The sequence below is a fragment of the Manis pentadactyla genome, chromosome 4 (genome assembly GCF_030020395.1).
Source record: "Manis pentadactyla isolate mManPen7 chromosome 4, mManPen7.hap1, whole genome shotgun sequence".
In the NCBI taxonomy this organism is placed as follows: Eukaryota; Metazoa; Chordata; class Mammalia; order Pholidota; family Manidae; genus Manis; species Manis pentadactyla.
The window spans coordinates 94,758,877-94,903,055 of NC_080022.1; the positions used below are offsets into that span (position 1 = coordinate 94,758,877).

The window sequence follows — 144,179 nt, forward strand, 5'->3', positions numbered from 1 at the left end:
AGGTCCCACAGAATCCTGAACCGAAGATTCTGTTTCCCAGCCTGTCCACAAGCGCCATCTTAAGATGTCCTGTCGTTAGAGTGGCACCACCATCTACCTGGTCAGCAGTCTGGGAAGCATCCAGGAGACCCCTTCCTCTCCCTCATCCCCCACTTCTCACAGCATGACAAATCTGCCCTCTGGATTTATTTTGAATGTGTCTTGTCTCTATGCTTAGAGACTGGGAGGTGCCCCTTTCAGACTGTCATCATCACTGTTCACTTTGATCTGAATTGTATGTTTCAACCCAAGTAGAGCAAACAGGGGAGAGAATGGAAGACTCCGGGGCATCAGGATAAGAATGTATTGGTATTGGTGTCACCACCCACGTCCTCCCAGATCTCACTGCGTGGTGCATACAGATGGCCTTTTTCTATAAGCACAGGGGTGCTCTGTCCGGCTATAGGACTGTGTTCAACAAATTGTCTGTAGGAGGCAGACTACTAGTGGTGGGAGACTTCTCTCCCCTCCCCTGAAATAAGCTTCAACCAATTTTGAATGGGAGTTGGGAGATAAATGCCCCAATTCCCTCACTTCTCACCAGAGATGACACTGAGGCATGACCACTCTGCCTTGACAGACAGAATTATAGACCCCAGGTGGTCCCCCTGTACTCGGTCCTACACTCCATAATCCAGGCAGGCCCTCCTTGACCTCACCCATGACTGCTCCAGCTTCATCGCCAGCTGCTTCATGCCCCATTGACCCTGTATCTGCAGTTTCCTGCATGCACCACACAGTTTTGCCCTTGCACACCTTAGTTCAGGCTGTTCCCTCTGCCTGAAATGATGCCCTTTCCAGCCTTTTTCCCTGGCTCTTACTCATGCTTCAAAGTGCAGCGCAGGCATAATACCTCACTTACAAATGTTTATTAAGCATCTGCTATATGCAATACGGGCTGCTGCAAAAGTGCTTAGAAAGGGTACCTAGTCTTGACTTGGGGGGTCAAGGAAAGAACCCTATCAGAAGTGTCATCTAAAATTCTTAGAGATGAGTCTGCAAGGAAGAAGAATGGGCCAGATGAAGAAAGTGGGGTGGATGATAGATTCTGAAGCACTGTAAATAGCATTTAGGGCCCAGAGGTGCCAGAGCAGACTGTTAAATGGACTGAAACAACTGACCAAGGCTGGAGCTGTAGCAAGGGAAAGGAAGCAGCAAGAGGGGAAGATAAAGGGGTGCATGAGCAGTCAGGACTTCACAAGTCAGGAGAAGGAATAGGGAATTTATACTAGTGCAATGGGAGAACAAGGAAGAGTTCCTGAAGCTTTGAGTTGGTCAAAGGCTCCATCCCCTGAGCTTCCGTATCTGCCCTGGGATATGTCCTATCAGTTTATATGTCTGCCTCCCCCACTGGAAATCAAGGTCCTATATGGCAGTAAACATTTCTTCTTGATCTTTGTTTCCTAGTAGTGAACATAGATCCTGCCCCAGAACAGGGTTGTAATGCATGCATTGAGTTGGGCCACAGGTGACAGAAAGCCACCTAGGGTGTGGCAGAGCCCACTTAGCCCATACTCCTCCACAGGAGCATTACGGAGGAAGGCATGTGACTCCCTTCTGTGCCTCAGCACCACAGAACCCCAACTGTCAACAAAGTGCCATTTCAGAGGACAGAGAAACCACAACACAACGCTCTACAGGCAGAATCTGATCACTGGGGGGCCCAGAAGCAGGGCATCTCTAGGTGGCTCTAGCAAGAATACCCCAAAGCCATAGTGAGGGCCTGAGTAGAGGGCACCTGGATAAAGACTCCAGAGCAGCAGCGGTGCTGAGGCAGCCCGTGAGGAGCGCTGAGGACTTGCCCTTGTGCCAGAGGCATGGGACAACCTAGAGGTCTCTGAAGACAGCACAAGGAAGACCTGATCTGGACTGGCCATGTGGTGGCCATGGGGTCACTAGGAGCCCTTCTGAGGACACAGACCAGTTTGAGAAGTTGGTGGCTCACAGCTGTTTGGGTCAGACAAGCAGAGGATAGACTCCAATCTGCTAGGAGGTGTGCCCAACTCTTTTTGCAACTAAGAGATCATTGTATCATCAGTGCTGGTTTCTATGTCTGCCGAGCCCTCCTTTCCAAATCTAGCTCACTGAAATCACAATTTAATTTTTTATGAGCCTGGTACACTAAACAGATATTTATTAAGTGGGAGAAGTAGCTTACTAGAATTTAAGTTCGATGTGGCTAGAGGCTGTTTCACTTGCTAAATCCCCAGCACCTAGAACAGTACTGGCGCATAGCCAGTGCTCAGAAATTATTCATTTAATATATTTAGTTACATAATCATAAGTAATTATATTCTCACAGCTCAAAGAGAATAGATCTTTCTCCCAAGGTCACACCACCTTAGAAGACAGACAGAATAGCTGAGTAAATCTTCCCAGTTCCAAGCTGGTGGCTTTCCTGGGCTGTGGTGCCCCTGCTGGAGAAGAGCTGAACTACTCTGACCTGCTCCAATGATGAAATCTGCGGGGCTGCGGCTTGGTGGAGTTAAGCCCAAGGACTTTGGGCCTAAGGGTGGAGGTGGGACAGCAGCACAGCCCTTTCTGGTGCCCGTGCACACGGTCTACAGCAAGAACCGAGGTAGCACTTTGCACACAGGGACACTCAAAATGTTAGTGACGGGAAAAGCGTGCGCGAGCGGTCAGAGTTGAAGCTGGGGGTGGAATCATTAAATTAGGAGGAGACACCTGGCTGGCTGAGCGTGAAGAAGGATGGAAAAGCCCAGCCTAAGTATGGGAGGCCCCTGCATTCCGAGGGCGGATGGAGAAATCGGGGAGGTAGAGGGTAAGCAGGACAGTACAGTCACTTTTCCCTAAAAGGGAAGTGTTAGAGGCAGGAGGTCACTGGGAAAGAAGACTGGAACTGCCGAGTCCACCGAACTTGGCTGAAAGGAGGAGGAGGCACGGTGTTTAACAGCAAGAGCTTTGAAAACTTAGTTCAAATCTCTATTCAGCCATTTGACTGGCTACAAGTAACTTATGCTAAGTAAGAAACTTCTCTCTCCAGGCTTCAGCTTCCTTATTTACAAATGATACTTACTGTTCAGGCCCCTAAAATGCCTCACCCGGTGATGCCCTCAATAAGTGCTGTGATGATTATGTCAGTGGTGGTGTTATTGCATCTGTGACCTTTAAGAAGAAAATATCGATTCAGTAGGGGGGAGAGAGGGGGAGGGGAAGAAGATGGGAACCAGATTGCAGGAAGTTAAGGGGAGCCAAGGAAATGGTGGGTGTAGATCACTTTGCTGAGGAATTTGATAGTGAAAGGAAGTTGAGAAATCCAGTGGTTGGGCAGCAGGAGGACTAGCAGTCTCTTTAAGAGAAAAGGCAAGCACAGGTTCACAAGTAGAATGGAGGGAACCTACAGAGATGGAGAGAATGAAGATATCAGAGAGAGGGTGAAAGCAGGGGCAAGCCCCAGGGGGAGCAGCGATGGCCCCCAGGCGAGAAGAGGGAGCCCCTGGCCTGCCTGTGCTCCTTCACCAGCCTCCCCACTTAAGCCAAGGCTGGGAGAGCTTCCCTCTGCCTCCTCTGGAGAGTGCAGTAGAAAGCAGACTTGCTGAGCACAGACCAAGGTCTGGCTCTGACCCATTTGTACAGGGCTGAGCCCTTGTCTCCTCCTGTGTAAATGAGGAGGCTAGACTGATCATTTCTGTGATTCAGTAACCATGTCATCTCACTAAGCATTATAAAACACTTCTTCTGAAGTTTTTCTCCACTCTGATTAGAAGGAAGGCACACACACACACAAAACTCTGAGCTGAAGCTATCACTTCCTCCAGCAACTGGGACAATATTTCTGTTTGACATGTATTGCAAGCAGATCCGGTGATTCCATTGGTGCTGGCAGATTGCTGATGAGCCTCCTGGGATTTTAAATAGCATGAGCATTTTGCCCTGGCCTTTGGAATGAAGCGAGGGAGAGCAGGAGCTTTGTGTTAGGCTAAGTGCTGCTGTTGCGTAGCCACTCAATGGCTGCAGACTTCTGAATCCTCAGAAATAACAACAATTACTATACACACCACAATCTGTCCTCCAAGGGAGCAAATGCATCAGCTGCTAGTTATTTTGATACCCTGGATAAAAGCTCTTTTGAGAAAATCTAGTACAGAAAACATTCTTATCCTTTGCTTGTCTGCACCATTCCTTCTGCCTGCTGCCCTCAGCTGTTTCCCATTCCTATAAATGTAGCTGACCCAGGCCTTAAGGTCCTTATTTCAGTGACCCAGGGAAAGGACATTTCTTCTTGGGCCCTTCATGAAACTCAAAGCGACAAGAGGAGAGCCACCTGGCTATGGTCTCTGTGCCAAGGCTAGCCTGATCTAGAACCTGCTGGGAACAAATCCAGTGTGGATGGGGCACCTAGACCACAAATGGCTCTGACCATAGATGGCTTCAACAAGCATTTCCTGAGCACCTACTGTGCACCTGGCCTACGCAAAGCCCTGGGGAGATGGATAAACATGGCCAGGGTCTAATAATTCAGCCTCCCCAAGCACATGAGCTCTCTAATCAGGTACCATGGTCATCTCACATGCCTGGCACATAGTTGGCTGTCAATAATTAATCCTTGGAGTGTTCGTTTGTTACTTACGTATTCTCATTTACTCAAGATCCCTAAAGTTCAGCAACAGAAACAGAGCTAGCCAGGGATAGAAACCAATATGTGCCAGCAGAATATAATCAACAATTTGGTGGGTGGGGCACCTAGGCTTATATTCTGGCTACACCACTATTAAATTTCCTTCGACACACCACATGAAAAAGAACAAGTGCTCCAAAGCCTTTTGTCCTTCAGGGCCACACCACAAGGACACATGCAAAAGCTCTACATTCAACAACCAAATTCTGTATTATTCTAAAATTTTCGTCATCATCCCTAAATTCTCCAGTAGCTATTATGTAAGGCTTAGAGCTGGTGCTTTCAAACCAGTTTACACATGACATGATTGATGAATGAATTTGTCCTATCATCTGGAAATTCCTTTGTTTAATTGACAGTAACAAATTTCCCAATGGATCACCCTGACTCTGATGCCACTTCTGCCCAAAGGGCCATTTATGGTGCCCCCAGTCACTTGCACTCACCTCCCGAGTATGTCCATCCACCAGTCTGCACCTGGAGAACTCAGAAGTGGACAAGCCTTTGCTGGCAACAAGGTCATACCAAGGCTAAAGCTGACTCCCAATTCTGGGGCTTTCGCCCTCGCTCATCCTTTTGGCAGCAGGCCTAAGGGGGGTAAACTTAGGTATGGGGACAAAGGTGAAGAGATAAGTGGAGACCTCAGATTAGTCTGTGCCAAGGGAGTCAAGTCCCTAAGCAGCACCTCACCTGATTCAATGGCCCTCTACTCTGGGAACAGACTTGGACTTATAACAGAAACCCCTTGTGCCTCACTAAATCCCAGCACCTGAGGGTCACCACCTCAATTGTGCTGGCATGGCCTCACCAAAGGAGGGAGACTCTGCCTCTCCCTCTCTCCCCACATCCGTTTGTCCCTTGTGGCATCAGGCACAGGGTAAGGATTCAACATGCAATTTATTCAAGGAAGAAGTGGAGACATCTGAGGAACTCAACACCAGAGGGAGTGGGGGTGTGAATTTCCAAAGGCCTGTGAATCCCCCAGAACCTTACAGTTAATGATGCACATTTAGTGAAAAGTCTGACTTTAGAGGTATGTGTGCCTTGCTAATTTGGAGCTGGGATGGGTAAGGGTGTGTCTTGGGTCAGACATGCTCCGCTGTCGGGCTCTGAATCCACTAACCCAAGAAATTGTTGGAAGGCCAGCTAGGAGATCCCACCTCACTTAAAAGTCCACACGGTGGGGATGAAAGGAAATTTGGATAGGGTCTGGGGTAGGGCGGAAGGCCCTCTGGCTACACCAGTTTAGTCATAGAACTCTTGCAAAACTGATAAAACCTGAACTTTGTCTCAGAAAAATGGATGAATCTCACAGGAACGTACAAATTTGCCTACAATTTCAGGGGAGTCAGGGACTCCGGGAAGGGGTCCCTGGAATCCAGAGCCTTAAGTTAAAGCCCCGAATCCAGGTCCTGGCCCAAGCCCTTCATCCCTTTTCCCCACGCAGGACTCGCCCCCGCCTGGGGGGCTTTCTGGCTGCTCCTGGTTCCCAGAGCCTCCGCCTTCCCTCGTGTCGGGGGTGGGGGGCGGCACCTGCATCTACCGGTGTCTTCGTCTGAGGAGACAGAAGACGTCCCAGGCGAAAAGGCCGCTCGGCTGCCGGAGCTGGAGCAGCGAGGCCTCGAGCACGGAGGAAAACGGCAGGCGGACCCCCGAGGTGCCGGCTGTAGGCCAAGCTGGAGCGGAGGGCGGGGAGGGGAGGGGAGCTCCGGGCAACTCCGCCCGCCAACAGCTCGCCGGCTCAGTGGCGTCCGGGGCCAGCACACCGCCTGGTGTCCCCAGAAAACCCCTGTTCAGGCTTTGCCTCGCGGCCCCGCCGACCCCCGTGCGTTCCCTTTGACCTCTGAAGGTTTGAACCCTGGCTGGGTCGAGCCAGGCCTCGTGAAAGCGCTAGATCTCTGGCACCCAGCACCCGGCAGAGCTAGGCGCCTCAGCCCCCCAGAGCAGGTGCGGGGCTGGGGCTGGAGAGGGCTGGAGTGGGGGGAAGGATTTGGAGTGAGTGACTCAGGACGGGAGGAGGGGCTAAGAATTCAAGAAGCCTGTGTTAGAGCAGCTCGGCGCTCCGGCACAGCAGAGAGCGCCGGGAGCCGGAGGGGAGCGCAGCGGTGAGTCAGGCTGCCCCAAGCCGAGCCCCGAGAGGGGCGCAGCGCGGGCAGGGGAGCGGGCCGCGTGGCTGGGCTTCCCGGGAGAGAGTGCATGCTTCCCGGTCTGGCGAGATGTCCGTCCCCACCTCCTCCGGAGGCCCGGGGCTGTAGTGCAGCGGTGAGAAGTGTCCCGAGTGGGTGCGGGAGCTCAGGAGCCTCCGCGAGCGAGGCGGGGAACTGCAGCGATCTCTGTGGTGGTGGAGTCCCGGTCGCGCGACGGCCCGAAGTCTGGGGGGCAGCCCTGGCGCCTGCAGTAGCCGCACGGCGGTGCCAGTGACGGCTAGCTCGAGGGCTAGAAGGGGACAGCGCGCAAGTGAGGGAGCGCGAAGGAGCGTGGAGAGAGGGATGCGCGGGCTGCCAGCGCGCTGGACCGGAGGAGAGGTGGTCTGCACCGCGGAGGGCGAGTGCACAGCGCGCGCGGGCTTCGGGTGTGCGCTGAGTCCGGAAAGTGCTATGCTGCCCCCAGGTAAGGGGACGAGCGGGGCAGGCGCTCTAGACCTAGTGCAGAGAAAATGGAGCAGGGGTCTTCGGGCTCCTCTGCGCTTTGCTGGAGGGCAGGGAGTCTCGAGCGAGGGCCTGGGGCTTGATAGAGAAGCCTGCCCACCCGTGGACCTCCGGAGGACCTCCAGGACCCAGGTCGCCAAGGCTCAGCCCTGCTACTTGGGTCACACACCTCACCTCCAGCTGTCTGCTGCCAGGTGTGGAAGAGGCTCGCCTGGAGGGGAGGGGCGGGCAGCGCCTTGGGTCCAGGCACAAAGACCCGGGAGGGGGAGAAAAGCCTCAGGGGTCAGCAAGCAGTGTCTTTGAGCCAACATAAACAAGCAGCTTAGCTCTGTTTGTTTACAACTCTTCTTTCAAAAAAAACAAAAACAAACTGAGATTCTCATGGAAGGTGTTTTCTACTTGAACTTTCTCTTCTCTTGTGACTTGAGAGATTAAAAATGATCCTGCTTGCTAGGCTGGTTTTTCCAAGTTGTTCCAGGTTGGAAGTTGTAAGAGTTTGAAGGATAATTTATGGGTGTTTCATGCATTAAACGGTATTACAGCAAAGCCTTTGGGTGCTGAGGGTATTAAGGAAAACTTAGTGCACGTTCCCAGCTGGAAACCAAAATAGTGCTCTCGTGGGTGTCCCTGCCCCATCTGTCATCTGAGGCCAACTGAAATCCTGGAGAAAAGGCACTTGATTAATTGTCCTGGCTCCATCCCGTGGGCACACCCACTGCCAGTGCCAGACCCCTGCTCCTACACATGCATGGCCAGCTGCATTCTGCAATGCAGAAATGGTAGTGGAGGGCCCACCAGTAATTTCTCTCTAGGGTCTTCGAACTCTAGAAGCTCTCAGTTGAGTCTGCTGGAGGGGAGTATTTCTCCCTCTCAGAGCAGTGCAGAAAGGGCAGCAGCAGTTGAGCCCTGCCAGCCCTTCTTGAACTCCTTGCATGGTGTTTACAATTTCCTGCTGAGTATCTGAAACTTTCTCCCTCTGTAGAGCCACAGAAGAAAGGCTACATCAGATCTGGCCTGATGTAGATAACATCTGTGGCATAAGTAATATGTCAGCCTGGGCAACCCAAATGTCAGTCCACGATGGGCAGTGTTCCCAGAGGTTCACAGGGCACTGGGAACTGTGGTTACCCCGAGTGTGGAGTTGGTGAGAGTGGTCTGGGGGTTGACTGGCCTTGCTGGCATTGACTCACAGAAGAAATGGATGTTCCCCATATTTGGGTCCTTGGAGGGGGATAGGGTTAACATAACCTGCTGCCAAACCCCTCCTCCATGTTTTTCCCAACATTTTTATGCAGGTGAAAAAAAGGGCAGCCTTGATGGGAAGAATGTTTAGTGGCACCACAAATGGGAAACGTAAGTCTCTGGGGCATGGGGACACATGTTTTGACAGAACAGGAGTACCTCAGAGGATTTTAGAACCAGTGGCTGGTGCCATGCCTTCCCTTCCCTCCTTACCCCTGAAGCAGCTCAGGCCCACTAGAGAATTGGAAAATTGGATCCACTCAGGGCAGTCTACCTTGTATTCGTGACTGTTTCCATACTGTTAGCCTTTCCCAAGGAGTGAGGTTCTCACCTTCTATTGCCCACCCCACATCTCCCCAACCCAGAGGGTCAGAGGGAGCAGGGGATGAGACTTTACAGCCCCCTTCTCTTCCACGGAGAAATCTGTGCCTTGGCCAGGAAGGGGCCCCTGCTGCCGACATCAGCAGGGAGGGTAGGGCATGGCAGGGCAGGGCTGGAGCCCGAGGGAAGTTTCTCATCTTACTGAGATTAAACTGATGAGAAAAATCACACAACTTTACTTTTCAGTGAATGCTGAACACTACTGCTGCAAATTTATGGAGTGCCCTATTGCAGTAGCTGTAAATTTATGGAGTGCTCTATTGCAGTAGCAACTGCATGTGAGCCACAGAGAAACTGCAAAGGAAACACACTACTGTTCTTCCCTACTGTACGTGGAGCAAGGAGAAGGCCCAGACCCCCAAGCTGACATCATTGCCAGACTGGGGGCCAGAGGCCTGGCCATGTATCTTCTCCCAGGAAGAACCTGTAGGGACGTTGGGGGCCAGAGCAGGCAACCAAAGGCTTTGGAGACCTTTGCTGGCTGCCAATACTCTCCCTGCTCTCAAGAAGCAATGGAAGGCTTGCTGAGGGCTCACTTAAAATCTCTCGATATCTCTGAGCAAATAATCCATGTTCCCAGAGGGTGTCTCTTTCTTTGACTGGCACTTCTGATACTGCAAACCATTAGCTAAATTGTCAGCTCTCAGCTTAGCCAATCCTGAGAAATCAACTCTATGATGGACCAGTTTCATAGAACAGCATATAGTGGTATCAAGCAAATAAATGGAGAGGAAAAGACCCTTCCCCAACCTACTGAAAGAACATTCCCAGGGACCTTGATTCCTGAAAGTGGGGAAAGAGGTGTCATTCTAACTCCAAATAACAGTAAAATTGGGATGGCCCTGAGAAAGAAATACAGCTGGAGACACTGAGGCTTTGGGGTCATTGACCTTGGGGTTGGGAGTGCGCAAGGATGGATCTGTTACTATTTGAGTCAAGGAGAATAGAGCTAAGACCTTCAGTCAAGACCAGAGTAATGAAAACTTCCAATGGAGTTTTTCATGAAGTTTTCATTATTCTTTTGTGGGCTACTTTACATACTTTTGAGGCATCTCTGCAGACTCTGACACAGCAGGAAATCAATTGGAGCACTGAGATGGTCCTTCAGTATTTTTCACCTGCGCTGAGGATAAACTTCCTGTGGCAGCTTCCTGAGTTTTGAGTCAGGACGGAGAGTAGCTTTGTGACCTTAAACCAGCCGTTAAACTTCTCAGGCTTCACTTTCCCCAACCCACTGGACAAGTGTATTGAATTAATAGTGTTTCTCAATGGTGCTGCTGGCATTTGGGGATGATTCTTGGTTAAGTGTAACCTACTTACTTAATGCAGGATGTTTAGTATCCCTACCTTGCCCACCAAATGCCAGAAGTCATGGTGACAACCCAAAATCCACCACCCCCGAACCCAGCCCCCATATATGGCTAAACACTTATTAAAAGTTTAATACTGCCCCCAGTTGAGAACTCCTTCAGAAAGTACCAATAAGGACCTTTCTTCCCAGCCCTACTGTAGGGGCACCTATTATTTAATCATTGATTGGGCTTCAGAAGTCCTTATCCTCCAAGAACCAACATATCAGGCTGGAGGAAGCCATTGGTAGGAACTTCAGTGCTGTGTCCCACCAGGCAGCATTCTTTGCCTTTTGTCAGTGGAGTGTGACTACAAATGACCCACATGAAAAGAAAGAATGGAGGGAAGGGACAGGTGGTAATAGAGCATGGCAGCTTCCTTCTCTGCCATATGCTATTAAAAACACAGGCAGACTGCTTGCCCCATGTGTCCACAGCACTGGGAGGAAATCCTTCCCTCCTTTACTAAATGGATCACACTCTGGCATCAGGAGGTCCCTTTCCTGAATGAAAGAACTAGGAAGCAGAACCCTCCCCAACACTGACAGCACTTAATTCAACAAGGATACATGTTGATTTCAAATTAATACAACTGTGCCCAAGCTGTGAGGATAAATGGGAATTAATAGTGTACATTTGACTGAAAAAAGTAGGCTGGCAATGCTCTGCTGCAGGGATGGTGCTTGTAGCACTGGGTTTGTTCTCAGGAACAGCTCATGCTATCCTTACCTCTGCCCCAAGGTCTCACTGGAGGACAAATGAGTAGAACTGTTTGGTTATGCATAGTGCAAAGGGCTAAAAGAAATACTAGCTTTGGGGGATATTATAGGAACATTGACTTGCAGCTTACTCCCAAGTAGCAGGAGAGAGAAAACTACTAAAGGAGTAGGGCTGGCCGAGTTTGGAGCTTATTCCTAGTAGAGCAAAAAAAGAGAGAGAGAGAAAGAGAAAGGACAAAGGAGACTAAAAGAGAGCCCCAGTGAGGTTGAGACCAGTCTGATGATGCCATGTGTCAGGTGGGATGGCCACAGTGCTTTCCAAATTGCCCAGGAGTTTGGCCACCTGTCTCATGTGTGGAAAGCCTTTTTATTAAAAGTACTGTAGTTTTAGAGTCAGACAGTCAGGGTTTCCCTGAAAATGCACCACCATGCTAAGCAGATGGAGATGTTTTGGCACTGCCTACAGTGACTTCTGCAGGTGGGAGAGCCTGCAAGTGGAAAGATCTAGCTCTGAAGTCAGCGGGAACAACCCACCCAGGCTTCACACAGAAGCCGTTCCACATCGAGGGCAGTTACAAGCCACTACTACTGGAATTGTTTCCCAATAACCACAAAGTATTTGCTATTTGGTACAGATGAGCTGATTTTCTCATTTCCTTTGGCTGTTCCTTCATTAGCCAGAGTTGATGGTATACATCATCTGTCCACATGCTACCTTGCTATACTTCTTAAGTAAGCCCAGGGAGGACCGTCCGGTGGGAGGCATGAGAGCCGAGCCCAGGGCGGGGGTGGAGGGGGTTCTGTGTGAGTCCTTCATCACTGTGCATCTAAGGTGTGGTCAAAGTGACTTGCATTTCTCACTCGCTCTGTGTCGTGAAATGCCATCCCATGTCTGGACCTGAGCAGACCTGGCTCAGAGCTTAATGCACTTGGGGTACCTCCTCATCCTTTTCAGAACCCCCACAGTGTGTGGGAGATGCCAAGAGAGGCAGGCTCCCTTTCGATTGTGATCTTAAAGGGAAGGATAGACATTCTGGGCTCTGACTGCTGGAAGGATGCTAGACTAAGTAAGGAGAGAGGAAGGCGATGGGCACCAGGGAGAGCAGAGAGCCAGGAGGACGTCCCTGGACCTGTTTCCTGTTCTGTAAAACAGAGACAACAGAGGTACCTCCTCCTCCAGGCTCCTGTGCACAGTAAGTTACAGGGTGTAGGTGGAACACAAGCACAGGCCTGGCACACAGCAGGCTTGCAGCAGACATGAGTTTCTTTCCCTCACATTCTCCCTCTGTGCAACTGAGCAGAGGGGTCCTCCTTTCAGGCTTTTTCACTTCAGGTCAGACAGTATCATCTTTGCATTTTTTACATCTCTGTAAATAGAAACTTTTGCTGCATTAGAAAAAGAAATCTCTAGGAATTTACTCACATTTGGACCTTCTGTAATTAGCATTCTCATGTTGATAGAATTCTAACCATACACTTCATCTTCTAAGTTATCTGTGCCTCATACTCTTTGGATAAAAGGAGACTTGTAGATTTTCTCCTGTAACTTTCTTTCTTTCCTGAAAACTTCTTGGACTTTGATTTCAGAAACGTTATGCAATGCTCTCTAAATAAGGCATTTCTTGAGAATGGCCATTTGTACTGGCAGTTTTAAGAGTGTTTTGGTTCCTAACCCCACATAATGATTCCTCCTCCTCCAACAACTCATGTTTTTAGGATTTTATGTATCTTATCAAGTTTACAAGAGAAGGAAGGAGGAGGAAGTGAGCATTTCTGTGGCAGTAGGGCAGCTATTCTTTCCCACACCTGGGGTCAGCAGCTGAGCAGCTGTTGCTGAATTACATACAACCTGTGGCTAAAGGGGAAATAGTCCCCACCCCACTGAGTAGGAAGGTCTACTGGATCCCAGGCCACCAGATTGATTTTCCTTCTCCCAATTAGTATCTTTAATATGCTCACCAGGGGGCTGCACACTGCGGCAGATTCATAATGAATATAAATCATGATCCTTCCCAAGGAGCTTGCTCAGGAGTCAAAAGTAAAATGGCTTTAGAGGTTCATCAGGTGATGTAAATGTGGTGAAGCCATAGGCTGGTGGGGACTGCAGTCAACTACACAGGGTATGCCCCCACCGAAAGGGGACAGGCCATCTGTTGCTTTGCAGGACTGTAGACCCAGTGTGGCTGGATCTTTCAACTTTTCAAAACTTCGAGTTTCTATAATTTCTTCACTTAAAAACATCCATGCAGGCTAAATAATCTGTCAACAGGCTTTATATTCTCATCTAGATTAGCACACTTGGAGCCATTGAGAGTGGTACTGGAATGGGAGCAAGCTGAAGGAGTACTAACTGTGTGACTCTAAGAGCTCAGAGAAGGGAGAGAGGTCTGGATGATGTGGTGCCTGCCAGGGAGGCTTCCTGGAGGAGGGGATGTCCTGCAGGTGGGTAACATTTTATAGAAGCAGCCCTGGCACAAAATAAGACAGAACTAGCTTCACATCCAAGCTCCACCTTTTCTTGGTTCTATGTCCAAAGTCCTTAATTCCCCAATGCCTCAGTTCCCTCATCTGTAGAAGGGAATCGTAATGCCGATGCTAGGCGGGCAGCTGTGAGGTAAGAGGAGAGAATGCTGGAAAGCCTTTACTGAGCCTAGAGCTGGAATATAGCAAGCGTCCCAGAAGCCCGAGCTCTGCTTCTGATGCTGGGGTGCATGGGGGCTTGGCCAGCCCACAGGGTACTATGAATGGAGGGACCTGCATTGTACTTGTGGACTGTTGCTTTTGAGGACTTGGGTCTCAACTGCTTTTTCTGCCCTTGGCAAAGGACAGATGGAGTGGGCTATTTTTCTCCTCTCCTGCCCTTTTCTTGCTTCTCCCCAAGGCCTGTGGCTATAGGCCACTTGCTCTCTGTTTGAATCCCACCCTTTTAAAACCCTAACCTGGACCACAGCAGAAAAATACAACTGTACTCAATAAGAAGGAAAAGTACTCCAGGAGGCTGTATCGACACGCACGGCAAATATTCAAGGAATTCTTAGGGATAAAAAAAATTCGTAAATCTGGATTTTTGCATGAGGCCATCACAGGAACATGTTTTCTCAATTACAGTGCACATTGCTTGGAGTGAAGTCACTGAGTCCGAGGCTCTTCAGGGCTGACTTTCACTGAACCACCTGATCTGGACTTCCCTTTCCATGACCCAAATCTGATTTGACCAGCCCTGTCACTGTCCCTAACTGTCGAAACAAATCATCCCTGAAATCCTAAACCAGGGTGGAGGCATACACATTCCCCTGAAAAGCAATCCAATTTCAGATCCTGGGTGTACTCACCAAAAATTACGAAAGTCAACACTACTCTTGATGGTGGATTACTAGGTTCCCCACAGCCACCTGTGTTTTCCTTTTCCTCTGGCTTTATAGTTAGATGGTGACTGTGTATTGCCCATCAGAGTAGATGAATCTTTGAGGTTCCGAAAGCAGATAAAAGAGTTTGTTTAGCAAAAGCCTGCGTCAACTGCTTAAAATATTACCAGTCAGTGTCTGAGATCAGAGATTATGTTTTCTGGATGGTTTCCTGGACTGACTCCTTTCCAAGTGACCGGCTTTGTTGGATATTTGTAATTTCTGAAATACTTGATTAATGATATCCCCTCCACCAGAGGGATGGTCCAGAGTGCGTAATTAGCAGCATGCCTCAAAAGCAAAGATGCTCCCCGGCATCCAACAAGATTAAGCAGTGTGTTGAAAAACATTTCAAATCTACTGCCATGGAGTGGAGGAAAGGAAAATATTTCTCAAAGTACAGGTTTGAGATCTGTTAGGGGATATGAAATCAGTTTAATGTTACAACCCTCTCTCTTTGCTTTTAAAATGAAAAAAACTACAGTAAAAATTTTAAAAATCAATATGCGCTGCATGTAGCATGGGAGTGTTTACATGAAAGTTTTGTTTTCATTGTATATATGTTTATTGCATATATTCATTGCATATATATATGCAAACTAGATCATGACAGAAAATATGTTTTTTTCACTATGAGTCATAGTTTAAAAAGTTGAAAAGCTGCTGGTACAGGCGAGACCATGGTTTTAAAAAGGGCATAGCTCTGAGGCCAGTCTTGGGGTTAAATCCCAGCTCTGTGATTCCTAGTTGTGTGATCCTGGGTTACAAGTTCTCTAAGCATCAGTGTCCTCATCTGTCAGGCTGGCCTAAGGGCTTCCTCATAGGGCTGTTGTGTAGACTGAGTGGCAAAGATGTGCAGAGTGCCTGCCACCCAAGGGACCTCAGCAAGTGAGAGCGACTGTCATTATCTGTCTTTTCTTTCCTCTGTCCTCCTCCTCTGCTTCCTTCTTCATCTGCTTGGGGATGCTTCACCCTCATCAGAACTGTGACTTCCCTGTCATTGGCCTTAGGTTTATTGTTTCTTTGGGAAAACCAGCAAAGAAACAACAGCAGTCATTCCTGGTCTGTGTTCCCACCTTCTGCACCATCTCTCCTCCGCTTCAGGCTTGCAGAGCCATCTTTCTGCAATTCTGTTCCCTAGATATGACTGTGACAGTAGTTGTCTACGGGGCACGAGTTGTCCTTCTACAGTCTCAGGGAAGCTGCAAGGGCTCCTACTGTGTTCCTGGCCTTGTGACCAGGATAAAGGCTTTGGTCCTCATGGGGGTACACTGACTCTGGAAGGAACTTCTGTTCCCACAAATCACATCCTTCCCCCGCAGGATATTTTTATAAGGACAACAGGGCTAAGATACTATTAAAATGTTGACATTGTGAAAATTCTAAAGAAGTTCCTGCCCAGAGCAGAGGGCGTAACATTTTCTTGTGAGTGAGGCTCCAGGCTGGACCCAATGAGAAGGGCTCGTTTTCTGGTATAAACAGCTTGAAGCCTCCTAGTGTAGACATGAGCTGACGCTTTCAGGTAAAACAAACCCTAATCCTAACACCAACCCTCAACCTAGCCTGCAATCTGTCACTGACCCCAGATCTTCCCTTTCCAGCAGAGGGCACGGGAAAAAGTGACCCACACCAAGATTCTACTTGAGGGCCACAAAGGTGACATGTCCTAATTTTCTTAAGAGCCTGGCTAATGCAGCCCCCGAGGACGGATCAGCAATGACAAACTGCCTGCCTCTTTGTTCAAGTGCAAGCTTCACCTCTCCCCCACAACCTTTTGTACTTCCTGGTGCTCCCCTGGGGCTCATTCCAACTCTCTTATAAAACTAACCCTCCCATGTGGTCCTATTTTCACCACTAAGTCTCCAACAAGATTATTAGCGACATCTTCTCAAATGCTGAATTCCTGTCCAGACCAAAGATTGAAAGCTCCATTCTATCTAGATACTTAAGATATCTCTATTTGAGTTTTCAGGGCAGTGAGGCAGAAGGGGAGAAGAGGACCTGGTTCTAGTGATAATAATTTTCATCTCTGTAAGATTATCCTTCTGTCCACCACTCATTCCACCATTCCCTGTAATATTAATGTCACTAGGCCAATTGCACATTTTAAATAACAATTATAGCAGAAGGAGACGTTTGTCACCCTGTACCCAGTCCCTTGTCCCCCAGGCAGGTCAATTACATAGAGCTGAGCACGGGGAGCTTGTGTGGACCCCAAGCAAAGCAGCAAGAGGCTGTTAAAATTCATTGGTGTTGCACCTGGTTTTGGGTTTTGTGGCTGTTTTTATTTTTAAGGCAAGCTTTTTCTGTGCCCAAATGCTGATGTTTTCTGTGCCCAAAAGGGAAATAAAAGAGAGCATATTTCTACCCATTCTGAAACTCTTAGTAACAAATGGAACAATTGTCCCAGAACATGACACACCACCAAGAACGTTTCTAATGCGTGAAATGAATTACCTTTCTTTTCATCTGGGTTCAAGAGTGAGTGTTGTGTCTATCCTTTCACTGGGGAAGTGTGAACACTTAGAAGTGTTTTCATTTTCTTTTTTGAGGAGGTCAGACACCGAAGCCTGACTCCAGATTTCATGCCCATGTGTCAGCATCTCTGTATCTTGGAAATGAAGGAAAATATGTTGGGGGTGTGGCTTCTAAGTGTTGTTTTAAATTTTTCTAAAACAGACCAGGACATGGAGAGATGTAGAGGAATAATAAAGCAAAAATATGTTTCTAAGGTTGATTTTAAAGCATCTTTATGATTAAGCAAACGGAAAAGTGATTTTAAATTGTACAGTACACAGAATGTCCACCTTTCAGTCACTTCGACTTCTTAAATGATTGTGGACCACTTATAGAATTCTGACTGGCAAAGCTTGCCCTTGGGAAGATTCCGCAAACCTGTCTGTAGCTTATTTCTTTTATGGACTGGGAAAGCTATTATGTAAGAGAGAAAAGTGGTTAAGTCAGGTTTAAATTATTTATTTCAGATTGAAGAGACCAGGATTTCTTCCTGCCTTAGACTTCTCCCAGCTATGTAACTTAGGCAAATCACAGAACTTCTCTGAACCTCTGTTTCTTACTCTGTAAAGTGAGAACAACCCTGCCTGTGTGTAGCAGATAGGGCTGCTGTGTTGCAAATGGTTACCAGCTGGGAAAACACCACTTCTTGGCTGTAGGCATAAGAGGTAAGATGTGAAAGCTTTGGACAAGGAGTGTGAGAGTCCAGGTGCCAGTGCTGGCTCTGCCCTCAGCTAGGTGAGGGGCCTTGACAGCCACTTGTCCTCCATAAGCAATCCTAGCTTCCTCCTGCCCATTCCAAAGGCAGCAGCAGATATGAAAACACTTCACATAAGCCTGGGGAGAAATGAGCTGTTCCTGCCATGGTGGACATGGAGGCCAGTGCCAGGCACTGAGTGGGCCCGGCCCTGTGAGGCTGAGGCCAAGGCCACTGTGAGAAAAGCATGAATGTACCATCACATGCCACATGGTTCCAGGCCCAGGAGTGGGGCCAGAAACACAGGTGACGGTGAGTGAGTTACTGTTACTCTGACCTTCAGTTTCCTCAGCTCTAACATGGGACTGATAGCACTTACTTCTTAGTGGAAGGGTTAACAGCATGACTTCTGTTAAGTCATTTGGCTGCCCAAACCCTGGGTTTGTAGTGTTGATTGATATTAAACACAAATGAATGCCTGAAGAGCTTGCCAACTACCCAGTGACCTGGCTAGGGACAGTCCAGTGCAGATAGGATGCCCCAGACATGAAATGCTCCTGATGTCCCTTCTTCCTAACTGGTCCTCCTCTGTCTTCTTTGCTGGGTATTCCTTCTCCTGGCCTCTAAGTACTGGAGTGCCCTGGAGCTTAGTTCAGGAGCCCTTCTTCTCTGTATCAATCACTCTTCCTAGATGATGTCTTCCTCCCCTGGCATTAAATATATTCTGCAGCTTCTGGATGCCTGTTTCCAATCTGGACCTCTCGCTGGGCTCCAGCCTCTTGTGTTCTGTATCATTTCCACTTGAATATCTAGTCGGTATCTCAAAGGTAGAATTTTTGACTCCCAAACTCTTCTTCTCTAAGTCTTATTTTAGCCTCATTTCGTCTTATTGAGATAATGACATCATTATTCCCACAATTGTTCAGACTCCAAATCTAGAAATCATCCTTGATTCTACCTAACTTACCACCTTTCACATCCAATCCCCTAGCAAGTTTGTTGGTTTCAAAATAAATTCTGAATCCAGTCACTTCTCACCACCCCACAGCTGCTTCACAGTCCAAACCACGCTCCCCTCTCTCCCGGACCACGGAACCTCCTCGTGGATCCTCCTGCCTCCACTCTTGTAACCTAACAGCTATCAGGGTGTGCTTTTCAAAATAGAAATCATGTCATGTAATTTCCCAGCTCTTAACCCTCCAGTGGCTTTCCACTAGGTGTGGAATAAAAATCCCTAGTCTTGCTGTGGGCTTATTTCAGTGGTTCTTAACTGGGAGTGATTTTTTCCATTTTTGATTGTCACAAGTGGACTGGGGCAATGGAGTGGGGATGATACTGGCATCTAGGAGGCAGAGTCCAGTGATGTAGCTAAACATACTACAGTGCACAGGACAGCGCCCACTGCAAAGAATTACCTGGTTCAAAATGTCAGTAAGGGTCAAAACTGCACTGGGAGAAAGGCTGCCTTTAGATGACCTGGACCCCAACTCCTCTCTCCAACTGCCTGCCTCACTCTCCCCCTTGCTTGCTCTGTGATAGCCGCTGACCTCCTTGCTCTAACTTCAACACACTAATCTTCTTCTTATTTCAAGGCCTTTGCACTTGCTCTTTGCTCTGCTTGGAGCCCTTCTACCCACAGATCTTCACATTGTTAGCTTTTGTTCATCACAGGCCTGCTCAGATGCTGCCTCTTGATCACCGTAAGGTACAGTGCCCACATCCACCCCCACCAAACACTGCCCATAGTATGTTCTATTCCCTTACCCCCCTGATTTATTTCCCAGTGCTTAATTCCACTGTCTTCTGGTTTATTCTCTGCCTCCCCCACAGGAAGCTAGGAAGCAGGGCAGGCACTTTGTTGTGTTCATCAAGGGCTTCGCCACATAGTAGGAACTCAGTGAGTTTGTTGAATGAATGAATGGTTGATAAGCATGGCACAGACGTGGATTACTACAGAAGATTAGGAAAGGAGGAGATCGGTGGGATCTGGCATTTTGGGGAAGGCTTGCAGGAAGAGGTGTAGCATGGGCTGCACTGCAAGTCTGCGGAGCCCTCGTCCTGTTTGCTAAGCTGGCTGCAGCTGGATCTGGGCTTTAGAGGTGAGCTGCCTCTGAAACATGAATGCACCTGGTGGGGCCTCATAGATTACCTTGTAGATTACCTTGTAGAGCTCATCTTGTAGATTGGAGCCAACTGTGGACTCATGTTCGCTAGACTGGAAAGCCAAGCTGGAGGACTCGGTCAGAGATGGTGATTGCCGTCAGGAGTCAGGAAAGAAAGGAGAGTGGGAGGGAAGCAGAAGTGGAAGGAGAAACCTAAGCTGAAGTTGGTTCAGATCAGGAGCTGAGCACAGCATGGGGTGAGGGGTGGGGAGCCTGGGAGGGAAGAGCCGTCATGGCCAGGGAAAATCTCTGGGTCAGTCACTGTGAAGGGCTGAGGGGAGTTCCTGGAGAAGGAACTGGGAGGGTCTTCTGCCATCAGTTTTGCGGGAGCCAAAGGAGGGCTTTGTGAGTTGGACCTGGGGCACTGGAAAGGCCAGTGAGGGTAAAACTGAACATCAGGCAGTCAGGCTGAGACTGTGTCCTGAATAGACATACTGATCTGCACTGAGTTGGTACAAGAGGTAATTATAAATACCACGGTTCCAGGATAGTCTTGACTCCAAATGCTCTGACCCCATGTTGAACATTGGTCCCGTACTTCAGTTAAAGAAAGTAATTCCTACAGTGCCACATGTGACAGTGGATAGTCCATGTTTAGCACATGCCAGGTGATGAGTGGGTCTCTGCCTGCCCAAGCGAGCCCCTGTGCCACTTCAAAATAAGTATGTTGATGTCCAGTTCTTGGTTGGGGGGCAGGGTTCAGATCATGAATTGTTTTTCCAACCTCAGGATTCCAGGATATGTAGATCGTGGCATCTCACATGGGACGGGAATGCCTGGTCCCAGATATACAGCTCTGGTCGCCCCAACATCTCCTCCAAGTGACACGTTTTGGTCAGGGTCTGTGCCCTCAGGGCCACCTCAGGACACTTACTCATAACTGGTTCATTTTCCTGCCTGCATACTTCTGAGGGTATGACTACGGGGGATTAGTAGCCAACACCTCATTTTATTAGTCTGTTAATGTAGGTTTAAAGAAATTCACCTCAGATGCAGACAGCTTATTCTAACTTACCAGAAAAATGAACATTTACAAGGTCTAAAGAATGATATGATGGTGATGAAATTCAGATGTGTCACATCACCCTAATGCCTAATTCAGCCCTGACTCGGTCTGTAGCCATGTGGACTTCCCCTTGGCCCTGGGCCCCCAGCTGCCTGGGCCCTTCTGCCTTGCAGGGCTGTGGTGATAAGGCTGTCTGTCCCACAGCCTCAGAAGTTATGCCACACCCACAAGGTGAGCATCCCTTCCCTGCTCCCTCGGAGAGCTGCTGACAGGCCGCTTTGGCCTTCTGTTCGTAAAACCTGACTGCCAGCTTGTCACTGGGGCCTCTTCCTTATTAGGTCCCTTTCTTGGTATACAGAGGTTTGGTGCTTTCCAGTTTCTACTCCATCAAAAGGTGAGCTCTGACCCTTCATTCATACTAAGAAGTACATGCTGATAAAGGCTCAAACTGATGCTTATCCCACTGGCTAATGAATGCTTCAGCAGCCATCAAATCTTCTTAGGCAGAAGGTGGTGAACCATTCACAGGCTGGCCCTGGCCCATCCTTCCTACTGATTGTGTGACTTCAAAGATATTATGTAAGATCCCTTTGCTTCTCCATTTCCTGAACTGAAAATTGGAATAATAATAATACCTCCCTTATAAAGTGGTGGTTAAATGAGAACGTGTGTGACAGCACAGTACTTGGCACGTAAAAGCTGTTCAACAAATGGAACTATTGTCATTATATTACTGAAATCTTCGAAAGTTAAATTTCAGACATCTGTCACTGACTCATGGAACTATTTGGAGCTTAAGGTCTTTCTCAAGCAAGAGGGAAAGAGAATGGAGTTTAAAACCCTGGGAGGAAATCTCTGGACAAGGAAGGCAGACATTCAATGTCACGGTATCACTGATTTACTGCTCAGTTGTGGGGTAAGCCACAGTTAAGCCAAATGTAAAATGAGGTCAATACCAAGGTTGCTGTGATGATTAAATATAATGATGCTTATAAAATGGTTATCATAGCATCAGGCACATAAGCCTCACAATGTTCAGTGTTCTTGTTGTCATCATTGTTATCATAACCTGTCTTCCGCATGTTAGTTCCTCTATCAACTCTTTACTGAATAGAACTGGGAATAACCTGGGTTCCTAAGCACTGTTCCAAAGATTAGGCTAGGACAGCTCTCCCGAGCCCTCAAGGCTCTGTTCCTGCTGCAAGGCATTTGCTCCCAGAAAAAATGACTCCCACAGCTTTCTGGGGTCCACTCCTTGCTGTTTCCACATGGCTTTGTCATGTGGGAAGGCTATGTCCTGCTATGCACAGACAGGGAGCAGCTTCTTTCCTTTCCTCCCAGGGACCTGGAGATGGTCCCACCTGGTTCTCACCTCTCACTCCTGGGCTGGTCACCAAAGGGGAGCCACAGCCCCTAAAACGAAGGCACTCAGCAACCAGCAACAGGAAAAGGGGCCCAGAACTTAGCTTTTGCCATTGGCCCTGCCAGCAAGTGCTGGGCCGGGACAAAATAAAATCCCAAAGACAAGGGTCCTCTAGCCTCCAGGACTCAAAAGAAGTAAATTGTAGGTTGTCTCATTTATGATCAAAGCTACCAAAACTTTAAAAACTTATGTTCCTGCCCATGTGTCTCTATGCAAACATAAAAATGGGAACACTTTTTGGTCCCACCAAAATTGGTAACTGGTACGAGTTCTTCCTGCCAAGGTGAGGTCTGCCTGAAGGCCAGCTTCTCCGCGGGTGTCACTGTGTACACTGCACTGTTCCAGGCTGTGCGGGGGCCGTAAGGACCGTTAAGACTTGGACCTGCCCACAGGGGACTTTCAAGCTGAGTAGAACTTCTTACTTCATTTCATTCCAGGAAGGCTTTAGCTTTTCAGGAAAAGCCTCACTGGGATGAATCTAACACCACAGGGCTGGCTGTTGGTTGGATTCTTCTATGACCCAGTGGCCTTGGACATGAAAAGGAAATGGAAACATTTCATTAGAAGATTTTCTTCTCCACTTCCTTAGGCTTCAGCCAGCCATCTGCTCCTGTCTACCCTCCACCACACACACACAGACACAAACCTCTCAAAAAAGTGGACACATTGCCGAGGCAGCTGCGATCATTCCAACATTGCTATACCTCTCTGACTCAAAGAGCCAAAGAATCCTAGCATTGAAAAAATCATGAGAAATCCTGCAGCAGTTTTTAAAAATATATAATAATAGGAGAAAAAAAGAAGGAAAGAAAACCAGAAAGCTAGAGAATGAGTTAACAGCACAGCCCGGCTCAGGGCTCAGCTCATTCCTCTTCTTCTTTGTTCAGCTATTTGATAAGCCCCAGCTTAGTGCCAGGAGCTGGGCTAGGCACCAGCAGCACAGGACGGGACAAAAACCGTACACGCACAGGGCTCACAGAGTGGTCAGGGGGACAGCGACCATCATCACGTCAGGGAGTGGGACATTTCCTCTCTAACAAGTGCCTTAAGTGAGACATCCACCTGCTGTTAGGGAGGGTGTGTTAGAAGGGCAGGCAATGGGATTCATTTGCCATTTGGGGGGTGGGCAGGAGGAGGAGGAAGAGAGATGCTCCCAAGATAAAGGGAAGTCCTCCTTCCTCATCCAGAAAAGGACTACAGATGTGCTAGAGCCAATGCCAACTCCTACAGGTGCACCCCTGCTCCGCTGTGTGAGCTTCTCTTCCCAGCTCTGCACTCAGTTAGGTCATGCTAGTGACTTGAAATTGGCCATGGTGGGAGTATTTACACCACAGAAAGCAGCAGATGCTGCAAACCAGGGTTCCCCCCACTGCTTTGGAGAGTCATTTTTACCATATACCATAGTTTCCATAGAGTCTACCTGTTTCCTAGCTGTGGGCATCACAGCCCTGCCCTTGAAGCCAAATTCCAGGTCCCTTTCCTGCAGAAACTCTACCAAGAGCCTATCCCCAGAAAGGCACTGTCAACAAGTGACTTGGGCCTGATGGCTGTTTATTTCAGACCCTAGGCCTTCTGGGTTCTCCTGGGATCCAGGACATCCCAGAAAATCAATAGCAAACAACTAAGAAAGAGCCCGTTCTTATGGTCTGCATCACCCCCTTGCCGTCTAATGATATTTATCAACCACCCACGCCTGCCCAGCACTGTATGAGACACTTGGCCAGGCAGACTTCAAGGCGGGCTTTGACCCCTCAGGAATTTGGGGCCTGGCTGAAGCTGCTAAGCTGACATTGTTCTTCCTTAACATAACTCAGGCTGCCAGGGCACAAGAACCCGCTGAGGTCATGAGATGGCAGACAGCACTGCTGCTCTATTTCCCAGTCTCTTTCCAGGCACAGGAAATACCAGGTGAGTGAAGGTCAGGGTACACAAAATATACGATTTGGTCAAGTTTTAAAAACAGCTGATTTTCCTGCTTTTGAACCCCCATTGCCACCTGTTCTCTGAAGAAATTTGCCAAAAGAAAAAGTGAGTTTTGAGTTCTTACAAAGACCAGCAGGAAGCAAGGATGGGTGGACATCCTGGAGGTGGAGTTCCCAGAGGAAGTATGTGTGCTTCCAGGGCATGTGTGCATCTGTGTGTGAGTGTGTGTGTGTCATGCACACAGAATCTGGGGACACTAATGGTGACAGGCTATTGGGGCAAGGTGCCGATGAGGCAGGCAGGCACGTGGGGCTGTGAGGTAGAGAATTTTGAAAGAAAAGACCAGCCCTGGGTCTGGTGGGGAAGAGCAGCTGGGCACTCTAAACTGACAGAGTTCCCCTCTGACCATCTCTGTGCTTCTACATGGGAGCCAGTGACTGTCATATTTGATCCATGCTGGGGAAGGTACCCCCTGTGCTATGGAAGCTCAGCCATTTACTAGCTTGGCCTCTAATCAGATTTGAAAGTGAGTGACACCAGCCAGGATTCTCAGTGAGAGCTGGGCATGACATGCAGGGACTGATTTAGGGAGTTGCCGGCACTGAGAAGCCACAAGCACTGTCTGCCCATAGCTCCTTTCTAGGCACCACCAGTGGGGTTGACAGTGAGTCTCCAGGAAGCTTCCCTTAAGAGCAAAACCAAAAGTGATCAAGGTGGCATTGCCGACTATGAACACCTAGTCTTGAATTCACATCTCAGAATATCAAAGCTGCACACACACTCAGTGGGGCAGGGGATGAGCTGGAGGAGAAAGCTCCTCAAAGTGGTGTGTTGGGAGACCAGTAGATAGACCGCCAGGGTGGTGAGAATGTGGCGTGCTGGAGCAGTTGCTGTTTGAAGGTTCTGTGCATTTACAGTTCAGAGGAGACAATAAAGGAAAGGAGGTGGCTGGAGGTCACAGAAAGCATGGAGAAGCAGGCTGGTGCAGGGTAAGCAGCCCACACTAAGACAGACAAAAGGCAGGCGCATGTGAAGACAGCCCCCAGCTGCCCCACGGAGACGCTACATCTCCTCCCTGTTACTTTCTTGACACTGCCTTGGAGCCTGAAGGTGTCCACAGACCCTCCTAGCAATGTGCAGTAATTGCAGGTCTGGGCCTGGCCAGTGTGAGTCAGTGAGGAAGTCCAGAGGGCACTCCTGTCCCTTCACTGGGGAAGGGGTGTGTGTGGGTTTGCAGGGAGCCCTGGTCCAACAACGCCGGGGTGGGGGGGCTTTGCTCACCAAAACATCCCATTGGCACGGAGCTTATCAGCCTGAGGAAAGGGCACTTTCTGCTAATTGACACCAAGTCTCCATGCTGCCCACCTGCAGCCCCACCCTGGGATGCCCCCTGGGCCCTGGAAAGGAGGCCCTGAGAGGAGATGGAAAGCCCAAAGAAGGGGGCAGGTTTGTAGGGTGGCTGCAGGGGGCAGGCAGCCTTAGTGGGCGGGAAAGGTTGGGACGCATGTTGCCCACTTAACAATGTCTCCTAGAGCCAGCACAGCATTCTCATTTCCTGCACTGAAATGCATCCATTGAAAATGAAAGGGTGCTTTCCTTATTAACATTAAAATAATTAAGTTGTTTGTGTTATTGTGTTCATTGTCCAAATATTGTTAAATGAACCATCTTATTGCTAATAATTATCCAAACATCACGGTGAACATGAGGCTCCTGCCAGCGGCAGGGATGTGTTTCCACTTAGCTAGCACCAAGTGTTTATTTTGGTGCCATGGAGTCACTTGCCTGGGGCCCCCTGACTAGCTCGGCTCAGGGGCCGCTCCTCACCAGCCCCAGGTGAAGCACACTCCGATAAAGCACGAATTATTCTCTGTGGTCAGACCCCAAAAGTGTGTGGGTGACAAACACAGTGGCATTGTTCCCCCGAGTGAGTCTTGTTTTCCATATGTGGGAGGAATTCCAGACTTGAGAATTCTGCATCCAGACTTCATACGGTTTTTGTTTTTTGTTTCTAATTGAGACAACACAACTAATATAAAGAACAATGCCAGCCTGGCTTCTAACCTCCAAAGGCTCTGGGTCAAAACCTGACCTCTTTAGGAATTGGACAGCATCCAACAGCAACTACTGTCTTCTGTTGTCAAGCCGGACCACAGGCTCCACGAGAGCAGCTTTCCGCTGGCTTCTGGGGTGTGGAAACAGCAGATATGCCTGCCTGCCAATGCGCTGTAGGATGGAACTTCTCTGAGGGCTTATTGACATCAGATGCCTGGCCCTCAGAGCTACCCTTCAAACAGACGGTGGCTCCACATAAACACCCTCACACTGGAAAATTCTAAGGCCATGACTCTGTCCCCTCACTGCCATGCGAAACTCCATTTTTACCAACTGGGCAAGTGAAAGGCCTTCCCTTCTCCATCACGCACTCTGAGGGCCCAAGCCCATGTCAAAGTAAAGTACTTCTAGATAGCTACTGCAGTATTAAAATTTGAATACCATAGACAATTCGAGAAGGATGTGCCCTAAATGTCTATATTAGTTCTTTTGAGTAGGTGGAATTGGAATGAAAAACAGGGTGGCATATCTGGAATTGTGCTTACTTGTTTGAGAAAATCACACTCAATCCCCAAATAATATTCCATTTGTCATAAACAAGTCCCAAGGTTACAGGGAATTATTTTTATATGCAATATCCTTAGAAAATAACTTATCTTAAAATGCTAGCTCGTTAATATACTACCTCAATTGCTCTAAGATTTAGAAATTTAATCTAAGTTATATTGACTTTCTTTGAGATTTCCTAGGTTATGTAATCTGGGAAAAACACTAAGTTAGAGTGGGTTTGCTGTTAGTTGATTTTTGAGATGTACCTAAGCAATCATATAGTGTATGTGTGACTGAGGTTTCTTCCTCTGTGCAAAAAAACAAATAGCTTAAGAGCTATTATGGTAATTAAATGAGATAATCCATTTAAAATATTTACCGCAATGCCTGGCATATACAAAATACTTGGTAGATTTTAGTTGTCATTAACCATATATGTATAAATGAAAAGAATGTATTCATATGCATATATGTATACATTTTAAGGAAGTAAATTTATATGTATTTATTTCATTTTTCTTTTAAAGATGACACCAAGATCTGCAGACTAAGCAAGCAAATGAGCAGATATTAATTTCCATCTTTTTGCATTTACCTGAGATAGATGTGGGTATGAAACAAATATCCAGGGCCCAGAAACAAATATCCAGGGCCCAGCTCCAAGTCTTCCAGCCTCCATCAGGTCTTAGATCTCTTCTCAGCTACTCCTATAATTAATGCTGAATTTGGTGAGGTGTAAATTTAGGACTAGAAGGAATCTTAGAGATAACTGGTCCAGGTCACTTTACAGATAAGGAGCCTGAGCCCAGTAGTGTGCTGACCTACCCAAGTCACAGAGCATCAAAGACAAGACCAGAGCCTAGGGTCCTGGCCGTTCATGCATCTCTTTTCAGTCTGCTAGATGGTCTGGGTTTCTCTGCTGGTTGATGTATAATGATACTGACGCTGGTGTGTTATACTCTCATAACAGCACACAGCACAGTCCTGGGCATTTGGTATGTACTTGGTAAATGGTTTCCTCAATCCGACTTAACAATGGCTTGTGGCCTTTGGGTCAGGTACATGCTTGGCAGTGCAAGAGAGAGGAAGCTATAAGATGGTCTTTGCTTTCAGGGAAGTTCCAGAGACCTACCAGGGAAGGTACAGCAGGGGATGAGGTGGGTCTTAGAGAGGGGAGACTTGTTTCATTGCATCTACAGAAGAATGAAAGCCAGAAATTGAATCATGTAGTAAACCCCAGTGAGCTAGTTCTCTAGGTTTCTTATCCCAGACAAGTTCCAAAGCTAGATATTTCCAAATTTTATATGTAAAGCCCTTGACCTCCCTCCATAACTCCAAATTGCTCTTTCAAATACATACTCAAACTCTCCACTCTTCAAACACATACTCAAGATCTCCAATGGGGATCTCAAATTTAACATGTCCAAACCTAAACTTTTGATTATGCCCTTGAGACCTACTCCCTCCCCAGTGTTCTTCATCTCAGTACATCACACCTCCATCTGGCTGGATGCTAAAACCTTGGAGTCATCCATGATTCTCCTCCTCCTCACACTTCTGCATCAGAATCCAATAGGGAATCCCTTACAGTATCCCACTTACAGTGTCCTCTCACCTCCCCTGCATTGCCATCCTAGCCCAGACCTTCACCACCACTCACCCAGATTATTACAGGGACCACTAACCCATCTCAGTGCTTCTACTCTTGATCACCATTAAGCTGGCTTAGCCACACTGCTCCTTTAAAAATACATCAAGTCATGTCACTTTCCTGCTCAAAACCCTTCCCCTTTAGAATAAAGTCCCAAGCCATCACTAGAGTCCATAAAGTTTGACAAGAACTAGTCCCGATTGCCTCTCAGACCTCATCTTCTGCCACTCTCCCCAGCAATACCTCTGCCCCACCACAGGGGCATGTTTGCTGTTTTCTGCCAAGTGTGCACCTGCCTCAGGACCTTTACAGTCCTCTCTGCCTAGATAGTTCTTCCCACATTTCTGCATAAGTCTCTCTCATACTTCATTTGGGTCTCTTAGTAAACATCACCTCATCAGGAAGACTTCCCCTGACCACACTAGTACTTCCCCAGCTGTAATTCTCAAGCTCTTACCATGCTTTGTTTTTTCAGCATTTACCACTGACAGACATTTTGATGGTTATTTTTTCCTTGTTTTCTGTCCACCACCACTAGAATTTAAGCTCCTTGAAAGCACAAAACTTCTCTGTTCACTAATGAATCCCCATATCTAGAACAGTGCTTGGCACATAGTAGATGCTCAATATGTATTTGCTACCAAGGTAATTGACAACATACCTTCATTCTGTATTTCAGTTTAGTTGTTTGTGCACTTCTCCTCTCACCTGACTAGACCAGTCTTATTCCCTGCTATAATCCCTGTAGTTCCTAGCATGGTGCACCTGCATGGAACAGGTGCTCATTCCTTGTTCGTTGAATTAAATTGAGTAATTGCCAAACACTAACCACATGTGACTTAAATCCAGCTCATATCATCTACAAGAGGCCTGTTGCCCAAAGGGTTTGTTGGTCTTTCTGAGGGATGAGCCCAGTGTTTCATTAGAACTTTGGCAGCAACTCTAGGGAGAAGGAGCAGTACAAATGGAGCTTGTGTGATGGAGAAAACAGGGAGGTGCAGTCAGGCAGAGCTGTTTGCAGTGACCTTTTGCGAGGCCTGAACATCAGAGCCGTGCTCTGGAGAAAGCAGCAGAAGCAAATGTGACCAACGGGCTTAGCCCTAAGCCACCAGGGTCATGCAGTCTATGTTGGAGAAGAAGATCATACCATATGTCTGCCACACCACCACGTAGACTAAACCTGGGTGAGTCACACACACCAAGATTTTTGTTATACTTACTCTGCTACACGTCTATAGGCCTTTGTTCCTCAACTGTGGAATCGCGTCCATTTATTTGCAGTAATGGACTGGAGCCCTCTGCAATGCCATGCTCAGGGCCCATGCCGCCAGGCCCTGGTATAGGTGAGGTGGCACTACAATGAGGCTCCTTCCCAATAACGGGCTCCTTTGGAAGGAGTCCAGGCACAAAATTCAGGGTATAAGCTGGAATAGAACATGACATAATGTGCTAGGAGTCATTTTACAAATTTATCTTAAAATCAAAGCTACTTGAAGAAATGGATTTAGCTCTGCCTTCAACTGTATCCTCAGGCTCAAATGTTTAAATAGAAGTAATCACAAAATATGTCACTGTCTGTTTGTATTTTCTCCTGATGGTAGTAGAATGTTAGCCAAATTCCCAGTTCACCATCAATTATTTTTAAACTGCTTTGTCTTTTAATAAAAATCCTTTAGGATCTAGAAGCCTTGTTTTAAAAGTTGATCAGCAAAGGAAAAACAATTGTATATTTCAAAGATACACCAAAGTCCAAAAAAAGCCTTTTTATAAGGTAAAGAAACTTAATACAGTAGGTATTTTTGCTTTTACCCTTTTAGTGGGTTGGTGTCCATAAGTGATCCTTACAACTGGACACTGTGCAAGGAAAGCCACTAAAATCAAAGCAAGGGCAGATACACAGAAAAACAAACAGCAGCTGTTCCAGATCATCAGGGTTTTGGGGCCAACAGTCTGCTGAGAATTTATCAAGCCCAGTTGAGCAGTTCAGGGCAAAAGACATTTAAAAAATAAAAGTACAAGCCCATTGGGAATATTAAGAAAAAACCCATCCAAATTTGTAGAAAATGTGCATCCAAGGCTCCAGCCGTTACAACAAGCCAAACCAGAACTCTCTAAACCAGAGCTGCAAAGAGGCTATTTATGAAAGCCACTTAAGAGTGGTATAAAAAATACCCTGGTCTTAATGTCACACAGGCCTGTCTTAGAGGGACCAGACAGATTTTTTCCTCACTCTAGAAAAATCTCTAAGTCACAATTTTCAAAAGTTCCATTCTACTGGTTTTCAAAGCATTAGTCAATTAAAGAATCCATTGGCTTTGGATAGTCTAGACTGATTATTCTTAAAATGAATTTCTTGGGGGTATTGTTTTAATTTTATATTACCAAATCTGTGGTAAAAAAAAATCCATGATCAAATAAATTTGGCCTCAAATAAGTGAATTCTAGAGATTCCCAATGCATACTGACACATTGACAGCTCTGATTAAAGAAAGCTGTTTCCAACCCAACAATTCCCAAATGCATTTGACCATGGAACCCTTATTTGACCAAGTCTCTTTCCACATCCCAGGGGCAGGAAATACTGGTTTAGACATTCCTGTTACTTCAAGGCCAAGATTAAGTTTCACTTCCTATTGAGATCATTCGTCTACTTACTAAATGGACATTAATTAGTTGGCTTCTACAGTCAAGGCTCTGTCTAGACACAAAGACAGAAACAACAAAGAAAGTGTCTGTCAATATAATGGGAGAGGTAAATGTGAACAATTATCAACAAGTTCATGTGATAACGGGCTACTCTGAACCCTGACATTGCTAATAGTCTGTATAACACAATTTAGAGCCCAAATTGTTCACTAGTTTCTGTGTACTTGTCTTATCTCCTCCCCTACATTGTTTATTGTTTTTGAAAGAAAAGCTCATGCTTTAACTTGTGTAATATTCTCTATGCTACTGAGCATGGAATTGGACACATAGGAGGTCATCTAATGAACACTGGTTGATTGATTCAAGACTAAACTAGATGATCCCTGAGTCCTTCTTAGTTTATGAGAGTTTCTAAGAGTCTTTCTCAAATTCTATGCTCACAAAATTATGGGGAGCCATAAAAGTATTGAATAATACATTAACTCTGGTTTTCCAGGAGCTGTCTTAATGCTACAGAAGTAACAAAATTAATGTGTGCTGCCTTTCCAAATAAGCAAGCCATGGCAAACTAAAGCAATTTACACTCCGCTTATAGCCACAGTTTAAGTGTTAAAACTTAGTGATTTGAGCTTGTAATCAGAGAAAGCCAAGTTTCTGATTTTACATACAGTAATCCTGGGACTTAAGTGAATGTTTAGCTATTCATTGCAGAGTTTAATACACGCTAGAGTTAGCCACAATTGGTAACACTTGGGAAGTTGTTAATTTCTTGCTGGCAATTTCACTGTAAACTCCCTTCATAAAGTTCAGATTTAAAGTTGGCATTGTCATCCAGATTTTATGTACATTTATTGCATTTACATATGCTGAATGGTTCCTAATTGTATGATGAGTAGACAGTACCTCAGATGCTTTATATATGAGAATTGTTCAGAACCACAGAAATTTAATTTCATAAGTGAATAAGGAAGTGAATTTAGTGGGATAAGTTACATGGGGTTCTATTATGATATGGCAAGTTTACTCAGCCTCAGTGCTATCAACATTTTGGCCCAGGTGAATATTTATTGTGGTAGATGGTCCTCTTCCCTATAGGGTGTTTAGCAGCATCTGTGGCCTCTGCCTTTGAGATGCCGGTAGTAACCCCTCATCCCGTTACACCCAAAAATATCTCCAGATGTTGCCAAATGTCTCCCAAGGTGGGGTTGGGAGTTGAAATGACTCTGGTTAATTAAAGTCAGTTCTAGACTAATGGTAAATGTATTTTCATTTTTTGGATTATCTGTTAGTATGTGTTCAGAGAATGGAAATCAATACTTATGGTGCTTTGGAACTAGGTAATTCCTTTTTCTGGCCTGTGGCCAGGGCAAGTGACCTACCTCTCAAGAGTCTCAGTTCCCTTCTCCGTCTGATAATTGTAAGTGAGCAACACACTGGAAAACCTCTAGTAAAATACCTGGCAAGCGGCAGGCATATATTAAATGTCAGTGGCTCCCCTCCTCCTCCTCCTCCTTCTCTCTCCCCAAAGCCTGGGGTGAGCACAACCTCATGATATGCACTACAAATAGCTTGATGGTTTGTTTCCAATTTTTCCTCCCACAGAACAGATAATCAGGAGCTGACACTTTATCCAAACCTTATGTGAGCTTTGGAGGATGGAACCACCTAACGCAACAATAGAAAAAGGAAAATCTGAGTCCTCAACCCTTTGCTTTCATGCCCAAGAACTGCCAAATACAGGGAGTGTGTCTCCACCCATAAGGACCATTCATCAGTTTCTTATTCTCTGGTCAATGTGATAAAATGTAACTTGAGTAAAGGAAGAGGCTGCTCACAGGTTGAGCATACTCCCTCCACCCCCACACCCTCCCAAAGCCATAGAATAAAGATGGCTTAGTCGATACCGCTGACTGTGGCCTGCAGAATGAAGAAGCCCAGACTAGGCACTATGGGGGGCCCTAACATGAGGACATAATTGGTATCACCTGAAACCTGAAGGCTTTGCAGAAAGAACACATGGAAAAGTTTATGGAATTTATTTTCTCATTATAAAGGTCTATAAAATTATAGACCATTTGGAAAATGAAGCAGAGGAGAAGGAGACAACTGGACGTTCTAACATTCAATACAATTCATTTCACCTGCTTCCAGACCCGGCCCCTCAGCACGTGTGGTGTCCGGGGCTGCAACGGTGTCATGCAGTTTCTCCACCTTGTTTTTCTCCCATTTCACACTAGATCACAGGCATTTCCCCTTGTTCTTACTGTCTTAAAAGTTTTCATATTTATGGACTGCAGAGAAATTCTTGAAAAAGATGTCCACAAAGTAACTAATTAACTATCCCATTATTGAAGAACATTTGGCTTCTGATTCTGCAGTTATAAATTTGTAATTAGCAAAAAAATAATAATAATAATGAGTGCAGCTTTTTTCCTTTTAGAATTATTTCCTTAGGATAAAGTCTCAAAAGTTAGATCAATAGGTAAAAATCTATGGGCATTCCTACAGTTTGAAGTAGAATATTGTCAAACTGTTTTGAAATACATTATTCTGATAGTAAGTGTTTATGGCTCATTGCAAAATATTTAAAAAATACAGAAAACTAAAAGAATAAAACATCATCCACAATCCTTTAACTCAACTATTGTTGACATTTCCTACATTTCCTTCCAGTCTATTTCCCCATGTGTCTGAGTTTAATATGTGCATCTATTTAAAATTAATTCTATTATAAAACTATCAAGACTAGCCTTCCTAAATGAGCACTTATATAAGATACTAGCCTCAGCTAAGCCTATAGCTAAGATAGTCAGCTGAGTGGTTTGAGTCGGCATACTACTGGGGTCTTGGTAGAGGGTAAAGGACAGCTCGGGGGGCTGCTTTGATTGCTTCAGGACACCTGCAGCCTCCTCCACATCGTCCACCTGCTCTTAAAACCATCTATGTGCCTCCCTGCCAATAGGACATTTCCCTAGCATTCCTATCAGGTGGAACCTGGCTGATCTCCTGCATGAGCTGTTCTGAAGTCAATGTGTAAGAGATCTGTGAAGTATAGCCAAATTTACCTTCAAAAACCCCTTAGGAAAGCCCCACATTGGAGAATAACATGATGCCTCTCAGTAAGTCCACCCAGCTAGTTTTTCCTCCAGTGTGGGAACAGATTGCCCTTGCTTGGGTTGAGCACCAGATTAAGTAGTTGGCTTGCAAAGGGGCCACACTGTTTAAAACACACAAATCTTTAATACTGAATTCACACACAGGCTTCTGGAATGAGAGGTCGCTAGGGACTGACACTGGTGGAAGAATGGGATGTTCAAGTCTCCCCTTGTTGCTCATTTGGTGGAATGACAGGAAGAATCACCGTATTTAAATTGTTATTCATTCTCTCTCCCCTTCTTTCGTTACTTCCTTCCTTCCACACAAGTTTAACAGCCTTGAGGTGACAGACCATTACAGTTATTCAGCCTGAATGAACAAGGCTTATGACAGGGAATCCACCTCTCCGGCCACCCATTCCTTTTGCTGGACGCCCTTAGGAACCTCAGCCTGAGGCAGGACCTGCTGCTCCTCCAGCTCTGCCTGCTCATCCCACCTGCGTCTCTTGGAACCTGTCTCTCTTCTGTCTCCCCCTGAAAGCATTCCTGAATTTAGAGTACTGCTAGTTCATCCAGTCATGTCTGTTATGGGGTGGTTTCTGGATGCCTCACCTTCCTGGTTTGCCTGTAATGCTTGCCATCCTGAGAAAAGAAGGACTGTGGGTCCCGGGCAGAGCCTGGGCACCCCCACCCCCCAGCCCCTCACTGACTGACAGCAGCGGCACCAGCGCAATGGCAGAGGCACATCGCAAAACAGCCTCTCTGCAGCTCCCACCCCAGCAGCCCACGCCCCAGATCTACGGATGGCATCTGGGGAAGCATGAAGCAAGCCCGCCGTGAAATCCAAGTACATCATCATGTATCTGTGTTTGGATTTGGTTTGAGGTTTTATTAATGACAGAGGATTTGATTACACAAAGTTTACACATAACCAGCTCCAGCTGGATCTAAGCATCAGTGGAAGCCCCAATTCCCCTGATGTTGTCCTTTTGTCCTTTCAACTCACAGCTTCTTTTCCAAGGCATTTTCTCTGGATCTGATAATGGTGAGGTCATTCGATCTCATTTGTTTTAAGGGCCAATCTGGCATGCTCAGCATTGCTCTGTAGTGAAGGACTTCTGTGTTGCAGACGGTGTGTTCCCTGGGATGTGGCCTTACCCTAATCTATGGAATGAAATCACTGTGTCGTTCATCCAAGGCAATGTTATCACTGGGTTTGGGCTTGACTTCAGAATTTTTCTGGCAAAAGTTATATTCTAATAGACTGTTAATTGAAACATCATCAGGATTATCTTGTAAGGTTACCAGAAGCCAGTTTAATGAAATCTGGGTTCTTTCGGGGAAATCGCTAATTATAAATGGCTCTGATCACTGATTGCTTGGGCTCTTTCTCTAGGGAAATCCAGGGGTCACATTTCACCAGGCCAGGTGGCAGAGTGTGAGTCTGTCTGTGATCCGTGCAGGCACTTCTGCCGCCTCACTAGTGCTGAGGCCGTCTTCAGTCCTGGCCCCATCTCTGGCCCTTTCTTCCAATGGCCTCTCTCTCCAGTTCTGCCTCCAGTTACTCTGCCTCTCCTTGCCATCGCTCCTTTGCCCTTTGAGTGTCCCTCTTGGCCCTCCCCTTTCTTTGCCCATTCACCCCCATCACTCCTTGCCCCTTCTCTCTCTCATTTACAGCCCTTGTTCTTTCTCCCACCCACTGCCTCCCTCAGGTGCTCCTTACTGTAGTGCCACCATCCTCATCCCATGCCTTCAGTTTCCTCCTGCAGTGACATCAGGTCTCCTAAAGGCAGGGTGAATCCCAGTCACTTAGTTTGTCCCAGTGCCTGCAGGGGTTGGGCTGGTCTGATTCCACCTGTTCAGGACTCATCCATTCGTGCCACAAACACTCACCAAGCTCCAAGCTGATGGGAAACTGGATAGACATTTCTCCCTCCATCCCTGACCTGGGCTCAGCACTAGAAAGGACCCCAGATTGGAAGCAGCAGTCCAGCACCCGAGCCAGGGCCATCCTAGTGCCAGCATTATTCAGATCCCTCCTGGTGCCCAGTGAAGACAGGGCCAAGCCACATAATTCATGGCCGATGTGTGCCCTACTGATGTGTCTGCCAAAATGTCACTGTCTGTAGGTGACAGCCATCGCTCACTGGGAAAAGGCTTCTTACAACTTGCACCTTCCTGCTCACACTATTCTTGAGAAGTTAAACGAAGGTGGAAACCCTGCCTCTTTTAAAGAGAGTTTCTGGAGTAGACTGGCAAGCTAAGGAGACAGCCAGATTTTCATCCCAGAATGTAACATGCAAACCACCACTCAGCTGCACACAGAGAAGCATGACTCTTCAAATCAAACCATTTACTCAGTTAATATAGCAAATCAGAAGGAGGCACTTCTCTTCTGTCTAGGTGTCCTGTTTTTCATACATGAGATTCTCATTCTTCTAGGAAAGAACCATTTCACCTGCTAACAATGAAAACAACTGTCTGCCTAAAAAGCAAAACAAAACAACATGGCTGGTAACCCAAGATCCTCTTCTTTGCCTTTGATTCACTTCTGTTATATGAAGTTCTCACTGCTGAGAGCATGAAGCCTGAATGATTGAACCCTGATTGAGTAACTCTCACAGTTCTGGGAAATAAAGTCAACAATTCACAAATTGAATCCCCTTCTGAATGCTGGTCCACAGAGGACCCTGGACATTCGATCTCTTTGCATTTCTGTTCAGTGTTTGTTGCTTGCCATCCATCCCACAAACCAAAGTCATAACTTGGTAATTTCTTGTTTTAGAAAGTGACAAACAAAGCAGGCAGAGAAAACACTGTATATTTTGGACTAAAAATGAAATCATTAGGGTGAGTTTCTATTCTTGGTGACTGGAATCTTAACTCTGGTTCTGATTAAGCTCAACAAAGATATTACATTCAGTGTTTTCCTATAAATGTATGAGATGGTTTTCTATTGCATGTCCATGAATGGAAATATCAACAGACTCCACTTGGCTCCACCAGCCTCTGGCTTGGTCTTTGCACCCAAAAAGCCAAACAAAAGAGACTCACACCCCAGCCCAGAGTGAGTAGTTCCTGTCTTGCCTGTGTTTTTCTTCCCCCCAGGACCTCACTAGAGTAAATCTTATCCAGAAAAATGGATGAGAATAACAGAGTAGCCATGTTCCAATGTTTTAAATTGTTCAGAAGGAAATAACTGCACATTCTAAGCACCATGTGTGCCTACATCTCTGTCAGAATAGCGGGTCATTCCAGAGTCTATTTCTTGATGGTTAGAGCATTTCAGTGAGGAGGGAGTATGGTCTGTAGGCTCCTTCAGGTTATAAACAGGAAAAGCTCATGACAGACAGCTGGAGAAGTCAAGGTATTTTATAATTAGAAAATCAGCATAGATTTTTAAAAGGAATTAGGGAAGTTCAAGAATAGAAAATATGCAGAATCCCACCTATACATTATCCATATCAGAGGAGCAGAAATTAACCTACAGTTCAAAACCCTAGAGGACAAAGCTATTATTCCTTTGTATGGTAAGATCTGTGAGCAGTCTAGAGGAGCATGAGAGGTATGGACCACAGAGCAAGAGGCCTGGGCTCTTGACCATCATGCACTCTCTAAGCAGTGTAACCTGGCACTTCCCCACTTCATACTGGGTTGAAATTCCCTTATCTGTAAAATGGATATAATACTGACCTCAGAAGATTTTTAGTAAGTATTTTAAAAGATACAGAAAGCCCTTAGTAGAGTGTCTGGCACCTAATACATAATATATGTTATTTATTATTGTGGTAGTAGTTGTATTCACTTCTCACAATTTTTGCTAGTGAAGTACTTAGCAAATTTTCATACATCATACATCTATCTCACCCCTGCTCTTTCTCCCTCCAGCCCAAACTCAAACTTAGAGTGTTGGCATACTCAGCCTTGTGGCCAGAAAGGAGAAGCTCCCTGCTAGTCTGCACAAATGTCTGAGGAATAAGTGGGCCAGGAAGTTGGCCAACTCTCCTCCTGGACTGGCGGGCAGGCCCCTCTCCTGCTGGCGCAGGGAAGAGCCATCCTCGGGGCCTGGCCTTTCACTCTCATGGAACTCCCCTCTTACAAGCGGAGCCAGTCAGTGCCATGGCATCAGACTAGTCAGAGGCGTACCTCCTTCTGGAGGCTGAAGGAAGGGGTCAGGGAGAGCTTTCCCTCCCTGCAGGGGCCTAAAAACAAAGTCCATTTGTCTTCAGATGTGAAGAAATAGGAAAACTCAAAAATGGTCAGCCAAAATTGTTCACTTATCTTTAATACATTGCATCAGGCAAATGGAAAATCCTGCCTGATTTTAAAGGACCGAAGTTCATAATTCTTTATTTACCCTTTTGTGTGTGTGTGTATGTATGTGTGTTTGGCTATATATAATGTCTCTGTGACAGCCATAGATATTCCTCTTTTGAGATAATTTTACCAAGGTCGAAACTAAATCATGTTGTCATCTACATTATTGGAAATATAATGTTAACAACAACCAAAAATCCCAGGAGACAGGGAGAAAAAAATCAGCTTCCAGAATGAATACTGAAAAATACTATAATGGAATATACAGGAAAGGAGGATTATTGACTTCTAGACCCAGCTCTTCTCACCACTCAGTTGGGAGTTATATGGGCCTAAACAGTTTGTTTAACTACTCTAGAAGAGACTAAATGACCCACATTCTTGGTCTCTTCTGGCTCTGCTTATTCTGTTGACAGTCTAAAAGAAGGCCTTGGGGGACACTGGTCAGACTTTCCAAACTCCAGAAAGTTCCTTAATCCTTTGGTGGTGATGGTAGTAATATTGTTGGTTGATGGTGGGGGTTGTACTGGTGATGAAAGTGGTGATGGAGGTGGTGGTCATGGCCAATGGCAGGATGGTGGTGGTCATGGTGATGGAGGTGGTGGTCATGGTGGTGGAGGTGGTGGTCATGGTGATGGAGGTGGTGGTCATGGTGGTCGAGGTGGTGGTCATGGTGGTGGTTGCTGGAGACAATGCTACCATGTTCTGTGGCTCTGAATAAGAAACCTGACTTACATAAATCCTGTGATCAATTTGAGAAGTGGGCAGAGAGGGGTGTGGCACTTAGGTACTAGGATTTAATGAGTATAAGTACACAGAGCATTTGGTACTGGTCTCTGTAACTACAACACATACCTTCCAGATGATTCCCCTCTTGGGGACAACATGAGCAAAATAAACATGCCTAGGCGGATATACACTGTTCAATTGGTTGTAAATGTTTTTAGTTTTTGCTGAAATTTTTTGGTCTTATTTTTAAATATTTACTTTTGAATATTTCCCTTAAAAAGTTTGAATCTATATTTTGGGAATATGAAAACTAGTCTGTGGAAAGAAAAGTAGGAACAGTTAAAAAGAAAGCTGGGGCTGCAAGTCCTGGGCACAGACAGGTGGACACACTGCATGCCAAGAGAGTCCTTCTTACACAAAGCCAACCAAAGTCTGGTTAGGCAGAGCTTAAAAATATCTGAGGTCCACAATACATAGTCACCAGGATGGATAAGGGCCCTGGGACAGAAGGTGAGAACTGGAGCCAGGCCTGGTGGCTGTGGCCCAGAGGGAGCTGGGGCAGACAGTCAAGTGCCCTCATTTCTGGGGACAAAGGGTGACACTCTAGACCGGAAATGGCAAAAGGAGTCCCTGGAAGCCTTTGGAGGTACAGCCACAGAGACAGAGGCCTGGTGCCAGGAACTGAACTGATTCACAAAGAAAGGAGTGAAATGCTAACAAATGGTTTTCATTATCGTGGTGCAGCCTCCACCCTCGCTGTATGTGTGCTCTGCTTTTGTCTTTCTTTTTTCATCTTTTCATGGGTTATAACTAAACAATGAGGTGATTGCCATCCCAGTGGATTGGAAAATATAACAGTGGCTGGTTGAAGCATAGCTTTTTCCAAAGAAATTCTGGACAAGAAAAATAAGCAAGCTGGAAATAAGGAGTTTGTTTTGCACAACACCTGTGTGTGCTTTTTAGTGATTGTAGTAAAGGTGGAATGAGTGTCTGCTGAGAGCTGAGATACTTAGTTCCTCAGTAGTGCACTTGTCAGCCCACCAATGGGTATTCTCCTTAAATAACATATCAACAAAGTGAAGGGGGGAGGGGAGCTCACCCAGTTATCCAGGAATATGAATTGGGAAACTACTTGTTTACATTTCCCAATATAATATGGAATAGTGATTTACTTTGAATAAATCGGTGCAGCTGTGGGGAAAGTTTTCCGTTCTGTTCAATAAACATTCATTAAGTGCCTACTCTGGAACAGCCAATGGAGAGAAAAACGCCTAAGACCTCAAGCAGTTAACAACCCAGCCAATGCTTAAATTTGTCCCAAATCCCTGGATAACCGAGCATTAATTTGATCAGGAGGATACCTTCCTGTTCTATCCTCCTTGTGATTCATTTTCTCTGTAAGGCAGCAATTACTCTAAGCAAAGATGCTATTAACTCTACAGGACCTGGCAAGTTTGTGTGATAGCCAAAGAGCCCTGTGCCCCTCCATGGCCATAGCTGGAGCAGCCTGCTCCCTCTGACTGCAGCATGGCTGAAGAAAATGGATCATTTCAAAACCAAATGTTTCGGTTCATTTTCACTCAGCATCTTTGTGGGCAAATGATCGCAGATGGTCATCCTGTGGCTGCAGATGGAGAATTCTGTACTTGCTCGGAAAGGGCCACCGTGCATGTGCGTGACCAGCTGCTCTAAGACTGGAGCATAAAGTCATGACTGGGACACAGAGCAGGATTCCTTCCTGCCAGAGACAGCTAGACTGGGGCATGGGATGGACACGAGACATCGCTTTCTGTGATGCATGCAGCCTGCCAGTCACTCACTGCCTAGTTATAGCTGAATGTCTTTAACAATACTAATAAGAATCGCTAATATTTATGTGGCACCAACTAGGTGCCAGGCACTGAGCTAAATACCTGTTCTAGCTACTCCTCTCAATAATCCAATGGAGAAGATATAATCATTCCAGTTTTTGAGACACTGAGATGCAGAGAGGTTAAGTCACTCATGAAAGGTCACACAGCTGATGAGGCAGAGGAGATGAGATGGGACCAACCTCAGGCCTCAGTTGGCCCACCTATCAAGGGAAGCAACTGGACTTCAGTCACTAGTAGCCCTTTCTTTACAGCTCTAGCAATCTGTAATTGTATAAAGTAGCAACCGAGATTCTAAAATACATTAGTTTATATTTCTCTGAATCTTAAACATCCGCACATAACTCTTCAGATGCAACAGGATGAGTGGCTGGTTTCTTTCTGTGTGTGTGTTGTATATGCATGCGCATGTGTGTGGGGATCAAAACTGTTTGCCCTCATCTTTGGAATTTCTGGATGAAAAATCATCCGCACTGCTCCGAGCCCCTGGAGACAGATTCATGCTGTGGGTGTCTTGGCAGCTCTGGAGTGAATTTCCCCAGTGCAGAAATTTTCTTTTGTTCATGATGTCATGTCAAATAAAACCTAAAAGAAGAAGCACTAGAAGATTGGGAATGTTCTGAAATGTATGAAAATCAAGTGACTTTGGAAGGACAGCAGGTTTTCATCTCTGACCTTTCCTCCTAGGATAATGAAAGAACTAGATGAAACTCAAGATAAGATTTAAAATGCCTGTCAAATAGCCCTTCATTATAGTTAACCACCCTGATGACATTCTGACATTCCCCATCAGGCACACGTGTTACTGTGTGGTAGGAACTCGCTTGGGACTGGGATAGTTAAAGCCATACACAGGAAGTAGCTAACACAGCACAAAGCCCCCTGACAACATACATGGAAATAAATTCTTCATTTCCAGCCCTTATCTTGGCCTCGGGTTACCTAGGATTTGCATGTGCTGCATGCCTGGGCAAAGCTGGGCTGAGTTATCTCTTTCATGCCTTGAGTCAGATTTTCCGGGTGTGAAATAAGCAGACAGGCCAGGAAATGTCAGCACAGAAGAGGGAGGGAGCTGGAGGTACAGTGGCAGCTGTCACTCCAGAGTGGAGCAGAGTGGGAAGGCATCTGACATGTCCCTGGGACTCAGTTTCCCCCTGTGATGAGAGCCAGGGCTGGCTACTTGTGGTCCATGTTTTCTTGTATGCAGGGTGGTTGACGTGCAGCAGTTCTTGCAGTGAAGTCCAGGCTGCTCAGAAATGACTTCGTCTCATAGACACTTTAATGAACAAGCATGGCATTTTACTGCAGTCCTTATGTGTGAGTCCAGTAGGTCATCTCTTATCCCTCTTTCATTCACAGATGGCCTGCCTGCCTTTTTAAAAGCCTGAGAACACTGTGTGTCTGTTAAGCCAGGATTTTCCCTGGTCTTTTTTGAGGACTATGGATCTTTAGCTTGTCTTAATTTCTGAACTTACATCTGAATTGCATTACAGACTTATGTGTTATAAAACATTGCTTGACCTATCGCTTGGAAAACATACCACACATTAAGAGGAAAAGGCTAGCTCAAGAAGAGCTGAGGACATTTAATCCTATAAAGCAAATAGAAGAGAAGGCCTGGTTCTGCGTTAGCATTCACTGGCAGCATTTTGTTTTCATTCATGTGTTCTTTCCCAGAGGGTCATCTCAGGTCTGCGATGGGCTGGAGACCTTGATAGGTGCTGGTATTCTCGAATGTAATCTTTGACTCCAGCCAACCTGAGGGTCCCCTTTTTTTCCAATACTTCTGTCTGCTTTTAGTCCCAAGTATGGGAACAACAGGCAGAGAGAGGCCAAAAACAGAGCTGAAATGGATCTTTTTCTTGTGGTTTAAGGATCAGCCAGTTGAAACCAAGGAGATGTTTTCTTAGGGTCACAGAGAAGTTTGAAAAACTATTGGATTGTTTTTGGCACTCAAATATAGATTATAGATATGTCGTTAGTATTACTAGCTGATGGTCTAAACTACAAGGACTGTTATTTAGCAGTACATTTTTGCAAAAATAAACTGCCCTCAACTCTACAATGGAAGGCTGCTATGTGTTTAGATGTCTTATCTTCTACCATGTCAGTCACACTTGTCCACACTCTGAAAACCTCTGTGGTGTTGGCATTACACAGCTCACAAATCCAGTCAGGTAAGTACCGTGGAGATTGTGGCCAGCCACACACACCAAGAGGCTGTGCGCATTCGTTGCAAATACTCTTTGAGTCTGAAACACAAGGTAGGCCAGCCACAATGATTTCTTTCTTAAGCTGCCTGACTCTCCAGAGAAATGCTAGAAAGGGTTTTGTAATTTACCTTAGAATCTCCCAAAGAGCCATGGGACCATTTCTCTGTCAGGCAGATGTGGCAAGGCACTTTAGAATTCTTAGTTTTAAAACTTTCAGTGAAAAAGAAGAGTGGTTTTGCTGATCCTTAATGTGTCCCTAAGTCCTTGGTGCCAGATGCACTGTTTTCCTTTTGGATGTGCCAAACCACTAAATAGTTAAAATACATCAAACATCTCAAAATGCCTAGAATTGAATTTTTTCCCAAAAAGAGAGTTCCTAGTCAGCAAACCTCATGGTTGTATCCCACACTAGAAAACTTCTGATTAGGCTGAAAATTGGGAAAACAGGCTTGCAACACAAAGACTTCAAATTTTCTCTTTGTGTATAGGCTCAGAATAAGAAGAGAGAGAGGAGAGAATTAAGGGGAACGGTTACAGCAATGCAAATCACAGTGACAACACCAACAATTATTATGATGGCCTCGACAACATGTTCTTCATGCCCAATTTTCCTTGTGACTTTTCCCAGCTCACAGAACTCTAGCAGGTGGAAGCTAGGAGAAAGGAGGCCGCAGTTCACACCAGCTGCTGTAGATATTTGTTGTGGTATAAGCTTCTCTTGGGACCAGCCATTGCTTCCAAGCACATGTGAGGGGTGGTCCAAGAGGTCTTTTTGGTGAAGCATCCCCAAATCTTTGGTATTAAAAATGTCAGCAAATAATCCTTGGGCTTAACGATAAGCTAGCAATAGCTTCAACACCAAAGACCATTTTAAGTGGAACGCAAGGACTAAAAAGAAAGCCTTCCAATTCACAAATGTCAATTATATCTAGACAACTGGGGGGTGGAACAAGCCAGCAAGACAAGGACAACATTCCCCAGAGAGTCTGCAGGCTGTGTTCTTGTTGCCTAAATGTGACCACCCCTGCACTGTACATTTTCTGAGACATATTAATTTATTGATAACTTATCTTAATTGCTAGCTTATCACAGCCAATGTCAAGCTTCCCACTTACCCTGTGCAGCAGTGGTTCTCAGACTTGGCTTTTCCTTTGGATTTCCATTAGAGCTTTGCAAAATACTGGTACTCAGGTGACACTCCATGAGATCCTCTGCTGTAGAGGACTCAGGGTGGGGGAAGGCAGCAGAAAGTAGCAGCTAGGAGGTAGAGAGAATCTTCCACAAAGTTCACGTGTGGAGGACTTTGGAGGGTGATTGACAGCAGGTTGCAGCAGCTGTGGTTGATGCCTGTCACTCCCTGATAAACCACCAACAGAGGTTCTATTTCCTTCAACTGTATGTTGATCGGATTTTGAACAATATGTGACATATCTGAGTTCCTTGGCTGACATCGACCAACTACCATTGAGACCTTAAGAAAATGAAGGGGACACTGAGGCAAGAAACAAAGAGAGCCACGCAAGTAGACTTAACCTCAGAGAGTCTTTGAAGAACCCCTAGCTCCAGCTGACCCCAGGCTGGTTGGTCCAGTGTTCTGGGGCCATGGTTTCTGAGGTGTGGGCTAGACAGAATATTGACTGTAAAGCAGAAAGTTACCATCTGGCAGCTGAATGACTCTGGGTTGGCATGTTCTCTCTGCCCTGCATCCCTCACCCCACAAGGAGATGGAGAGGAGCCAGAGTGGGACCCTCTAAGGCAGTAATTGTCAAACTGAGGTGTGTCTCAGAATCACCTGCAGGGATTGTTAAAACAGAGATTACTGGGTCTCACTCAGCATTGCTAGGTCTATGGTGGAGCCTAAGAATTTGCATTTCCAACAACGTTTCAAGATATTGCTGATACCGTGGACCATGCTTTGAGAATCACAGCTTTAAAGCAGGAAACCCTAAACAGGCCAGTGTTGGCCAGGTCTTGAAGAGGTGCACCAGACTTCAGTAGTACTCCTTTGTTCTTGTCTCTCCTAAGGGGGATTGCTCCCGGGCAACTTCACTCTGGATTCTAACAACAGAAAGTTAGGAGTAAAAGGATTTATACCAAGATTTATTCTCACTGTGGCAGGTGGAGTGCAGAATCACATCTGCCTCTGGGGCAGTCTGCAAGCAACAAGCCCATTCCATCTTCCAGCAGAGCCCTGAGTGGAGCTCTTTATATAGTAACACTAACAATAACGGCTCATTGCCAATGGGTGTGGACACAGTAGCCTAGCAGTAGGCCAATTACATCATCAAGTAGTTTAGAGTCAGGTGAGGATCTTGGCCATAGGATTTTTCTTTTTCCCTACATGCTGTATAAGAAGGAATAGAACATGGCCCTGAGGTGAGCAGAAATTTATGTTCATGCATTTGTAAAAGAGCAAGAGTTGTCTGATTAAATGATTACCCCATGAGAACAGATAGGGTTTTAAAATAGATATGCATTTGAGTTGTTTGGCCCTAATATCTTTGCATTAAAAATTGGTAATATTTAAATCAGATTTAATTTCAGAGCAACTTTGACTAACAGTATCTAGTGTTTCAGTAGAGGTATAGGTCATTAGACAACAATATCTAGTGTTTCAGTATTCTGGACAGAGATTTGCTCTCTCCAGTAAAAAATGACCTATACCTCTACTGAACAAGAAAAGGCCCAAAACATGGGAGATGCTAGACAGAGTCCCAAATACAGCAATCAGGTATCTAGGTGTGATTGGCAGGGGACCCTGGCATACACCAAGGTGGCTTGGCCAGGGTTACCTGTATAGGGCCAGGGAACCTTTTGTGGCTGGTCCAGAGCTGCTCCCCAAAAGGCAGGTCTGCCCAGAAGTTCTGGAATGTTTTATTTAGATTGAACCTTCTCTCTGATTGGAAGCCATCCTGGCTTGTAGCGGAATATCCAGAATATTTGTGCAAAAAGCCACTTCTACTTGCCTGATTTTTGCATAGATTAAAAGTGGAGGCTTCTAGTGTCACATAGGAAGTTACAGCCAGTGAACACACCACCGCCCTGAGCTCTACAAGCTCGTAAGTACCCACTGCTCTATAAGGCCCATCACATTCTCCTCTTACCTTCCCCCAAGCCCCCTGATAAGCCATGTTGAACTTCTAGCCAGGTCTTGAATTCTGGGGCTCTGTGACACCTCTCTTTCCTTCTCAATGAGCTGTTCTTCATCCTTAAGGAAGCTACTCAGATGTTACTTCCTCTGTGAATATATGTCTCTGGCTAATCTGGCCAGATAAAACTAATTCCTCCTTCCACAAAGTTTCCTTATCATGTCTCTTATCACATTGTGCTTTAAATGTTTGTTCATGTACTTGTCTTTCCTCACCTCTAGATTATCTTCTCTTGGAAGTTAAGTATTATGTCATATTTTTCTTTGTGTCCCTAGCACCTAACACAGTGGCTGGCACAGGCCTGTGAGTTTTAGTGTTTAATTAATGAAAAAATAAATTCCAGTGCTTGGGTGGGGAAAGCATTCCTTAAGCACCCAGCAGGGATGCAGGCTGGAAAACATTAACACTTACAGAATCACAGATGTTCAGAGCTGGAGGAGACCTCAGCTATGATCATACCAGCTCCTCTTCCTATGGAGGAGGAAGTTCAGAAATGCTTAAAGCTACTGAGCGATTTACCCAAGAATCAGAGCACATTGGACCAGGATACAGCTCTGTGGGTTCCAGCCTAGCAGTCAGTCAGGCTCACCCAAACACCTAATTGAAGGGTTTGTGAACTGTATCAGATCATCTTTCTCATGAGTGGTGGAACTGGGCCTCATAATGCCCACCTCTTAACCTGGGAAGCCACGCCAACCCTCCTGACCTAAATCCAACCCTGAGAGAGCATGAAAATGTTCTTTGCCACAGAATCTAACCTTTTATTAGGGTGTTAGAGTAAGTTTTCATCTCTAGACCTGACCAATTGAGTATTGGTAAGTTTTTCCTGGTCGGTCTAAGGCAAAAAGGATATTTTGAGCAGAGTGGATAAGGAAGAAGAAGAGAAACATCCCAGTCCTTAATTTCAAGATTTCCAGCAGCAGGAAAATTGCTCCCTGGGCCTTTTCTACCTCCCCATCCTCAGGCTTCTCTGTGCAATTAGGAACTTGAAGGCCATGGTGGCATCACTGACATTTGCTTCTATGCTAAGTGGTGGGGTCCACACTGGAAAATGACATGATGGAGATAGGGTTTTGGGGAATTCGAAAGAGAATATAGACAAGAAGGATAAAGATGCCAGTCTAGAACTTTCTAGTACCCTATAACAAGTTCTACAATAGACATAAGAGTTCATTCATTCAGTCATAAAAAAGGTCATGTCACTTACCTGCTTAAAACCCTCTACTCCCTTCCCACTGGCCTTAGGATAAAACCGTTGCTGCCACCTGTGTGCCTGTGACCTGGCTCCTCCTATCTCTCCAGTGCAATTTCTAGGTCTCTTTCCTGCATGTTCAGCAACTTTGACTTCTTTCTACCTTAGAGCCTTTTTATTGTCCCTTCTGCCCAAAATCCTCTCTCCCTCATTCCTTCGCATCCTTCAGATCTCAACTTGAAGGCCCCTCCCTCAGAGAACACTCCACCGAGCACCCTGCCTATCGCAGCCTCTTGCTACACCCTGCAGTCAACCGTCATCTTCATACCCTATTCATTTCCTTCATGGTATACAAAGGATCTGAAGATATCTTGTTTATTTATGCAAGATTATAAGCTCCATGAGAATAAAGACCTTGTCTGTCTTATTTACCGATGGGTGTCCAACACCTAGAACAGTGCTGGGCACATAGTAGGTTCTCAGGAAATATTGTTGAATGAATTAATGAGGCACCTATGTATATGAGGTTTGTAGAAATGAGAATAGAATAGAAACTTTCCATTGCTTCTAGAAATTCCACCCTAAAATTGAATAGAATTTGTTTCTCATTGTGTCATCTCCTACCTTCTGATTCATAGTTTGGCATTTGGCATAGTTCTCTGAGATTCATGTCCCAGTTCTGTAAGAACTCTCTGTTATCTATCAAGTGATCATGTTGTCTTATATGCCACCATTTCCCATTTTTATTAAATACCAACTGTTCTCAATTGTCAGAACTTTTTCTTCTGTATAATTTACCTGTTAGGTGGACCAGAATCCACAATTGGGTCTTCTACATCTGCATGTGTGTAATATACAAAATAATTTCCATTTTGATGCCAGATTAGGGGTCTGCTGGAGCAGGACTCTGGTGTGGGGCTGGAAGCACCTGCACTGAATGTAAAATCAGTCATGGACTGTCCAGGCAGAAACCAAGAACTTCTGCACAACAAAGTTGTGGGTGCCCCCAAAGTTGTATGCAAGATCAGCCCCTGGTGATTCTGGGAAGCTAGACCAGGCTCCTTCCAGGGCCCTGATACTGAGAGTCCCAGGACTCAGGGGATGAGGTTTTTCCTATTGGCACATCCCTCCCCTCCTGTCTGCAGCTGTCCATCTACTTTGGAATGTGGTGAAGTGCCCATCCAATGCCAGCTCTCTCCTCCTACAGAGTCCTGGCCCGTGGTCGTGCAGTCCAGGGGGCTGGATGGCATGCTGGACCCAAGCTCAGCTCAGCGTCCGGGCCCAATAAGGGCTTTTCCAAGGGAGCAGCTTTCTGACCTGGCCACACTGAGGTAAGCACCTGACGGGTATCTGCCCACCAAGGTTCCTGGCTGTAGACCTACCAGGATAGCTGGACAGGAGGCCCAGGCCAAGAAAGGGGAGTCAGATTCAGTGCTAATCAGCATGAGCCAGGCTGGCTTCTAGTGGCACAATGCATGTGGCCTTCCTAGCTCCACTGGGAGAGAAAGTGCCCCTTTCTCCCAGGCTGCCCCATGGCTTCTGGGGACATGTTAGGAGTCTGAGCTGTCCACCTCTAAAGTAAGAGAACACAGGGCCTCCACACAGTTCCTGGTCTGCCTGAGCAGGCCTAACGTTGTGAGATGAAAGGTCCTTGATTACTCTCATGCCCTTCACGGAGGGGAGGGTGGGGAGGGCTCCAGATCTGAAGACAGGCCCGGCTCTGGGTTCTCCTTCCACCAGGTGTATACCCATGATTGAGTTATTTACTCTTACTGTGTCTCTGTTTTCTCCTTTGTAAAATGGGAATAAGGCCAACCTACCAAGTTTGTTGTGATGGTTAATCAGACAGTTATACCCAATAAATGGTAATGATGATAATTATGATCTCACCGCGTTCATTTTTAGATGTGTCTCTAAGAATTCAAACCAGTAGATTCCGTTCCCATTCTGTTTTGGAGTAGACCAAAAAGTCCACGAGTGCACATGCCAGCTAGTGCTTTCTCACTGCATATTTCTATCATGGGCATTGTAAGTGCTTTGGATCAAGTCTATAAGATTACAAAAACCTGATAAACTAGATTTAAAAATAATTAAATATCTAAATGTTCACTGGTATCTGGATTTGGGACATAAGGAGGGTAAAATTTAAAGTCTATTGAATGGAATTTTCATTTTGATGTTGGTGGCTGAGTAACTGCAGCCCAGACCCATCAATCACAGTGAGTGTTGTGGGTACACAGCCTCAAGCCTCTCCTCTAGAAGGTGCTGGGACTGAGCAACACCATGTGCCCACATGCAGAGCCTGCCACTTGCTAGCTTCAGAACCCAGGCCACTTTGTCCCTCCAAGGCCCATGTCTCTCCTCTGTAAAGCTCGAAAGCTGGACTAGATTAGTGGTTCTCAACTGTGGTCCCCAGACCAGCAGCATCTGTATCATCTGGGAACTTGTGAGAAATGTAAATTCTCAGACCCTAATCCAGACCTTGTGAACCAGAAATTCTGGGAGTGAGGCCCAGCAGTCTGTGGCTTAGTGAACTCTCCAGGTGATTCTGAGGCACTGAAACTTCTGGACTGATAACCTCTGATATCCCTCGCAGTCCATGCTTCTTCCCCCTGGGAGATGCTCGCAGAGGTGATGGATTTTATTCTGTCAATGCCATTCTCTGTTCGAGCCTCGGGGATACCTCCCCAAGGAGCTGAGGAGCCACAGAACTCCTTGCACACTCCACATAGGCCCCAATAGCTGAGAATGGCTAAGTCTTTACAACTGGAGACAGCAGCCAGTTTACATTCAGAACAAGTCTAAGTGTAAACCAAAAAATGACCCTTGACCACTCTCATAATATGGCAAGTGAGACAGAAGAGGAGGAGGCTGGATTTCCTCAGCTCCAAGAATTTTCTCTCTCGCTAACACTAGTGACCCTGGTTCACTGACCCAGTCTCCAGTCCGAGAATCACTAACAGCTCTTGATACCACTGCCTCTAACTTAGGAATTATCTTACTTCCCCCTGCAGTGTAGCTGCAAAAGCATAGTTCCCAAGCTCCCCAGTGCCATCAGCCCTCCTAGCCATGATGATTTGGGCCAGTTACTTACCTCTGTCCAACAGCTTCATCACCTGTTCAGATGTGGACAGAATCTGGTGCAGGAAACTTCTCTTAGTGGAGTGTGTGAACCATGGGAAATCCATAGAATGTATGGCTGACCCTGGCAAGGGAAAGAGATTTGGGTACCCCATCAGTAGCTAGAAAAAGGTACCCAACTGGTCCTCCCCTCTTAGTCATTTATCTTCCATTCTGAGAAGGAGTGAGACAAATTCAGAACATTCACACATTGAACAAAACGTACTCCTTCAGGTGAGCCCCTAACTGCATGTTCCCAGATAATCATTCAGCTCACAGGGCTCTGCTTCATGGTGCCCCAGCAAGAACTGTCATCTCTTCAGGAGAAAGACTTCAAAGGTGGTTTTTTAAAAATAAATAATTAAAATACCTTCCCTGGTTCACTTCTGCCAAAGAAATAGTGTTCTCTGGTAAACTGTGCCTTATGCATTATATCACTAGAATAGAAAACACACTCGTTTTTTCTTTTGTTATATACTCATGAACTTTTTAAAGTTTTTTTAATTTAAATTATATGGACACATTATTGAGTAAGTCAATTAAAAAACATTTTAATCCAAAATCCAAATGAGAGACATATTTGCAACATTTTCAAATCTTAATGAAACAAACTGTCCATGATGTAAATCTCCACTGTCATTCAATACCCCCAGATACCATGTGTCAGTGAATTAAGATGTAGCATTACACTTTAAGAACTTTGTGAAGTCAATTCAGTAGAACGAGCAGTGCTAGGTAGAGTAGAAAATTTTATAATTGCTTAAACACAAAGAATGTTAGAGTTGGAAGATAGATTAAACATCACCACTCAGATGGATAAATGAAGGAGCGTGGGGAGAAGGAGACTTGTAACACACTGATTCCTAGTGGTGGAGTCTCAGAGGTGCAGCTAGCTACCTGTGAGTGCGCCATCACCTGGACACAACGAAGGTGAACAGGATGCTTTTCTGCCTCCAAGGACTTGGCCCTCTAGGTAGGAGGGTGAGAGGAGACACGGCTGCCTTGTTTAAGAGAGCATCACTTCTGTAGAGATGTAGAAGGGAGAGAATTTGTCTCTTTAGAAAACGCTCCCCAGTGGAGATAACATTTCAGTTGGGTGTTTAAAGACAACAGGAAGGACTCCAGCCTGGGGGGCCGAGGGGGGTGCGGGTTATGGCCGGGCATGGGAGCCTGAACCAAGGGCAGTGGTGAAGCACAGAGCCGGCACTGCCTGTGACGAGGTCTGTTGCCTGGAATGCAAAATATGTGAGGGGAGTGGAAGGAGGGCAGAGTCTGACTGTCAGGCTGAGCAGTTACTGGTTCACTAGACAACCACTCACCACTGGATCCTTTGAGGAGGGTGATTAGATCAGAGCAGTGTTTTATTAAGTTAACTGGGGTAGCCATTTAGCTTAGTCATTGGAAGAAGAGAGATGAGGGTCCAGGACATTGGTTGGGAGACTGTTCCATGACCTGAACTGGGAACACAGAGGGGAGAATAGAAGGGACAATCTCAGGAGATGCTACTGAAGCAGGGCTGGCTGGGGGACACAGAGGAAAGCACAGAGCTCAGCAAGGAGCTGAGGTGTAGGGCTGCAGGATGAAGGAATGCTGCTTCCAGCAACAGGAAAAGGAAACTGTGGAGAAACACATTTAGGAGGATGGAGACAGATGTTCACAAGAGACAGTAGCTGTGGAACTCCTTCATACGTCATCAAATGGTCCAAATGTTGCTGTTGAGTAGAGGAGGAAGTAGAGGGTGATCACCCTGACGAGGGTTATGAGTATGAAGATCTTTGTTGCCTTTAAAGTGTCAATATCTGCGCAGAGTTGCCCAGTGGGAAGCATTTGGGGTACAATGCTGAATGGTACGGGCACCAACTGCACAGAAGTTTCACTCCTTGAAGAGGAAGAGTTGAACAAAGGAGAGACTGTAGAAGGAGCTGGGGACCTCTGGTAACAGAAAGTAGGGAACAGTATGGCCCTTATTACCATCAAAACCCTCAATTTTAGTCTTTTTTCTTCCATTTCCACATCCAAATTCTAAGTGTTACTAATAATGACTTTCAGTTTCATTTCTTCTCCCTTCATCTACATCATGAGAGATATGAACTAGGAAGAAAAAAGAAACAAAAGAAGCTAAAGTAAGGGCCTTGAGTCAGCTGCCAACTGAATAATAAGTCTATAATGGTTACCTGGACCTTTACCTGCAAGACCATTAGCCAGCAGAACCAGTGCTGGTCAAAAGCCGTTTGTGCCACTGCCTCCTCTGTATGGCCAGCTAGAGAACTGGAACAAGCACAGACATTTTTCAAAGTAACCAAAGAGAAGAATTTGATGGTTTTATTCTTGTAGCTCACCAAAGAACTGTCCATTTCTAGCTGAAGAAAAGCATAGTACTGAGAGAAGAATGCATCACTTTAGAACAGATGAGGAATGCAGCATGCAGCCATATCCACAAAATCCAAAAGAAACTGTGCACCATGGTGGAAAGAAGGCAGATGGGGGGCTCTCTAGCCATCCATCCCATTCACTCTTTCATTTATTCTCCTTGAATTTTTTGAGGACTTACTACATGCCAGGCACTGCACATGGCCTCAGAAATATACATGCAAATGGCACAGCTTCTACAGTGTTCTCAGAGTGACAGATAGGTAAGCATTTATACATAACCCTGGGGGAGGTAGCACGGTCACGCACAAATCACCAGGGAAGACGAGGGAGATGCACGCTGAGGGATGGAGCAACTGATGGTGAGAGGGGATGAGACACTGCTCTGCCCTCCAGGACCTTGCAGCCAGTGGGGAGATGGCTCAAATCATTAGGCTTGAAAAGAAGCCTGACAGAGGGAAAACAATGCACCATTAAAAGATGTGGATGGAGAGTGATCAGGGAGTGAAAAGGCAGCAATATAACTAAAGAACACAAAGGACATTGGAATGACTCAAAATTAAATAAGTGTGTGAGCACCTACTTAATCTTAGCAACAATCCTGTGAAATGGTACCTATTTCCTGATTTTTCTCAATGAGGAAAGTAAAGCTCAGAAGAATTAAGTGATTTCTCTATGCTAACAAGTAGCTGAGCTAGGAATCCAAACAAGGTTTTCTAACCCCAGATTCAATGCAAATTTCATTGCACTGATTAGCAGGAGATTAGTAGGAGAGTACTTGCACACACACACACACAGGCTTCTCAAATTGAGAATGGAAAGAGATCACTTTTGATTAGGTGACTGAGATGGTCCCCAGGAGAAGGGTGGTATCTGAGCCAAGCTGGAAAACAGGCAGAGAGCAGAATGACCTGTGGGAGTAGGGAGGAGAGATGGGGGAGGACAGAACTGGAACACTCTTGGTAGGGGATGCCTCCAACCCTTACCATAAGGATCTGAGAAAGTTATACAGAGGAAGTGACATTTAATAAACAGGTGTGAAAGGAGCCCTCGGGAAGTGAGCTGACTCCATAGTTAGTTGACCTGGGGGGCGGTCACTGGTAGGCAACTAGAGTGTAGTGGGGGAGTGAACTGCCTCCTGGGGACATGCGGGTGTATGCTACTTGGTCTGTACTCACATAAGATCAAATAATGAAAAGAAAAGACATTTAAGAATGAAAAAGCAAGTGAGAAAGAAGGATGCATGGAAAGGTAGCCTATCTTAGTAAGGGGGCAGGTTTGGATTCCATTGCTAGTCCAGTTTTTGTTTGTGACTTTAGGCCAGTCAGTTTTCTGTGGATCATTTTCTTTGTGTATGAAAGAAAGATGATAACCTAACTCACAGACTAATAAAAAATTATAAATGAGTACATTTGAAAAGTTCAAAAACATCACACAAAGAGGAACCACTATCAGTGTTTGCGGTTACGTGTGTGGGCTGGGGGCTGAATAGATGCACTGGCTAAGCTGGTCCCAGAGCAGTACACTTCTTTGCCAAACACAACACTAAGTGGGTTCATGACAAGGGCTCACAATCACCAGATCTCAGAGTTGACCAAAGCTGCTGTCTGCAGTGGGCGTATTCAGTGCTGAGCCTTCAGGACAAGTCCCCAGCACCCCTTCCCAACGCCTTCCCATGGGAGTCAAACCACTGGGCAGGACACAGTGCTGGGGAGAGGTGTCACTCACCCTGCCAGCCATTGTGGTACACACATGCTGCCTGTGCACGGCTGCCTCTAGCTGGCAGCCAAAGAATTCAAGGGACTCTGGAAGTGATGCTGCTAACTTCACACCACACCACAGGGAAGAATTTTCAGGGCTCTGACCCTTCCTGGAGAAGCCCCCCAATGGACAGGGTGACCATACATCCAGCCAGCCCCATTTATGCTGTTGTCACAGAGTAATCATTGCTAGCACTCCTTTCACTCTCAGAAGTGTCTGGGTTTGACTGTAATTTCCAGGGTCTCCTTGCCAGTAGACTCCAAGGTGAAACCTCCTTGTGATGCTCCTGGGAGGTCAACTCTGAGGGACCTAGAAACTGCGCTTTTGCAGCACTTAGTACTCTGTGGAGTAATCCTAATTTCTGTTTCCTTCCAGGTGCATAGCGTAATGTCCATGTTGTTCTACACTCTGATTACAGCTCTTTTGATCGGCATTAAGGCAGAACCACACACTGAAGGCAATGTCCCAGCAGGACACAGCGTCCCCCAAGCCCGCTGGACTAAACTTCAGCATTCCCTTGACACAGCACTCCGCAGAGCCCGCAGCGCCCCGGCAGGGCCGATAGCTGCCAGGGTGGCCGGGCAGACCCGCAACGTCACTGTGGACCCCAAACTGTTCAGAAAGCGGCGGCTGCGCTCCCCGCGGGTGCTATTCAGCACCCACCCGCCACCTGTCGCTGCAGACACTCAGGAGCTAGACTTGGAGGCTGGTGGTGCCGCCCCCTTCAACAGGACTCACAGGAGCAAGCGGTCATCGTCACACCCCGTCTTCCACAGGGGGGAGTTCTCGGTGTGCGACAGTGTCAGCGTGTGGGTGGGGGATAAGACCACCGCCACGGACATCAAGGGCAAGGAGGTGATGGTGTTGGGAGAGGTGAACATCAACAACAGCGTATTCAAACAGTACTTTTTTGAGACCAAGTGCCGGGACCCCAATCCAGTGGACAGCGGGTGCCGGGGCATTGACTCCAAGCACTGGAACTCCTATTGTACCACGACGCACACCTTCGTCAAGGCGCTGACCATGGACGGCAAGCAGGCCGCCTGGCGCTTTATCAGGATCGACACAGCCTGTGTGTGTGTGCTCAGCAGGAAGGCTGGGAGAAGAGCCTGACCGGCAGCCCCCGCCCTCTCCGAGCTCCCCCTCACATTCTCCTGGCCCCTCCCTACCTCAGCCTGTAAATTATTTTAAATTATAAGGACTGCATGGTAATTTATAGTTTATACAGTTTTAAAAGGTCATTATTTATTAAATTTTTGGAAGCATCCTGTGTGCTGGCACTCCAGTCATTTTTCACAGTGTGACTATCTGCACGTCTTGGAACATGGCAGGGGGATTATCCACAGCACCCCTGGCTCCCTCTCAGGCCCATCTGCACCCCACGCCCACCCCGGCTGGCCCTGCAGGGAAGGCTAGCTGGTTTCAGGTATTAGCCTGAGCCCTGATGATTAGGAAGGGAAGTCAGCGGGATTGCAGCTTTGTTCTGCATTCCAGAGCCAAAGTGACCTCATCCTTGGGTTACCTGTGCCGGAGCCTGGACGCGTGAGCCCTGATTGCTCTACCCAGGAAAGTCTGGGGAGCCTCACCAGCAGGCAGATCCAGGCTGGACACGGCTGCCCCTGCGCTGGGAGAGGCCCCAGCTGGGTCCTGGAGAGACTTGCTGCCCACAGAGGAGTAGGAGACTTGCGCCAAAGCCCTGTAAGGCAGGCTCGTTTTTAGGGAAAGATCTGGTTTTTGCTGAAAACCTGTCTGGAAGAGTTGTAACCGAATCGTCTCATGAGGCCTGCCAGGGTAGATCTGATTTCATGTTGAGATCCCCTTCATTCTAATGGCTGATCCTCAGTTGATCCCCCTGGGGCTTCCTGCTAAAGACTTTGTTAGCTGAGAAAACATCACGGCCGCCAACACTCTTGCCACCCACTAAGAGCCCCACAGCACCTTCCAGTGGCCCTAATGTCAGCCTGTGTCCGGAGAGCCAAGGACCTGCCCGGAAAGAGCTCTGTGTTCCTAGTTGGGTGATTCCCACAAGGGACCACGGTGGACAGGGACCTGTGGAGAAAATGGGGAGAGGAGAAGAGAGAGACAAGTGGTGAGAACCCACGCAGATGGCCAGGAAAGGAGGAGAGGTGGGCCGGGCCGGAAGGGAGAAAGACTTTCTGCTCCTTCCGGAGGGGGAAACCAAACAGGAGAAAGCAGAGAGCAGAGGGTGTGTGAAAAAGGGGATCAGGGAGCAGAACGAGGAGGAAGGCGTGTCTCTCTACTGGCATCAGTATCCCCAGCCTGCAAGAAACCCAACCTGGGTAGCTGTCTCTTTCTGTTTGTTTTGTATTTGTTTTTTGGAGGTGGGAGACGTGTTTATCAACACTAGCTACCTGCAAAGGTCTTAGAGAGAGATGCTGGTGACAGAGACCCCAGGGCACAGCCTGGAGCAGGGCTCCACCCATCCTTAAGTTGCTGCCTCCCAGGCCCATGTCTTTGCATTTTTTTTTCCCTGAAGACAGTTTTTCCCCCAGACAGAGCACTTACATTGAAAAGGTAAGTTTGCTTTAATCCCAGTCCCTTTCCTCCCAGGGTGAAGTACCTACTCTAATGTTTCTGAAATCAGGCCCAAATTGTCCCTCTGATTAAAAAGCAAATGGTCATATTCTTCTCACTGTCCCACCCCACCCCCAACCCAATCCAAATAGGGCAAATTAGACGTGCAGAGAGCTTTGGCAAGAGAGACATTTGATTAGGGTAAACACATGCTGAAATGGGCCCTGTTTTTCCTATCAAAGCTACTGCAGTTGGAATAAAGATTTATGTTGAAGAAACACCAACCAGAACATTCTGTGCTGAGATACTTAGTCAGATAAAGGCTGGGGGAGGAAACCTCCCACTGACCTGTGTCTGTGGCTATTTCTTGGACTCCAGTGCCAGTGGCCTCCGCCATCCTGGCCCCTCCTACAAACAGTCCCGGACACCCTTCCTCCTAGGACTGGACAGGCTGACGGGTCCTGGATATGGTGAGCGAAGGTAATGAAGGAGGCGTTCTGGAAGCTCACAGCTGTGAAGGTTTGTCTGTGAGTGGCTGCACCAATGTGGAAAACCTGGACAGCTACTCCCAGCCCTGCAGGATGGGACATCAGAAACCTATCTTGGACTCCCCACCCTGCCCAGAGGGAAGGCGGCCTCTAAACCTCTGAGGAAGGGTAGAGGCCCAGAGCCAGGTAAGAAGAGGACCTCCTCAGCCACTGACATCTCTTCTTCCCCAAAGACATTTGCTCTCATCTGAGACTCCAGAGCTGCAGCGTGAGAGCCAGTGTTTTTACACAGCACGAGTGGCTATCAGTTTGGCTGAACAGAGGTGGAGAAGTCCAAAAACACCCCTGAGCCTGGTGGTGGTGTCTGCAGCATGGACTCTATCCCACACACAGTGAGGAGCTCTGGCTTGCAGACCTACCCAGGCTGCCCCCCAGAGGCTGCCTGTAGTCACCAGGACCCCAGAAGCTTGGTCACATTGAAAAGCAGCTCAAAGCCACTCCATCATGGTCTGCTGAGGACTGCCAGCAGCAAGGCCCCCTAACTTCTTCACTTGCCTCACTAAGGTTTTGCTGCCTGGGATCCCTAAAAATCCAGAGGGTCAGAACAGATCCCTCTCCCCTCAGCAGCTTCCTTCACCAGAAGGCATCCTGCCAGCACCCCAGAGAAAACTGGTACATACCCGGGCTCATCTTCAGCCTGACACAGCCCAGCCCAGCCCAACCCAGCTGAGCCCTCCTAGCAAAGTCACGCTGTCTCGCTCGGCTTGAGGCAAAACTCGGCCTTTTGGGAGATGAGGGCAACATGGTGCCTGACAAGTTCATATTCCAAGACTGTCCCTCTGCCCCCGCTCCCCCAACCAGGTGCCCACTCTCCCTCCCCTAAATCTGCTTTCCCTCTTAACGAAAAGCCTATGGGGACACAGATTTTCAGCAACAAGCAAATGGCTATCCTCCTAAAAGTCCCACCACTTTCTCCTCAGCATAATCTGCATTGTGGGAGGAAGGTCAGGACCAGAGGACAGAGAAGCAGGGTCCGCCCCACCTGGGCCATGGTTCTCTGCACTTGGATAAAAGGGGTAGGTAGGGAAGCGGGACTGAGTGCAGTTCTACCACAGGCCTGATGGAACAGTGAGAGTCCCTAGGCCCCTAGTGCTGAGGACAGCCCGAGGTGCTGGTACAAACACTGGGCTTGGGGTCAGCAGAGCTAAGTTCTAGGCCCACACCTCCCTGTCCCCCCATTCCTATCTGTGAAGACTTGGCAAGCCACAGCTCCTCTTTGACCTCAGATCCTGCAGCTGTGAAATGAAAATAATCAGCCCTATATTCCAGGGTTGTGAGTGTGAAGCAAAACCGTATATTTGAATGTAAACAGTCACATACTATGCAAGCATAAAGCAGAGTAATTTATTCTAAACTTAACAATTCCTGCATTGATTGCAGGAGAGTAACAAGTATGCTGATACTCACTAAACATTTGTTTATTGGCAGATGTACAGACTGGATTAGGGAAACCCTCTGATCCTTGGACACCACAGAATATGGGGGTGGCATAGCCAGACTCAGAAATACAAAACAAGAAGAGCAGCTCTTCAGCTTCAGATTCTGTTTGAATCTAGGCTCAGGAAGGCCACATAGATTCTAGAGGTTTTAGTGCAGGGTTAATTTAAGAGCATGGGCTTTGAGTCAGACAAGCAAGGTGCTTCTACTTAGGCTGTGTGATTTTTAGGTAAGTTGCTTTACTTTTCTGAACTTCAATTTCTTCATCTGTGAAATGAAGCTAATAGCACTTTTCTCACAAGGCTGAGAGATAATCAAATGAGATGATAAATATATAAATATACATAGGTGCCTGGCACTTATGAAGTATGTAATAAATTTAGTTTTGAGAAGTTGAGTTGACTGAAAACACTAAAAGGATGTTAGAATGTATGAAACAACTTTCAACAAGGCCAGGAGGTTTGTGAGCACATAGTTTATAGATGGATCGTTGGTTCATTCTGTGACAAGCAATACTAATAGTGACCATTAGCATTCACAAATAGCTTGTTTTGTGCCAGCATCGTACTAAGTAATTTATGTGGATTAGCTCTGAGCAAGCCTCTGGGTTCTCCCACAAGGCTGTGCTTTCTGTTTGCATGCATCACTGCCAGAGAACTACTCCATGGTTCTCTCGCACGTGTTTGTTCCCCTAACCCTTGGCAAGTTTATAAACAATGGCTCTGAGAATTTCCATGTGTCAAGCACGTGGAATCTGTTTTGTTCCAATTCACTAGGGTCTGCAACTGAAAAGCTCCGACCTTCTCTAAGTTCACCTTGGTTTGTGGAGATGGCTCAGGGGGTCTAGTACCAAGATCAAGTTGGGTAGGCCCTCCTGTAGCAGCAGCCTGAAGAGGATTGCTCCAATCCAGGGCTGCTCCTTAAAATCAAGGATGTGTTCCGTCTGTTTCCCTTTAGCACCTGGCCCAATCTTGCATGTGGCAGGCACCCAAACAGGGTCTTAGGGCAGTTGTAAGACAGAATTTATCCCCCATCTTTTTCTCTACCGTCATCCCCACCATGCCCACCCTGTCAGCGATAAATGGGTTAATGGTCTGAGCTGAAGACAACGACATTCCTGAGGCCACTACATGGCAATCATTTGAGCAGCTTTCAGAGGCTGGTGTCCTGGTGAAGAGCGTGATCAGACTGCCAGGGTTAAATCCTGGTCTTACCACTAGCTTGGCTGAGTAATATCAGACAAATCACCTTCTCTCTCTGTACTTCAGTTTTCTTATATGGAAAATGTGGATGATAATAACAGAAGCTACTTCATCAAGTTATAAGGCACTTCCTCCAGTGCCTGGCACATAGTAAATTACTACATGTAAAATCCATGGTAAATTACATATAAAACATGTAAATACACAGCTATATGTACATATATGCCCACATACAGACACAATGTACAAATACACAAAGACAGCCCCAGAGAACTAGGAAGCAGCCAGAAAGTGCACATTCCACACTTACCTGCACCCACACACTGCCTTAAAAACACAGAGCGATGTGCAAATCAGTGCAAACAAACATTCTAAATGATGGCTACAGTGATAAGAGGCAATCAAGTGAAAAGAGTAAACCAGGGAAGACTTCCTGAAGGAAACAACTTCTCAATTGTGTTTGGAAAAAGAAGTTGAGGGAAATTACTGTTTGTACTGGGACTTCTTTCAGATTTACAAACAAAGTAAAACAATCGAAAGGTTGCCCAGTAGTGGGTAGGAGAGAGAAGAGCCCCTCTACTTCCTCACCTCATTCTGAGTTACAAACTGGCAAAGGAAGTACCTTCTCCTGCAGATATGGACCTTGGGAAAACTCAAAGAAGAACCATGTGCAATCCTGTGGTAAGCACAAGGTTCCTGTATGCTATCCACAAAATCTTTGTATTCAGACCAAGTGCCAACAGGCTGGTCAAATAGCTTCTTGAAGAGGGGGCTTCCTCCAGCCTTATTAGCCAGGTTTCTTTGACCCCCAGGAAAAGGAGAGACCCTTGGAGTGGGCACCATGTGCCCCTGGCTCCAGGGATGGACCTGGGTTGGTGGCCAGCTAGATGCTGTGACTAACATTGGTGCCACAGCCAAATGCAGGCTCCAGTTTGGCAGCTCTCCCCTGTATCTCACCCTCACCATTCCTTTCACTTTGACATAATGAAAGTGCAACTTGCACACTGCCTCGAGATTGCATATGATAATTGGAAACATGTGTCCAAGCTGGCATTCCTTCAAAGGCCTTTGGAGCTCTGACTTGGGCCGTCTTCTGATTGCAATAGCAATCCCCCAAGTTGGCTCTGCAGCCTTCACATTCTTTCAGCTGCACCTTAGCATTAACTCTTGCCAGGAGAAGGGTGTTATAGGCCGAGCTCATTCCTGAGGTTCTGCAGAGGCTGGCCCAAACCATTCCCTGAGTGCACAGCAAGGCTCTGGGTTTGGCATCTAGGCACTAGCTTTTCAGCAATGATGGCAAGAATCCGCAGGCCCATTTTCCCTTTTGTAGATATGGCACAGTGATGGGCTGACACCCAGGTGGGTGCCTGGTCTTCTGGGGCATTGCCTGAGCTCTGAAGGGATATGATACTGGATCCTCTGTCATTCAGCAGATGGTTTTTGCTAAAGAAAATCCCAAAATGTCTTTTTCTCACTGGACACTCCTGAGGGAAATGCAGAATCAATGGTGATTCTGTGCTCCAGTCCAAGCTGTGTGACTGACAGGAGAGACCGACTGCACATCTGTGATGTGCAACTACAGGCCCTGAGTAGACACAGGATAAGATAGGCCCCCGGTCATCATGGCCCCTACATCCTAGTCAGAAGCTGAATAAAGGATTTCAGCCTTTCAGCCTTTAGTCTGGCTGTATCTGTGTAGCACACACCTACAGCACATAGAGGCAGGCACCCGCTGGTGTCAGCAGCAATTACCCCATTCCTCACCTTGGCCCCCACCTGCTCTCATTCTCATCTCATCCCTACTGAGTTCCAAACTCTTGGCCCTATTATGCCCCCTACCTTGACCCTGCCCTGGGTTCTCCAGGGAAGTGCTTCTCAAACTTTATTGCTCACCCGAATTACCCAGCCACCTGATGCAGTAAGTGGGGAGTGGGAGGTTGAGATACTGCATTTCTAACGAGCCCCCAGGTAATGCCCTTGATGCTGCTCCTGGGACCACATTCTTGAGTAGGAGGCATAGACCACGCCTGGCCTCTCCATGCTCTGGATCTTAGTTATCACTCAGGAACTTTGAACAGACTATCTCTTTCATTCTTAGAGTCCAAACTGGCATTGGGCACAACAGCCTTGGCTCCAGCTTCAGCCACTGGGAATTCCACCTCCCTTATGCTCGTGGGCTGTTGTCCTTTCTTGATGGGGAAAAGTCAGACAGGGCATCCATGTAATACTGGGAAATACATGATAGGGCTACAACCAGGTCTCAAGGGGGTAGAAACCCATCCCAAAGGGAAGCCAGAGGCAGAGGCATGGTGCATGAGTCAGGCCTCGAACATGTACTTGGTGGTGAGGCAGGGAGAGAGAAAGGCATCTGCCGCACACACCAGGCTTGGTCCTACCTGTAGGAAAAGGGTCAGTGACAAGCAAAGCACCATGATGGAGGCCTGATGCAGAGTTTTTCCCTCTCAAATAAATCTGAGCAAGCTTCCATTCTTCTCTGATACTCCATTTCTCAATCTTGATAACAGAGGGATGAACAGTCATCCTCATCACTGTCAGACATTCTGGGCGGTCCTAAAATTTCCCAGAGGGGCTGTTTTTACTGTACCCAGGACAGTTTATACACACTTGATATAACTATCAGCAATGGTTTTAAAAATGAAAAGTCACATAATAAATGAAAAAATGTTACAGCGAAGTGGGTAAAACAAGTAGCTCGCATCGGTCTCAGAGTTTGTCTCCCTTCAACTTGAAATAGACGACTTCAATAGCCAAACCATGTCAGAGTCACTTGAAGACTTGGAAACCCCAAACCAGATCTCTTGAGGGCCATATGTGGAGTATCCACCTCTGGCTCTCACCGATATACAGTTTATTTACAGTTTGCCGTATTTGAAGGAGATCATTTAAAAGTAATAACCAGTTCTGTTCCTTCTCTTTAGTTCTTCCTCTCTAGATCTATAACAGTTGCTACAATAATTATAATCTCTCTTTCTTCCATGAAGTAAAAATACCACTATTTTGAGTAAAATATCATTAACACACAAAGAAAGAAGGCTTTCAATTGCCCTCAGAGAAGCTTTGCTGGGAAAAAATTGCAAAGAATTCAAGCCACTTAAAGTTTATCAGAACAGATGGCCAGTTAGTTCTCTCTGAATTACTAGTTGCTGGAAGCAATACAGTCAAAGTCAATGTTGTATGTGTATACCAAAAATCGTATATTCAGAAAACTCCGTGAATCTCTTTGGTATGTGATGCCACACACCTGCAGCCTCAGGTAGTAAATATAAATTCATCTCTGGAAAATATTTTGTTTCAGAGACTGAAGGTTTTTGGTTGGATTCTTTTGTTTTTTGTTTTTTGTTTTCTTTTGCAACATGATTCCACACAGAAGAAAAGCCAGAAGAGGAAAATGTGGGCAAAATTCCCCTCAATCAGTCTTGCTCACTTATTCCAGCAGCCTCTGGATTCCGCACAGGCAAGGATGCAAGCTGGGAAAGCTGTCCATTTGGTGCTGATTTTCTTCTTCTGGACTGACCTTTCACTTGGTCTTTTTCCTGACTTTTCTTCACATGTCCCAGGAACCCATCCCCCTGTACCTCCTGTTAGACAATACTTCTCCACTGAGAAATCACACAGGCATAAGATTCACAGCTGGGGAAAGTGATGATAGGACAGAGGTCTATGGGCAAGAGGGCCCAACATACATCAAAGGATTTGGATGATTTGTGATAGAATGTGAAACTCCACTCATTGAGAGATTTACTTTACATGGAGTTTAATCATGGCTTTATTAAGTTGTAGTTTGAGTATATTTGGTGAGTCATAGAGGTATTTTAAGAGGAAAAAGCTTTTCAATTGTCTGAATCATTTTAAAAGGCTTTGTCCTAAGTAAAGCAATAAAGACTCAATTAAAATGGATTATCCACATCCCAGTGAAACAAGGGAAGAGTGTCAGAAAAAGAAGGAAATGGTTAAATCAGAATTCTGGCTGTGTCACTGAATGAAGAAGAATCAGCCTGTGACATGTGCAGACCATCTGGACAATGCGGTGGATCTGAGCACTGTTTTCTTTTAACAAAGACACTGCACAATACAGGTAGCAAATAGTGGCAGGTCCAGAACACACTGAGCACCACTACCCTCAACACACAAGCTGAGTATTTATCTCTGCCCTACACTTCCACCCCTTATTTACAGGGGTGGGGGGAAGGGGAGAAGCCTACTCCATTAGTCCACTTTGGCCCATATTTCTAATCCACCTGGTTTAGTTTTTTTTTTTCTTATGAATTTATATTTTGGTAGAGGAAAGACAAGTAAGTATGGCAGGGCAGTTAGGAGAATAGGCTATGGAAGTAGAATTCCTGGGTTCAAACCCTGGCTCTCCCCTTTACTGACTGCATTAGTCAGCTTGGGCTGCCATAACATACCATAGTCTAGGCAGCTTAAACAACAAACTTTTATTTTCTCACAGTTTTGGAGTTTAGGAAGTCCAAGCTCAAGGTGCTGGCCCATTTTTTTTTCTTTATGTTTTTTCTTTATTTTGATACCATTAATGTACAATTATTTGAACAACATTATGGTTACTAGACTCCCCCTATTATCAATTCCCCACCACATATCCCATTACAGTCACTGTCAATCAGCTTAGTAAGATGCTATAGAATCATTACTTGTCTTCTCTGTATATACTGCCTTCCCCATTTCCCCAACCCCCCTACATTATGTGTGCTAATTGTAATGCCACTTTTCCCCCTTATCCCTCCCTTTCCACCCATCCTCCCCAGTCCCTTTCCCTTTGGTAACTGTTAGTCCATTCTTGGGTTCTGTGAGTCTGCTGCTGTTTTGTTCCTTCAGTTTTTTCTTTGTTGTTATACTCCACAGATGAGTGAAATCATTTGGTACTTGTCTTTCTCTGCCTGGCTTATTTCACTGAGCATAATACCCTCTAGCTCCATCCATGTTGCTGCAAATGGTAGGATTTGTTTTCTTCTTATGGCTGAATAATACTCCATTGTGTATATGTACCACATCTTCTTTATTCATTCATCTACTGATGGACACTTAGGTTGCTTCCATTTCCTGGCTATTGTAAATAGTGCTGTGATAAACATAGGAGTGCATATGTCTTTTTCAAACTGGGCTGCTGCATTCATATGGTAAATTCCTAGAAGTGGAATTCCTGGGTAAAATGGCATTTCTATTTTGAGCTTTTTGAGGAACCTCCATACTGCTTTCCACAATGGTTGAACTAATTTACATTCCCACCAGCAGTGTAGGAGGGTTCCCCTTTCTCCACAACCTCACCAACATTTGTTGTTGTTTGTCTTTTGGATGTTGGCCATCCTAACTGGTGTCAGGTGATATCTCATTGTGGTTTTAATTTGCATTTCTCTGATAATTAGCGATGTGGAGCATCTTTTCATGTGTCTGTTGGCCATCTGAATTTCTTCTTTGGAGAAGTGTCTGTTCATATCCTGTGCCTATTTTTTTATTGGATTATTTGCTTTTTGTTTGTTGAGGTGCATGAGCTCTTTATATATTTTGGATTTCAACCCTTTATTGGATCTGTCATTAATGAATATATTCTCCCTTACTGTAGGATGTCTTTTTGTTCTACTGATGGTATCCTTTGCTGTACAGAAGCTTTTTTAGTTTGGTATAGTCCCACTTGTTCATTTTTGCTTTTGTTTCCCTTGCCCAGGGAGATATGTTCATGAAGAAGAAGTTGCTCATGTTTATGTCCAAGAGATTTTTGCCTATATTTTTTTCTAAGAGTTTTATGGTTTCATGACTTACATTCAGGTCTTTGATCCATTTTGAGTTTACTTTTCTGTACAGGGTTAGACAATAATCCAGTTTAATTCTCTTACATGTAGCTGTCCACTTTTGCCAACACCAGCTGTTGAAGAGGCTGTCATTTCCCCAATGTATATCCATGGCTCCTTTATCATATATTAATTGACCGTATATGCTTGGGTTTATATCTGGACTCTCTAGTCTGTTCCACTGGTCTGTGGGTCTGTTCTTGTGCCAGTACCAAATTATCTCGATTACTGTGGCTTTGTAGTAGAGCTTAAAGTTGGGAAGCTCTTTATTCTTCCCTGCTTTATTCTTCCTTCTCAGGATTGCTTTGACTATTCAGGGTCTTCTGTGGTTCCATATGAATTTTAGAACTATTTGCTCTAGTTCATTGAAGAATGCTGTAGGTATTTTGATAGGGATTGCATTGAATCTGTAGATTGCTTTAGGCATGATGGCCATTTTGGCAGTATTAATTCTTCCTAGCCAAGAGCATGGGATAAAATTCCATTTATTAGTGTCCTCTTTAATTTCTCTTAAGAGTGTCCTGTAGTTTTCAGAGTATAGGTCTTTCACTTCCTTGGTTAGGTTTATTTCTAGGTATTTTATTCTTTTAGATGCAATTGTGAATGGAATTGTTTTCCTGATTTCGCTTTCTGTTAGTTCATCATTAGTGTATAGGAATGCAACAGATTTCTGTGTATTAATTTTGTATCCCGCAACTTTGCTGAATTAAGATATTAGTTCTAGTCATTTTGGACTGGATTCTTTAGGGTTTTTTATGTACAATATCATGTCATCTGCAAACAGGGACAGTTTGACTTCTTCCTTGCCAATCTGGATGCCTTTTATTTCTTTGTGTTGTCTGATTGCCATGGCTAGGACCTCCAGAACTATGTTGAATAAAAGCGGGGAGAGTGGGCATCCTTGTCTTCTTCCCGATCTTAAAGGAAAAGCTTTCAGCTTCTCACTGTTAAGTATGATGTTGGCTGTGGGTTTGTCATATATGGCCTTAATTATGTTGAGGTACTTGCCCTCTATACCCATTTTGTTGAGAGTTTTTATCATGAATGGATGTTGAATTTTGTCGAATGCTTTTTCGGCATTTATAGAGATGATCATGTGGTTTTTGTCCTTCTTATTGTTGATGTAGTGTGGTCAATTTGTTTTTGGTAAGGGCTCTTTTCCTGGCTTCTCTATGGCTGCTGGTCTTCTCACTGTGTCCCCACATGGCAGGGAGAGAAAGAAAGGAGGGGAAGATAAGCTCTTATAAGGACACTAACCTCATTGGGTCAAAGCCCCACCATAATGAGCTCATTTAACTTTAATTTCTTCCTTGGAGGCCCCATTTGCAAATAGAGTCACATTAAGGGTTAAGGCTTAAACATAATAAATCTATGGGCACACCATTTAGTCCATAGCACTAAGTCATGTGACTTTGAGCAAGTTATCTAAGCTTTGTTCCTTCATCTGTAAATTGGAATGAGAATTTCATTTACTTCATACTTTGCATTAAGCATTCAGTATCACCTGTGCCTAGAATCATGTTAGTTGTCAGTATTACCTTTCACTCACATAGAAGTAAAGTCTAGAGCTTTATTCCATTAGGGTGACCAAGAAGGATCAGAGATTTGAGATTGTTAGGGATGGAAAGGGAACCTGCAAACAAGTTCTTACCCTGGGAAGAACAGGCAGAGAAGGAGACAAGAAAGTGAAGTTCTAACAGAATACCCAGCCCACTGTTGGACAGTCCAGATACTAGAAAGTTCCTTCTCATGTTGAATTAAAACTCTTTCCCCAACATTTCCACTATTAACCCAAGTACTGTCCCTGGGAAGTGTTCTCTGCAAGAACGCATAGAGTCCATGCCCTTTTCCATAGTACAAATCTTTGAAAATACTTATGACTCCACCTCAGTCTTTTATTTTCCAGGCTTAACATTCCCAGGTCCTTCAATCATCCCTGTATGATGAGGTTTTCCAGCCCCCTTACCAGCCCTCTCTGGACACACTCTAATTTTTCGATGTTCTTCTTCAAATGTGGTATCCAGAAGGAAATACAATACTCCAGATGTGGACTGAACAGCATTAATTACAATGGAAATATTTCTATTAATGGAGCCTAGAATTACAAAAAGTTTTTCAGCTGCCATATCAGTCTAGATTTTTATTTTGAGTTTTAGTAAATTATAACTCCTTGGTTTTTTGTTTTGTTTTGTTTTGTTTTCTTACTATTATCAAACCAAAACTTCTCTGTCTCGCATTTTTGCCAGTGATTATTCAGGTTAAACATAGACGTGCAGCTGCCTAAATGGTGAGACTTTAAGTCTCTGTGGACAGGGATCATATCTAACTCTTCACGGTACTCGAGAGTTAGCACAGGGCCCGGCTCACTGAGGTGTTAGCTCTATCTTTACCAGCTGCCTCTCATTATGATGAGAGTTTAAGGAGTAGAGGCACCAGGAAAAAGCTTGATCTTTATTCCCAATTACTGCATTGGCCCCCAAATCCCTATAATGTCTCCCACTCCAGCAACCTGGACTGGAGCACCTCTGACTTCTGCAGGACTTTTGTGAACAAATTCAGACAAGCCCATCTGATGGCAAAGACAACAGGGAAGAAAAAGAAAAGAAAAAAAGAGCAACGGGGGTGCGTGAAACGGGGGTGAATAAAAGAATATTTGCTCAGTCCAGCTCCTTTTGTAATTGCATTATTCCTCCCACTGAGAGCCACCCTTCTGTTTTGGTCAGTGTGCCGAGAGAAGGGGGAAGCCTTGAGCTCCCCCTAGAGGTTGGAGCATGGGACTGATAAGAGATGCTCAATAACTTGATCATTGATCTTGTGTAATTCTGAATTTTGATCTGGTAATCCAACATACTGATCAATCCCCTCCACTAGCAGAGAACTGCGACTTGAGGAAGGATCAGGCTAACCCTGCACTTCTAAAAGAGACACCAACATATGTGACCTTGGCTCAAGGAATTCAGTGCAACCCCACTGCCAGAACACTGATCCTCCCACCTTGTTTCTGTGCTTGCTCGTGTCAACTTTGGACCCCAGGCAGCCCCCCACGTACTTCCAGTTGTTTCTTTTGCTTAACCTGGACTTTAGCTTTCTTATTCATTCACTTGTTCATTCACATCCAGGGCCACCTGGGAGCTGGGAATACACTGGTGAGACAAATGAGACAGAGCAAAATAAAAATCTCCTGCAGTTTAGTGAAGGAAAAAGATAACCCACAAATAAATGAAATTGCAGCCATGATGAGCACTACAAACAGGTGTGTGGGACCACAGGCGCCACAGTGGAGGGATCTGACCGAGGAGAGAGGAGAAAGCCACGTGTGAGGGGAGGGGTCAGTGGGAACAACCAGGGCGCATGGAAAAGAAGTTTCCGGCAGAGACAATAGCTTTCTACAGAGACAAGGGGGAGAGGAGAGCACAGAAAGTACTAGAAGCTGAAAGGAGGTCCGCATGGCTAGAGCAGAGGGAGCCTAAGGGAAGATGAGGCCGTGGAAGAGGGCCGCTGGGCTCGTGGCCAAGACCCACCTCCAGGTTAGTTCCGATGTAGAACAAGTGCTCTTTAAACTTGTCAAATAAGCCTTTCTCCACTTTTTCTATCCTGTCTACAAGGATTTCAAGAGACAAGTTCTCAACGGCCTTGAAGAAATCAAAATACGTTTTGTGACCCTGAGCAATTCCATCATGGACCTTAGAGATAGAATCTCAAGCACGAGTAGAGGATTTTTGCTTCTTTTTCCTTTAACATGGAATGTTTGAACATACTTAAAACCATAGGGAAGGAGTCAAAGAGGGAGGAACAATGGCGCTAGAAAAGAGTTCTTGTGGGTGGAAAATAAAGTCCTTCATGAGGAAACACTAGGTGCCTCCCTGATATCGCTTTCTGAATAGTTTCATTATTCCTTAGGGATCACTTCATTCGGCGATGCTTTTCATTTGTTCAATGTTTTTCCTTGTTGATAAGAAATATCAACTTGTGACCAAGAAAATTTAAGCCCATTTTCCTTCATTCCAGGACTATTAAACACCAGCTACAAATCTGTAACCAAGCAGTAATATCTTTTACTTTAATCGTTCTTTTATTTAATCATCTATTCTTTCAACAAGCACATATTAAGTTTCTAGTAGGTACTAGACACTAGGGACAAAATCATGAACAAGACAGAGTGTTTGCCCTCTAAGGGCTCACAGTTAAGTGGGAAAATCAGACATGATCCAATTAGTGAGTAATGGAATAGATGTGAATGTGATAAAGAGGGATGAGATAACGAGATGAGAGAAAACTCTTAGCACTGCTTGTAGAGAGTGTTGCAAAGAAGGTGGTTTACAGCAGGGGGCATGGAGCTTAGGCTTGGGAGATGGGCAGGAGCATGCTAAAGGGGGAGAAGGAAGTCCCAGGCAGAGAGGACAGTGCTTGCAAAGGCATGCAGGCAAAGGAAAGCCTGGAATAGTAGGTGACAGAAGGGATGTAGGTGGCTTGGACAGAGTCCAGGATGTCCTTAGGAGTCAGGAGACAGATGATGCAGGAAAAGCAGGTAGGACCTGATGAGCTTCGAGCACCGTTCTCTAGAATTTAGATTTCATCCTATAGGCAATGGCTAGCCTGTGGAAATTCAATGTGCACTTTAGGAAGATCACCCGGCAGCCATGTGGAGGATAATTGGTGATCATAGAGAATCAAGAAGAATTTTAACTCATCTGACATCAATGACTGGTTAGCCAATACACATTTGTGGTTTACATATGGTGTTACCTAGGTTTGACAGAAAATCTAAACCTTAATGAAATCATAGAATCTCTGGAAAGACAGCTAGAGTTGGCTCAGTTCTTCCCAGAGTGTATTCTACAGAACACTACTTCTATGGGGTGTTAGTAGGCATTAAATTGGTGGAGGGAGGAGGGAGTTCTGCCAAATTACATTCTAGGAAATAATACTTTAGGTTACAGCCCACAGGGAGTAGAATGGCCTTATAGGTAACCTAAAAGAAATGAAGCAAATAAAGTTTCACTGTGTTTCTTCAAAAATTGTCAAAGACATCTAGCAGTTAGCTGCAGACACAGAGATAGCCACTGGCTTCTCTTTCTCTGATTGGTTTCCTTGGGCTAGTGCTAAAATGGGCTGATAGTGGTGCTTTTTGAGTGCACAGCTACTAATAGCACAATGAAAACAGTTCCAGTTTCAACCAGACAGCCAGAGAAATTAATTTATAACTCAAGAATTGGCTGGGAAGCTATCTAACCCTCTCCAGGGTTAGGTAAGTGGTACCAACCAGGCTGGCCAAAATAGGGAGGAAGTTAAAGAAGCCAGGCTAAGGCATAAAGAGGAGTGGCCTGGGCAGAGAAGAACGGAGAGATCCTGGATGTGAGTGTAAAGCAGAGGCCACAGGAGAAGGCTTGAGCATCAAAACAAGGAAATGAAGTCTGACATCAGGGCTGGGTCTGAAAAGAAGCTCTGGCAGGATTAGGTCCCAAGTAAACACAGAGACAAAGTAGGAAGCTGGGATCAAGATGTAACTTAAACAGGAAGATGTAGACCTTTTCCCATGAACAAAGATGGGTAGGTAGCTCAGAGCATCTTCTTATGAGATGTGGCTGTGTGGTGCCAGGGGGTAGGGGGTCACTCCATATTGAGGCACAGCACCTGAGTAGGCAAGGTCATCCACACACAGATAAACTAAGTCCCCCCTCTGGACTATAAGTTACTGTGCAGGAATCATTTGGCTCAGCTTAGTTACTCCAGCATCCCACACAGAACTCGACACAACAGTGAGTGCTCATTTAAGATTTTCTGAACAAATGACTGAATAATTCCTAAGTTAAGCTTCCTCCTGCATCACCAACCTTTCTTGACTTCTAGGCTCCAAAGGAAGTTCTACTTAGATACAGAATATCTTTATAGAGTGACCCTCTTTGTAACATCCCCACAGAAAGACATGAGGACATAATGCTCATTGAAATGTCAACTTCCATTCTCAAAAGAGAAATGATACCAGTTGGCAAAGTCACCCTAGGGGGAACACCAAAAAGGATGCTTCTTAACCTCTCCACTCCCTTGTTCTACTTCATTCCAAACCCAGGCTGAATTACTATGAAGCTGAGCAAGCAGGAAACACAGGCTTATAGGATGGCTTCCCAGAAAGGAAAGGAATTTTTAATAACATTAGCTCAGGCTTTTCAATCTACAATTTTATTAGAGAAAGCTAAACTATAGAAATGCTATATTGTGTTATTTTACTTTTGTTTTCCCAGCTTCTATAACCATGAAAGAGTTTGGCATAATTATCCTCTCACATAGTAGGAAAGGAAGGGTCTCACATCTTGAATGGTGCATGGGTCCACATGGTAGGGAAATCATCCCCACACCAAGTGCCAAGGTGAAGAGGCCTGTAAGCAAGGGGCAAAAATGCCAGAGGTCCCAGAGCACAGGAAATCTAAGAGCACCCACTTTTTGCAGAGCAGGATGTACCATTTCAGAGTTATTTCTATGGCACCATGGTTTGCATACACAGGGAGTATGAAGATTGCTACTAAGCACAGTTTTGTATTTGCAGGAATGTGAGAAAGATAGAAACCAGGGTCCTTGGTGTTAACATTAAATGCAAGTTCATTCAGTTGCACAACAATGTGAATGTACTTAATGCACTGAACTGTACACTTAAAATAGTTAAATGGTAAGTTTTATGTATATATATTTTACCATAATAAAAAAAATGTTTAATGAACAACTAGAGTAACATAGGGGTGAGTAGAAAGCAAGTTGATGCTTTATAACCTGCACAGAGGGAGGTGACCAATGACACAGTTGATCCAAAAACAATTTTATTTGGTTTTGCCTTGCAACTAAGGAGCCTTTGTGTGGCTGATAATATTCCTAGGTATGTTTACCTTATTCCTGAACATATGCCATCTAACAACAAGAGAAGAGAGGGTTGGAGGCACTGAGCACCCTCACAAGAGGACTGAGGGCTGCTGCTGGCCACATGTGATCTGCAGAGCTGGACAGAAACTGGGCTACCACTGGGTGGAAAGGCCTAGCTATCTATGCATAGCCCACAAGGAGCCCATCCATTCATGCTCCTCCCCTGACCCACAGCATGCATGCAGCTTGGGTCAAGGTTGTTCTGGAACGCAGTGACAGGCAGAGACTTCTACATGCTCACGCCCATGGGCTTATCCTCAGAGACTCTATTAGTGCCAAGCCATTACTCCTCCCACGTCCCCCTAAGAGTCTCTTCCCCTAAGGGCTTCACCATGGCACCTCACGCCTGCTCATGGTCACCAACTGTGGACTGCCAAGGGAGTGGAGAGAATTTCTGCAACCTTAAGATACCGCTCAGAATGACCTATCATCCTGCCAGTTATAGCATCTGATTTCCTCAGATCTGTTCCCTCTCTCCCAGCAACCACTGCCCTGAGGCCCTCATCCTCTCTTGCCAGGAATATTGCAATAGCTTCTTCCTGGTTGTACCTGAGTCCAGTCTTCTTGCCCTCATACCTGTCCCCTCCCCCTCCCAGCTGATCTATTTAAAACACAAATGCTACTTTAACACTTCCAAGTGGGTGCGAACTTACAGATACAGCTCACATTCATTGAGGGCTTACATTGTGCCAGACTGGGGACTGAGTGCTTTGCATATTATTACAATTATCCCCATTTTGCAGAAGAGAAAACTACAGTTGAAAGAGACTTATCAAGATCACACAGCCAGTAAGTATCTCGGATAAAATTAAAAATATATAACCATCCAACTCCAGAGCCTGAACACATAACCATTTGCCACTGAAGAAGACAGGGTTAGGATTTCCCGGCATTTCCAATTCCTACTGCCTCCAGGCACAAGGGAGGATTCCACTGCCCAGCCTCTGTAAAGCTAGGAGTGGCCACCTTCCTTGTTTGGTCAATGAGAAGTGACAGTGATGTGGGTTAGGGTCTGGTGGAAGCATTTAAGCAGCACTGTGCAATTCTTTATGCTCTCCTGCCCACGCCAGTGTACTCCAAGACTTTCTGTAGACGGGGGTGAAACCATAAGATGGTGAAGTCCTTGCCAGCCTGAGTCCTGAGTGACCAGGCTGAGCTGAGTTCCCCAACAACATACAAGGATAAAGCATGAACAAGAAATAAACTAGTTTTATGGATTTTTCAGCCACTGAGATTTGGTGATACTGTAGAATCACAGAGTTATTAGTTAGCCTATCTTGATGAATACAGACAAACTGCCTCACCTCAGCCACAATAAACAGGTTGTGTCTTCTTGCAAAATCCTATTTATTCTCCAGTTTTAGTTCATTGCATTTACCAGCTATGCAAACTAACAAGCCACTTACCTCCCTGAGTCTCAGTTTCTTCATTGTTGAGGTGGTTGATGTACAGGTTAAATTTTATTCTACAAACACCTACAGAGATTGCGGCCGGTGCCAGGCTGAGGGCTCGTTGGTAAGGAAAGCCCTTTCTGTGTCTGATAGTGTGGGTCTGTCCTAACCAGCTGCCTAGGACCGCCTCTCAGAGCTTACTGCTTGAAACAAAACTGGGGTCAAGACACTCACTCAGTGTGAGACTGTGAGCAAGTCATCACTTAATCTGTGTGTTTCCATTTCATTTAGTGAAAAAACATTATTTATTCCCCTACCTACCAGGTTTGTTGGGAGGGTTAAATAAAATAAAAACTCCATGGTTAAATCCATTGGTGATAGAAACAGACAGATCTGGTGCCAGTCATGGTGTCACCTCTTACTTGCTATGTGACCTTGAGCATGTTACTTAGATACTTTATGCCTCAGTTTCTCCATCTAGAGAATATAGTAGTGGTATCCCTACCTCCATTAGGTTTTGGTGAAAAATACTGAATTCTTAACACATAGTTGCACTCAACCTAAAAATCGTGCTTTATAAAACTTATATTATTTATTGAATGGGTATTTCCCCCACCTGGTAGATAGGGACTGACTCTTACCCCTCTTCACATCTCCGGAACTAGAAAGTAGGTTAAATAACTGAGGAAAGAACTGAAAATATTCATCACATTTTTCCATTCTCTTCTTTCTGTTCACTTGAACAAAACTAGGTCTCTTGGCCTTAGAACATCACAGGCCCTTCTGGGGACTGTCTGGTTGTCAAAGTTGTCTCTCACAAGTTTTCAGTATGACCCTTCTTCATCCCTTCTGGACTCAACAAATGGAGGGAAGGGCAGAATGGAACACACAAGCTCCCCAAATGGCCTAACTCTGCCAGTGTCTTTCTGCAGTCTGAGACGTTGTGTTTGATTTAAAGAAACAAAACAGTTTCCAAGGAAAACTCTTTGTGTTATGGTTCAAAACCATTTAATTTGTGATATTATTTCCTCTGCTGAGCTTTCAGTTTTCTAAACTGCTCTGAGGCTGGAACAGCTACAGGGCTGTGAGTTCTCTTAAGGATGTAAGACAGCATGCCCCTCTGCAGAGCCCACTGCTGGCTGCAGAGCCCAGAGATGCAATTCACAGAAATAAATCACACTCCCCTGGGCTTCTATTCAGATCTGAGTCAGCAGCAGCCTTGCGAGTGGAACCCCCCACCCCAGCCCCGCCAACATCTTTTTAATCATGGAACTTTCCCAAGAGAAAACATAGGGTCTGTGGCCAGACACAGCACTGCTGACTGGGGTCAGGGCTGGTGAGGTGAGCATCCTGCATGGTTTCGTGGCCAACAGTTGGGATTGCTTTATCACATCTGAGTGGAAAATCAGTGGAATACCACAGAGTGCTCACAGTTCATAGTCACAGAGTGCTCCCGCTCTTCCTCAAACCCCCACCATTGTGTTGGGCAACTTGGGTGGCCAAAGGAAAGCTCTTCCTTCCCACAATGGCTAGGCCACAACAATATGTTTAGAAGTTGTTCCACAAGTGACCTGGGGCCTTTGGGGCTTTTCTTCAAAAGGGAGGAAGATTCGGTCTGGGTCATGGAATTCAGTGCATACTGAATTGTGCATACTCTTAGGTAAGATGGAGCCACCCCGCTCTGCACGACACAGTGAGAAGCAGGGCTCATGGGTTTCTTCACAGCTTGACAGGTAAGTTCGGGATGCTACACCGAGATCAATTTTGAATCAAAATAAGACTGAACTTTCTAACATAATTTTCTAAAAAATGGACAATATACCTTAAATGGAGTGAGTCTGCTGTCAGTGGAATTGTCGCAGACTAAACACCAGGTAGAAAAGTTATAGAAGAGATTCAAACGAATGAATACTGATATTAGATGACCTTAGTTATTCCTTTCAATCCCAAAGTGCTATGATTGGATGAAAACATGTACCTTCCACAAACACTAAGAGCCTGGTGCCTGTGCTGTACTCCATGAGGTACCATGAGACATGCAGGAATAAGACACAATCTTTGTGTTTAACCACATCTGGGAAGAAAGACGCCTTAACATGTAGGATCACCTCGCAATGCTGATTTCAGAAACTTAATCAGTGCTAAAATTCTCATATAGGCTATGTGTCTTCCACAGGTCATGGAGGGGATGTGATTCTGCTCCACACCATCCTCAGGGATCCAGGCTGACAGAGGCTCAGCTTTGTACAGTGTCACAGGTCCCTGCAACAGTGGAAGGAAAAGAGGACAGGTTTGCACTGACAGTTCGGCTTCTGCCTGAATGTGACACTTGTCAGTTCTGTTTGACATGATTGGCTAAATCACATGGCATGACTAACTTCGAGAAGTGGGCAAGTGTAATCCTGTGGCCATAGGAGAACCAGAAATACTGGTGAGCAGGACTAATGTCTATAACAGAACAACTATATAAGACTGTGTAACCAAGGACTACATTAAGAAAGTGCTAGGTGAATGTATGATGAATTAATGAGTGAATGAGAAATTTGTGTGAGTTGAGTATGAGGGGAAGATTTTGTGACAGGATGAGAACATACCACTAAAAATGAGGAGGTGAATAGGTATAAGGTGCAGAGCAGACAATAACATCTCCAGAAGAGGTGAGAACACAGAAAAATGGGAAGGCAACTAAATTTTATATGCTACCTATTGTGTTCAGCATAATAAGAAGGAAGTTCTTACAGTTTTGTAGGAAGTTTTATATTATATGATCCCCATTTTATGATGAAACTGGGTCTCAGATTGACCATGAGCCTGCTTCTCCCAAAAACATACCTCCAATAAATACAGAGCTGGCCTTCAAACAAAGCAATAAGCATTGTGTTTTCCCAGGACCCCAAGGAGATTGGGTTGTTTAAAGCAACCCTGGAGAACAGTGCATGATAAAGCTGATGGAAGATTTTGGCAGTGGGCTGACTGAGATAATGCAGAATCACTGAAGTTCAGTTTAAATACATATAACATATTTTTGGATCACTTACTACTGTAACATTACAGGAGGCATAAATATTAAGTAAAATATTCCCAGCTTTCTAGCAGCTTACAAAATCTTAGAATCGAAAGAGTTATACTACACTACAGGCAAAATCTTCTGTGTTTCATAGCAGAAACAGAAGTACAAAGTGTAAACATGGAAAACTCTGTAACGGTAGGCAGAGGTGGCAAGGGAAGAAAGGAAGACAAGTGGCCCTAATGTTCTAGGGCAGGAGATTAGGAGAACGGCCACACCCTTGGGTATAACTGAGCCTCCCCAAGCCACACCAGCCACAATAGGGCCCAATTCAATAAAGTGGTATTTCCCACCAAAATCTCAATTATTTCATGACATCACCAGGCAGTAGTATTCCACCTGTTTTGTCAAACACAGTTCTCTGTCTTCCACAGGCAGGACCCACAGCTCCTTCTTTCCTGCATCAGCCGCTTACAATGAATGAATTCAAGGAGTTGGCTGACCTGGCTCAATAATGATAATATTGATAACATCCAACAGAAGACCAACAATGTGGGTCAATCAGGCAATTATCTCATTTACTTCTTATAACACTAGATGAGAAGCCTGAGCTTGAAAAATTGGGCATCCTATTCACAATTACACAGCTGGTAAATGTCAGAATCAACATTTGACCCCAGATCTCTCATACTCTACGACACCATCTTGAGACTAAGGATTATGTCTTACAGTGCTTTGATTCATCAGCACCCGGCACAGTGTCTGGCATAGAAAAATTAATATAAGTGTTTATTGAGAAGGTTAAAGGAATACAAAATTAGAAACTTAAGTCACTTTCCTGTAGTAGCAAATGTATTTTCTCTTGAAGAGTGAAGACTGTGTGTTGATGAATCAGAAGAACTGAGGTGGGGTAAAGGAGGTCTAAGCAATGTTAATGGTGGGCACTGGAGGCCGGAAAGAGGAGGTGGGATTGCTGGGGTCGGTAGTGAAGCGCACAGTAGTTCTTTGAGCAGTGGGGCAGGACCTTCCCTCCAGTTGCGTGGAGAAAGGAGAGAGGAGGTAGGGTAAGGACCCAGACTGGACGGCCACAATGGGAAGAAAAATACCAGGTGCCACAGAGGTGAATCAGCAGAGTCTTTTGGAAATTTTGATTTAGGTGAGAAAGAAGGAGGAGAAGCTACAGATGACTCCAGGTTTTCCAGGTAATGTGAATTTGGTAAGAAACTTCTTGCCATTGCAATATTCTAGGGGCACTTTGATAATAACACCTTGTACTTGTTTAACCCTTTACCATTTCCAAAGAAACTCTGCATCCATTAAATTCCTTCAATCTATTTTACAGATGATTAAAAGACTTAAAAAAATCTCAAAGAGTCTCAGGTAAGATCATCCACCCCAAAGCCCTCTTTTCACTTTAATACTCAATTCTCATCTTACAGACAGCTGGAAGCATAAATTGAGGTAGCAGCTACCATTCACTAACTTAAAGGAAAAAGAGTTCTGGAGGAAGAAGCCAGATAATCTGGGCTCTCTGCTGAAGATTCTGTACGAAATGCTAATGCATCCTCAGCATTCAGGTGGATGGTCTCCTCTAGAATGAAGACTGGACAGCAGGCTCCAAGAGAAGGCGGTGTGTCCAGCCTAAAACCAGGGACTATGGTCCCAAACCTCTCTGAAGAAATGAAAAGTTGTGAGGGGAAATCTCCTGACAGAACATGGACAATGGCTGCATAACACTGCAATCTTTAACAAAATATAATGGGTACATGTTTTTGGTTAATCAAACCCAACCTTCTTTCGGCAACCCATGTCCTCCAAGCAAGGGACACAGCAGGAAGCCTTCAGGGTGAGAGGGTGAATCTCACATCCAAGTCGTTCTCCCTCTACATAATTTTCACTAGGTGGAAAGCATCGTCATTAGTGAGGTTCATGAGGATTGGACAAATTATGACATAATCTCTTCAGATGGGTAATTATTACTAGAAAAAGAAGAGACACATTCTTCATTCTCCCAACTCTAAATGAAACACAGCGTTTATCACTTCCTGTCTTATCACCTGTCAATGCGGCGTTTCTAATCACCATGCAGAAGTTAAAAAATAAAGAAACTTCTGAGGTTCCATTTGGAACACCTGACAAGCAAAGCCATCCTAGAGAATTTCTTTTGCCTTCTGGTTGGAAACAGGGTGTTCTGGTTAATTCTTTTGTCTTGCATATTGAAATTTTTGTTCACAAATGTGTCACCTCCAAAGGAATATGATCTCTTTTGCAATCAGTTTCAATCAGATACTACACGCTCAGCAGAAGCTAACCTATAAAAGAAAGAGACTCAAAAATTGAATGTTGAATGACAATATATATCAACTCATCTGATGAGCGTGAATTACCCAGGGTTACTCAATGCAGCTGTCAGAACTATTCTTACTTTCCATTGCTTCTTGAAGCCAAGTGAAAGATACGCACGTTCGGTGGCCAACAAGTTCATAGCAAGTTCCTCCTTGATATTCGCCTCTAATTTGCCTCCTGAGGAACAGAGGCCAAATAGACCAGTTACATTAGCTGTGACACTTTGAGATTTATGTACCAGATTTTGGAACTATCCCTCTCTTAATTGTATTTCCTAAGAAGCTGCCATGATATGAGTCGTTCTACCAAAAAAAAAAAATTACATTGGCATGCGAGGTTAGTGCACATGGCTTGTCTCCATCCTTGCGAGACCTGCTTATCTGCTAATTGCCTTACAATAATCCTCAAGTCACTTCATGTGGGGAAAACTATTTCCCAATTTGGACTTTAAGCTCTCTGAAGACCTGGGCCCTGTTTTGTTTTCTGTTTAATTGTATTATCACTTGGAAACTGGGACACAGAAGCCTTATTAAATCCACCCTGAAATGAAAGAAGGCAAAAGTTCTCTAGGGGTGGAAACAAAAGGTTCTTGAGGGTGTTCGTCCTTTGTTGTACAATCAGTTCTCTGTAGCTCCAGATTTCAACAACACAGAAATTCTGATAATCTTTGGGGAAAAGTTACAGTCAGGCTATGAAATTATAACTCTATACAACACAAGGTATTTCTAAATACTCAATGCAAATGGATTGCCACACTACTTGAAAATACTTCTTTATTTAAAAAGCAGCTTCAGCCAGACTGTTTAGATTTCCAAAACATCTGTGCCTTTAATGTTTGGAAACTCACTCTGGAGCACAGAAGCCATCTCCAGGTGGTCTGCTGCCAAGCTGCCGAGAGAACAACCAAAGAAGAAGAAGAAACTCCCCAAGCAAGTGCTCCCTTTCACCAGCACACACACTTGCTTCATTTTTCTTCCATTTTTCCCCCCAAATGGCTTTATCTCCAAGGCATTCTCCATGATGAGTAAAGAGGTTACAGGTGAGTGGGCTGAGATAAGGAGGTGGACAGTGGCCTCCTTCACCGCCATCCTTCCAGGAACCAAGAGGCCAGCTCCCGAATGCCCTCATGCATTTCACTCCAGACATGAACTCATGAAATGTTTTACTTCATAGAAATTCCTCCCAAACCTACCCGACCCTGTTCACAGACTGGCCATCCTAGAGTCAGCAGAGCCCCTAGAGGTCATCTAGCGGGAGACTCCTCCCCAAGCAGGACTTTCCTCCGCCACCAAGCCCTGCTGGCGGGAGGGTCATCACCCCTCTGCAGAGGCTGTTGTTAGGCAGCTGAGTCTGGGGAGGTCTCTCCCTGTGCACCAGGTGAAACCTCAGCCTGGACGGGGGACGGTTCTTGACTCTGGATGAGAAACAAATCTCAAGCAGGTCAGGTGAGTGTAGCTAAGGAAGGAGTTCATTAAATCAAGAGCAGCAGGGAATGGCAGCTTGCAGGCAGCAGAGAACAGGAAAGTGCAGAGGGAAAGTTCTCGGCCTAAGGCAGATGCCCTTGACAACTTTTAAAGCCAGGGTCACCTGGCGTCCTGTGTCTACTTGAACCTGCACGCTGTGGGGACTAGCCCCTACCACCCCACGATTTGCGGGAGCTGTGGAGCATGGGACAGAGTGAGATTATGTTCTGAGAACTTCCCAAAGAAAGGACATTTTTAGACAGACTCTAGCAGCTGCAGTTCCGTCCCAGGTGATGGGAACTTGCAGGCCCAAATCTGAGCTCTCAGTAGCCCCTCCCTGCTTATCAAGGTTAAATGGAAACTTGGAAATTGAATAAATAGTAAAAAGACAAAATGCAATAATTTGAGCAGTGAGAAAGCTTTATTTAAAAGTACACACTTAAAGAAAGGAAAGTGCAGGCCTCATCAGATAGGAGGAATTCTGAAAGGCGGGGATTGTGTCTTTAAGGATTTCAAGAAGGGACAAAGGGCAGAGGGGGGTTGTTGGGAGTAGGCTTGACAGGTGGTCTCATGATGTGTCTCCAGTGAAGGAAACTATGTCCTCACCCACAGTCAGTCCTCTAGATAATTCTGTCAGATAAGCTTAACACAAGGGATTTATTGATCCTGTTCTGCTCCAAGATAGTGGTGACCCTCAAGCAGTGGGGACACGAGTTGATTGCTTGCTCTGCCTTAAGATTAGGTGGGTTATTGTCTGATTATCAACTGCCTTTTAAAATGGAATCTTATCCTGAAGTTGGGGTCCCTCCTATTTTTACTATACTATTTATATATTAGCATTTTTCATCATAGACAGGAAAAGTTAATCATGATGCTTGTCCCGTGTCCCTGCTCTACCTCAGGGTCTTCCAATGACAAACATTTGTCACTTCAAGGGGCTGTCCAGACCCCTTGTTTATTATCTTCTCCATATTCCACCCCAAATAGCTTCCATGTAACTCAAACCATCTGTCTTGCCAGTGGGTTTCAGCCCCGGGCAAGTTCGCTATGGATTCAATGTGACCCAAGAAATTGACAGCAGAACGTTCTTTGGAGTGAAAGGGTTTATTACTCGGCTGGTTCTCCGGGGGTAGGTTGAGCGCAGAGCACTGGGCCGAGCTCTCTATATAGCGCAATAAAAGCGGTAGACGAGCAACAGGCCAGTTATCATCAGGTGGTTTAAGTTCAGTTTGGATCCTGGCCATAGGAACCCCAACTTCCCCACACTCCACCCCTCCATGATTCTCGCCTTACACTCTACACACTTTCAATCTTCCGCAATAGTCCCTGTGCAAGAAAGCTGAAGGACTGTAACCAGATTCCACAACAGCAACAGAGGATAACAACAACTTAGAGATAATAACAAAAATTAAGATACAACAAGATTTTGATACAGGTAACAAAAACTATAATAATCCTCAAGCCAGAGGAAGTTCCCAATCCACAAAGACCTTAGGGGCAATAAGACACATGTTTTAATGACACCAACATAGGCAAATCTTATCCATCAGGTAGGATGCATACAAGAGAGTGGTCCTCTGATAGGACTGTAACAGGAAGGGGGTCCCTTCCAGGTCTAGTATACCATACTCTTACTCCTTTCCCTGTGGGGGTTACTGAAGGGTCTGCATATAGTGCTACTGGAGGTGCATGCACTGGCCATAATGATAAAACAAAACTCCCTGGTAAGATGCTCTTACCTTCTGGCCTTTCAGGATATACTACTGTGACCTTTGGCAGCCACTCTACTGTTATTCCAGGAATACACAGGAGGCCAGCTTCCAGGCCTTGCCTCTAAGGTGCCAGGAGAGCCAGCCATTGTTGGTCCATGTGTCGAAAGGTCCAAGGCCATGTCCACTCAATGGAGTCTCTGGGGTTCAGTGCAGTTGGTGCTGGCAGCAAGATGTTACTCTGGTGGCCAAACTTCGGCTTCAGTGATTCTTCCTTGGTTTGTACTTGCAGTTGTATAGGGAAGGCAGCCATATGTGTTAACATGTCTACGGGGCTCAGGGCTCCCTTTCAGGATCTCTCATTCAAACGCCATAGCATGGTCCATAAGCGGACTGGCCATCCCCGCAGACTATTGGTATCTGACTTTAGTCTGGATTTTAACAAGCCACTGTGCCTCTCTATCATGCCTGCTGTGGTAGGATTGTATGGCACATGAAACTTCCATTTGATTCCCAGCTGTCACACCCATTCTTGCAGTGTATGTCCAGTAAAATGGGTGCTGCCCTGATCACTCTCAATCACTTGTGGTCGGCCATAGGCAGCAAAGAGACGCTCCAGGCCGCTTTTGGTCATCTGCTGGTCTGCACAATGGGTAGGAAAAGCATCCAGAAGTCCAGTAGCTGTGTCCACACAAGTCATTGAGTACCGATATCCTTCTGACACAGGTAGAGGCCTGATATAGTCTATCTGCCACCTGACAAGGGGTATGGGCCCATTAGCTATTGTCCCATGTTGTTGTGGAACTCAGTGTAAGTCCCTTTTGGAGCACACAACACACTCCTACCAGGCTCTACTAACTTCTTCAAAAGTCAAAGGCAAGCCCCACTGACAGGCTACAGCCCACATTGTCTTTTGCCCTGCATGCAACAAATGCTGATGTAACCATTGGGCTACATCAGAGGCAGGCTTTCCTTCTAACCAAAACATCTGGGCCAATTTATCTGCTTCATCATTTCCTAGGGATGGCAGTGGCAAATGACCTGTCACATGGTATACTGTAACTATTTTAGTCTGACCACAGGCCCACAAGTTTTGCCACAATTCTTGCCCCCAAAGGGGTTGGTGACCAACCACCCAGTTGGCATGGTACCAGGTTGGTAGCCACAGGGTCAAGCCCCAATAGACAGCCCAGCTGTCAGTGCAGACAACTATAGGGGAGGGATCCTGGCTGATCACAAGCCACACAGGCCACAACTCTGCCCATTGGCTGCTCTTCCCCTCACCATCTTCCATCCATATTGTCTCAGTCTTAGGATGGAAAGATATGGCCCTCCATTTTGGGGGCTGCCCACAGCTGGAACCATCTGTGTACCATGCATCTTAGGGTATAGGGGCTCTTCCCTCCCCATAGGGACTCGCTGCTACTAGTGGTTCAAAAGCAAGTTCTTCCTGCTTTTCACTAGTATATATCACCGGCCCCAATAAGCATTGGAGTTCTTCACTCAAGGGGCTACTAGAGAGGGCACTACACTACTGTAGGTAAGCACCCAACATGGCCAGTGTAGGCATTTGTGCCACACCACTCCTTGGCTTTTGGGTCCAGTCTTGTACCGACCTCAAGATGGGATAAGTGGTTATTACCTTTATCGGGGCCATTCCAGTGATGGGTTCTGTCACCAGAAAAGTGTGATACACAGCAGCCAGTTGTTTTTCTATCAAAGTGTATCATACCTCTGCCCCTTTCCAGAGTTGTGACCAGAATCCAATAGGTTGGCGAGTTTATTCAAGCTACTGCCAGAGACCCCAGCCATAACCATCTTCAGTGACATGAACGTCCAGCTCACAGGGCCTTGTGGGTCTATCACACTCAAGGCCTGCATGGCCTTGACTGCCCATTTTGCTGTAGTAAAGGCAGATGCACATGTCTCAACCCAGTCCAACCTGATGCCCTTTCATACCAACCAGTATAAGGGCTTCATAATTTGTGCCAAGTGCAGGATAAACACTCTCCAGTAGCCTAAAAGACCCAGAAACTCCTGTAGCAATTGTAGGGGTTGTAGGGATAGGGGTTGGAAAGGCCTGGACTTTATCTATAACTACTTCTGGTATAACCTGGGTCTTACCTGACCAGATGACCCCCAAGAATTTGACAGACAAACCAGGTCCCTGAACCCTGGTACTGTTCACAGCCCATCCTTTCTCCTGTAAATGTAGCAGCAGTCTAGGTACTTCACCTTCTAGATCTGAAAGAGAATCGGATGTAAGCATGACATCATTAATATAATGGTACAGCTGTACCATTGGCGGTTTCTCCCATGTAGCCAAGTCCTGGGCTATAATTCTGTGACAGATGGTGGGCCTGTGGAGGTATTCCTATAGAAGGAAGATGAAAGTCCATTGCTGTCCTTCCCACATAAAGGCAAACTGTTCCTGACTTTCCTGCTCAATGTCAATGGAAAGGAAGGCATTAGCAAGATCTACCACATGATGGTATGTTCCTAGTTCATGGCTGAGGGTTGGTATGGTACCAGGTATGGGATGCCCTAATTGCTGCCCTGCAATAGAGGGAACAGCAGCATGCATAGGGGGTATGACTTTATTCAGTCCCTGTAATCCACAGTCATATGCCAGGAGCCATCTGGCTTTTTTACTGGCCACACTGGGGAATTGAAAGGACTATGGGTGGGCTTTATAATACCCACCTTTTCCAGCTCCTGGAGAGTTTCTCCAATCTCTTTATGCCCTCCAGGCAGTTTGTATTGTTTGGTATTAGTCACCCGCCGAGGCACAGGCAAAGCTATGGGTGGGTGCCTAACGTGTCCCCTCGGAACGGCCTTCACCACATGTACCCTCAGTCTGAACTCACCTGCAGTGTTCTGCAGCCATAGACCCTGCAGGATATCAATCCCCAAAATATACTCAGTGATAGGAGATATATACACAGTATACTCTTTTGGGGTATAGACACCCTATTCCCTAAGGGATTTGGGCTTTTTTCACTCTGATAGCCTTACCCCATATCCATCTATGATAGTGGAGGTCCCAGGGAACCTCTCAGGGTTACCATGAATCAGTGAACATTCAGCCCCTGTGTCCACCAGAGCCAGGACACATTGTATGTTCACTGGGGACCAGTGGGTAGCTATTTCAACATGTGACCTCTGGTCCCCCCTGAAGGGCCCCCACCCATAAGATGGCAAACTTCCTGTTTCTCTTCTGGGTCCTCGGTTCCCACCAGCACCACCTGAAGCCCAATCATCCCTCGCCCCCCTCCCAATCCCAGCACCTAGCCAATAGCCACCAGCCACGTAGAAGTAACACCACAATCACCCCATGCCCCTTCCTATATAACCCAGCACCTTTCCCTAATAAAGCGGAATTCTCCGGTGAATTGCTGCTGTGTGTCGCCCCTTTCCTTTCACCCCCAGTCCCTCAGGGCAGATACCTCAACCTTCCCCTCAGTCAAACTCTGTTCCCCAATCATCTTCCTGTGTGGGCTTAAGTGAGGTTGGCTCACTTTCCAGCAGAAAGTCTTGCAAACACATAGGCTGGACTTGTGGCTCTGTCTCTGACCTCTGCCTCTTTGTTCTTAATAGCTGGAACTGCTGCTCTGGTTTCAGCTGTTGCCATAGCTCCAGTAAGGTCCTATTTGACTTCCCACCTAATTTCTTTCCATCTGCTCCTGCCCGTATTAAATCAACCCACATCTGGGTCCTTGTAACCTTCATGGGGCCCTTTAAATTCTTCTTGTGAGTTCAGATCTTATGTCTTTCCAGATTCTCATTGCTTCTGCCTCTCCTAAGTCTGCTACTGTACATGTCACCTTGCTTATGGGATGCCCTAAGTGGGGGGAAAGAATGGCCACTAGAGACCCAAAGAGGGATGTGGGAGCCATTTGTAGCACAATATTTCTCATCCCAGTAGTGAAAATCTCTTCATCTGGGCTGTAATTCTCTAGACTATAAATGGCATTTCTTATGCCTAGTTCTCGTAACACCTATTGGAGCTCAGCATATGTCTGCCATCTAACAGGAGAGGATGGTAGATCACCCAGATTGGGCCACACAGCATGAAGTGCAGCCATAAGCCAGTGAAGGAGGGAGTGACTCCCTGGGGTCTGATGTGCATTTTGTAATTGCTGCCTGAAGGCAGGCTACACTGTCAGGGAAGCCAGCTTTCCCATCTCCAATCCTGACAGAGCAATTCCATCCACCCCTAAGTCCCATAGACACAGGAGCCAAGCTGATATTGACTCCGAGGGCTTCTGCCTAAATTGCGTGCCCAAATCCACCAGCTCAGCTTGAATATAGAGGCAGAGTGTACAGTGCTCCACGACCTGGGGAGGGGGCTGCTCCTCTCCTTGGGGAACTTTCAGCTGCTGGGTCTTTATTTTCTTTACAACCACTGGGCATGCTTTCAATACAGGAGGCGCCAGTGCCTCCAGCACCACCCCTTCATCCTTCCCCAGCTCCTCCATTTCCCAGGCTGATGGCACCTTTTTCTGCCCTTCCCCAAGTGCCTCCTCTGCTATAACCTTTAACTTTTCTACTGTGCCTCACAGCAGTGCTACCTCAGTCTTCAGAAGGTCTCTTACCTTCACCTCAATGCTTCACAGCTGATGTTCTCATGCCACCTCCGCCTGTGCTTCCCTCAGGAGTTCCTCTTTTTCCTTGATGGCCTCTTCCTCCTTCAGAGCACCTGGCAGTGCTGCCATCTCATTCTGTAAGGAATCTTTTACCTCTTCAATGGCACCTTGCTGCCAGCGTTCCCATGCTGCCTCCTCTCGCATCAATGCCATTTCCCTCTTCAGGGAATTCACTGAAGTTTGCAGCTCAGGCTGTAATGCCGCCATTTCTTGGGTCTTTTTCAGGAGCATGTCCTTCTCTTCTGTAGACTTTTTTAATACTGTGAGAAGCAGCCAACCCACAGTCCCCACTGTCTCACAGGCACTGTCTCTCAAAAGACCTACTTACTATATCAAGGGCTAACCGTACTGCCTCAGGTATCACCTCCACTTGCCTCCAGTCCTGGGATGGGGCCCAGTCCTCTAGGAGGCAAGCCACCTCAGACCACACACCCATTGGGGGATGTGGGTAAAACGGTAATATTTCCAGAATATCTCACCTGGCTTTAGTACATCTGCATATCAACAGGTGCTCAAGGGTGGAGAGAAGTATGGCTGCAGGGCATTTGCATCATTTCTCAGGTGTGGAGAGATGTTCATCTCCATATCAATGGGTAATTACCTAGGCAACCAAGGGCATGTCTAAACCTGAGAGATTAAGGGGAGGGGATTGGCTTGCTTTCTGGCTTGCTTCTTCAGGAGCAGAGGAGAGAGATGGCCCCGGACTGCAGTTTGTAAGCAATAAACAGGTTTTAAATTTTATTTCTCCCTTTGACTGATTTCAGTTTTTAGAGGTATTTTGCCCCAAGGTTTCCTCTCCCTGGACTTACATCTGACGTAAATGGCAAGATTCCTCTGAACCTGAAATCAGTCATAATCTGTGTGACCTTTGAGAAGAAATGATAGGGAGAAGTGGCGCTCATGCCAAGGGAAGTGTGTCTACACTCACGTGGTCATGGAGGTGCCACCACTGCTGCTGGCTGTGTCAACTCTGGCCAATGGCCCAAGCCTGAGGCTACTGCTTCTGCCACTGCTGCTGCTCCTGCTGCCGGCTGGAGCCTGGTCACAACTGTGGAAAGGAGCAGAGGCCCAGGTCACCTTTATAGAGAAGCAACTGGCTGCTGTGTACCACACCTTGCTGGCTACAGAACCCATCACTGGAAAAGCTCTGACCAAGGTAATAACCACCTATCCCATCATGGGGTAGGTGAGAGACTGGACCCAAAGGCCACAGAGTGGTGTGGCACAGACATCTACTGTATATCATGTGACTGGCCATTTGCCTTTTGCATCCCCAGGGAATGATGAAGCAGACACATTGGTCCAGGTGCACTGGCTAGAAGGAAAGTCTGCCTCTGATGTGGCCAAATGGCTACATCAGTGTTTGTTGCACATGGGGCAAAAGACAATGTGGGCTGTAGCCATTGGTGGGGCTTGCCATTGACCCTTGAAAAAGTCAGCTGAGCCTGGAAGGAAAGTCCTACACATTGTGCAGATCAGCGGACCACCAAGAGGGTCCTAGAGCATCTCTTTGCAGCCTATGGCCAGTCGCCGGTGATTGAGAACGATCAAGCCACCCACTTTATTGGACGTGCGTTGCACAGATGGGTGCAGCAATTAGGAATAAAATGAACATGGCCCTGGATATTTTGACAGATGGACTGGCAATGGCTGGCTCTTCTGGTACCTTGGGGAAAAGGCCTGGAAGCTGGCCTCCTGTGTATTCCTGGAATAACAGCAAATTGGCCCCCCAGAATCATGGTTATTTGCTTCTACAGTCCTTGTGTCCTGGATGCACCCCCTGGCTACAGCTGCTACATGATGGCTAGAATGGATGAGCTTTGGACTTAATCTGCATGGGACTTTGAACCTAGCTGAATCCTCTGGCTTGAGAATTATCATGATTATGTTGCTGTTGTCAAGAAAAATATGCTTAAAGAGAAGCTTGACTTTGTCTAATATTTGGTAAAAGTTTTGTGAGCAATCTAGCATGGTTGTTAGGAATGAGTAAACAAGTATAGAAACATACTTTGTGCTTAGTGAGAGATTGTGCTAAAAAGTACATTTACTTAATCTGCATAGGCTGAATCCTCTGGTTTGAGTATTATCATGATTTTATTGTTGTTGTTATTTTAAGTCAGTTTGGTCAGAAGAGGGGGAATGAGTAAATTAAAAGGCAAGATTTCTGGAGGGGTGGCCTGTGAGTAAAACTAATATTTCCAGAATATTTCACCTGGCTTTAGTACATCTGCATATCAACAGGTGCTCAAGGGTAGAGAGAAGTATGGCTGTAGAGCATTTGCATCATTTCTCAGAGGTGGAGAGAAGTTCATCTCCATACCAATGGGTAATTACCTGGGCAACCAAGGACATGTCTGAACCTGAGAGGTTAAGAGGAGGGGGCTGGCTTGCTTGCTGGCTTGCTTCTTCAGGAGCAGAGAAGAGAGATGGCCCTGCACTGCAGTTTGTAAGCAATAAATGGGTTTTAAATTTTATTTCTCCCTTTGACTGATTTCAGTTTTTAGAGACATTTTGCCCCAGGATTTCCTTTCCCCAGACTTACAGGGGATAATCAACTGTCTCCCCATTCACAGGGGCAGCCCACTGAACACCCCTCCCATAAGGGCAGCCTGTCTTTTTTCCTTGGTCAATGATGAACCCTGCCAACTATGCCAATTATCTTGCCCATGTGTTTCATCCCCAGGCAAGTTTGCTATGTGGCAGGCACTGTACTTTAGGGGCTTAAAGGCCACTTGCTCCATGCAGGTGGCCCATTATGCTCTCTCACTGCCTTTGCTTCTCTTTCACACCACTTACCACATTTCTGTAATTATATATGCATTTGTGAGATTATTTAATCTCTTCAACTAATTCATAAGGGCATATATCTAGTCTATTTTGTTATTTTCCTCCCAGTGCTTGGCCAAGAGTAGGCAGTCAATAATAAATGGTTGAATAAGTAAATTAATGAATGCTCATTGTTACTCTGATGTTTTGGCCTCAAGTCCCAGCATGTGACCCTAGGGCATCAGATTGGACCATGTTATTCTTCTGCCAGGGCTAAAGGCAGCCAGAGCCCTGGGTGTAGACCCCAAGCAAATCAAACAGTTGACTCTTTCCCCTTTCCACCTACACCTACATCCAGAGCTCATATATTTCACCATTTATATTATACTCAGGAGGGCAATAATACCTGGTTGTCCCTCTTTATGTTGATTAGCACCATTGATGCTTATTGCTTAGATGAATTAATTCATTGGCAATTGCATTTTGGTGACAATCTAATTCTCTTAATTTTGTTTTAACTTCTTAGAATAATTTTTTTTTTTTAAATAATTATTTTTTATTGAAGGGTAGTTGACACACAGTATTACATTACATGAGTTTCAAGTGTACAACACAGTGGTAGAACATTTATATACATAATTCTAGGTTCCAGCTATCACCCTACCAGGCTGTTACAATATCTTGACTATATTCCTTATGCTATACATTACATCCCGGTTACTAATTTATTTTACCATTGGAAGTCTGTCCTTCTTTTTTTTTTTTTTTTTTGTGAGGGCATCTCTCATATTTATTGATCAAATGGTTGTTAACGACAATAAAATTCTGTATAGGGGAGTCAATGCTCAATGCACAATCATGCACAATCATTATTCCACCCCAAGCCTAATTTTTGTCAGTCTCCAATCTTCTGAGGCATAACAAACAAGTTTTTACATGTAGAACAAATTCTTACATAATGAATAAGTTACATAGTGAACAGTACAAGGGCAGTCATCACAGAAACTTTCGGTTTTGCTCATGCATTATGAACTATAAACAGTCAGTTCAAATATGAATACTCATTTGGTTTTTATACTTGATTTATATGTGGATACCACATTTCTCTCTTTATTATTATTATTTTTAATAAAATGCTGAAGTGGTAGGTAGATACAAGATAAAGGTAGAAAACATAGTTTAGTGTTGTAAGAGAGCACATGTAGATGATCAGGTGTGTGCCTGTAGCCTATGTGTTAATCCAAGCTAGACCAGGGCAATAAAACATCCACGTATGCAGAAGATTTCTCTCAGAACGGGGGGGTGAGGTTCTAAGCCTCACCTCTGTTGATCCCCAATTTCTCACCTGATGGCCCCCCTGCGACTGTGCCTGTCTTAGGTTGTTCCTCCCTTGAGGAATCTTACCCGTCTCTGGCTAACCAGTCATCTTCCGGGGCCATACAGGGAAATGTGAAGTTGGTAAGTGAGAGAGAAGCCTTATTGTTTGAAAAAGTTAGCTTTTTACTTCTTTGCATATTTATGCCCTGTGGCTTCTATGCCCAGCATTTGTCTTGAGGTATCTTTACCACTTGGAAGAATTATGATACTCGGTAAATTTGATATGAGGCACGAATTCTATTTAAGGGTTGTAATTAGGAAGGAAGAAGAAAAGCTATAGAAGTAGCAGGCGGAAGAAAACATGGGAAGATTGATTATTTCTTTGACAAATCTTCTTGTAGAGTAACTTCAGCATATATAGGTTTTAAGCTACTACTTAAATTGCGCACACACATTAACATAATAGGAGTATAGTTACATAACCAAAGCATATCTGTAATTACCAGCCATCTGCAGTGAAACCAAGAAAACCAGTTAGGCACCTTAGGCATTTGTGAAAACTTATCTATGATATGGTAGATATTGTCCAACTGAACTTGAACAGTCTGAGAGAAATCAGACAAATTAAAACAACCCATTCCTGGGGACTGTTCACATGCCATATGTTCTTTTAACAGTAAATAGTCTGTAGTTGTAAGACTTTGGAGCGCTACAATTTGCACTTCTCCAAATTCTTGGTTGAATTCCAACAGTATAGATCCACTCAAATTTGTTGTTTTACTGTATGCACAGGCCAGCTTAGATATCTCCTTCCTCATTCCCATGGCAAGTCCAGGAACTGGTGGGATGAGTGCATCTACAGCTGTAGCAGTGCGTGGATCTTTGTTGGGGTTTTTTGATGATCATCTTCTGGCATGAGTCTTCCAGAGAGTGCAGATGTTGGAAGTTCTTTTTCATATCGTATCTTAGTTCATTTTCGGGATAGCACAATTAGGCTTTGATCCTCTGTATAAACACAAACAGACCCTTTGCCTACACTTTTATATGCCCTTTATACCCTTGTGTAGAACTCGTTGGAGGTTACCACACAGGAACTGCACTTTTTTTTTTTTTTTTTTTTGCTATCACTAATCTACACTTACATGACGAATATTATGTTTACTAGGCTCTCCCCTATACCAGGTCTCCCCTATAAACCCCTTTACAGTCACTGTCCATCAGCATAGCAAAATGTTGTAGAATCACTACTTGCCTTCTCTGTGTTGTACAGCCCTCCCTTTTCTCCTACCCCCCCATGCATGTTAATCTTAATACCCCCCTACTTCTCCCCCCCTTATCCCTCCCTACCCACCCATCCTCCCCAGTCCCTTTCCCTTTGGTACCTGTTAGTCCATTCTTGAGTTCTGTGATTCTGCTGCTGTTTTGTTCCTTCAGTTTTTCCTTTGTTCTTATATTCCACAGATAAGTGAAATCATTTGGTATTTCTCTTTCTCCGCTTGGCTTGTTTCACTGAGCATAATACCCTCCAGCTCCATCCATGTTGCTGCAAATGATTGGATTTGCCCTTTTCTTATAGCTGAGTAGTATTCCATTGTGTATATGTACCACATCTTCTTTATCCATTCATCTATTGATGGACATTTAGGTTGCTTCCAATTCTTGGCTATTGTAAATAGTGCTGCAATAAACATAGGGGTGCATCTGTCTTTCTCAAACTTGATTGCTGCGTTCTTAGGGTAAATTCCTAGGAGTGGAATTCCTGGGTCAAATGGTAAGTCTGTTTTGAGCATTTTGATGTACCTCCATACTGCTTTCCACAATGGTTGAACTAACTTACATTCCCACCAGCAGTGTAGGAGGGTTCCCCTTTCTCCACAGCCTCGCCAACATTTGTTGTTGTTTGTCTTTTGGATGGCAGCCATCCTTACTGGTGTGAGGTGATACCTCATTGTAGTTTTAATTTGCATTTCTCTGATAATTAGCGATGTGGAGCATCTTTTCATGTGTCTGTTGGCCATCTGTATTTCTTTTTTGGAGAACTGTCTGTTCAGTTCCTCTGCCCATTTTTTAATTGGGTTATTTGTTTTTTGTTTGTTGAGGCGTGAGAGCTCCTTGTATATTCTGGACGTCAAGCCTTTATCGGATGTGTCATTTTCAAATATATTCTCCCATACTGTAGGGATCCTTCTTGTTCTATTGATGGTGTCTTTTGCTGTACAGAAGCTTTTCAGCTTAATATAGTCCCACTTACTCATTTTTGCTGTTGTTTTCCTTGCCCGGGGAGATATGTTCAAGAAGAGGTCACTCATGTTTATGTCTAAGAGGTTTGTGCCTATGTTTTCTTCCAAGAGTTTAATGGTTTCATGGCTTACATTCAGGTCTTTGATCCATTTTGAGTTTACTTTTGTAAATGGGGTTAGACAATGGTCCAGTTTCATTCTCCTACATGTAGCTGTCCAGTTTTGCCAGCACCACCTGTTGAAGAGACTGTCATTTCGCCATTGTATGTCCATGGCTCCTTTATCAAATATTAATTGACCATATATGTCTGGGTTAATATCTGGATTCTCTAGTCTGTTCCATTGGTCTGTGGCTCTGCTCTTGTGCCAGTACCAAATTGTCTTGATTACTATGGCTTTATAGTAGAGCTTGAAGTTGGGGAGTGAGATGTCCCCTACTTTATTCTTCTTTCTCAGGATTGCTTTGGCTATTCGGGGTCTTTTGTGTTTCCATATGAATTTTTGAATTATTTGTTCCAGTTCATTGAAGAATGTTGCTGGTAGTTTCATAGGGATTGCATCAAATCTGTATATTGCTTTGGGCAGGATGGCCATTTTGACGATATTAATTCTTCCTAGCCACGAGCATGGGATGAGTTTCCATCTGTTAGTGTCCCCTTTAATTTCTCTTAAGAGTGACTTGTAGTTTTCAGAGTATAAGTCTTTCACTTCTTTGGTTAGGTTTATTCCTAGGTATTTTATTTTTTTTGATGCAATTGTGAATGGAGTTGTTTTCCTGATTTCTCTTTCTGTTGGTTCATTGTTAGTATATAGGAAAGCCACAGATTTCTGTGTGTTGATTTTGTATCCTGCAACTTTGCTGTATTCCGATATCAGTTCTAGTAGTTCTGGGGTGGAGTCTTTAGGGTTTTTTATGTACAGTATCATGTCATCTGCAAATAGTGACAGTTTAACTTCTTCTTTACCAATCTGGATTCCTTGTATTTCTTTATTTTGTCTGATTGCCGTGGCTAGGACCTCCAGTACTATGTTAAATAACAGTGGAGAGAGTGGGCATCCCTGTCTAGTTCCCGATCTCAGAGGAAATGCTTTCAGCTTCTCGCTGTTCAATATAATGTTGGCTGTGGGTTTATCATAGATGGCCTTTATTATGTTGAGGTACTTGCCCTCTATTCCCATTTTGCTGAGAGTTTTTAACATGAATGGATGTTGAACTTTGTCAAATGCTTTTTCAGCATCTATAGAGATGATCATGTGGTTTTTGTCTTTCTTTTTGTTGATGTGGTGGATGATGTTGATGGACTTTTGAATGTTGTACCATCCTTGCATCCCTGGGATGAATCCCACTTGGTCATGGTGTATGATCCTTTTGATGTATTTTTGAATTCGGTTTGCTAATATTTTGTTGAGTATTTTTTCATCTACGTTCATCAGGGATATTGGTCTGTAGTTTTCTTTTTTGGTGGGGTCTTTGCCTGGTTTTGGTATTAGGGTGATGTTAGCTTCATAGAATGAGTTTGGGAGTACCCCCTCCTCCTCTATTTTTTGGAAAACTTTAAGGAGAATGGGTATTATGTCTTCCCTGTATGTCTGATAAAATTCCGAGGTAAATCCATCTGGCCCGGGGGTTTTGTTCTTTGGTAGTTTTTTGATTACCTCTTCAATTTCGTTGCTGGTAATTGGTCTGTTTAGATTTTCTGTTTCTTCCTGGGTCAATCTTGGAAGGTTACATTTTTCTAGGAAGTTGTCCATTTCTCCTAGGTTTCCCAGCTTGTTAGCATATAGGTTTTCATAGTATTCTCCAATAATTCTTTGCATTTCCGTGGGGTCCGTCGTGATTTTTCCTTTCTCGTTTCTGATACTGTTGATTTGGGTTGACTCTCTTTTCTTCTTAATAAGTCTGGCTAGAGGCTTATCTATTTTGTTTATTTTCTCGAAGAACCAGCTCTTGGTTTCATTGATTTTTGCTATTGTTTTATTCTTCTCAATTTTATTTATTTCTTCTCTGATCTTTATTATGTCCCTCCTTCTGCTGACCTTAGGCCTCATCTGTTCTTCTTTTTCCAATTTCGATAATTGTGACATTAGACCATTCATTTGGGATTGCTCTTCCTTTTTTAAATATGCTTGGATTGCTATATACTTTCCTCTTAAGACTGCTTTTGCTGTGTCCCACAGAAGTTGGGGCTTAGTGTTGTTGTTGTCATTTCTTTCCATATATTGCTGGATCTCCATTTTGATTTGGTCATTGATCCATTGGTTATTTAGGAGCGTGTTGTTAAGCCTCCATGTGTTTGTGAGCCTCTTTGCTTTCTTTGTACAGTTTATTTCTAGTTTTATGCCTTTGTGGTCTGAAAAGTTGGTTGGTAGGATTTCAATCTTTTGGAATTTTCTGAGGCTCTTTTTGTGTCCTAGTATGTGGTCTATTCTGGAGAATGTTCCATGTGCACTTGAGAAGAATGTATATCCCGCTGCTTTTGGATGTAGAGTTCTATAGATGTCTATTAGGTCCATCTGCTCTACTGTGTTGTTCAGTGCTTCCGTGTCCTTACTTATTTTCTGCCCAGTGGATCTATCCTTTGGGGTGAGTGGTGTGTTGAAGTCTCCTAGAATGAATGCATTGCAGTCTATATCCCCCTTTAGTTCTGTTAGTATTTGTTTCACATATGCTGGTGCTCCTGTGTTGGGTGCATATATATTTAGAATGGTTATATCCTCTTGTTTGACTGAGCCCTTTATCATTATGTAGTGTCCTTCTTTATCTCTTGTTACTTTCTTTGTTTTGAAGTCTATTTTGTCTGATATTAGTACTGCAACCCCTGCTTTCTTCTCACTGTTGTTTGCTTGAAATATGTTTTTCCATCCCTTGACTTTTAGTCTGTACATGTCTTTGGGTTTGAGGTGAGTTTCTTGTAAGCAGCATATAGATGGGTCTTGCTTTTTTATCCATTCTGTTACTCTGTGTCTTTTGATTGGTGCATTCAACCCATTAACATTTAGGGTGACTACTGAAAGATATGTACTTATTGCCATTGCAGGCTTTAAATTCGTGGTTACCAAAGGTTCAAGGTTAGCCTCTTTAGTATCTTACTGCCTAACTTAGCTCGCTTATTGAGCTGTTATATACACTGTCTGGAGATTCTTTTCTTTTCTCCCTTCTTGTTCCTCCTCCTGGATTCTTCATATGTTGGGTGTTTTGTGCTGTGCTCCTTCTAGGAGTGCTCCCATCTAGAGCAGTCCATGTAAGATGTTCTGTAGAGGTGGTTTGTGGAAAGCAAATTCCCTCAGCTTTTGTTTGTCTGGGAATTGTTTAATCCCACCGTCATATTTGAATGATAGTCGTGCTGGATACAGTATCCTTGGTTCAAGGCCCTTCTGTTTCATTGTATTAAATATATCATGCCATTCTCTTCTGGCCTGTAGGGTTTCTGTTGAGAAATCTGACGTTAGCCTGATGGGTTTCCCTTTATAGGTGACCTTTTTCTCTCTAGCTGCCTTTAACACTCTTTCCTTGTCCTTGATCTTTGCCATTTTAATTATTATGTGTCTTGGTGTTGCCCTTCTTGGATCCTTTCTGTTGGGGGTTCTGTGTATTTCCGTGGTCTGTTTGATTACTTCCTCCCCCAGTGTGGGGAAGTTTTCAGCAATTATTTCTTCTAAGATACTTTCCATCTCTTTGCCTCTCTCTTCTTCTTCTGGGACCCCTATAATACGGATATTGTTCCTTTTAGATTGGTCACACAGTTCTCTTAATATTGTTTCATTCCTGGAGATCCTTTTGTCTCTCTCTATGTCAGCTTCTATGCATTCCTGTTCTCTGATTTCAATTCCATCAATGGCCTCTTGCATTCTATCCATTCTGCTTATAAACCCTTCCAGAGTTTGTTTCATTTCTGCGATCTCCTTTCTGGCATCTGTGATCTCTTTCCGGACTTCATCCCATTTTTCTTGCGTATTTCTCTGCATCTCTGTCAGCATGTTTATGATTCTTATTTTGAATTCTTTGTCAGGAAGACTGGTTAGGTCTGTCTCCTTCTCTGGTGTTGTCTCTGTGATCTTTGTCTGCCTGTAGCTTTGCCTTTTCATGGTGATAGGAATAGTCTGCAGAACTGGGACGACTGGAAGGACTTCCTTTCTTGTTGGTTTGTGGCCCTCCTCTCCTGGGAGAACAGCGGCCTCTAGTGGCTTGTGCTGCGCAGCTGCGCTCAGATAGGGTTTCTGCTTCCTGCCTGGCTGCTATGGAGTTAATCTCCGCTGTTGCTGTGGGCGTGGCCTGGCTCTGGCAGCTACTCCAAAATGGTGGAGTCGCGTTGGAGCAGGAGCTGCTGGGAGGCTATTTATCTCCGTAAGGGGCCTCCCTGCTCCCTGCAGCCCAGGGGTTAGGGTGCCCAGAGATTCTGGATTCCCTACCTCTGGATTAAGTGACCCGCCCTTCCCCTTTAAGACTTCCAAAAAGCACCCGCCAAAACAAAACAACGACCACAAAAAAAAACAAGAAAAAAAATTTTTTTAATTAAAAAAAAAAAATTTTTTTAATTAAAAAAAAAAGGTGGTCGTTCGTTTTTCTTTATTCTCCGGTGCCAGCCTCAGGCCTCTGCTCACCGGTCTTTCTGCCCTGTTTCCCTAGTATTGGGGTCCCTGTCCCTTTAAGACTTCCAAAAAGCGCTCGCCAAAACAAAGCATCAAAAAAGCAAAAAAAAAAAATGGTCGCGCGCTTTTCGTATGTCCTCTGTGGCCCAGCCTCCAGTGCCTGCTCACTGTTCTTGCTGCCCTGTTTTCCCAGTATCGAGGGCCCTGCACTCTGGCCCGGATGGCTGGGGCTGGGTGTTCGGCAGCCCTGGGCTCCGTCTCCCTCCTGCTCTGCCTGCTCTTCTCCCGCCGGGAGCTGGGGGGAGGGGCGCTCGGCTCCCGCGGGGCCGGGGCTTGTATCTTACCCCCTTAGCGAGGCGCTGGGTTCTCTCAGGTGTGGATGTGGTCTGGATATTGTCCTGTGTCCTCTGGTCTTTATTCTAGGAAGGGTTGTCTTTGTTATATTTTCATAGATATATGTTGTTTTGGGAGGAGATTTCCGCTGCTCTACTCACGCCGCCATCTTCCGCCCCTCCCAGAATAATTTTTATAAAGAGATGTTTCCTTTACTTACTATTTGGATACTTAGTAGAACAGTTCATTTAGGAAGGCATAATAAATAAATGCTTATTTTTTACTCTTATTTACTAATTTTTAAAATAATGAATTGATTCTCTGTCATCATCCAAATGTCACCAATTTTTAAATATCCTTATGTACTCAAGAACTTAAATATATTCCACTTTCTAATCCTTATTAAAGCTCAAATCATCCCTTCCCTGGCCTATAGGAGTTTTTTTCAAGTTGGCTCCTGAGTCTTTTTTATGTGATCTTAGTAGTCTTTGGTGCCTTCCTTGCTCTTTTTATGACAAGATATTCCAGGTTAATCTAATACATTTTCTTCCCAAAATTTGAATTAGCCATTTCTCCAGAAGCACTGGTTTCTTTTAGAAGAAAATGGTAAATCAAAACCACATTATAGGCTCTAGTATTGCTCATTGCTACCAGTATGGCATTTTCTTTAGGTCTTTCAGTGGATATGCATATGTAAAAACTGCTTTTCCCTAAAGGACATGGAGGGTAATAGAACTACAATACCACTTGCTGCTCATTTGCTTTACCTCACATTTCACACATTCCTCTCTCAACAGAAATATTACTACTATGCCACCAATTATGATTTTAAAATATATTTGCCTATCCTAACCTCATTCTAACCCAATTTTATATAATCATCCTAAATAGACTGCATCCATTACATATTTAGTAGCCATGGAGATGAACTGCCCAGACCCCACTTCAAGGAAGGACTTGCTACCCAGTTACTGGCAGTTGCACTGTATACAGCCAACAGTTGGAAGCTACAGCAGGGTCCACTTCAGCTGCACAGAGCTGCCTTCCTGACCCTGTGTGCTTCCTAATGGAGGCCTCATCTGGTGATTAAGCAAAGTCGGGTAGAAAGGCTGGCTTCTTTGACTTAATGGCAGATACTCTGATGGTCCATACTTGCTCCAGAGCTTCCTACCTGGTTGGCCAAGGTTTTGCAGGGCTTTATGATAGATTTGTACCTTTGCTAAATTCTGCTTTCTCTCATTTCCCTTCACATGTGTTGATTCCTAATAAACATCTTATGCCCCAACTTCTATCTCAGTGTCTGCTTCTGGAGAATTAGCCAACAACAGTTAGTACTGGATGTGATCTGAGAGAGCAGGCAATAAGATGATATATTGGAACTGGATCACTCACTGCTCATCTGGCAATGAGGACCCCATCACTGTAGGTATTACACAAACAACCTCTGGCACAGGGTGGTGGTACAACTGTTAAAATTTTCAACAGTGATGAATTGGATGAATGTACTGGGGACAAGAAATGCATGAAAAGGAGAGATGTATCAGATGTGTGATATATATGGAGAAATTCTAGCTACAAAATAACAGTATTGGATGGCTATTACTAAGCACCATTGATGTGCTACAGAAAGATAAGGAACAGCTGAGGGTAATATAGGCAATTGAAAGTCAGTTGTGAAAGTTGGAGGACCTCTTTGGGTGCTTACAAAGCAGCTCTCATCTCCTTTTATGACTTAATGGTCAAAGTGGCTAAATACCAAAGATAGATAAATGCATAACCAAGTATGTCTGTTACAACAAAATCAGGGTCTTGTTTGGGAAAATCTTGGACCTGGAGACATGAGATAGAGATATCTGGGTCATTGGTCCTGAAGATTTTGACCCACAAAATTCCTCTGAAGTTCTGAGCTTGCAGATGTAGCCCACCCCTTCTTATTAAAAAGTGGGATCTGCCTTACCTTCTCCACACCCACTTGCTGGAAAAGAGTTCAGAGCACTTATCTTTGCAAAATAACATATGCCCCTCTCAGTAAGTACCCCATCTCCTCTCCTAGCCACTCACTAGGCAGAGAACTAGGGTTGAGTTGCTGCAAAACCCAGTAGGGTATGTGCTATCCTGGCAAAGGAGAAAGGGGTTTCCTTGGGACTGAATTCTGAGAATTATTGATCAGGAGTCTAGAAGACAAAACTGGACAGAGAAGCATTCCTTAACTTGGAAGCATTCTCCTAAGACACAGGATTTAATATACTGGCAAAGACCTCGGGAAATAGTCCCATATCTCACTAGGAGGGCTTTCTAGACACATTGAAAAAGCAATAGCTCACATTGAACAGAGTTAAAATGTCAGATTTGCCATGATAGATGGCAGATTAAGAGATTAAAAATTTCAAGGAATCAGGCATGGTGGAAATGGATACACTATGCACAATTAGAAGACCTACTACCTGATTATGTACCACCAGAACATAATTTACACATTATTTACACTGTCATAAGGAATGCATTGGGGAACTAGGCACCAGAGTAACTATAAAGCTCAGTTACACAGGAGGCTCTCCTATGCAGGCCAGGGCTGATAGTAAAAGAAGTTATAGAACTTAGCTTGCTGATAACAATGGAGATAATAGGACCCTGATATAATAGAGGTCACATGGCAGCACTTCTGTTAATGTCTCTCTAATCATTTAGATTTTTCTGTAGAAGATTCTTCAGGAAGAGCTTATAAGAATAATATTCTCTTAGTTCTTGTGACTTTATAACAATTTTGATATTTTTACTTGAAAGTCAGTTTTGCTGGTTATAAAATTCTTCATTTATATTTTTCTTCTTAGAAAATTAAATGTTATCTTTAGTGTTGTTCTTGTTTTCTTCCATCATAATGCACGGCTGTCAAAGTCTGATAGTATTCTAGTTTTACTTTATTTCTAAATCACAGGCTTGTTTTTTCTAGATCATTAATAGATTTTTTCTTTTTCTTTCAAGTCCAATAATTGTATTTGTATAGGTCTTGGTATTGGTTATTCTAGGTCAATATTCTCAAGTATGCAGCGTAATCTTCCTATATATATTCTCAATTTTTTCAGAAAAGTTTTCTTGATTTACAGTTTTAGTATTTGTTCTGTATCTGTCTTGCCATTGGGTTTCAGCCCTGGGCAAGTTCACTATGGATTCAATGTGACCAAAAAAATGACAGTAGAATGTTCTTGGGGTGAAAGGGTTTATACCCAACTTTATTTCCACAGTGCCAGGTTAATCACTAGAATCTCATCCACTCTGAGCAAGTCTGCATGCAGAAAGCCAGTCTCTGCCTCTGGGCCTCTCTGCCCACATAGCTGTCCTCTGGACCTCTCTGCCTGCACAGCCATCCTCTGGGCCTCTCTACCCGCATAGCCATCCCAGTCTCTGTCCTCAGTGCTGCCACCACTCCAGCCTTTGCTCTGCTCTCCTGCAGCCTTGCAGCTGTACCACCATGTCACCCAGAGCACTGGGTAGGGTTCTTTATGTAGTCAGTAATGATGTATTGCCCACACATGTGTAGTAGGTAGTCAACCACAGCCAGGTGAGAATCCTGGCCATAATAACCTTCATTTTATCCATACTCAACCCATCAAGGATTCTTGCCTCTCAATCTATGTGCCCTCAGTCCTCTGCAATGGTCCCTGTGCAAGGAAGCTTGAACATTAAAACCAAATTCCATAATCGATGACAATACACAAATAACAGAAATTACAACAATTATAATAACCCTTAAGCCTGAGGAGATCCATTGCCACCAAGTAGTCATCCAGGCTGTATTCATCAGTTCTAACAAATTATAATAACCCTCAAGCCTGAGGAGATCCATTGCCACCAAGTGGTAATGCTGGCTGTATTCAAACCAGTTCTACTCAAATGACTTAACCAAAAGAACCATGGATGGGCCTTACAATACCCACCTTCTCCAGCCTCTCCAGCAAAAAGTCTTGCAGACACACAGGCCAACCTTGTTGCTTTATCTCTGCCTTCTGCTTTATCGTCAGCAGCTGGAACCACTGTTCTGGTCTCAGTTGTTGCCGCAGCTCCAGTCATCCAATTTCTTTCTGTCTACTCCTGCCTTTTCGAACCAACCCACATATGGATCCTTGTAACCTTCATGGGGCCCTTTAAATTCTTCCTTCAAGAAGCAGGCCATATTTCCTTCTGTGCTTGAGCCTGAGGATAGAAGCAAAGCATGGAGTGCTCCACAACCTGAGGAGGGGGCTGCACCTCTCCTGAAAGAATGCGCAATTGCCAAGTCCCTCTGGCTTTCCACCAGCTTTCAACCAGGTGGGGTCTCAACTGAGGAGGGGCTGATGCCTCCAGCACCAGCACAGCCTCCACCCCCACCTATTTGTCAAACCTCTGCTCCTCCATTTCTGGGGCTTATGGCTCCACTACATCTTTCTCTTGCCCCATGGCACCTGGCAGCCTGCATGCTGCTGCTTCTTGTGCCGCTCCTTCTTGGCCCTCTGCTCCTTCTTGTGCTGCCTCCTGTCAGGCATTTACTATTTCCACAGTCTTTGTAGTGATGCAATCCCAGTCAGCAACAAATTTTCTTTCTCTGGGGTGGACTCCAGCCCTCCACCCCTTCACAGTCACAATACCACATGTCCACAGGGGAACACTCAAATGTCTCGCCGTCCATAGGTGCAGCCTGCTGAAACACTCCTTCCATGAGGGCAGCCTTTTCTTTTCCTTGCTCAACAATGAACCTTGCCGACTATGCCAATTGTCTTGCCAATGGGTTTCAGCCTCAAGCAAGTGCACTATGAATTCAGTGTGACCAAAGAAATGACAGTTGGATGTTCTTGGGGTGAGAGGAATTATAGCCAACTTTATTTCCATGGTAGCAGGTCAATCACTAGAATCCCATCCACTCAGAGCAAGTCTCCATGCAGAAATCCAGTCACTGCCTCTGGGCCTCTCTATCCACACAGCCATCCCTGTCTCTGTCCTCAGTGCTTCCACCACTCCAGCCTCCACTCTGCTCTCCTGCAGCCTTGCAGCCCTGCCACCATGTTGCCCAGAGCACTGGGAAGAGCTCTTTATGTAGTCAATAATGATGCATTGCCCACACGTGTGTAGTGAGCTAGCCAACCAGGGCCAGATGAGAATCCTGGCCACAGGAACCTTCATTTTATCCACAGTATCCTTGCTGTGAGTTTCTTCTTAAGAGACTACTGTTATCATATGTTGTATCTTATTTGCCTAGCTTCAAGATTTGTCACTACCTGAAATGCTTTTTCTTTTTTTAAGGAAATTTTTATTTTTAAACAATTCCAAACTTACAGTAAAGTTTGTACAGTATAAAGAACTTCTTTTTCCTGAACCATTTTGGAAAAAGTTGCCAACCTCATGTCCCCATAATACCTAAATTCATTGATTTCTATTTCCTTTAAAAAAGGACATTCTCTACATAACTACAATATAAAATCAGGAAATTAACATTGAACATTAGCTCATTTTGAAATAGTTATAGTTTTGATTTGAGTTCATGGGCACATAATTTTAGTGTGTATTATATCTGTATGTTTGTTATTCTGTTACATATTTACTCTTTCATATAATAACTTTCTATGAGTTTTGACCTAGTTACTCTCTTGTTGTTCATCTTTATGATATGGAATTCAACCTTAATATCTTTCTATTGTTCATTTTCAGAAGAAGATATGGTACAGGGTAAATTTTCTAATTTAACAGAGCTCCCTATTATTTTCATGGTGTGTTAAAAAAATATGGTGACTTACTCTAAGAGATATACTGAATCCATTTGTCTCCTCCACTTTTATCTGGGTCTTCTCTATCCTTTGTCACCATTGTCTTTATCCTGTTCAATTTTGATTCCACTCCCAGCAGTACTCCTCAGTGTGAGATTCTGTCTTAGAAGGATGTCCTGGCAGGTCAGTTTTGAAAGTTCTGCTCCAACCCTTTCAGACCTTAACAGGGATTGTACTCATCCTTCCTTCAGACAGCCACTGATACCATGCTTGTCTTGTGGCAATTGGTGGTCACAGTTATAATTGTACTTCAAGATTCAAGGAGATAACTTATCATCTAGTTTTGTTGCACATGTTATCCGTGGGCTTTTGATTTTACTCACCAATTTCTCTCTGTTCCTTTATGTGAGTGTTCAAAGAGAAACTAAAACTGTACTGCCACCATCATCCCATAAAACCTCTCCATCCACAAGTTTTCATGTGTATTATTTTAATATTATTCAGTTCCAAATATCTTTTAAGTTCCCCTTTTTCTTTAATTGGTCTTTGTATCAAATTTCTAAATGAAGCAAATTGCCTTTTTATTATTGATTTTTAAATTATTTTGTGCTCAAGATTATAGTCTGTAGGATCCTCAAACTTAACTTTTTTAAGAATTGCTTTATGTGAATCATTTGATTAAAATGAATACACACCCTGCAGTTATTACATGCATTGTGAGTGGTTAATCAAATATTCTATATTCTCTTATTTTTGTTGACTTGACCATCAATTACTGAAAGACTGTTGCCCATTATGATAGGATTAGACAGATATATAAAAAGTTACATAGTTATATATAGTTACTAGATGCATATTAATCTAGAATTGTTTGATCTTCCTGATAAATTGTTTATAAATTATGGCAACTACCTGTTTATAAATTATGGCAACTACCTTTAAATTGAGTAATTTTTTTCCATTAAAACTACTTTATTATAGTTATAACCCCTTTCCTTTGTTTGGTATTTACCTATTATATGTTTCAATATTTTTAACCTTGCTGTGTCCTTAAACTTTGATGTATGTCTTATGAACATCATATAACTAGGTTTTACTTTTGTTTTTATTTCCTGAAATCTAACCTTTAGCTTTGCACTGGAACATTCAGTACATTGGTATGTTATTTTAAATCATGACATATTTTTTTTTTGTAGATAATTATTTTTTATTGAAGGGTAGTTGACACACAGTATTACATTACATTAGTTTCAGGTGTACAACATAGTGATTCAACATTTATATACATGACAATTCTAGGTACCAGCTATCACCATAACAAGCTGTTACAATATCTTGACTATATTCATTACATCCCGGTTACTTATTATTTTACCATTGGAAGTGTGTACTTTTTTGTGTGTGTGTGTGTGAGAGAATCTTTCATATTTATTGATCAAATGGTTGTTAACAACAATAAAATTCTGTATAGGGGAGTCAATGCTCAATGCACAATCATTAATCCACCCTAAGCCTAATTTTCGTCAGTCTCCAATCTTCTGAGGCATAACAAACAAGTTCTTACATGGAGAACAAAATCTTACATAGAGAATAAGTTCTTACATGGTGAACAGTACAAGGGCAGCTATCACAGAAACCTTCGGTTTTGCTCATGCATTATGAACTATAATCAGTCAGTTCAAATATGAATACACATTTGATTTTTATACTTGATTTATATGTGGATACCACATTTCTCTCTTTATTATTATTATTTTTAATAAAATGCTGAAGTGGTAGGTAGATACAAGATAAAGGTAGAAAACATAGTTTAGTGTTGTAAGAGAGCAAATGTAGATGATCAGGTGTGTGCCTGTAGACTACGTGTTAATCCAAGCTAGACAAGGGCAATAAAACATCCATGTATGCAGAAGATTTCTCTCAGAACAGGGGGGGGTGAGGTTCTAAGCCTCACCTCTGTTGATCCCCAATTTCTCACCTGATGACCCCCCTGCGACTGTGCCTGTCTTAGGTTGTTCCTCCCTTGAGGAATCTTACCCGTCTCTGGCTAACCAGTCATCTTCCGGGGCCATACAGGGAAATGTAAAGTTGGTAAGTGAGAGAGAAGCCTTATTGTTTGAAATGGTTAGCTTTTTATTTCTTTGCATATTTATACCCTGTAGCTTCTATGCCCAGCATTTGTCTTGAGGTATCTTTACCACTTGGAAGAATTATGATACTTGGTAAATTTGATATGAGGCATGAATTCTATTTAAAGGTTGGAATTAGGAAGGAAGAAGAAAAGCTATAGAAGTAGCAGGCAGAAGAAAACATGGGAAGATTGATTATTTCTTTGACATATCTTCTTGTAGAGTAACTTCAGCATGTATAGGTTTTAAGCTACTACTTAAATTGCGCACACACATTAACATAATAGGAGTATAGTTACATAACCAAAGCATACCTGTAATTACCAGCCATCTCCAGTGAAACCTAGAAAACCAGTTAGGCACCTTAGGCATTTGTGAAAACTTATCTATGATATGGTGGATATTGTCCAACTGAACTTGAACAGTCTGAGAGAAATCAGACAAATTAAAACAACCCATTCCAGGGGAATGTTCACATCCCTTATGTTCTTTTAACAGTAAATAGTCTGTAGTTGTAAGATTTTGGAGCGCTACAATTTGCACTTCTCCTAATTCTTGATTGAGTTCCAACAGTATAGATCCACTCAAATTTGTTGTTTTACTGTATGCACAGGCCAGCTTAGATATCTCCTTCCTCATTCCCATGGCAAGTCCAGGAACTGGTGGGATGAGTGCATCTACAGCTGTAGCAGTGCGTGGATCTTTGTTGGGGATTTTTGATGATCATCTTCTGGCATGAGTCTTCCAGAGAGTGCTGATGTTGGAAGTTCTTTTTCATATTGTATCTTAGTTCATTTTTGGGGTAGCCCAATTAGGCTTTGAACCTCTGTATAAACACAAACAGACCCTTTGCCTACACTTTTATATGCCCTTTATACTCTTGTGTAGAACTCATTGGAGGTTACCACACAGGAACTGCCCCTTTTTTTTTTTTTTGGTATCACTAATCTACACTTACATGATGAATATTATGTTTACTAGGCTCTCCCCTATACCAGGTCCCCCCCATAAACCCCTTTACAGTCATTGTCCATCAGCATAGCAAAATGTTGTAGAATCACTACTTGCCTTCTCTGTGTTGTACAGCCCTCCCTTTTCTCCTACTCCCCCATGCATGCTAATCTTAATATCCCCCTACTTCTCCTCCACCCTTATCCCTCCCTACCCACCCATCCTCCCCAGTCCCTTTCCCTTTGGTACCTGTTAGTCCATTCTTGAGTTCTGGTGAGTCTGCTGCTGTTTTGTTCCTTCAGTTTTTCCTTTGTTCTTATATTCCACAGATAAGTGAAATCATTTGGTATTTCTCTTTCTCTGCTTGGCTTGTTTCACTGAGCATAATACCCTCCAGCTCCATCCATGTTGCTGCAAATGGTTGGATTTGCCCTTTTCTTATGGCTGAGTAGTATTCCATTGTGTATATGTACCACATCTTCTTTATCCATTCATCTATCGATGGACATTTAGGTTGCTTCCAATTCTTGGCTATTGTAAATAGTGCTGCGATAAACATAGGGGTGCACTGATCTTTCTCATACTTGACTGCTGCATTCTTAGGGTAAATTCCTAGGAGTGCAATTCCTGGGTCAAATGGTATGTCTGTTTTGAGCATTTTGATGTACCTCCATACTGCTTTCCACAATGGTTGAACTAACTTACATTCCCACCAGCAGTGTAGGAGGGTTCCCCTTTCTCCACAGCCTCGCCAACATTTGTTGTTCTCTGTCTTTTGGATGGCAGCCATCCTTACTGGTGTGAGGTGATACCTCATTGTAGTTTTAATTTGCATTTCTCTGATAATTGGCGATGTGGAGCATCTTTTCATGTGTCTGTTGGCCATCTGTATTTCTTTTTTGGAGAACTGTCTGTTCAGTTCCTCTGCCCATTTTTTAATTGGGTTATTTGTTTTTTGTTTGCTGAGGCGTGAGAGCTCCTTGTATATTCTGGACGTCAAGCCTTTATCGGATGTGTCATTTTCAAATATATTCTCCCATACTGTAGGGATCCTTCTTGTTCTATTGATGGTGTCTTTTGCTGTACAGAAGCTTTTCAGCTTAATATAGTCCCACTTATTCATTTTTGCTGTTGTTTTCCTTGCCCGGGGAGATATGTTCAAGAAGAGGTCACTCATGTTTATGTCTAAGAGGTTTTTGCCTATGTTTTCTTCCAAGAGTTTAATGGTTTCATGACTTACATTCAGGTCTTTGATCCATTTTGAGTTTACTTTTGTATATGGGGTTAGACAATGGTCCAGTTTCATTCTCCTACATATAGCTGTCCAGTTTTGCCAGCACCATCTGTTGAAGAGACTGTCATTTTGCCATTGTATGTCCATGGCTCCTTTATCAAATATTAATTGACCATATATGTCTGGGTTAATGTCTGGATTCTCTAGTCTGTTCCGTTGGTCTGTGGCTCTGTTCTTGTGCCAGTACCAAATTGTCTTGATTACTATGGCTTTATAGTAGAGCTTGAAGTTGGGGAGTGAGATCCCCCCTACTTTATTCTTCTTTCTCAGGATTGCTTTGGCTATTCAGGGTCTTTGGTGTTTCCATATGAATTTTTGAATTATTTGTTCCAGTTCATTGAAGAATGTTGCTGGTAGTTTCATAGGGATTGCATCAAATCTGTATATTGCTTTGGGCAGGATGGCCATTTTGACGATATTAATTCTTCCTAGCCACGAGCATGGGATGAGTTTCCATCTGTTAGTGTCCCCTTTAATTTCTCTTAAGAGTGACTTGTAGTTTTCAGAGTATAAGTCTTTCACTTCTTTGGTTAGGTTTATTCCTAGGTATTTTATTTTTTTTGATGCAATTGTGAATGGAGTTGTTTTCCTGATTTCTCTTTCTGTTGGTTCATTGTTAGAGTATAGGAAAGCCACAGATTTCTGTGTGTTGATTTTGTATCCTGCAACTTTGCTGTATTCTGATATCAGTTCTAGTAGTTTTGGGATGGAGTCTTTAGGGTTTTTTATGTACAGTATCATGTCATCTGCAAATAGTGGCAGTTTAACTTCCTATTTACCAATCTGGATTCCTTGTATTTCTTTGTTTTGTCTGATTGCCATGGCTAGGACCTCCAGTACTATGTTAAATAGCAGTGGAGAGAGTGAGCATCCCTGTCTAGTTCCTGATCTCAGAGGAAATGCTTTCAGTTTCTCGCTGTTCAATATAATGTTGGCTGTGGGTTTATCATAGATGGCCTTTATTATGTTGAGGTACTTGCCCTCTATTCCCATTTTGCTGAGAGTTTTTATCATGAATGGATGTTGAACTTTGTCAAATGCTTTTTCAGCATCTATGGAGATGATCATGTGGTTTTTGTCTTTCTTTTTGTTGATGTGGTGGATGATGTTGATGGACTTTGGAATGTTGTACCATCCTTGCATCCCTGGGATGAATCCCACTTGGTCATGGTGTATGATCCTTTTGATGTATTTTTGAATTCGGTTTGCTAATATTTTGTTGAGTATTTTTGCATCTATGTTCATCAGGGATATTGGTCTGTAGTTTTCTTTTTTGGTGGGGTCTTTGCCTGGTTTTGGTACTAGGTTAGCTTCATAGAATGACTTTGGGAGTATCCCCTCCTTCTCTATTTTTTGGAAAACTCTAAGGAGAATGGGTATTATGTCTTCCCTGTATGTCTGATGAAATTCCGAGGTAAATCCATCTGGCCCAGGGGTTTTTTTCTTTGGTAGTTTTTTGATTACCACTTCAATTTCATTGCTGGTAATTGGTCTGTTTAGATTTTCTGTTTCTTCCTGGGTCAGTCTTGGAAGGTTGTATTTTTCTATGAAGTTGTCCATTTCTCCTAGGTTTCCCAGCTTGTTAGCATATAGGTTTTCATAGTAGTCTCCAATAATTCTTTGCATTTCTGTGGGGTCCGTCGTGATTTTTCCTTTCTTGTTTCTGATACTGTTGATTTGTGTTGACTCTGTTTTCCTCTTAATCAGTCTGGCTAGGGGCTTATCTATTTTGTTTATTTTCTCGAAGAACCAGCTCTTGGTTTCATTGATTTTTGCTATTGTTTTATTCTTCTCAATTTTATTTATTTCTTCTCTGATCTTTATTATGTCCCTCTGTCTGCTGACCTTAGGCCTCATTTGTTCTTCTTTTTCCAATTTCGATAATTGTGACATTAGACCATTCATTTGGGATTGCTCTTCCTTTTTTAAATATGCTTGGATTGCTATATACTTTCCTCTTAAGACTGCTTTTGCTGTGTCCTACAGAAGTTGGGGCTTAGTGTTGTTGTTGTCATTTGTTTCCATATATTGCTGGATCTCCATTTTGATTTGGTCATTGATCCATTGTTTATTTAGGAGCATGTTGTTAAGCCTCCATGTGTTTGTGAGCCTTTTTTCTTTCTTTGTACAGTTTATTTCTAGTTTTATGCCTTTGTGGTCTGAAAAGTTGGTTGGTAGGATTTCAATCTTTTGGAATTTTCTGAGGCTCTTTTTGTGGCCTAGTATGTGTTCTATTCTGGAGAATGTTCCATGTGCACTTGAGAAGAATGTATATCCTGTTGCTTTTGGATGTAGAGTTCTATAGATGTCTATTAGGTCCATCTGCTCTACTGTGTTGTTCAGTGCTTCTGTGTCCTTACTTATTTTCTGCCCAGTGGATCTATCCTTTGGGGTGAGTGGTGTGTTGAAGTCTCCTAGAATGAATGCATTGCAGTCTATATCCCCCTTTAGTTCTGTTAGTATTTGTTTCACATATGCTGGTGCTCCTGTGTTGGGTGCATATATATATTTAGAATGGTTATATCCTCTTGTTGGACTGAGCCCTTTATCATTATGTAGTGTCCTTCTTTATCTCTTGTTACTTTCTTTGTTTTGAAGTCTATTTTGTCTGATATTAGTACTGCAACCCCTGCCTGCTTTCTTCTCACTGTTGTTTGCTTGAAATATGTTTTTCCATCCCTTGACTTTTAGTCTGTACATGTCTTTGGGTTTGAGGTGAGTTTCTTGTAAGCAGCATATAGATGGGTCTTGTTTTTTTATCCATTCTATTACTCTGTGTCTTTAGATTGGTGCATTCAGCCCATTAACATTTAGGGTGACTATTGAAAGATATGTACTTATTGCCATTGCAGGCTTTAAATTCGTGGTTACCAAAGGTTCAAGGTTAGCCTCTTTAGTATCTTACTGCCTAACTTAGCTCACTTATTGAGGTGTTATATACACTGTCTGGAGATTCTTTTCTTCTCTCCCTTCTTGTTCCTCCTCCTCGATTCTTCATATGTTGGGTGTTTTGTGCTGTGCTCTTTCTAGGAGTGCTCCCATCTAGAGCAGTCCCTGTAAGATGTTCTGTAGAGGTGGTTTGTGGGAAGCAAATTCCCTCAGCTTTTGTTTGTCTGGGAATTGTTTAATCCCACCATCATATTTGAATGGTAGTCGTGCTGGATACAGTATCCTTGGTTCAAGGCCCTTCTGTTTCATTGTATTAAATATATCATGCCATTCTCTTCTGGCCTGTAGGGTTTCTCTCGAGAAGTCTGATGTTAGCCTGATGGGTTTTCCTTTATAGGTGACCTTTTTCTCTCTAGCTGCCTTTAAAACTCTTTCTTTGCCCTTGGTCTTTGCCATTTTAATTATTATGTGTCTTGGTGTTGTCCTCCTTGGATCCTTTCTGTTGGGGGTTCTGTGTATTTCCATGGTCTGTTTGATTATTTCCTCCCCCAGTTTGGGGAAGTTTTCAGCAATTATTTCTTCTAAGATACTTTCCATCTCTTTTCCTCTCTCTTCTTCTTCTGGAACTCCTATAATACGGATATTGTTCCTTTGGATTGGTCACACAGTTCTCTTAACATTGTTTCATTCCTGGAGATCCTTTTATCTCTCTCTATGTCAGCTTCTATGCATTCCTGTTCTCTGGTTTCAATTCCATCAATGGCCTCTTGCATCCTATCCATTCTGCTTATAAACCCTTCCAGAGTTTGTTTCATTTCTGCGATCTCCTTTCTGGCATCTGTGATCTCCCTCCGGACTTCATCCCATTTCTCTTGCGTATTTCTCTGCATCTCTGTCAGTATGTTTATGATTCTTATTTTGAATTCTTTGTCAGGAAGACTGGTTAGGTCTGTCTCCTTCTCTGGTGTTGTCTCTGTGATCTTTTTCTGCCTGTAGGTTTGCCTTTTCATGTTGATAGGAATAGTTTCCAGAGCTGGGACGAGTGATGGCTGGAAGAACTTCCCTTCTTGTTGGTTTGTGGCCCTCCTCTCCTGGGAGAACAGCGACCTCTAGTGGCTTGTGCTGGGCAGCTGCGCGCAGACAGGGTTTCTGCTTCCTGCCTGGCTGCTATGGAGTTTATCTCCGCTGTTGCTGTGGGCGTGGCCTGGCTCGGGCAGCTACTCCAAAGTGGTGGAGTCGCGTTGGAGGGGGAGCGGCCTGCAGGCTATTTATCTCTGTAAGGGGCCTCCCTGCTCCCTGCAGCCCAGGGGTTAGGGTGCCCAGAGATCCCCGGATTCCCTACCTCTGGATTAAGTGTCCCACCCTGCCCCTTTAAGACTTCCAAAAAGCACCCGCCAAAACAAAACAATGACCACAAAAAAAAAAAAAAAAAAAATTTTTTGTAATTAAAAAAAAAAAAATGGCTGCTCGTTTTTCTTTATTCTCCTGCGCCAGCCTCAGGCATCTGCTCACCGGTCTTGCTGCCCTGTTTCCCTAGTATTGGGGTCCCTATCCCTTTAAGAGTACCAAAAAGCGCTCACCAGAACAAAATAGCAAAAAAAAAAAAAAAAAAATGGTGGCGTGCTTTTCTGGTTTCCTCCAGCGCCAGGCCACCGGTGCCCGCTCACTGTTCTTGCTGCCCTGTTTCCCTAGTATTGGGGGCCCTATCCCTTTAAGACTTCCAAAAAGCACTTGCCAAAGCAAAACAGCAAAAAAAAAAAAAAAAAATGGTCGCGCGCTTTTCTTATGTCCTCCGGCACCCGGCCTCTGGTGCCTGCTCACTGTTCTTGCTGCCCTGTTTCCCTAACTTCCAGGGCCCCCTGGGCACATACTGTGTCTGCACTCTGGCCCGGATGGCTGGGGCTGGGTGTTCGGCAGTCCTGGGCTCCCTCTTCCTCCCGCTCTGCCTATTCTTCTCCCGCCGGGAGCTGGGGGGATGGGCGCTCGGCTCCCGCGGGGCCGGGGCTTGTATCTTACCCCCTTCGCAAGGCGCTGGGTTCTCTCAGGTGTGGGTGTGGTCTGGATATTGTCCTGTGTCCTCTGGTCTTTAGTCTAGGAAGGGTTGTCTTTGTTATATTTTCATAGATATGTGTGGTTTTGGGAGGAGATTTCCGCTGCTCTACTCACGCCGCCATCTTGGCTCTGCCCCCCTCATGACATATTTTTATTCATTTAAAATTTAATATCTTACACCTTTTTTCCATTTTTTCTATTCTCATTTAATTTCTCACCTTCTTTTAGGTGAGCCAATTTTTCTTTTTTATCCTTTCTATATTTTCTACCTTTTATTCAGAATTCTTAGTCAATTTCTACTTATTTGCTGGTTATCCTAGAACTTTTTTTTTTTTTTTAGTTTCGGATATCCTTTTATTGTATCAGCAGGTCTCATATAACGTGCATGCCCCACGTATTTTTTTTGTTTTTGTTTTGTTTTTTATTGAAGGGTAGTTGACAACAGCATTGCATTACATTAGTTTCAGGTGTACAACACAGCGACTCAACATTTATATACATGATATTTCTAGGTACCAGGTATCACCATACCAAGTTGTTACAATATTTTGACTATATTCTTTATGCTATACATTACATCCCGGTTACTTATTTATTTTACAATTGGAAGTGTGTTTATATATATATATATATATATATTTATATATATATATATATATTGTGAGGGCATCTCTCATATTTATTGATCAAATAGTTGTTAACCACAACAAATCTCTGTATAGGGGGGTCAATACTCAATGCACAATCATTAATCCACCCCAAGCCCAATTTTCGTCAGTCTCCAATCTTCTGATGCATAACAAACAAATTCTTACATGGAGTACAAATTCTTACATAGTGAATAAGTTACATGGTGAACAGTGCAAGGGCAGTCATCACAGAAGCTTTCGGTTTTGTTAATGCATTATGAACTATACACAGTCAGTTCAAATATGAATATTCATTTGATTTTTAAACATGATTTATATGTGGATACCACATTTCTCTATTATTATTATTTTTAATAAAATGCTGAAGTGGTGGGTAGATACGAGATAAAGGTAGAAAACAGAGTTTAGTGTTGTAAGAGAGCAAATGTAGATGATCAGGTGTGTGCCTGTAGACTATGTGTTAATCCACGCTAGACGAGGGCAATAAACATCCATGTATGCAGAAGATTTCTCTCAGAACATGAGGGGGGAGGTTCTAAGCCTCACCTCTGCTGCTCCCCATTTTCTCACCAGATGGCCCCCTGCGACTGTGCCTGTCTTAGGTTGTTCCTCCCTTGAGGAATCTTACCCGTCTCTGGCTAACCAGTCATCTTCCGGGGCCATACAGGGAAATGTTAAGTTGGTAAGTGAGAGAGAAGCCTTATCGTTTGAAAAGGTTAGCTTTTTACTTCTTTGCATATTTATGCCCTGTGGCTTCTATGCCCAGCATTTGTCTTGAGGTGTCTTTACCACTTGGAAGAATTATGATACTCGGTAAATTCGACATGTGGCACAAGTTCTATTTAAAGGTTGTGATTAGGTAGGAAGAAGAAAAGCTACAGAAGTAGCAGGCAGAAGAAAACCTGGGAAGATTGATTATTTCTTTGACATATCTTCTTGTAGAGTAACTTCAGCATGGATAGGTTTTAAACGACTAATTAAATTGTGCACACACATTAACATAATAGGAATATAGTTACCTAACCAAAGCATACCTGTAATTACCAGCCATCTCCAGTGAAACCAAGAAAACCAGTTAGGCACCTTAGGCATTTGTGAAAACTTATCTATGATATGGTGGATATTGTCCGACTGAACTTAAACAGTCTGAGAGAATTCAGATAAACTAGAACACCCCATTCCTGGGGACTGTTCATATCCCATATGTTCTTTTAACGATAAATAGTCTGTGGTTGTAAGATTTTGGAGTGCTACAATTTGCACTTCTCCTAATTCTTGGTTGAGTTCCAACAGTATAGATCCAGTCCAATTTTTGTTTTACTGCATGCACAGGCCAGCTTAGATATCTCCTTCATCTTTCCCATGGCAAGTCGAGGAACTGGTGGGATGAGTGCATCTACACCTGTGACAGTGTGTGGATCTTTGTTGAAGTTTTTTTTTTTTTTTTTTTTCTGATCATCTTCTGTCATGAGTCTTCCCGAGAGTGCTGATGTTGGAAGTTCTTTTTCATATCGTATCTTACTTCATTTTCGGGGTAGCCAAATTAGGCTTTGGTCCTCTGTATAAACACAAACAGACCCTTTGCCTACACTTTTATATGTCCTTTATATCATTGTGTAGAACTCATTAGAGGTCACCACATAGGAACTGCATTTTTTTTTTTAATCATTAATCTACACTTACATGACGAATACTTTGTTTACTAGGCTCTCCCCTATACCAGGCCCCCCCTATATACTCCTTTACAGTCACTGTCCATCAGCGTAGCAACCTGTTGTAGAATCACTACTTGTCTTCTCTGTGTTGTACAGCCCTCCCCTTTCTCCCACCCCGCTATGGATGCTAATCTTAATACCCCCCTACTTCTGCCCCCCTTATCCCTCCCTACCCACCCATCCTCCCCAGTCCCTTTCCCTTTGGTACCTGTTAGTCCATTCTTGAGTTCTGTGATTCTGCTGCTGTTTTGTTCCTTCAGTTTTTCCTTTGTTCTTATATTCCACAGATGAGTGAAATCATTTGGTATTTCTCTTTCTCTGCTTGGCTTGTTTCACTGAGCAAAATACCCTCCAGCTCCATCCATGTTGCTGCAAATGGTTGGATTTGCCCTTTTCTTATGGCTGAGTAGTATTCCATTGTGTATATGTACCACATCTTCTTTATCCATTCATCTATCGATGGACATTTAGGTTGCTTCCAATTCTTGGCTATTGTAAATAGTGCTGCGATAAACATAGGGGTGCACTGATCTTTCTCATACTTGATTGCTGCATTCTTAGGGTAAATTCCTAGGAGTGCAATTCCTGGGTCAAATGGTAAGTCTGTTTTGAGCATTTTGATGTACCTCCATACTTCTTTCCACAATGGTTGAACAAGTTTACATTCCCACCAGCAGTGTAGGAGGGTTCCCCTTTCTCCACAGCCTCGCCAACATTTGTTGTTGTTTGTCTTTTGGATGGCAGCCATCCTTACTGGTGTGAGGTGATACCTCATTGTAGTTTTAATTTGCATTTCTCTGATAATTAGCGATGTGGAGCATCTTTTCATGTGTCTGTTGGCCATCTGTATTTCTTTTTTGGAGAACCGTCTGTTCAGTTCCTTTGCCCATTTTTTAATTGGGTTATTTGTTTTTTGTCTGTTGAGGCGTGTGAGCTCTTTATATATATATTATATATATCGGATGTGTCATTTTCAAAGATATTCTCCCATACTGTAGGGTTCCTTTTTGTTCTATTGATGGTGTCTTTTGCTGTACAGAAGCTTTTCAGCTTAATATAATCCCATTTGTTCATTTTTGCTGTTGTTTTCCTTGCCTGGGGAGATATGTTCAAGAAGAGGTCACTCATGTTTATGTCCAAGAGGTTTGTGCCTATGTATTCTTCCAAGAGTTTAATGGTTTCATGACTTACATTCAGGTCTTTGATCCATTTTGAGTTTACTTTTGTATATGGGGTTAGACGATGGTCCAGTTTCATTCTCCTACATGTAGCTGTCCAGTTTGGCCAGCACCATCTGTTGAAGAGACTGTCATTTTGCCATTGTATGTCCATGGCTCCTTTATCAAATATTAATTGACCATATATGTCTGAGTTAATGTCTGGATTGTCTAGTCTGTTCCATTGGTCTGTGGCTCTGTTCTTGTGCCAGTACCAAATTGTCTTGATTACTATGGCTTTATAGTAGAGCTTGAAGTTGGGGAGTGAGATCCCCCCTACTTTATTCTTCTTTCTCAGGATTGCTTTGGCTATTCGGGGTCTTTTGTGTTTCCATATGAATTTTTGAATTATTTGTTCCAGTTCATTGAAGAATGTTGCTGGTAGTTTCATAGGGATTGCATCAAATCTGTATATTGCTTTGGGCAGGATGGCCATTTTGACGATATTAATTCTTCCTAGCCATGAGCATGGGATGCGTTTCCATCTGTTAGTGTCCCCTTTAATTTCTTTTAAGAGTGACTTGTAGTTTTCAGAATATAAGTCTTTCACTTCTTTGGTTAGGTTTATTCCTAGGTATTTTATTTTTTTTGATGCAATTGTGAATGGAGTTGTTTTCCTGATTTCTCTTTCTGTTGGTTCATTGTTGGTATATAGGAAAGCCAAAGATTTCTGTGTGTTGATTTTGTATCCTGCAACTTTGCTGTATTCCGATATCAGTTCTAGTAGTTCTGGGGTGGAGTCTTTAGGGTTTTTTATGTACAGTATCATGTCATCTGCAAATAGTGACAGTTTAACTTCTTCTTTGCCAATCTGGATTCCTTGTATTTTTTTGTTTTGTCTGATTGCCGTGGCTAGGACCTCCAGTACTATGTTAAATAACAGTGGGGAGAGTGGGCATCCCTGTCTAGTTCCCGATCTCAGAGGAAATGCTTTCAGCTACTCGCTGTTCAATATAATGTTGGCTGTGGGTTTTTCATAGATGGCCTTTATTATGTTGAGGTACTTGCCCTCTATTCCCATTTTGCTGAGAGTTTTTATCATGAATGGATGTTGAACTTTGTCAAATGCTTTTTCAGCATCTATGGAGATGATCATGTGGTTTTTGTCTTTCTTTTTGTTGATGTGGTGGATGATATTGATGGACTTTCGAATGTTGTGCCATCCTTGCATCCCTGGGATGAATCCCACTTGGTCATGGTGTACGATGGTTTTGATGTATTTTTGAATTCGGTTTGCTAAAATTTTGTTGAGTATTTTTGCGTCTACGTTCATCAGGGATATTGGTCTGTAGTTTTCTTTTTTGGTGGTGTCTTTTCCTGGTTTTGGTATTAGGGTGATGTTAGCTTCATAGAATGAGTTTGGGAGTATCTCCTCCTCTTCTATTTCTTGGAAAACTTTAAGGAGAATGGGTATTATGTCTTCCCTGTATGTCTGATAAAATTCCGAGGTAAATCCATCTGGCCCGGGGGTTTTGTTCTTTGGTAGTTTTTTGATTACCGCTTCAATTTCGTTGCTGGTAATTGGTCTGTTTAGATTTTCTGTTTCTTTCTGGGTCAGTCTTGGAAGGTTGTATTTTTCTAGGAAGTTGTCCATTTCTCCTAGGTTTCCCAGCTTGTTAGCATATAGGTTTTCATAGTAGTCTCTAATAATTCTTTGTATTTCTGCGGGATCTGTTGTGATTTTTCCTTTCTCATTTCTGATACTGTTGATTTGTGTTGACTCTCTTTTCCTCTTAATAAGTCTGGCTAGAGGCTTATCTATTTTGTTTATTTTCTCGAAGAACCAGCTCTTGGTTTCATTGATTTTTGCTATTGTTTTATTCTTCTCAATTTTATTTATTTCTTCTCTGATCTTTATTATGTCCCTCTGTCTGCTGACCTTAGGCCTCATTTGTTCTTCTTTTTCCAATTTTGATAGTTGTGACATTAGACCGTTCATTTGGGATTGCTCTTCCTTTTTTAAATATGCTTGGAGTGTTATATACTTTCCTCTTAAGACTGCTTTTGCTGCGTCCCACAGAAGTTGGGGCTTAGTGTTGTTGTTGTCATTTGTTTCCATATATTGCTGGATCTCCATTTTGATTTGGTCATTGATCCATTGATTATTTAGGAGCGTGTTGTTTAGCCTCCATGTGTTTGTGAGCCTTTTTGCTTTCTTTGAACAGTTTATTTCTAGTTTAATGCCTTTGTGGTCTGAAAAGTTGGTTGGTAGGATTTCAATCTTTTGGAATTTACTGAGGCTCTTTTTGTGTCCTAGTATGTGGTCTATTCTGTAGAATGTTCCATGTGCACTTGAGAAGAACGTGTATCCTGTTCCTTTTGGATGTAGAGTTCTGTAGATGTCTATTAGGTCCTTCTGTTCTAGTGTGTTGTTCAGTGCCTCTGTGTCCTTACTTATTTTCTGTCTGGTGGATCTGTCCTTTGGAGTGAGTGGTGTGTTGAAGTCTCCTAGAATGAATCCATTGCATTCTATTTCCTCCTTTAGTTCTGTTAATATTTGTTTCAGGTATGTTGGTGCTCCTGTATTGGGTGCATATATATTTATAATGGTTATATCCTCTTGATGGACTGAGCCCTTTATCATTATGTAATGTCCTTCTTTGTCTTTTGTTTCTTTCTTTATTTTGAAGTCTGTTTTGTCTGATACCAGAATTGCAACACCTGCTTTCTTCTCTCTGTTGTTTGCTTGAAATATCTTTTTCCATCCCTTGACTTTAAGTCTGTGCACGTCTTTGGGTTTGAGGTGAGTCTCTTGTAAGCAGCATATGGATGGATCTTGCTTTTTTATCCATTCTATTACTCTGTGTCTTTTGATTGGTGCATTCAGTCCATTTACATTTAGGGTGATTATTGAAAGGTATGAATTTATTGCCATTGCAGGCTTTAAGTTTGTGGTTACCAAAGGTTTAGGGTTGGCTTCTTTACTGTCTTACTGTCTAACTTAACTCGCTTGTTGAGCTATTATAAACACAATCTGATGATTCTTTATTTCTCTCCCTTCTTATTCCTCCTCCTCCCTTCTTCATGTGTTGGGTGTTTTGTTGTGTGCTCTTTTTAGGAGTGCTCCCATCTAGAGCAGTCCCTGTAGGATGCCCTGTAGAGGTGGTTTGTGGGAGACAAATTCCCTCAACTTTTGCTTGTCTGGGAATTGTTTAATTCCTCCTTCATATTTAAATGATATTCGTGCTGGATACAGTAGTCTTGGTTCAAGGCCCTTCTGTTTCATTGCATTAAGTATATCATGCCATTCTCTTCTGGCCTGTAGGGTTTCTGTTGAGAAGTCTGATGATAGCCTGATGGGTTTTCCTTTGTAGGTAACCTTTTTTTTCTCTCTGGCTGCTTGTAATACTTTGTCCTTGTCTTTGATCTTTGCCATTTTAATTATTATGTGTCTTGGTGTTGCCCTCCTTGGATCCCTTGTCATGGGAGTTCTGTGTACCTCTGTGGTCTGAGAGGCCATTTCTTCCCCTAGTTTGGGGAAATTTTCATCAATTATTTCTTCAAAGACATTTTCTATCCCCTTTTCTCTCTGTACTTCTTCTGGAATGCCTATGATTCTTATATTATTCCTTTTAGATTGATCACTCAGCTCTCTTAAAATTCTTTCATTCCTGGAGATCCTTTTATCTCTCTCTGCATCAGCTTCTCTGCGTTCCTGTTCTCTGTTTTCTAGTCCATTAATGGTCTCTTGCATCTCTTCCATTCTGTTTTGAAGTCCTTCCAGAGCTTGTTTTATTTCTGAATTCTCCTTCCTTAGTTCTTGCATATTTCTCTGCAAGTCCATCAGCATGGTTATGACTTTTGTTTTGAATTCTTTTTCAGGTAGACTGGCTAAATCTATCTCCCCAGATTCCTTCTCAGGGGAAGATGTAGCAGATGCTGAAGCTGTCTGGGTTAGTCTTGTCTGGATCATATTTTTTTGCCTTTTCATGTTGACAGGTGCTATTGACTGTCAGCTGGGAGGGCCAAAATTTTCACTTGCTACTGGCCTTTCTTTACTGGGGCAACTGCGACCCCTAGTGGCTTGTGTTGGGTAATTGCGTGTAGAGTGGGTCTTTGTGTTTTGCCTGGCCGGAAGGGAGAAATTTCCCTTTCTGTGGGCGGAATTTGTCTCAGGCTGCTTCTCTGCTTTCGCAGCGCCCGGTGGGGTAATGGATGGGGTGGCTGCTTGACTGTTTGCCTCCATGAGGGGTCTCAGAGCTGTTGCCCAGGGGTTAGTGCACCCGGTTTTCCCTGTAATTTCCAGCTGCTGTACTGTGACCTGGGTTGTTTCCGTCAAGCTGTTAAGTCCCTGTCCCTTTAAGACTTTCAAAAAGCCCCCGCTTTTCTTTGTCACAGGGGCATCAGCTTCAGCACCCGCTCAGAGGTCTACTCCCTGTTCCCCCAGTATCCAGGGCCCCCTGGGCATGTACTGTGTCTGCGCTCTGGCCCAGATGGCTGGGGCTGGGTGTTCGGCAGTCCTGGGCTCCGTCTCCCTCCCGCTCTGCCTATTGTTCTCCCGCCGGGAGCTGGGGGGAGGGGCGCTCGGGTCCCGCCGGGCCGGGGCTTGTATCTTACCCCTTTCACCAGTCGCTGGGTTCTCGCTGGTGTAGCTGCAGTCTGGCCACTGTCCTGCGTCTTCTGGTCTCTCTTTTAGGGCTAGTTGTGTTTGTTGTATTTTCAAAAGTATATATGTTTTTGGGAGGAGATTCCCACTGTCCTACTCACGCCGCCATGTTGGCTCCGCCTCAATATCCTAGAACTTTTAACATGCACATATATTTTAATGAAATCTAAATTTAAATCATATTCTTAACAATCCTCCTGAACATGGAACTTAGAACACTTTAATACTAATCACCACCCCCAAGTGCAATTTACTTGTATTTTTCTTCATGGGTATTTTTGTCTTTGTTTAACCCTCAATATTAAACATTATTATAATTATTTTCTTCAGTTGGTGACTACTTATATATCCCCACATTTATCATTTTCTTTGCTTACCATTTCTTCTTGCATCTCAGATCTTCTTTTTCATTTATTTTCTTTCTCTTTAAGTATACTCTTTAAAATTCCCTTTACTAAGAATCATTTGGTAGCAAACTCTCAGTTTTTGTTTGAAAGTATTTTCATTTTATTGTCATTGTTGACAGATAATTTTGCTGGGTATGCAATTCTAGGTTTATAGTTAGAAGATGTCTTTCCGTTGTTTTCTCATTTTCATTGCTCCTGTTTAAAAGTCAGATGTTAGTCTAATGGGTGTTTTTGGAAGGTTATTTATCTTTTATATTTTGGCTGATTTTATGATATTCCTTTTACTATTCTACAATTTACCCTGATGTATCTATGTGTGGATTTATTTTTATTTATCCTACTTGGATTTCCTATAAGAATATAAGAATTGGTATATTTGATCAACAATAGAAAATTCTCAGTCATTATCTCTTTGAATAATACCCCTCACCACCACCCATAAAATCTCTATAACCTTTCCTTATAAAACTCTGATTATGATAATGGCATACCTTCCCATATTAAACTCTACAATTCCCAACATACCATTTGTGATTTGTTTTTTTCCTCTCAGCTCTCTGTGTTGCATTCTGGGTACTATCTTCCATCTATCTTTCAATTCACGTTTTCTTTAAGTTAATCTAAGCTGTTCTTTAACTTCTTTAAACCACACATTGAATTTCTAATCTCAACTTGAAATTCTACTTAATTCCATTTCTATTCTTTCTAATCACCCTGTATAATCTCCTTCCCTTTTCTGACATTTTAAATGCCCTTTAGCCTCATTGAAGATAGTTTACATCCTATTTTTGACAATTTCAATATAACCAAGCTTTGACTTTCTGTATCTGCAATTTACTATGTCTTCTGATTCTAGCACATGGTGGTTTCTTTGTGTGTTGTGTGTGTGTGTGTGTGTGTGTGTGTGTGTGTGTGTGTGTGTGTGTGTGTATAAGTTTGTAGTCATTGGAAATTTATCTATAGGAAATTTAGAATCCTAAAATTTTTAAAATATTTCCACAGAGAGAATTTTCGTGTGATTATTCCAGGGACCTGTGTGGGCAACCAATCCTGAGGCCTCTTTAAAATAAGTATCCACCTTGGAGGTTGGTTTTCAAATCTTAGAGTTAAGAATTTTTGTCCCAAATACCTGTGAAGGTAAGCTTGGAGTTAGAAACTTATAGAAGACTTTTGCCTTATTTCCTACACACATAATCAAAGCCAAGACATGCAAGGATCCCCACCATCTGTTTCTGTGATATGAGTTTTTTCCTGGGTTAGCACTAAGGATGTTGTCTTTCACTGACGCAAACTTTATGCGGGAGTTTCAGATCTGACCAATCTCTCACCTTACATTGGTTCTGTCATCTGCTCAGATAAATACTAAACTCTATGCAAGTAGTGATCCACATTTGCCCTGTGGCAAATGCTGGCCAGAATTTTCTTGTCATTCCAGACTTTGAAGATGTTTTTATTTTCCCACCAACTCAACAAATAATTTAAATAAATCATTCAGCATCTGTAGGTATTCTAAACTTGGATAGTTTTTCTAGTCTCTGCCATGTCATGAGAAACAAGTCCTCTTCCTTTGAGTTTTCGCAATTGTGTTAAATTTTCTTTGTTCCATTGTAGTTTCTAGATAGTATCCTACCTGAATACAATTTTTCTCTTCATTTATCCTCATAAAAGGCAGGGTCTATATAATCTGAATTTTTGTAAACCACAGAGTGTATGCATTGTCCTCGGCTCCACTCTAACTTCTAGGCTAATGGTTGGCTCCTTTCCTCGATTATACAGCGGGAGGGTAGGTTCATTTCCACAGTTCAAGTTGCTACTATAGCTAACAGACTTTCACCTAGTTCCACTTCAGTGACATTTTCCCCTATATTCATTGTGCAAGAATCTAATACTTTGAACAAATGTGTTCAAGAAAATGTGTAGTTTCCAGCATTTTCTGTTCTCAACATTGTTTTCCTCTCTGACTACACCTACTTTACTCATGAGAACACCTGTTAAAATGCAATGCTCCACCACCAGTCTCTCCAACTCTCCCTCCATCTTCTTCTCCATTTCCTGTCCATTTTCTCTACAGGGACTATTTTCTAGGGGTTCAGTATCTTTTCCAAATACACTCACTGAAATCATTTTCATAACTGATGAGACTATATCTGTCTTCCTATGAATAGAGAAAGATGGCTAAGTATAGAAAAATGGTTTTTGGGAAACCTCAAAGTACTCTACCCTATACCTTAAAGGAATATTTCCCTATTTTCTGGTTTGTAACAACCCTCAGCCTCTGATCAATGAAGCAAACATCAGGGATTATGCAGTAACTTTTTCCCCCAGAGGTTCCATTTCATGAAGTTAAATGAAAGCTGAGTGTGTCATGAAGAAAAACCTATACAGGATTTATTCCCCCAATTTAGTTTCCTCTCTCTTAAGAGATTATTCTTAGATTCTAGCATTAGGTTGTTCATCATATTTAGTTTAGTTTCATTTAGTTAGTTTTTGTCTTTTTTCTTGTCCTTTGGGTTATTTATATCATTGGGATATTTTTGAGAAGCTATATTGGAAACTGCAAGCCATATGCCATTTTCAAGAAGAAGTCCCCTTTGGCCTTCACAAATTACATGAAATTATGATAATTTCACCCAAATTTCTTGTCTTCCACATCCCTGCTAAGTTGGTAAATGTTTCCAAAGGAAGTTAGGACCATCATAATTGCTTCCCCAATATGCTGAAGGATTCCAAACATTTGCGATCAGACTAGAGAATGACGACTACTTCATGCTGCTGCTCTCCTACAACAATACATACCAGTTTTAATGGGGACACAAATCAATTCAACTGTCCAAACTAAGTCTGTGGACTCAAAGAAACAGTTATAGAGCCCAACCTCTTCCTCCCTCTGACCTCAGTCCCTGGCTCACTTCTCTCAATAGGGAGCTCAGTGTTCAAAGATTCCTTTGTCTAAGGCTCAGGTTTCCTCCCAACAACAATACCTCTTCCTTCTCTTATTGTCTAAGTCCTTGAATTTCTTAGTAGTTTTTCACAATTGCAGAAATTGCTCATACAGTTGCTGGTATATGGGACAAGGTGTAAACAAAAACACCCAAGAGCATCCTGGCTCTTGGGTGGGTCAGGATTCTTTTTGCTGCCAGAATTAAATCCAGTCAGCTCTTCCTCAGCCTTCTGAGACGTCAAGGCAAGACAAAAATTTCTCATATGCATTTCTCAATGTTCCTATTATTCAGTGAATGAGTATATTGCCTCTGGGCAGGGACCATGAGTCCTGCATCACTCCACCTGTATGGGTGGCTTTGTAGGCATCCAGAAACTTTATACTGATTAGTATTGTCTGCCAAGTATATGCATTTAAAAATGCCAGCTCAGATTATTAACAAATGAACTTTCACTTACTGACTGAATAACTGTGGAAGCAGCCAAACTTGGGAGTTCTCAAGATTGTAGCCTCAATGACAGAACCATTAAATAATTTTGCAGTTCAGCAATCTTATTCAGGGACGAAGGATATGTGCCAATTTGGGGGAAGTCTTCACTGTTGGGTGAAAAGGCTCTGTCATCGTACCTGCTTATTCAGACTTACAGATGATGCAAAGCTGGGAGGAACTACTAAAAGGTGGATTAATTAAGATTCAGTGAACAGACATGAACAATGGCCTGAAACAAACAAAAGGGAGAGAGGGATTTTGAACTTATGATAGTTATCTGCATTTAGATTAAAATATTTAATTATTTAATATGATAGTCTAAGAAGAGGTCTAACTTGATAGCAATTTCTGTGGAAATAGCTTGAGGTTTCAGTTTATTAGACTCTATCTGATTTTTTTTTTAATTGTAATGCTATCAGCCTAAATCCAGACCAAGGGAGATTTTAACTTCTGGTCCTGTGCACGGTTAGAACCCTCCTGGGGTAGCTTTCAGGTAACACAGTTTGAGAACACTGGAAAATGTGGGCTCCTCAGAGAATAGCAGCCTAGGTAGCAAAGGATCTAGAAACTGTCACAGGAGAAATTATTAGAAAAACCAAATTATAGAGGCTGACAAAGAGAAGATTGTTATCTTCGAATATTTAAAGTGCTGCCAATGCAAGAGGGAACAGATTTACCTCTGTTTACTTTATTTCACAGAACTCAGACTAATGAAACAAAGTTTTGGGGAAGTAGACTTTGCCTTATGCAAAGATGTCTCATCAACTTCAGCTGCACTACAATGGAATGGGTTACCTCATAAAATTGTGAGCACTTTATCATTGGAATTATTCAAGAAAAGTCTGGATGGCCATGGGTCAGGGAGTTATCACAATAATTTGGGGGGCATGGTAGTTAGACAAAGGGATTCCAACCTTGAGAAACTATAGTTTTTAAATTATTTCCCACTAAGATTTTCATGACTAATATGTATAGTAGAAACCATATGACAAAAACAATGACTAATGGCACCACACCAGGCATTATCACAGGCATTATCCCAGGGCTTGGGAGATAAAATTTTTGTCTAGGGTAGGGCAAGACAAAACTATTAAAGATTTGCTTCAGTTTTTATGCTTGATTGTATCAGGATCTTTATAAGATATTGGAGAGAAGAAGCAAAAAAGAAAGGAAAGAAATTTTATTCTGTGGAGTTTAATCATGCACTTTTACATATATTATTTCATTCAGTCCTTGTGACACCCAGGGCAGTGGAAGGTATTGTACTCATTCTATAAATGAAGAGAGTATACAGTCCAGCACCACACAAAGTATGAAGATTACAATATAGGGGCAAAGATATAAAAGAGGACAAATGGGCTTTCTCAAACTCTTTCTGATGGAATCCCAGATCCCTGAGATGGAAAGAGCTTTAAGGGTGTGCCATTCCAACCTCCCATCAACGACATGAGTTTCTAGCCTTGGAGAATTAGGCATGTGCACTCAGACCACAGGTCAACCTAGTAGAAGAATGAAGCTGACTTTTAAACCCTAACAGCTCTCAGCGCTATGCCCTCCCCAAACTCCTCCACCTAGTTGAAACCAGGCCCCTGCTGCAGACACCCAGTACAGGTTAATGGGTCCCTAGCTCCGGGGGACCCCAGCAGACCACCTCCACAATGTCTTAGTGCTCACCATTGTCCTCTAACCTGATAGATCCCTGGGTCAAGTCTCAGCCCTTGTCAGTCTGGTCCAGCGACCCAAGGAGCTCTCTCTGTTCCAAACCACCCCACAGACCTGCACCCCAGGGAGTAAGGCTCAGTGGGAAAGAATGTATTCCTAACATCCGTGTCATTGATTCCATCTCTTTCTCTGAATTTCCTCATGGAGCTGTGGATGCTTCCATGCTGCTTCAGAGAGGAGGCCCAAGAGGCAAGGCCCTCCGCCCCACGACTTCCCCTCACTTCCGCAGGCAGTCCTGCGGGCAGGTGCAGTCCAGCCTTGGAGCCGGTGTGAGCACCAGAAACTGGCAGCCTCCTGGTGTGATTCATTGGCCCCTCATTCCCCAGCTAGTGGTATATCCTGGCTCAAAAATAAATTTTTAATCTTCATCAAATCTTTGTAAAAGAACCCAGGAGTATTTTGAGTGGTATGAGAGAGAAAGAAAGAAAAAGGAAAAAAAATGGGAAGGAGAAAGAGACATATCTTGGTCTCTAGTACGTTTCAGAACAGGGATGAAGAGCAGGTTGGGCTAGTTCTCTGAATTCTAAAACAAGAAGCTCTGTGAGGTCTCGGAGAACTGGCAATACCGCTTTCCCGGCTTCTATCACATTCTCCCTGCCCATAGAAAGCTCATGCCTGCTGGTAGCTCTGGTCCTCCAGGTCACAGTGCACCTCCTACCACAATCCCATAGCACTCTGCCTGTCCCTCTTCTCAGTGAGTCTCACATTATAAGTGGGTCACTTACGTCCCTCACTATACTAGAAGCTTGTTAAATCCAAGGCCCCAATTTTAATCATCTTTATATACACAAGGCAGCTAGCATAGTGCCTGCAACACAACAAAGCTCAATAAATGAGAAATGAATGCAGTTTTATTGGGGAGATAAAAGGTATATAGGCACAAATGAAAAATGCATGCCAGGCAGGCCAAGTGTGACAGAAAGGGGGGAGCACCCCAGTTGGTGAGTCAGCTCACTTGGCTCTGACCCCAGTTCAGCTCTTAACAGCTGTATGAACTTGGGCAGGTTGCTGCCTCTTTCTGGATCTTGCCAATCCAGGCATCCAAACTTCCATGTCTGTCAAATTAAGGAGCTGGTAAGAGATTTCTGGAGATTTTTCTAAAAAGAGGTTCAGAGATGGGAGGGGTCCCTAAGGGATGGGCAGTGAAGATCTGTGTGGCCTCTGCCTTCTGGTCATCCCCCTCCAAACATCTCCCTTTGGAGGCAGTGGCGTCCCGGCAGGATTACGTCTCCTGGTTCCTTTGCTGCCAAGAACTGAAGGGCCTCAGGTAGAAGAAACCTCTTAGCAAAGAGCAGCCCCTATGAGCTTCTCTCTGTAGCATCTTAAGAAAGCAAGTTTTCTAGACAGTGTAGCACAGAGTAGGCAAATAGTGACTCTTTGGCATCTTACTACACTGACACGCAGTGACTGCAATGGGGCATGGGGGGGACACGATAATATGGGTGAATGTAATAAGCACATTGTTTCATGTGAAACCTTCACCAGAGTATATATCAATAATACCTTAATTTAAAAAAAAAGAAAATTTTCTGATCTCAAAATTCCTGAATATGCTTTTTCTACCATTTTGAAAACTAGGACATCTACCCATCGCAAGTTTTAAATTTAAGATTGTCTACCACAGCTGCAATTCCACCCCTCAGGTGCAATTCATCTGCCTCTGGGATCATGATTTACTGGGAGATGGTGAGTGTTCTCTTACCAGCTCTTCACCTTAGACCTGGCTCTGCTGTAATTGACTGTTCCACATTTTTTCTATGTAGAAGGATATTCTTCTTAATGAACAAAAATATAAATTGAGTAGTTCTGGATTCTTTCTGTTGCCCATTAACATTTCATCAGCTGTCCCAAGAAGTGGGCTTGTGACTCTTTTGATCTTCCCTTTGTTCTGATTTTAGTTTTAAAAGTAGCTTTTTGTTGTTGTTGTTCTCAGCACTGTTTGAAAACTTCATCTCCATCAATTTCAGAACTCCAACACTGCTTACAAGTCTCTGCTACCGGAGGATAGGTGTTCCCTTGCATGTTTCCTGGCTGGGCCCTTGGAAAGCTGAACTCAAGGAGAACTCCTAAGGCAATTTCACTATTTCTGAAAGATGTTTCCCTTTTTCTTCCTTATCAGATTCATTTGCAATTGGAGAGTCAGAATTGTAATTTTTAGACCCGCCCAAACTTTTTAATCTCCTTCTGCTTTTCGGAGCCCTGGACTTACATCTGATTTTCTATGACATTCTCTTCCTAAATCTAAGGAAGTTAACCAGGGTTCCCATCCTTGGGTACTTCTAATATTATTTCCCCCAAATTTTCTGTCACCTTCCTGTCTTCAAACTCAGTTGTTTCTTACTGATCACCTTTGAGTCTAGAACAGGGGAGGACTTTTCCAAATTCAAAACAGTGGCATTCTTTGGAGAGAGAGGGAGGGACACAGAACTGAGATGGAGTTACAACGGGAGCCTCACTTGATCTAAGAATGGTTTACTTTGCCAAGAAAAGTCTAGAGGAAATACCTCAAAGCAGTAACACTTATTAATTCTGGGGATTAGTTAATACCTTCATTTTTATTACATTGTTCTTGGTATTTTTCTATGCCTTTTTCAAAATAAAATAATATACATTTAAAAAAATTAAGTCCAGAATGACAGTTCACCTCACTGTTTCCTTCATTTTCTAAGAGAGAAATTTGTAAAGTAATACTAGCATTTATCATATATTCTGCATCTTCTTCTACATCTCAGCTTCCCCTTTTAGGGCATCCCTCACAACTATGTATATATAGACACACACACGTATGTATACACACATTATATACACATAGCTCCAATGCACTCATGTCCCTGCATAGTTCCTCCCCACATTGCTGTCTTTCTCTAATTTATACAATCTTTGGCACTCATTTTGACCTGTCTTCCTTCTCAGAACACATCTCTTCCTGAATCTCTCTTGCTTTATTCTTCCACCCTGTCTAGGACTCCAGAAGTCATTTATTTTTTCTAATAAGTTATGGTGCATTATGGTGAATTACTCAGGTTTTTCGTCTTTCCTCCTGAAAGATAACATAATTTTATCCAAAGCCCACATCAGCAGTGACCACCTTCTCTCTGTGACAGCTAGCTGGCTGAGAACAGATTTACAAGAAAGCTGTCCTAAACCGCAGGCCGTGATCTGGAGGATGTGCCATGAGATCACTGGACACCTGCAAGTGTGCTCCCAGGGAAGTAAGGACCCAGAGGGAAAGGTAGGAAAGCACAAAGACCAAGCTAACCACCTTTGCAGTCTTCCCCATGTCCATTCTATGGGGGTCACACAATAAAACAGAAGTCATTAAAAAAAAAAAAGAAAGGAAGTACAGCATAGGGAATATAGTCAATATCTGTAACATCTTTCTATGTTGACAGTATCTACATAGTTGGGGCGAGCATTTAATAATGTATATAACTGTCAAATCACTATGTTATATACTTGAAGCCAATGTAATATTGTATATCAACTATTTTTCAGTGAAAAAAATCAAAAAAAGGTAGGAAACACATTAACAAAGTGTATGAAGAAGTTTTATGTGCAAGGCATATAGCAGACTTGAGTTATTAAACAACAAATACCCGGCCTACTTCAGCAAGTGAGGAAGGAGGGTTTGATAGTACACAGAAGGTAACCACAAGCAGTGGGGGAAGAGAGAGGTAGCATCTTTCAGGCCTAAAATTGTTCTTTTCTTATGGATCTTGTAAGTCTTCAACTGTCACAGCTATAGAGAGCATGTGTTCTGTAATATACCATCAAAACAAGAAAATTTGCAGAGAGGACAATGAAGACAAAGTCCTTTTTTTCTTTAGGTTCAGCACTGCACAACTCCATGCAATAAACAACAGGAGCAAAATAAGGCTGCAATAATAACGGGGATGGCACTTCTGTGCCTTAACCCAACTGGAGGCAGAAAATTATAGAAGCACATTCTCCACAGTTAGTATAAGCCTCTGGGATTAATCAAAGGAAGTGACCAGTGGATAAGTACTGTCCAGAATCCACCCAGAAGAAAGCAATAGAAGTAGAGGCCCAAACTAGAATCCACCAGAAAAATGCTCCTCAATCACGCCTGGTTCAGGATTTCCCTCGCACTCCTTAAAACAGGGTTTTATAGTAAACACCAGAACCAGAACTGTACTACTTTCTTGTGTTTTTTGTTTGTTTGTTTGTTTGTTTGGGGTTTTTTTTTTGGCATGTGTGTATTTTGGAGCATACACACAAATGCACTTACTGTTCTTAAAATAACTGTCAAATGAATTCTACATGGTTCATTCTATAGTATGGGTTCAACTACTCAACTCAACTTTTTGTAGCTTTTATTGAAAGTCAAAATAAAAGAATTTTGGGGACTGTTGTTAAGAAATATCCACTGACATTTATAGTGAAAGCTATAGTGTCAAGAGAGAGAAACTCAGTAAAACGGCCACCCTTAATGAATTGTCACCTAGGTGAGCCACACAGGACACTGGAAAGCATAACAAAAAAAGTTTTAGCTCATTTTCCATCAGGATGGTAATATAATTGGAAAAGAAGGAATCATTATTATATAAAGTGTTAAATAATAATAAAAGCTCAAAACAATAGTTATCATGAAACAATACATGGCTTATTACTAAATGAATGTTACTGATCATAATTGCTATAGGACATCAGAAAAGGGATAAAGAAACCAAAGAATAATTCAATAAATTGAGAGATACTCAGTGTTCATGGATAGAAAGACAATGTTAAGATGTCAGTTCCTCCCAACTCGATCTACAGAATCAATGCAATCCCATCAAATTATTTTATGAATAGCAACAAATTTATGCTAAAGTTTTTATGAATGCAAATTATTTTATGAATATCAGTTGAAATCCCATCAAATTATTTTATGAATAGCAACAAATTTATGCTAAAGTTTATATGGAGGGACAAAAAAACCCACAAGAGCCAACATAATATTGAAGGAGAAGAATAAAATTGGAGGATTGATAATATCTGAATTCAAGACTTACTATGAATCCACAGTAATCAAGACAGTGTGGTACTGGCAAAAGAATAGACAAATAGATCAATGGATCAGAATAGAGACCCCCAAAACAGACCCCCATAAATATAGTCAACTGATGTTTGACAAAGGAGCAAAGGCAATTCAATGGAGCAAAAATAATGTCTTCAACAAATGGTGCTGTAACAACATAAGATCCACAGGCAAAAGATTAATCTAAATGCAGATCTTATGCCTTTCACCAAAATTAACTCAAAATGGATCAGAGACCTATATGTAAAATGCAAAACTATAAAACTCCTAGAAGATAATATAGGAGAAAACCTAGATGACCTTGGGTATGGTGATGACTTTTACGTACAATACCAAAAATTCAGTCCATGAAAGAAATACTTGATAAGCTAGATTTTTATAAGATTAAAAAGTTCTGCTCTGCAAAAGACAATATCAAAATAATAATAAGAAAAGCCACAGACTGGGAGAAAGTATTTGCAAAAGACATATCTGATAAAGGACTGTTATTCAAAATATGCAAAGGCCTCATAAAACTCAACATTTAGAAAACAAAAAACCCAATTGGAAAATAGGCCAAAAACCTTAACAGACACTTCACCAAAGAAAATATATAGGTGACAAATAAGCATATGAAAAGATGCTCCACATCATATGTCATCAAGGAAATGCAAATTAAAACAAAGAAGATACCACTACACACCTATTAGAATGGCCCAAATCCAGAACACTGACACCACCAAATGCTGGTGAGGATGTACAGCAACAAAAATACCCTATGAGAATGCAAACTGGAACAACCACTTTGGAAGACAGTTTGACAGTTTCTTACAAAACTAAACATATTCTTAACATACGATCCAGCAATTGGGCTCCTTGGAATTTACCCAAAGGAGCTGAAAATTTATGTCTACACAAAAACTTGCACATGAATGCTTATAGCAGCTTTATTCATAATTGCCAAAACTTGGAAAAAAACAAAATATCCTTCACTAAGTGAATGCATAAACTGTAGTACATTCAGACAGTGTAATATTATTCAGTATGAAAAGGAAATGAGTTATCAAGCCATGAAGAGTTTCTTTTAAGAAGAAACTTAAATGCATATTACTAAGTGAAGGAAGCCAATATGTAAAGGGCACATACTTTATGATTCCAGCTATACAACATTCTGGAAAAGGCAAAACTATGGAGACAATAAAAAGATCAGTGGTTGACAGGGAGAGATGAACAGGCAAATCAGAGAGGGTTTTTAGGGCAGTGGAAATACTCTTGATGGTGTTACAATGATGGATATATGTCATTATACATTTGTCCAAACCCATAGAATAAAGAACGCCAATAGTAAACCCAAAGGTAAACTGTGGACTTCGGGTGATTATAATATGTCAATGTACATCCATCCTTGGCAAAAATGTACTATCCTGATAAGTGATATTGATAATGGAGGAGGCTGTGCATGTGTGGGGATGAAGGATATTTAGGAAATCTCTGTACCTTCTGCTCACTTTTGTTGTCAACCTAGAACTGCTCTAAAAAAGGGGTTTTTTTTAAAAAGCTTATGCACTGAAAAAGTGAATAAAAATTTATTGATTGCAATGAAAAAAAAGGATAGATAAATTTCTATGGGGCTGAGCAGTGAAATACATGTATTGTATGAATATGAAGCTGAATATGTGCATTATAAGTAGTAGCAATAGTAAGTTCTCTTTATTTTACCTGGTTTTAAGACTTTAGACCTTCCAATACCTATTATTCACATTTCATTTGATATTCACAATATCCATGGGCTACAGGCAAGATCAGTGTTACCCCTCTTTTACAAATAAGAAAACTAAGGTTCAGAATCTAATTCTTCTGATTCCTAATCCAGTGCTCTTTCAGGGACAATAGGGCCAAAATAATTTGACAACTTCCTTTTTTAATTCTCTAGCCTTTATTGAAACATCAATACTCAAGGTGAAAAAGACTCACAAATTTTGGTTCAGGAAACTTGGAAAACAATCAGAAGATACAGGTACAAGGTACAAAGCACAAATGCTCTGTACATTACAAAACATTGCAAAATGTTAGTGGCGGTTGCTATTGTCTTTTAGGTACAATTTGCCAAGTTTCTGAACCCAGAGATGCAAATACCACTTCTGCCCCAACTACAGCACAGCCACTGAAATATCCCAGACCCAGCTGAGCGAGGAGTCAAGACATGCTAGAGTGGTGTCCCCTTCCTCCATCAATTCCTCATGCCGCCAGCGCCAGAAGGGAGGAAATTGCAACCCTCCCATTTTATGGCATTCATGCTGTGCTGAAGGATTTAGAACAGCCAGCCTGACCGACCAGGGGGGCTGGGAGCTTTGGGAAACCTTCTCCTCATGTTTTATTTGCTTCTCTCAAAATCTCTGCAAAGTGATGAAGACTAGTCCTTCTGGCAGCTGGCTCTGCCGGGCCTGCCGACCTGCTCCAGGTCTGAGGCTGGGGTCCAGGTTGGGGCTGGAGGCTGGGGCTGGGCAGGCCCAGTCTAAGGTGGCAGGCCCACAGCAGACTTCCCTCAGTGCCTTACATGTTAAGTATGTTGTACAGACCACCATGACTGAGAGGCTCTAGGTGAAGCCAAATCTAAATTCAAAGCCAAGCTATGCCACTGGCTAGCTGTGCAATTGTGAGCAAATTATTAATTTCTCTAAGCCTCAGTTTCTTCTTCTGTAACATGAATAGTAGTAATTCCTTCGTCATACCATTTCTATAAGGATTTAATGTGATGATATAGGTACTTAACCACACAGCCTCCCACAACACAATAATTGCTAACTATTACTATTATTATTGTAATAACTATTACCAATTATTATTAAAGGTCTAATATGCAATGAGCTGGTCAGAGTTTATTCAATGAATGAAGTGAAAGAGCTAAGAGAGGTTGCGCCTAGGATCTTTGGGTGAACAGATCAGATCGCTGATTGCCCTTCCTTCTTCAGAGTATTGGGAAAGATGGAGGGTAGAAGGGGGTTCTGGTGTGTAAGAGGGGCTGTTGGTAAGTGAGTTTATTTTCTTCTGTTTTTTTTTTTAAGTGGTGGGGAGAAAGTCTGTTCACTTTCAACACCCAGTGTCCACTGGGCTTGCAGGGAGCGTGGGCCAGCCTCAGGAAGAAGGTGTAGCAGTAGAAGAAGCCGTGGCAGTGGCTTGTTCTCATGGGGAGGAGGTGCCCAGAGCGCCTGGCCCCTAGGCTGGCCCCACCTGAGTGCCACAGCTTCATAGGTGAAGCTAGAGGAGCTCAGCTTGGACCTCTTTGCCTGGGTCAGCACCAGAAGGAAACCTCCTTCCTGCAGCTCTCGGCTCTTCCGCACTGAGTCCGCACAGGAAGGGGAGGCGGATCCGTGTGGGGCGGGGAGGGCCCACTAAACACCTCCAGGAGGCAGGAAGTTTACTTACGCTGTTTATGCAGTCCTCACCCTTCATTATCGTACTACTACCTTCATTCACAGATGATGAAAGTGGGATTCAGACAAAGACCAAGGTCACAGTGCTGATAAGTGACTCATCAAGTATAGGTGTGTGTCACTCTAAACCCCAGCTCTATGATTCCACATGGCCTCACTCAGGTCCAAGAAAGAGCTCATGAATCTGGAAGTCTGGAAAGTCAGATTCTAGCTTCTGTTCTGTTTCTAGCTGAGTGACTCCCACCCACCCTGCCCCCACATCCCACCTTCCAGCTGGGACAAGCCATCTCTCTTCTGGGGACCAGACAGTCCTCAGGCTAAATGAGACAGAGGCCTCAGTAACTTGCAAGGCCCTACCATGTCTGCCTGCGTCCTCCGAGGGTCTGACCCAGTGCAGCCAAGCACTCCGGGAGAGAACTGTCCTCCGCAGGGAACTCTGGCTGGTACAGGTGATATTCACAAGATACCCCTGGTCCCATTGTGCAGCACTTTCTAGCTCTGTCCGCACAACCCATTTCCCAGGCCCTACTCTTCATCTTCCCCTTCCTTTCCCACCCACCCTCTCCCCAACCCAAGCTGGGACAAATGCTCACAACTCCCTGGGCTCTAAGCCATACATTCAACAGCATTCAAAAAGACAATGCTGAATATAATAGTGTCCCCAGGGTGACATTAAGGCAGGTTAACTGCTATTTATTTCCTTTGAGATTCAGTAGTTAACAATTCATCTCCTGAAATCATGAGGAATCCCCAAACCCATAAATGTTCTGGGGCTAAAAAAGTCCTAATCCGGTGTTTGGCTAGAGCTATGGCCCTTCCCTCGGCCCGTCGCCCTCCCCCAAGCCCATCTCTCTGCCACAAAAGGAGGCAAGGGCTTCTGCGCCACAGAGAAACCCCTTCAGAACCACACTCACCCTGACAGCCTCACAGATGGGCAACTACAGCCACTAGGTTTTCCTGTGAGGGTCCGCACTAACTCAAAACCTGGGGTGCCAGCTTCACTGGGTGGAGCAAAGGGCCAGGAGTCTGGGGAGACTCACACCAGCTGTTAACAGTTTATCTGCAAACTTTCCACCAACATCCCAGACCTGGGCATGGAAAACACAGCTGGGAGATATTAGCTGTTCCAACACTAAGAGTAACCCTAGGGCAAAGGAGGGAAAAAGGAGGGGTTCTCCCCAAGAACGTCTTCCTAGGAAGGTAGCTGTGAATGTTTCAAGTTGACAGGGGTCTGTCCCACCGTGGGGAGGCTGGAAGCATGGCCCTGGGTGGCACAGTTCTGATCTGCAACCTGGTTGCTTCACTTAGTAGCTGTGGGACCAGGAAAGTTGTTCAAGCTCTTCCTCTCTCTTCAATCTTTTCTGGTGTAAAAGCAGAGCTAATCACATGTCATATGGAGTTTTTTGTAAGAATTAAATAGTGCAAAGATCTTTTTGTTTAGTTAGTACTATTAGATTATAACTTCTTATTTGGGGAACTTTTGGTGAGTTGAGTCTTCCTGCAAAGCCTACATCTTTTGTTTAATAAATGTGGCTTATTTTATATAAATTTTTTCTTGCATAAATCCTGAGACCCCAAATTCCCATAAGAACACTTGCTTTTTTTAAAATACATGCAGCAAGTATGTTGGAAAGGAGTTTATGACTGTCTAACAAAAATGGGTGACTTAGAGTCCCACAGGTTCCCCCTAAGACTTCAGAAGTGCTTCCCTGTCTAGGGAGCAGGACTCAGGGCAGGGACTCTGAGGGGCAAAGGGCTGAAGTCCTGGGAGGGGGCAGATGCACAGAGACTGGGGCTCCTGAACCAAGCATCATTCCAGGGCACCTTTCTGGCTAAAGTATAGTCACTGCAACCATGGGTCAGGGTCTGCCAGTCTCACACACAGTGTCAGTGTCCCTTGGTCCCCTGGCCCCTTGCTGCTCCTACTAAATGGAGCACCGGCCTGGACAGAGCAGCCTGAACAGTCCGTTCTCACAAGAGATGAGAAACAGAGGGAGCCACACAAGCTCCTGTCATCTTTTAGCCACCCTACCCCCACTTCTCCGGTCTTCCAAGAACATGGAGCATGTTTAGGTGGAGAGGTGAGGAGTATGTGGCAATATGGAGAGATGGGTATAGTAGATGGCCATCACTGTCCTGTAGTCACCGGGCAGGCTTCCTCTTAGACAGTCCTCATGCATAAATGGAAACCCATGGGAAAACAGACAAAAAATGTGATGTGAGACTCAGGGGAAGACAGGTGGGAGCAAGAAATGACTAGAAGGAAGTAAGAACTGATTCCTTCCCAGGAGGACCAATAAGAAATTAACAAGTAGAACATCCTTGAATGAAAGAAGCAGTTAATCGATGAATCAATGGATTGCGATTATTACAGTTGGTTCTTCAAAAACAGGTTGAAGGTTGATGCCAGAGGCATGAACGGAGAGGGGCAAAAGGGAGCCAGTGTGGAGGTTCTAGGGATCTGTATGGATTAATCTTAGACTCACTTCATTCAGCCCCAGAACAGGAGCCATAGTGTTCCAGCATTTCAAAAGTCCCACAGCGGAAAACCACCAAAGAAAAGACCCTGCTGAGCCATTTCGCTCCAGGGCAATTTATGCCAGAATTACTTCCTGTGCTGCCTTGTGTCCAGCAAACACAAAAATGTGTTTGTTCTGTGAGACTGGTTCGTATAAATGACATGAGCTAATCTCACTAGAAACATTTGAAACAAAATAAAAACCATAATTGGCCCTAGACCAACTCTGAATGCTCAGAATGTTTAATCCCAGGGTTTTCTCTCACTTGTGATTAACAAGGGCATTTACCAGCAGCAGCCCCCTCCTTGTGATTAAACTCATTATCTTCCTTTGCCTCCCTCCCCCTGTGACCCCCTCCTTCTAGTCTCATAGGCTGAAAGCTTTACAGACATTTTTTACTCTTTCTTTCCATTATTCCTGAATCTAACATCATTGTATCCTGCAGTTTCTGCTTCTGAAAAACATTTACATGTTTGCTCTTGGTTTTCCAGATACATGTCTACAACCCCAGGCTCATCCCCATGCACCTGTTCTATGACCCTCTTGCCACCCACATCATCCCTCCAGTGCTCTCTGTCGGCCTCCATGTCATGCCAGTGAATCCCCATCCCTACCAAGTCTTAGCTCCCCTTAATCACACTGAACTTGTCATCAGTGGGGTCTGTTCCATCACCAAAGGTTAGAATTCTGAAGCCCTCCTTCCCTGCCTGGCAGAGCCTATCCAATCTTTATGCCTAGCTCAGTGGCCACCTCTGTTGTAGTGCCTTCTTTGACTTCCCCAACTCACATTTTATCCTTTATGTTGTAATTATAAAGCTAAATCATTAGTTAGCTATTCATCTCACTCAACTCCCTTCCTGCCAGCGACCTGCATAGAGCCTCACAATGATAAACTCAATAAATGTGTGTTGAGTTTATCCTCACTAGCCTAACTCTGTTTGCACATATTTACATTCCATTGCTCATGCTTACCCCAACCCTCTCACAATCCCCTTCTTGACCCCCTCTGCTTATTCAAATCCTATCCACCTTTCAAGGGTCACTTCTGTTTCTAGACTTCTGCATGGATCCTGAAGTGCAAAGTCTTGCCCTATCAATTCCATCTCCTCTGACAGGATTTTTCTAGACTGGCAGATTAGGGAATCTGACTTGGCAGGGGGTATTACTGCAGCAAAGCATTTGGTGAGTCAGACCCACAGACAAGCTGAGAGATGAGGGCTGGAGACCAGGGCATACAAGGCAGGCTAATACATAACTGAGGAACAGCAAATAACATCTGCCCAGTACAGGAAAGCAGATGAGGGTCAGCCATGATTTTCAGCAATAGATTTGAAAAATATCTGAGAATGTTGACAGATACTACACTCAATATATTGCAAAGGAATGATAGCAGGAAGAAAAGGAGGGAAGGAGGGAAAGAAAGAAGAGGGAAAGAGAAAGAAAGGAAGAGGAAAAAAATGCTTTCAGGTGTCCCAAGTGGAAGTCAAGCAATGCATCCCAAGCCTCTTGGCCTCTTGGTTAATGTGTGCTATTTAACAAAAGGTAATGTGGGCAAATAAATTAGGGAAACATTGGGTTAGGTAAAGGTAAACAGGAAAACTCAAGTCTTTTAAGGACTTTAATGTACATTCTGAAGTCTCCAAGAGGGATGGAAATCTACAGGATTTCCCAGACATATTTGACTGGATCTAACTGACCACCCACACTGACCCTCAGAGCATGTCACAGGAGCTGGGATGTATGGCACTTATTGTGGGAAGCATTACTTAAAGCAAAGGAATTCGGCTCCCTGGGCTGATCAGACCTTGTACAGCTCCTGGCACCTCAGAGGAAGGGGAATAGAGATCAACTGGACAGGATTAGGAAGAGTAGTCAGGTTGGCAAAAATATTCAAAGCCATAATATCTGAGGAATGTTGGGAAAATGGACATGTTTTGCCTGGAGAAGAGCTGACTTGGCAAGAGTGTGAGATGATCACAGAAATTTGAAGTCTTCATAACTGTAGTTAAATACATGAAGAGCTGTCATATGAGGAAGGAATTAGACTTGTTCTTGTATAACCACAAAAGATAAAACCAGGACTAAAGGTTAGAATGTTCAATGTGTTATATTTTAGCTTATCTTACAGTTTCTTTTATACATATTCCCTCGGACTAAAATTCTGCTGTAATACTTACTGCCCAGCTAGGAGTATTATTTTCAAGAGTTTCTAATTCCCTTGCTTTTCTTTCTGTTTTGCCCAGCAACAGGAGTTAAGTCGTAAGGGCAATCAAATCCTATCCGAGGTAGTTTGAGAAGAGATGAGTCCATGGCTAGGTCTCAGCCAAGACCTTGAGGGAAAGCTCAGAGGCAAGCCAGGGAGAACAAAGACCACAAGTCCACAGCAAGGAAACAGTAAACAGGAGCTAGAGCCAAGAGTTAGGCCCAGGCAGAAAGAACACTGGAATGGGTGCAGGTCAGGAACCTGGTCTGGGCCCATTGCTGTGAATAGCAGCTCACCTGCAGGGAATGAGCATGAGATGTCTACGACTGGCAGAAAGACACAGGGTGGCAACGGGTCCCAGACAGCCAAGGTAGGCAGCAGAAAGGAGTCTTTCTTACACCATCCCAAGTACATAATCTACCATAGATAATAAGCCGTTACATGGCCCTCATACAAAATACCAATATTTACATAAATTCCACTACACTCCTTCAATTACCCTCCTAAGACTAATTCTCCAAGACTCTTTCCAGTACTTTGATTTTCTTCAGCCCTAGTACTAATTGGTCCAAGCTCCTTGTTTGACGTATGAGGAGACAGAAGCCCAGAGGGGCAGTGATTTGTCACAGTGACAAAACTTGGTGCATTATGGAAGGGCATGGCTTGAACCAAGATCTTCTGCATCACCCACCCTGTTCTTGGCCCTTTGTGTCCCATCATGGTGCCCAGTACAATTGGGTCACTTCCCAGTCTTTGCCCCATAAATGTTGGTTGCAGTAATTTAAGTAGGTATCAGTATGTCAAGGACTAGTGTCTATCTTTCTATTTAATAGCAAAAATGGAAGACTAAGGCACCAATGCAGCTTCTGCTCCGAGTGTAGGCTGATGTCCCTCCTTGGCACTGGGGAGTGAAGGGCCTCCAACTGGGACAACTTCCCCATCAGGGTGCTGGCCTGAGCTCTAAGCGCTGGCCCACAGAAAGCCCTGTGAGCCCAGAAGACCACAGCAGATTCCGAGGTGATGCTAAAGAAGGGCTCTGGGGAGTCTTTGGTCAGGCTGCCTATAAATAAAGTATAATTTTAAGTTGAAATATGGGTTATGGGTTTTTCCTTGCCTGGCATTTGGGAACTCTCCCAGGCCCCCAGAGTCATGTCGCCAGAAAAGGCCATTAACTCCCACAACTCAGGGGTAAGTGCTGCTTCCCAGCCAAGGCTCATAAAATTTCAAACAGAAACACTCCCAAACCCAGGAAGATCAGCCTTGTTGACAAGAAACACATGGGCAGAGCCAACACATGGAATGCATTTTGTTCTGAACAGCTTCTTTTGATGATGTTTCCAAGGCCTGAGACCACAGCCCTGTGCACCTTCATGGCAAGGGCTCAAATCTTGTTTCCCTAGACCTTGGCATCTTGTTAGAGCTCCTAGTCTCTGGAACTGCTGATCCTCAATGCCTTCACTGTGCCACAGGAGCAGCCCCTGGACCTTTGGGCATGAACGCATTGTACATTGTCACTATCTCAACAGGATTGTTTCTTCTACCACAGTCTCAGAGCTGCAAGCATGGGCTGTAGGGAAGACAGCCTGACATGGAATGCTTATTCTTGCTTGTACCAGGGCCATTTCTCTGCTTATTCCACCTCCCTAAATGAGCCTCTAGGCCTACAGTGCATGACTTCTTCATTGGATTTCCAACGGCACCCTGATAGTTCCTACTACCCTTACCTATTCTTCCAGCTCTCCCCATCACTGCCTTCATTACTGAGACCCTGCCCATGGACAGCCCATCCCAGGCCCTGGACCATGTCCACCAGTCCCTTCACCTCCACCCTCAAACATTCTGTAGTTCTTTCTCTGAACCTGGAAAGCTTCACCTCCTCCTTGTCCTCTCTCTTCTACCTCAGGCAGTCCTCCAGAAACCACTGTAAGCTGACTTTCCTGGTCCAGATCACTGCCTTTCTCCTTTCATTCTTAGCCCTCTAGTTTTCTAGCCCTATTACAGTGACTTACTTACATGCAGATGGATGAAATTTGCGGGCATGTTATTATATTTATTTTCTAAAAATTTATTCTGTTTCACTTCAGTAAATCAGTGTGGGTGGGTGGATGGATGGGTTAAAGAAATAGGGACTTCCACCAGGCCCTAGACCTTGTTTACCCTAAATTTCCTATACTTGGTATAAGAATCTTAAACACAGTACTCAAAAAATATATACTTAAAAAAGGTACCTTTTCTTTAGCCAAGAGGCCAGTCAGTTTTCCACCACAGAAACTGCCGAACCTCAAGGCCCAAATCATAAAGTGTTTTCTGTTCTGAGCAAAGAAATCAGAGGTCCTGATCCTGGTCCTGGTCTTGGTGCCAGTCTGGTCACCACTCTCTGTAAGACCAAGAAGATCCCTCCTTGACTAATTCAGCCATTCTTTCCTGGATTCACCAGCTGCTCCTAAACACCACCAATAGCCACTAAAAGCCTCCTGTGTCAGTAGTTGACGCTGTTATAACAAAATACCATAAACTGGTGGCTTATAAACAACAGAAATTTATTTCTTACAGTTCTGGAGTCTGAGAAGTCCAAGATCAAGGCGTCAGCAGATTGGGTGTCTGGTGAGAGCCCTCTTGCTAGTTTATAGATGCTGTATTCTCGCTGCATCCTCACATGGTGGAGGTGGGCAGGGAGCTCCCTTGGGTCACTTTAATGATGACACAAATTCCACTCATGAGAGTTCTGCCTTGTGACTTAATCACATCCCAAAGGCCACACCTCCTAATACAATCTCCTTGGAGGGGTCAAGATTTCTACATTTGAATTTTGAGGGACACAAACACTCAGAACAGAGGACCTCCCATGCCTCATTTTACCTTTTTATGTGTAACTAACAGCAGTCAAACATGTTCATTTTAAAGATTTTTCTGTTGGCTTTTCTTAGAGAGGACTGGGAGGTGGAGAGGTTAAACATGAGGCATAAGCCATCTACCCACAGAGTAGAGCAGAGAATTAACAGAAACGAGCCCCTGCCCAGAGGGTTTGCAGTGCAAATTAGACGCATAGAGGGAGTGCCACAAGACAGGGCAGG

The 144,179-nt window shown here is 43.9% G+C and overlaps 1 protein-coding gene across 3 annotated transcripts; it reads left to right on the forward strand.

The window, feature by feature from the left end:
• Positions 1-6,702: 6,702 nt before the first annotated feature.
• NGF (nerve growth factor) lies at positions 6,703-56,128 on the forward strand. 3 transcript variants are annotated; one of them, XM_036895336.2, is made up of 3 exons: positions 6,703-6,783; positions 48,821-48,944; positions 55,240-56,128. In XM_036895336.2, the coding sequence occupies exon 3, from the start codon at positions 55,252-55,254 to the stop codon at positions 55,975-55,977; it is 726 nt and encodes a 241-aa protein (XP_036751231.2). In that variant the 5' UTR covers positions 6,703-6,783; positions 48,821-48,944; positions 55,240-55,251; the 3' UTR covers positions 55,978-56,128. The 3 variants fall into 3 exon arrangements, with proteins under 3 accessions (XP_036751231.2, XP_036751235.2, XP_036751232.2); XM_036895337.2 differs by lacking the exon at positions 6,703-6,783 and adding an exon at positions 7,179-7,288; XM_036895340.2 differs by lacking the exon at positions 48,821-48,944 and having other exon boundaries at positions 6,726-6,783.
• The last annotated feature ends 88,051 nt before the right edge of the window (positions 56,129-144,179 follow it).

What these genes read in the sequence shown, in the direction of transcription:
- NGF (XM_036895336.2), top strand. Translation starts at nt 55,252, where the DNA reads ATGTCCATGTTGTTCTACACTCTGATTACAGCTCTTTTGATCGGCATT.